This window comes from Rhinolophus ferrumequinum, chromosome 12 (assembly GCF_004115265.2).
Source record: "Rhinolophus ferrumequinum isolate MPI-CBG mRhiFer1 chromosome 12, mRhiFer1_v1.p, whole genome shotgun sequence".
Classification (NCBI taxonomy): Eukaryota; Metazoa; Chordata; class Mammalia; order Chiroptera; family Rhinolophidae; genus Rhinolophus; species Rhinolophus ferrumequinum.
In genome coordinates, this window is record NC_046295.1 from 52194460 (window position 1) to 52325950 (window position 131491).

Below are 131491 nucleotides of genomic sequence, written 5' to 3' on the forward strand. Positions count from 1 at the left end.
GAGGCTAGATGAGTGACTAGTAGCTAAGAGCTAAGAGTGGACGGGGATGGGAGGTATGGTCTCTTTGCCCCAAACACAGGCAAGGCTCACTGCTCAGTGAATCAGTGAGCTTCATTCACATGGTGTCACTATGGCATCAGTCAGAGACAGTCATTAGGATGTCTGCAATACCAGCTGTGGGATATTCCTTTCTAGTAAGAAAGGGTGTCAACTAAGAGCTACAGAGTGCCATTGCCCTCCGTTAGGATTTGCCTGTACAAGATACTAGGAGTAGGTCATACAATGGCACAGACAACGTTCACGGAGGTGTAAGGAGGAAGGGAAATCTTACAAGAAGACGGAGACTTTTTAGGGTTTGATGTGAGCTGGGCCTGGTAGAAACAGGGAGGATCTGCCAGATGGCTTTGAGGAAAGACATTCTGGGTAGAGGGTCTGGCCTGGCGAGAGTACAGGACTGTCTGGGTCCTCACTGGTAGAACAGTGGCTCTAACAAGTTGGAAGGGGTGGTGACAGGAGGTGTAAGGAAGATCAGACATGCCAACCTAGAATGCAGGCCAGAGTGGCATCTAAAACTCTGCCCTTGCCCTTCCATCTATACTGACTGACCTAGGTAGCCCTAGTAATCATGGAACTGTGTACATCAAATTTCAGTGTCATAAGAAACCTTTGAGATCATTCATGGATCTCGTTATCAGGCTGTGCTTCCTTTCCCTCCATCCTGTGAACATCCTACACATGACTGAGGAAATATTAACTGAGCCAGGCTGGGTGCCAGTCTTCCCCTGGGCCTGTCCTCTCCCTCAGGGTTCAGCCTGGGTCTGTTTCTGCTCCACTGTGGACAGAAAGTTACCTGCCAGCAATACTGATGACCTTGACAAAAAATCCATAGAAAACATTGTATTTTCCTTTATATGATTGAATGATTTTCCTTCAGACCCTGGCTGGTGGGAGTCAACATACTCCCACAGAGGACACTCTTATTTCTCAAACGGACAGAAGTACCTGCTCCGGGAGCCTTCTCCCTCTCTCCCAGCTGCTGAAGGGGCTTGAGTTGTGTCCTTTGTCAGTGGAGGGAAAAGGAAAGCAGAGGGATCATTCCTAGGGACATTTCTTTCCCCAATCCAGCGATCTTGGAGCGGGGGAGTGGGTTCCACTCTGTACATAGAAGGAAACAGACCCAAAGAGCAGAATTACTAGCCCAAGTTCCCATAGTAAGTCAGGGCAACGCCAAGGCCTGCAGCCAGGTCTGGACTTTCCCTGGCACAAGGCAGCTGGGCAGGATGAGTGCTTCTCGGGGATGGAGCCAGCCATGTGGGAGTGCTCTAAGGTGAGCACCAGGGGTGGGCCGAGTGGAATAGGTTCAACATTAGGTCAGAATGACAAGGCAGGCTTGCTGGGTGCGGTCTGACTATTAGACAGGACCAAAAAGCAATAGGAATCATAAAAGTAATGGACACATCTGCCTAGCACTTGCTATATTTTTTCATCTTGTTTTCTCCCTGGCCCAGAGAAAAATGGTGCACAGAGAGAACAAACGCAAAGTCTAATATCAAGTTAGGTTCTCAGGAAGTTAGTCTGGTGGGGGGTAAGGGTAAGGCGGAAGCCTTCACATGGGTGGGGAAGCATGTTAACACCCTTGCCACAGCTCCACCCACTCTTTCATTTTCCCCAAACTGTATTGTCTTCTCATTATAAAACTAACGTGTACATTCCCTCAAATACCTGGAAACATAAACAAAGGAAAAAGTCACCCAGAGTGCACCTTCTGCTCCCTGACTCTACCAGTGAGTACAGAATCCTTCCAGAGCCTTCTCTGTATCTAATTGGGGCAGGGTCCCTCCTCTGTCTACATGGGGGCAGAGGTGGTTACCTCAGTGCCCTGTGAGGGGAAGTTCAGGAACATGATTTCGTATTTTGGATGGTGTCTGTTGGTTGGCACTTCCCTTCCTGTTGGTTCACAGGTGGAAGCCCACAGTGGCCAGAACCCCACGAGTTAATCAGGCAAAGCACCACCTCACCTGTGCCCCAGACCAATCTCTCACTGAACTCTGCTGGAGATGTGAGCGGTTGCTTTAACTGAGAGGTAGAGTAAGCATTAATGTTTGGTCAGGGCCCAGCAGGAAAATAGGTGGCCCACACAGATTAGGATAATTTGAGGCTTAATAAAGCGACTAAGTACATAGGTGTGAGCAGGTGTAAGAAACCATAGGGAACATGCAGGGCGTGAGCTATAACATGGGGCTGCCAGCGCCTCTAAGGCCAAAGTGGTGAGGTGGTCTCCAGAACCTAAGGTGAGTGCTACATGGAGCAGTCATGTCCTCCCTCCTTCCCTTGGGTCTCCTCCCGTTGCTGAACCCAGTTGGAAACCAGAAGACAAAGGAGCCTGTTGCGATAACTATGCAGGTCAGCCTTCCTGGCAGAGAGTCAGTTAAAGGAAGGAAGTGGAGCAAAAAGCAGATACCAGCACAGCAGGCCAGGGCAAAGCCAAGTAAGAGCACCAAGAGATGTGACCTGATCTGCTAGTCATTCCAGCGCACTCCCCAAGATGGCCAAGGCCTGTTGGTTTGAACTTTTGGAGGTGTTCCACTGAGCACCCCTTCCTTCCTGACATCACTCAGCCTCCTCAGTTCTTCTTCATCTTCTCTCCCAGCCCTTCTGCAGGCCCACATTTTACAGACTCTCTCCCCAGCTCCCTGAGAACCCCCACCCCTCCCAACCTAGAAAGGAGCCCAGGCCCTCTGCCCCTTCTTGAGTCACACAAACATGGCCCTCAGCCTATAGTGCTTTAGACTAGAGCAGAACTACAGGCCGCACTAGTTCAGGCGATGGCAGAAACTTCCTTCTGTCCAGGCTTTGCTGGCTCTGAAGTGGAAGACCAGACTCTGCCGAAGAGTGGGGAAGGTGGATGCTATGGATCCAGCTTACCTGCCCCATCAGCAAGGAGGCCAAGAGTAGCGTGAGTGTCCATTTTCTTTCTAATACGGTCCAGGCTGTCACATATGAGAAAGGGATATAATCCGCAGAGGAGAATAAATTTGGTGATGTGTCTAGTGAAATAAGTCTATACTTGGGTGCTTTGAAAATGGGTTGTTGTTGCTATTGTCAACATTTCCCCAATGATATATTCTAACTGGCTATTGATGCTATGTAAAAAAAAGTTATTGATTTTTAAAAACATTTTTCTGGCTGTCATGAAAAATTTTTTACATTAATTTAACAGATTTTTCTTAGGTTTTTCCAGGGAGGAACCGTAATGAAAACTCTGCTCTTCCTTTTCTAGTATTTATACTTCTTATCTCTTTTTGTTGTTCTGGAATTGGCTAAAACTCCCTGAGCAATGTTGAATAACAATGGTAATAGCCAGAAAACTTATTATGCTCTTGATTTTAATGGTAAAAATCATTGTTTTTAATGGTAAAGACATTGATTTTAATGGTAAAAATCATAAATCAATGCTTCCCATTGTTTTATGGTAAGCATGACATGTTTAACTACATGTTTTACTGTCATACTTTTATTCTGCTAAGGTAAAGTAAAAAAACAATTTTTTAACTCAATAATAGATATTGAATTGTATCAGACATATTTTCAGCACTCACATTATATTGTCCTTTGACTTATTAATATTATAAGTTGTGAATATATTTCTTAATATTAAACCATCCTTGAAATAAATTTTATTTGGTTATGATCTATTATTCAAGTAATACACTGCTAGATTCAATTTGTTGATATTTTACGTAGGATTTTGGTTTTTATATTCATAAATGACATTGCATTATGGTTTTTTTTGTATTTGCTATATTTTTCAGATTTTCGAATCAGGATCATTGTAGCTCCATGAAATGAACAGGGGAGGTTTTCTACACTTTAGAACATGTAAATAGTACCAGAATCATCTGTCTCTCTAAGGTTTGGTAGAACTTGCCTGCAAACCTATCTGGGTCCAACTCTACTTAGGTAAGCAGTGATATTGTCCTTTTTTTATTTTTTTATTTTATGGCTATATCTGTTCATTTACATTTTTTTCATCTTAAATAAATCTTAGTAATTTTGTACTTCCCTAGAAAATTGCTCAATTCAGAAAAACTACTAGTAGAGAGTTGCAATACTTTCCTAAACACTCCTAAAAAGGGATTATATCCCTTTTTTATTACTAATGTAGTACATTTGAGTTTTCTCTCCTTTTAGACATTTTTTATTGATTTGATTTTATAGAGATTTATCTATTTGATATGTCTTCCAACTCTAGTATGTATTTTTCAATTCTGCTCTTTTCTGTTTTCTAATGTATAATTTTCTGGTTTTATCTATATTAATTTCTTTATTCAAATAATTTTCTTTTTTTTATTTTCAAACTCTTTATTATGGGAAATTTCAAACCTATAGACAATTTTAAAGTGACAATCCATATACTCACCTTCTAGATTCTACAATGAACATTTTGCTGTTTGCTTTGTCACTTTTACCCATCTCTCCTTCTACTATCCATCCGTCTTATATGTGTTTCAAAGAAAGTTGAATTCATTTTTTTACGCATTTCAAAATAAGTTGTAAACATCAATACATTTCACGCCTAAACACTTGGGCATTCATTCATTAACTACAGTTCAATATTTGTTTATGGTTCTTTAATTTATGTTTTATAATTTGTCTAGCTCCTTAAATCCAACACTTAGTTTATTTTTCCCTTTTAACTTAAGTAGTATAATAATATTTAAGATATATTGACTATCAATCATGTTTCAGGCCATTTTAGGGGATTTTTTTTTTTTTTTAAATCGAAGACCCGGGAGAGTCTTCTCCCTCCAGGCCCAAAAATTGGGTAATAGATTATTTTTATTATGTCAGTACACGAAAGGTTTAGAATTCTAAGATATATGTCTTAGTCAGTTTGGGTTGCTATAACAAAACACCATAGACTGAGTGGCTTATAAATAACAGAAATTTATGTCTCACAATTCTAGAGTCTGGCAGTCTGCAATGAGGATGCCAGCATGGTCAGGTTCTGGTGAGAGCCCTCTTCTGGGTTGTAGACTGCCAACTTCTAGTTGTGTCCTCACAGGGTGGAAGGGGAGAGCGAGCTCTCTGGGGCCTCTTTTATAAGAGCGCTAATCTCATTCATGAGAGCTCCATCCTCATGACCTAATCACCTCCTAAAGGCCCCATATCCAAAGACCATCATATTGGGGATTAGACATGTGAATTTTAGGGGGACACAAACATTCAGTCTATAGTAATACACATACCAGTAAGAAGGGATTTTCATTAAAGTCCTTTATTTTCAAATCAAGAAAGTATTAAGTAATAATAAGTCACTATGTACACATTTTAATGGCCTTCTGATGGTGAATCTTCTGTACTTACTGGTTTCTAAGCTCTGAGCAGAGAGTCAGATAAGCCTCCTTTCTTAGGAAGGGAACAATAATAGGCTTATCGACAGTTTAGCTCTGTGTTCATGACCTCATGACAAGTTCTTTCCCTTCGACCTCTTGCTTATCCAAGAGTACAGCTTTTCTTTCTTATTCAGAGCTCTGAGAGATGAAGTTGATCTGTACACTAACAGGAATAATATACTACAAATCATCAAAATGTGACATCTAGCAAACACTCCATGCTCAGTTATATCTGACATCTATTATCTCATGGGATTAGAACAGGCTGAACCTTGTGTTTCATTCTCTTTTACTGACAGTTCCCACTGGAACAATTGTCATGTGATAAATGGCCAATAATGACCAAGAAAGTTCCTGGACCACTTTTTCACGATAGTCCAAGGATTCCTTTCATATAAGCATAGTATCAAGTTCTTTAAAAGCTCTGTCTCATGTAATTCTCACAACCTCTGTGAGAAGCAAATAGTATTATTAACACTGTTTGCAGTTGATGCAACTAAGGCTTGAGGAGATTAAATAATTTCTCCAAGGTTACATGGCTGGTAAGTAGTAGAGCAGGGATAGTTTGAACCCAGGTCTAACTCAAAGCTTATGTTCATATTTATTATACAGTGTATTTGCCTCTGAGTACAGCTTTGGCTTCATCTCATATATTTTCCAACAACAATAATAAAGAGAGGGGCCGGCCCGGTGGCTCGGGCGGTTGGAGCTCCATGCTCCTGATGCTGGAGGCTGCCGGTTCGATTCCCACATGGGCCGGTGGACTCTCAACCACAAGGTTGCCAGTTCGATTCCTCGAGTCCCGCAGGGGATGGTGGGCTGCGCCCCCTGCTACTGACGGCGGCGGCTGGGCCTGGAGCTGAGCTGCGCCCTCCGCGGCTAGGACTGGGGGGACAACAACTTGACTTGGAGGAAGTCCTGGAAGTGCACACTGTTCCCCAGTGGAGTCCTGTTCCCCTTCCCCAATTAAAAAAAAAAAATTAAAAAAAAAAACAATAATAAAGAGAGTACAACCTGGTAAAATAAGGATATTTCTGCCAAGGTTTTTATCTCTTGCTTTTCTAGTCCTTCCCTGTCCTTCTACTCATTGAGCTATTTATGAATTTTTTTATTCCAAAAAAACATCTGCAGATCAAGAGCCAGAGCCTGAAGGGCTTCAAGCATAGTGTGTACCTTAAACCATACTTTGGGGAAGAATTCGTAATGATAGAAGAGCTTAGACACTGAGAAGAGCTGAGTCATGGAGTGTAGAACATTCTGGGGAAACAGATACAGAACAGAAACAAAATTTCCCCTTCTGAAAAGAAGACATGGTAAACATTTGCTGTGTTTTGGCTATTCAGCATGTAGAAAAATCTGTATACAAGTGTAAAAGATCTTGTACCTAACTATGGATGGTGAAGGGGTGCAGACAGTCCTCTGTTCTCTTTCTGAAAGCTTATGTGACCCAGGCTCAGCCAAACAGATGCTCCTACCCAAGAATCTGAGTCTGGAGGAGTTGACCCAGGGGTGTGGAGAAGAGCCGAGAAAGACTGTAGAATGCTTGAATATTTATCCCCAAGAGACTAAAGTAGATGTGATTGAGTTTCCTTCAACAGGCAAGTTTAAGTTTTCTACCATCGGCCGAATTTTGCCTTGATCTATAAAGAGGAACAAAGACAACTTTTTACATATATAAATTGTAACCGTGAAATATTACACAGACAAAAATAAGTGACATTTAAAGAGTACTTTTTAAGTGTCATCTCATTTAATCTGAAAAAAAAAAATACCCTCCTCTAAGATAGGTATTACTGTCTTCATTTTAAGCACCTGGATCAGAATCACAGTTGGTAGACACCAGAGCCAGAACTTGGACCAGAGTCACATGACTTCAAGTCCATGCCCCATGCTCTTAACCGAGTATTCTAATTGTCATGTAGTTCTGAATATCTGTTTCGACTTTGCCTTTATTTACATTGTTGATTCATGAACATTGGACTCAGGGCCAGCAGCACTATAACTCAGGCCTGAACGAAGCTTATCTAACATACGTTTTCTCCAGAAGGCATACCTCAGGCTTCTTGCACTTAAGAACACTAAACAGCACTTCACTTGGGGGCCACTTTAAACAGTAAAATCACCACTACCACCACCAATAAAAAGCAAAAATGCAAAAAGCATGGCACTAGACTGTGAAGAGGACATTTATGTACAATATGAGAGCTAAAACAAGAAGAGTGTCTCCCTGTTCAGCTTCATCTGGGAACTTGTATGTTGGGCAACTGAAATTTTTTACTGCTCTGCACATGTCCTCAAATGACTGTGAAAGCATCGCAAGTATTAATTTTAGGGTTACTAATAAATCTTAGTGAGTAGGTGGATTCATAAATACAGAATACGTAAATAATGAGGATCGATTGTATTGATAAGCCTCTAGAAGATGCAAATTACCAATAAAGACAATAAAAGGATAACAAAATATTATCAAGAACTTTATGCCTATAAATTCCACCACTTAAATGAATGAAATGGACACATTCTTTATAAGATACAAGTTACCAAAGCTCACTCAAGAAGGAATAGATTATCTAAATGGTTCTGTATCTATTAATCAAGCTGAATTTGTAATTTAAAACCTTCCATCTCCCCCCAAAAAATGAAAACCAAAAATACCTCAATGCCTAGATGACTTCGTTGATGATTTGTAGCAAATATTTAATAAAGAAATAATACTAATTGTATACAAACTCTTCCAGAAAATGGAAGAGAGAACCCTCCCCAACCTCTTTTATAAGACCAGCATTACCCTGATTGCTAAATCTGAGACATTATAAGAATAGAAAACTAAAAAAGAGCAACACCCCAAAAAACATACCTGAGAGAGATTAAAGGAGATTTAAATAAAAAGAAAGATACACCATGCTGATGGGTCAGCAAACTCACTTTTGTTAGGAGATCAGTTCTCCCCAAGTTTATCTATAAATTCCAGGCAATCCCAGTGAAAATCCCAGCAGGCTTTTCGTTTGTTTCACAGTAATCAAGAAGCTGATTCTAAAATTTACATGGAAATGCAAAGAATACAAAATGGACAAAACAACTTTGAAAAGAAAAAGAAGAGCAGGAGGATTTACACTACCTGATTTTAAGACTAACATAAAGCTGCAGTAATCTAGACAGTGTAGTGTTAAGTGTAAAAATACATGTGTAGATCAATGGAATGGAATAGAGAGCCCACATATATTGGGCCAACTGGGAAAGAATAATCTTTTCAAGAAACAATACTGGATCAACTGGATAGTCATATGCCAAATAAGAAAAGAAAGAGAGAGAGTTACAGTCCTGACTTCATACCACACTGTAACCAAAATGAATGCAAGAGCTAAAACTGTAAAACTTCTAGAAGAAAACAGAGAACCTATTCATGATCTTGGAATAGGTAAAGAGTTCTTAAATAGGACATACAGCAAAGAAGAAATGATAACTCAGGTCAAACGCTCTTTGTGTCTGATCTTTGTTGCCATCACTCTTGTCTTGGTCTGCTGCTTGGGCACCAGCTATGACCATCTGGGCAGTGACGCCCCCTCCAACCAGCCCACTGCCCTGGTAGGGGGCAACTACCCTAACTCCATTCAGGACACTATACCTGCCATGTGCCTGCTGCGAAGGCCAGCTCTAAGGCCCACAGACTCCAAAGATGCCACTAAGTTCAGATTTCGTCCTGCACCCACTCTGGGGCCCTCTCTCACCTCAGCCCTCACCTCTGTACAAGGAGATGTGAGTGAAACTTGGTTCCCAGATGGGCTTCCCTCTGCATGCAGTGAGTGGCTCCACTGTGCTCAGCTGTCTCCACCCATGCATGGCCTTGAAGTTTTGATTAAGTGGAAACTGCTTTCTAGAGATTCTAGAGGTGATATGGAATTCTTCCACCTGGGTTCATTTGGTCATTTCAATAGGGATTTGTTGGCAAAATGGGAGAGGGAATCGAATATAAGGGGTTAGATCCCCACCCAGCACCAGAAGTTCCTTCTTATTCAGGATGGGCCACGCTTTCTAACCCTCTAACACTGAAAGTACTAAAATCTAGTAAGTGTGTTTGCCTGATGTAGTGGGAGGGAGTAGACAGGGCAGTACCTAGCCTCACTGTTGCCTTATAATCAGCAAGTCAGTTCACTTCCCTACCCATTTATTGAAAGGTCTTAAAATTAGCTTCTTCTAATAACAATTTACTGAGCCCCTTTGCCGGTAAGGAGTTATTCTGAGGGTCACTCCACAGGTGACCCAGGCTATGCCTTCATGCCAGTGCCCTTCTCACACAGGGGCCAGACCGTGACTGAGACCAAGTCTCCCCAGTGCCTGGTGTGTACTGGCCACTGACCCAAGGTCAGGAAAGGCCAGGGCCTCTGTAAGTTGAGGACTCCAAGGCCTTGAGGGATGGGTAGGACTTCAAAGGGCAGAGATGAGCCAGCATTCCAATTCCAACCCAGACTCGCACCAGAGGGTGTGTCCTGAGATATGCCCTTTGGAGCCCGGTATCACTGGGGAGGGGAAGGCGACACACTCGGGGCTGAGGCCGGGAGAGCACCGACCCCTGGTGATGGGGGGCGGAACCGTCCATACGGCCGCCACACAGAAACCACTGTCCTCGCAGTGTGTCAGCCGCTAAGTAGCTACTGGGAACATGATGGGAGGCGCGGGAAGGACACAGCTCCCGGCTGAGATCCGGGAGGCCTCGGGCTCCCGGTCGGCACCTGGAGATCCCCGGACAATCGCTGGGGTCCCTACACCGGGCGAGTTCTCCGGAGCTGGGTGGGGAGGCTCGCGTAGCGCGGGATGCGCGGCGCCTCCTCCGGGCAGCCGGAGGGGTGGCTCCGGGCGCCTTCGCCAGCAGCTGCTGCTGCCTTATAAGGCGGGGGCCGGGCCGCTCCGGGGGAGGGGCTGCGGCCGCCCGGCCTCCTCCTCCGCTATCCTAGCGGCTCGGGGCCGGCCAGGGAGCGCAGCGCAGCAGCAGCCGGAGCCGAGGAGCGTGCGGAGCCGGCCATGGGCAAGTCAGGTGAGCACACTGGGTCGGCGGGGCCGGGGTGCAGGGATGGCTCGGGAGCCCCGGGCCCTGGGATGCTCGCTGTCATCCTCCCCCGCGGCGGGCTGGATCCCCGGAGGAGCGGGGCTGCCGCCCTTGCGCGAGTACAAGGCTCCCGTGGCGCTGCGGGACCCCGGGAGCGGGATGGAGCGGCGCACGGGGCGAAGCGCCAGGAGGCGCAGCGCGGGCAGTTTCCGGGGCAGCCAGGAAGCCGGGGTGGCCGTCGTGCCACCCGGAGAGAGGGAGGGAAGGCGAGACAGAGGGAGGGTCCCCCCGTCTGCGAGCCAGAGATTGCGTCAGGGAGGGCTTCCAGGCGCTGATGGGATTAACGCTCGGCATCCTGCCAAGGCGTGTCTTTTGCATTGTTTCAGGACAGAGTTAGGAGTTGGAAAAAGCCACCAAACTGTGACAGCATCTCTCGCTGCAAAGTGGTGTGCTCCAATCGGCCTTCCTAAGGACACGTCGAGCATCCTTTTGTCGTTGTCCCATCGTTGTCCAGCGCCCCGTCTGTATGCCAGGCTGTCCGGTTCCACCCGTGTAGACTCCCGCTTCCCCTTATCTCTAAACTTTGGAGGCTCATCCTCACCACTGTGGCTGTCCCGAGTGAACTTTCTAAAATGCAGATGGTATCCTGTCACTCCCTAACACCTTCAATTCCATTGTCTGCAGGGGAAAAAGTACGCATGCTTCAGCCCCACCTTAGGGTCCTCTGGGAGTTGGTCATCACCCCTTGTCTCCCCCTACACTCACCTCTCCTGAAGCTGGCACGCTGGTCCCTTCTCCTGGGCTCTTTTTCCCAGCATCCACTCTGCCTCTCTCACTTCTCTGAAGTTGAAAATCCTCCCCATACTTCTAGGTTCAACTTCTGGGCTGGGAGCCCATCTCTGATTTCTACCCTCTGCCTCCCAGGGACGCTTCACCCAGTGTCTTCTTTGTTGTAGCCCTCCCAGCAGTCAGTTTGGGACTCTACCCAACCATAAACTTGTTTCCCACAGACACATCACTTCTGGTGGCCAGAAGCCATGTCTATCTCAACATAGTTCCTGCTCACAGGAGGCTCTTAATGAATAGCTGTTGAACAGAGCTCAGAAGTCTTGATTCATGGGAAGTTGGGGTTGTCAGCCTCAGGTACATGAGGCTGGGTCCCTTCTTGAATCTGTTCTCAAGATCTGGACTCATGAGGTACCAGTGCTGGGAGTAAGTGGCTTTCCTTGGCATTGGTCTTAACCTGCTGTAACTGTACTGACAGGTCTGGCTTTCAGCCCTGGCTCTGTTAATCACTTGCTGTGTGATCTTGAGCAAGGCTCTTTCCCTCTCTGTGCCTCGGTTTTCCCATCTATACAATGAGGGTGGCCCATGTGATCCCCACGATTCTTCACAGTATGGAAAGGTGACACAAGGAGTTGTCATAAAGTTAAAGAACAGGATGGTAGGTGGTGATGGGGCAAGAGCATGGCAGATGTGAGTGCATTTTGAGAAATCAACTCCTTTCTCTATAAACAGATAATCCACAAATTCTCTGAAGCTATATTTTAGTCAGTTGTTTCTGGCTTTTTCCCTAAGAAACAGTTTTCCCGAACTGCTAATATTTAGCTGTGTGCCCATTCTTATATCTGTTCATCCATCTATCCACCCATCCCTCCCTCCTTTCTTACTTCCTTCTCTTCCTTCCTTTCTTCCCTCCATTTCACCATCTGTCAGCTCTGTATCATGCTGTTGACCCCGTGCTGTGGAGGGCATGGCCCCTGTCCTGAGGAGTGTTCATTTGAATTGTGAATCAAAGCTGATCGGGGGTGGGTGGAGGCGGATAGACTGGCACCATGTGGCTCCAATGAGAGGTGGGAAGTGACTCAAGCCACAAGACAGGTGCAGGTGAAGAGCAGTGGGAGCTCAAGGGAGGGAGAGATCTCCGTTGGCAAAGGGGCCCAGTGAATGCTCCTGGAGGAGGTCGTCAAATCCAGACAGTCTTGGAAATTTGGACTTTATCCCTGAGACCTGGGATGCCATTGAAAGGCGTTGATCTGAACGTGTGCCAGAGGGGAAGGTAGATCAGGTGGGGAGAAGGTGGAGGTGGAGGGTGAGGAGGAGGTTGCTGCAGTTATTCAGGGAAGAGATGACAGAGGCATCCAAGGGACTGGAGAGGAAGAGGGGATGGAGTTTGGAGATGGTACACTCAAGCAGACTTGGTGTCTATTGTGAATGAGAGGGAAGTGTCAGAGATGTGTCTAGGTGCAAGATGGTCGTGACACCTTCCAGGACTAGAAATGTAGAGTCCAGCAGGTTTCAGAGAAGGGACTGTGGCAGAAGGCAGGTTAGCATTGGTTCAGGCAGGTGTCACAATCCCTCCCCCCCACACACACACATTCCCAGGGAACTTCTAGGACGCTGGCCCAAGCCTCTCCCTTACAGCCATATGCATTTTATTGGTCTCCCCCAAAGACTGTGAGTCCCCAGGACAGTGCCTGGCTCCCTTAAGCGTCTCTAAGAGAAAGTAACTTTTCTGGGTGACCCAGGCCTGATGGGCCTTCCTTCCGCACAGGCCATCGGCCCGAGATCTGCGCTGCAGGGTCTGGAGCTCTCACAGATGTGTAGCCACACCGGGGCTTTATCTGGTGCCATTAAGACCATCATAAGGAGCCAGCCCCTGCTGCTTCTGGGCCTCAGTTTCCTCATCACTGCATAGGAGCCAGTCTTTTAACCTTTAACCTCAGATATACCCCAGAGCAGCTTGGGGTAATAGGCTTTGTTGAAAAACTGTCACGCACCTGACACAGCTTCAATTCCAGGAGCTGCTTGGCCCAGTGTTCAGAGCCTCCCAGTCCATCTGCCAGCCCTGGTCTCCCTGCTGGACTTCAGTTTGCAACAAGTGTGATGAGGGCAGAGAAAGACAGTGGCCTTGGGCTCAGTGGAAATCTCTAATCCCTAGCAATCATTATCAATTATTAAGCTCCTAGTGCGTGCCAGGCTTGGAGCTAGGTATTTCATATATATTAGCAACTTTTGTAACAGCCCTGCAAAGCAGTTATTATCTGTTATGTAGATTTATAGAGGTTGAATACCTTGCCCAAGCTCACACCTTAGTGGACAACTTGGGGTTTGAACACAGCTCTCTGACTTCCAGCTGTGGACTTCCCCCTCTACTACACTGACCACTTGCTACCTGCTCCCTGCCTGCTTCTCAGCCTGGAATCTGGCTCAGTAGGGACTTCTACATGCCCTCTGATTATCTCTAAGAATCTTAGTGTTCCCTCCTCCCACATTTCCCAACACCAGAGGCTATCAGAGCAGAAAGGATTTTAGGAACCAACTAGCCCAGGAATTTTCTACCGAGCAGAGCCCTGACACCTCTGCAGGACACCTCTGGGTGGGCCAGGTCAGTCTCAGCATTCAATTTCATCTGTTGATTTTATTGGGAAAAAAGAAAAGTTCAAAGAAAGGGTTTCCCTGCTTTGAAGATATTTTGAGAACCGCAGATGTCATCCTTCCTTCTCACACAGTTGGGAAACCGAGGCCCAGAGGGGCAAGGACTTGTCCAGTGCTCAAGGCAGGCCTGAGTGGCCACAGGCAGGATGAGACAATGGACACTGGCTGCCCTGGCTTCTTCACTGTCCCAATGACCGCTGTCTAACCGCACAGGGGCAGCCTGGGGTGGGTGCTCTGGGACACCCTTTATCCTGTAAGCAGTTGAGCAACTCTTCATTGACCATCATTGTTGCTTAGGGAGAGGAAGATGTATGCAATATGGAAAGTGTGTGAGATTTGGGGCAGGGGCGGGGTGAAGGGAGGGCTCTTCTTAGATCTGGCTTGAATGTGGATTCACTGTGTGAAATTTTGCAATCCACACGTACTCCAAAAAGACCGCAGTTTCCTCATCTGTAATGAAAAGTCTTCCATCCTAGTGGTGTCCCTTCCTAGTGCTGGTGTGAGGAGATCATTCATTTGCTTCTTCACTCACTCATTTACTCAGCAAATACCCAAGCTCAGAGGCACTAAGAGAGGTTGTCAAAGACTGATTGAAATACCAGCAGCCCTGCTCCGATGCAAGTCAGGGATGGGAAGTTCCTCCCAAAGCCAGAGGCTAAAGGGTCTCTGTCCAGTGCTAGTGACAAAATCATAGTTGACCTTTCATAACTGTTCACTCTGTTCCAGAACTGTTCTAAAGCTTCATCATAGTTTAGTTCATTTAATTCTCACAACCCTGTGAGGTAGATACTGTTATCCCCACTTTTTATGTGGGAGAAATGAAGCATAGAGTGATGAAGCAACTTATCCAAGATCACACAGCTAGTAAAAGGCAGAGCTGGTCTTTACCTCTTGAATTTCTTGGAACCCAGGCTGAAAGAACAGGAGCTGCCCACATGGAAGTCTTTATTTTTTTCTTTTTTTTTTCCCCTCAACTTTTTATTCTTTCTTCCTGATAAACTAGCAAAACCAGTTTTACCCCAAAGGTGGGACCAGGTCACTTTCCAGTGTTAAAGAACAACATTCAACGGAGTAAATTTGAAGCTCTAATTGGCTTTAATAAGTGATTCATGGGGTTTCATTGCTTCTAGCAACTAGAAGGGCCCTCCAATGAGTTGTACAAAATGGAAAGGTTTTATCGGCAGAAAGAAGGTGAGACTAAGGAAGTTAAAAGAGTGGATTGTTTTAGGCAGGGTCACCTTCCCTTAGGGAAAAGCAGGGGGTCTTATCTGGTAGTTTATCTCACTACTGTGATCAGGAAAATCTAAACTGATTGGTTTAAAATTCCACACTAGGAGAGGCTGGAACTGTAATTAATTAAGTTATTAGGTTTGGATTTGGTGAGGTGGCTTAGCAAAAGTGACTCCATTTTGGCCTGTTGTTTCTTTTCCTTCCTTCTTTTCTTTCTTTCTTTCTTTCTCTCCCTCCCTCCCTCCCTCCCTCCCTCCCTCCCTCCCTCCCTCCCTCCCTCCCTCCCTCCCTCCCTTCTTTCTTTCTTTCTTTCTTTCTTTCTTTCTTTCTTTCCTTCTTCCTTCTTTTCTTTCCTTCCTTCCTTCCTTCCTTCCTTCCTTCCTTCCTTCCTTCCTTCCTTCCTTCCTTCCTTCCTTCTTTCCTTCTTTCTTTCTTTTTTTCTTTCTTCATCAACCTCTTGTTAAGGGGACAGAAGGGGCCTGTCCACAACTCCTGCCCTGGCTTCTCACGATCCTGGGCCTCTTGGGCCTCTTTTGTGAGGCGTATGGAGAGAAGTAAGGCAGGCTGGGCTCTGGGAGGCTTCAGAAGAGGACAGATGCTTAGGGAGGAGGCTGTCCTAGCCAACAGCCAGGTGGGAGGAGGGGCACAGACCTTCTTTGTGTCCTTATTGGCATTTAGAAGCCCAGGCCCCAAAGGACCTTCAAGAGCCCCCAGTTCAGTCCCACCTAAGATGCCCGGCTGTACCCCCCTCCCTGGCAGAGACAGCCCAGCCCTGCCACCTTCCCTCAGCCACAGGGAGCCATGACTGGGCAGTTTCTTCCGTCTTTCAGCAGCTCTGACCTTAAGCCCCCTGGGGCTTCTATTCCTTCAGCCCCTGATTTTCCTTTGGGGCCCCTCAGGCCCGGTGCATAAGAAGCTTGGCACAGGAAGCTCTTGAGTAATCTTTGTTCTTTTCTTCCTTCCTCTTCTCTGCCCTCAGAGATTTGAAGGCAGGTGCCTACCTCACTGGGCCTGAACTTCCGCCTCTGTCTGGTCAACCCTTTCGTCTCTCTGATTTTCTTTTGTCTCGAGCTCCCTGAGGGTGGTTTGGGGTTAAAGACAGTGTTTCCCTCCTTGTGGGCCTACCCCTGGACCCATTGTGGGAACGTGGGCAGGTTATTTCCCTTCCTGAGCCTCAGTTTCCTCATATAAAAACATGGGTATAGTAGCGGAAGCTCCCATAAAAGGTGGTGAAAAGTAAATGAGATCACGTACAGGCCCAGCAATGGTTGGCCAACCTGCAGAAAAAGAACCTCCCTCATTCCAGGCTGGCACCCTGAGTCTCAAAGTACCCTCCTGTGAGGACATAATCCCACCCCTCCCCATGGTGGGGTGGCTTAGAGGGCTCTCCCTGCCTAATTCAGGGATAGGTGAGTTTACTTTGACTTTTTTTCCTTAAGTGTATCTTTGTTCTTGGGTTTTTCTACAGAAGGGTGGCTCTTGCTGGGTGTGGTCACCAGTGATATGTTGCAGGCTGAGGCCCTGCTCAGAGCCACTTGGGCTGGAACTGGCTGCTGTGGCGGGAGAGGCCCCTTGAACCTAGCTAGAGGTGTGCTGGGGGGGGCCATGCTTCCCAGCAGGGGTGGGGAGAGACACTCCCCTCCTGATTACCAAATCGTTCTCCTGACCTCCTTCCTGGGAACCCTGGGCACCCAGCACTGACCCATCTGGGCACAATGCCTGGCAAAGGCTTCCAGGCACCAAGCTGAGGTTGAGCACAGGAACTTTCACTTTTGTTTCTCTTTACTTCCCATTTTCTGGGAGTGCAGTGACCTAGTTTTTAGCAGCCTTGTATGTGCCTCTTTGCCAAGAAGATTGCAGGGCCTACAGCACAGGCCCAGTGCAACCTGGCCCCAGCGCTGAGGGCTGGCTGCCTTTAAACTGGCTTCACCTTAGCTACCCACCCACTCCCCTTATCTCCACCTCTTCCCCACAGCCCTGGGATACGTCAGATCCCATCCACCCTGGCCCTTTGCCTCCTCACCACCTCCTCCAGGAAGCCTTTCCTAATACACCTATGGTCACCATTGCGCGTGCCACTCAGTCCCATGCACCTCCTGTGGTGTCCCATCATGGCCTTCCGGGGACATGGGATCTAGCAAGGATGTTAGCACGGGCTTCCCCATCTGTGCCTGTCGACCCAAACTTCCAAATCCTGGCATTCGACCCCATCCCCCCCATCCCCGCCCCGACCCATATTCCTGTGACCAGACCTCATTGGACAGCCCTGCGGGGCCCCACACTCCTTAAGGGCAGTACCACTCACTCTTCAGCTTATCAGAAACCCCCGGACAGCTCGACCAGCACTGGCATGACCTGCACTTACCTTCATCTCCCCTGGGTCTGCATCTAGCCCCAACCTCCTGAGGGCAAGTTCTGATCTTCTTCCCCTCATGTCTGCTCAGAGGCCCAACAGGATTTGATTTAAGGCTCGGGAGACATGGGGGATCTGGCAAGAGGACTCCCTGCTGGGTCATCTCCTTAGTCTCTGGGGTGAAAAAAGAATAGAGGCAGAAGGACAGCTGGTGAGTGTAGCCTGGGGCCTTGGAAGGAATAGGGCTTCTTTCCTTCCCCGGTTTACACCCTTCCTGCCCATGGCCAGGCCTCAGGGACAGGCTCCTGCCAGACAGGACTCACTCAGTTTAAGGGTCCTCTATGGCCCTGACTCCTAACCCACCCAACTCACCCCCATTTCCACAGAGGGGAATACCCAGTTTCCTAAGGCTGGCACCCCGTGACTTCACAGTCTAAGCCTGGCTAACTGCTGTCCAGTTAGCCAGGCTTTGGGGCCTCAAATCAGGGGTCACCTTGTTCCTGATCCCCTAGACCATGTTAGGTTGTTTCTCAAGTTCCTGCTGCACCTGTGCTCGTCTGTACCTTGGCCATATCCACTGCTTGCTATTGTCTGTTTACAGGCTGTCTCCCTTCTGGGTGTGAGCTCTTTGAAGACAGAGCGTGGCTGACATGTCTCTGCGCACCTAGCACAGTACGGGACCTAGCACAGAAGAGGTGCTCAGAGAGCAGATGGATGTATTGGGATTGGATGCTGCTGGATAGATGATAAATCCATGAATGGATAAATGGTGGAGAGATGGATGAAGGATGTTGGATGGATTGGCTTCCACTTCAGATCCAAGTTGATGTGACTTCTGTCCCCTATCGACCTTGCCTGGTCTTGGCTTCACCCGCCTATTCTCTCCCTAACCTTAGCCCCTTTGACCTTTCTGAAGTCATGACCCAGTTGGGCACAGGCTCTACCTCACCCCTCACAACTCTGGGCCCAGCTGATCAGCCTCACCCCACCCAACGCTACCACCTTCTTCTCCACACTCTCCCCTCATTCCACTTCCCCAGTGCTGTCCTTCCCTGGTCCTCTTTTCTTCATCCATCCCTCTGTCTTCTCGATTTCACCCGCCCAGTGTGTCCACCCCTCCACCCGACCCAGGTGTGTTGTCTCTGGGCTCCCACCTCTAGCCCTCTCTGGTCTCCACCATACACCATAGATCCGGTCTGAGATATACAGCCTCCTTTAACATTTTCCTTCCCAAGTCCTGTCTTTCACTGCCCAGCCCCCCAGCATCTGCTTTGCACCCCTGGCCCATCCTCCACTCAACAGCCAGCAGGATCTTACCTGCTCATTCCCCTGCTTCCCTCCAGTCAATTCCCATTGCCTTGACAAAGACCCAAATCCCCAGCATGGCCCATAAGACCCTGCGTAATCCATGTGGGTGCAGATGTGCAGACACGTGGAAGGCATCATCAGGGATATAGACAGGATGAGCAAAGGTATGGAGCAGGGCATTAAGGTTGTCCTTTGGCTGGGGTACTGAAGGAGAGCCTGTCCATGTGGCCTGAGGTCTGAGCTGGGTGTCGCTCCGAAGCCTGACGTCATACTTTTGGCGGGTATTTTCTCTGCACTGAGACATTCTCCATTTTGAAATCATTGCAGCTTCCAAGCAGTTTAATAATGAGGTCCTGAAGGCCCACAACGAGTACCGGCAGCAACATGGCGTCCCTCCACTGAAGCTCTGCAAGAAGCTCAACCAGGAGGCTCAGCAGTGAGTCCCCCCAGCCCACAGGGTGACACAGGCCCTTCATGGTGCTGCTGCTGCAGTCAGGGGGCCCTGGGTACCTGGAGGGACACAGGTTTTGGAGGCAGACACAGCCAGGCTTCAATAACCACTCTGCCACTTACCTAGACAGATCCCTTTGTTCCTCTGAGCCTCAGTGTGCTCCTCTGAAAAATGGGATGAATGGGGGGGCTCAGAAGTGATGCAGGTGTGAGGCTCCTGATTTCCACAGCAAGCCTAGGGGAGGAAGTGCGGCCACACCAGTTTAGGGCTCACGCTTTGGGGCGTTTCTGGGCTGCACCCACTCTGAGAAAGCACCATGGTCTCTGGCAGGTATTCGGAGGCCTTGGCCAGCACGAGGATCCTCAAGCACAGCCCAGAGTCCAGTCGCGGCCAGTGTGGAGAGAACCTGGCCTGGGCATCCTACGATCAGACAGGTGGGTCACTTTCCTGGCTCCCCTGCCCTCTGCCTGCGCTGGGCCTAGGGCAGCCAACATTCAGGCCCCTCTTGGCCCCAGTGCCTTTTGTGGTGTAGCCATGTGGCAGCCACAGGCCCAGAGAAAGAAAGGAACCCCAGAGCTCTGCCTGCTCCGGGGCTGACTGCAGCTCATCACAAGGTCTCTGATGGCCGGCTCAGGGCCAGGTCTGTGCTGGGTGCCAGGGACACAGCAATGAGTCAGACTGCCCAGACCCCTCCCCACCCCTCCGTTTTGGAAGCGCTCCCAGCTGAGAAGTGGGGTGGGGGAGACAGACCAGTTCTGTGCAGAGTCTCAGCTTGACCCTGCAGGCACTGAAGCGTCCCCAGCTACAGAAGAATTTTACTTTTTGTCACATTTTTCTAATTTTTTTTTTTTTACAGTACTTAACTTTTTTCATCAGAAAAGCGCAATAGAGCCTTTTCCGTGTTGGAAAAAATAATGGGAAAGACAATTCCTCATCCAAGGTTGCAGCCTGGAGTGGTGATCCCACCACACTGACCAGACATTCTTGAGCTGCCTGGCTCTGACAGCCCGGTTGTGGCTTTTTAGGAAAAATGTTGGAGAGGCCACCTCCCCTTCTGAAGCTTTCTTCAAACCCCAGCGGGAGAATGACTCACCCTCCCTGGCCTCGCATTCCTGGGAGCTCCCCGGGGACCCAAGTGCCCTCTTGTTTCCCCAGCTCTGTGGCCTTCCGGAGAAGTGTGCACATGCCCTGAGGAAGGCAGGAGGCAGAAGCCTGCAGCTGCCTCCCCAGGCCTGGTTTTGGGCCTGGTGAGCCCCAGGGAGAAGGCAGAAGGATGGGAAGGAGATGGCAGGAGACGGGGTTCCAACCTGTCCTTGCACTGGCTGCCTGTGGAGCTTGGAGCAAGTCTCCATCCTCTCTGGACCACGTTTCCCCATCCATATAGAGAGGGGGTTGGGTAGGTGGTCTCTAAGGCACTGGTTCCCCACCCTGGCTGCACATGGAGATCTTTTGTGGTGCTTTTTAAAAATACCATTGCCTGGGTCTCTCCTCCAGAGATGCCGCTACAATCAGTCTGTGTCAGGCCCCAGGCATCAGCCACTTTTAAATGCTCCCCAGGGGAGGCCAGTGTGGAGCCACTGTTATGGCCTAGCCACTCAAGGTGTTGTCTGCAGACCAGCAGCTGCATCTGAGAACTTGTTAGAAATGCAGACTCATAGGCTCCACCCTAGACCTACTGAAATCAGAATCTGCATTTTAACAAGAGCCCCAGGTGATTTGTGCACACATTGAAGTTTGAGACTTACTGCCCTGAGGTCAGTAACTCCCAGGGAAATGCTGTGGGTTTCTCCTATCAACACCTGCTGGGCCAGTGGATGCTCCAGGTGAGGACCCTTTTGCCTGCAGTGGAGACCCTAGCCCACCAGGCCTTTCCTCCTGTGGATATTTCAGGAGCCAGAATTGGGCTGGGATGAGAACAGAGTCTCCAGGAAACTCAAAGCATCGTTAGAAGCCCTTGGAGTATATTGCATTCAACCCTCTTGTGCAGCGGCCCAGAAAGGGGAAGGCCTTGCCTAGGATTACACAGAGAATTAGTGTGGCAGGGTGGGGACACATGCAGGCGACCCCATACCAGGGCTCTTCCCAACCCCCAACAAGGCCCTCTCTTCAGCCTGGGTGTGCTCATGGGCAGAAGTCCCTATTTCAGCTCGTTGGTCCTTTATCAGATATTTAATTGTGGGATGGGGATTTGGGGTTAATGGGAAAATGTGGAAGAAATAGGGAGTGGGTTGATTTTGCTGCTGAGTTTTACACAGTATATTTTCAATACAGGAAAGGAGGTGGCTGATAGATGGTATAGTGAAATCAAGAACTACAACTTCCAGCAGCCGGGCTTCACTTCTGGGACTGGTAAGTGACAGGGTCACACCAGTGGCCTCGCTCTGGGTAGAGTTGCAGTTTGAGTGTCTGATTTCAGAGAGGAACTAACGCCTGAAAATCAATCATTTCCCTCCTGTTTTACCTCTTCCATATTTTTCTGGTTTGACTTTGCCCAAAGGGTAAAACTTTCTTACATGCACACAAACCTAAGAGCTTCTGAGCTGCTGATTCCTGCCCCACCAGTTCCAAGTTCTGGAGGCGGTGGATATTAAAAGCCGCTCAGTGCTTCTTTCCAGAAGTGGTGACTCAGCACTTTGAACCGGTCATCCTACTTCTAGTTTTGCTCCCCTCCAATCCAGCCCGCTCTCCAGCAGCGAGAATATTCTAAAACCCTCTCTGCCCATGTTGCTTTCTTGATTAAACTGCCAGTGGGTCCTGGGGCCATCAGGAAAAGGGCCAAGCCACTCGCTCTTCTCTTGGTTTTAATTCCCTCCTCCTTCACACCCCCACACACTTCCTGCCTCGTGCCCCATGTCTCAGAGTCCTGGGCATTCTCCTTTCACCTTTGTGCTGGAGTTTGTGGTTCAGATGAGCTTGGAATGCAGAAAGTCTGGAGCTAGTCTCAGCCCTGGCACTATTAGTTGTGTGAACTTGGGCCACCTTCCTGTCCTTCCCTGTCCCCTAAGGAGAAGGACAGGGTGGTAGGCACTACGGGACATTCTGAGAGCTTGTATTTAGATGCAGGGAGGAGCTGGCTGTGGGACTGCCCAGTCTTTCTCTAGGCCTCTACGGTGAGCAGTAAACTCCTTTATCTTACTTACTAAAGACCCAGGCAGCCCTCTGAGCGCTGGGCTCCCTCTTGCCCATCACCAGGCCTTACCAGGCTCCTGTCTTTCCTCAGAACCTACTCAGGTCCACCTGGGGCCCAGGATGGGTTGGAAGGGGCTGTGAGTTTCTCTGACCAGAGGCACCAGGGAAACTGAAAAAGGGATTCTCTCCATACCCTCACCCCTCTACCCCACCCCATCCTACCCATGGGTGGAGCCACATATGGCCTCCCACCCTTTCCAGGGTTCTTCAGAAACAGGAAGTGACATGTTCTCAGAACACTTCACTGTTTCCTGTGGTTTTATGCTCACCCTTTGGGGCAGAGGTTCTTGCAACCGTGTGGGCAGGACTGTGAAGCAGAGGTAGCAGCATCTGCTGAGGTGCTTCTCCCCTCAGCACTCAGGCCTGGAAGAAGGAGGGCCGTGAGGGAGAATTGATGGTTCTGTGGCAATTAAATTTGAGGGATATGGGAGGGAATAGTAACAACCTCCTACCAGTGATTAAGGATGTATAGGCAGAACCTGGTGTCCTTTTCATCAGTGTCCAGAAAACATTGGATGTTATAGTGTCTGGATCTGCTTCCTCCCCTGCGCAATATTCATGAGCACTTGGACATGTATCAGAGCAAGTTATTAACTTTGCTCCTGTGCCAGGCCACTGGACAGTTACAAAGCACCTCCGCACCCACGACCACATAAGCCTTGCAACACCATTTGAAAGTAGGGCTTCATTCCACCCATTTTGCAGAGGTGGATACAGGCCCAGAAAGAGGAAGGGACTGCTTTATGCCTTCTATCCTCAAGCCGATGCTCTTTTCATGGCCCCTGCTCCACGGCAGGAATCTCACAAGTGTCAGAGCTGGGAATGGGACTCAGCTTTCCATGATCACTGACCGCCTGTCTCATCCATTGCCCCACATCTCCCACCCCTAAGGAGGAAAACCCCAGAGCAACTAGCCTGTATGCCAGTGGGCAATGCCTGGTGATAGACAGAGCCTAATCCTAAAATAGGAGCACAGATTTGGAGGGAGTTATAATTGGGGTTGCAAGACTCTTGATGATCCTCAGGCCTACACCAGCACCTCAGCCTCCCCCAGAGCTGTACCATTATTCAGGGGTCCCTGGACCTCAGCCCGTGTTGTAGGTGAAAGGGTCTTTTGAAATATCCTATAATGTCTCCCCACCCACCCCAGCCCACCCGTCAGCATCTTGTGAACACGGTTCTATGTTATATGCTAAGTGGAGGGAAATGGTTTTTTTGTTATATTTTATTTCAATTTCTTTGTTATATTCTATTTTAATGAGTAGGTTTGTTTGTTTATTCTGAATTAGTAATACTTTTGCATGATGTGGAATTTGCAAGCTATATAAGGTGAAAAGTCTTCCTTCCATCCCTGGCCTTCGGGACTTTCCCTCCCAACCTATGATACCAGTTTCTTATGTATCATTCTAGGGTTGGTCTGAGCTTATACTGGCATTTGTGTAAATATGTTCTTTTTTTCCCTTTTTTATACTCCGGTGTCAGATACATGACATGTTTTTCACTTGCTTTCTTCACACAGCAGATTGGCAGAGATTGTTCCATATCAATACAAAACGAGCTTTCTCATTCTTTCTTACTGTTGCACATTATTCCCTCACAAAAATATACTATAATTTATATAATGTGGTTTTCAAATGTGTATTCTAGGGGGTTTGGGTCCATAGCAGGAAAGAGGATGTGATCCATTTAGGGAAAAAATAAAAAGGAAGCTGTTAGTAGTTTAGAGTTAGAAACCAGTGTGTATCTGTTGGTTGCTAAGGAAGTCGTGTCCTTTAATTCATCTCTAAATACCCATACTTTATTATCTCTATGCAGACAGAAACCTCCCCAACTAGAAGAAAGATTACTTAGGTTCATCTGTTTGGAAAAGGCTTCCACAGGCATTCATGCCGCTGACGCTCATGTTGTATCTGTAATCATATTTTTGGCAACCAGTGGATAAATGACAGCTCTTCCTTTTCTGGGTGACAGAAAGAATGGTGGGTTAATGGCCAAAGCATGTGGTCTTTTGAGAGAAATTGTTTATATGAAAAAGGATTTGAGCCTTAAGGAAAACACAGCCTATAGAAGCAGTGACACCTGGCAAAGCTGCTGAAAGCCTGGAGCTGTGACTCAAAAGCACAAAGACCAAGGGTAAGTTAGTAAAAAGTGTTTCTAGTCCAAGGTGAAAATCAGAGTTTTTAAGCAATGGTTAACACAAATTTAAGGATAAGTTGGTAAATATGCCTAATTGTATTTAAGATTTGTTTTAATTCTTGCTTTGATTGTATCACACCAACTTGATTGATTAGTGTTTACATTTGGTTATTTTCAGAAAGAAAATCTTTTTTTGGATGTAGACAAAGAAATAAGCTATACCAAAAATTTAAAAATTATAAAAATGGAGTTCAACTGTAAGGTGAAAACACAATTTAATCAATGAACATTTGTTCAGTCCTTACCCTATATGAGACACATGGGAGATGCCAACTTGCTCTTCTCTGAAGGACTGGAAAAGTGTGGATACCAGACTCTCTTTCCTTCTTTTTCTTTTCTTTCTTTCCTTCTTTTTCTTTTCTTTCTTTTTCCTTTCCTTCCATCCTTCCTTCCTTCTTTCCTTCCTTCCTAATTTTGTGGTAAAATATACTTAACATAAAATTTACCATTTTAACCATTTTTAAGTGTATAGTTCAATGGAACTAAAACTGCATTCACATTGTTGTGCAACCATCACCGCTATCCATCTCCAGAACTTCTTACTCATCCCAAATGGAAACTCTGAACTCATGAAACAACTCCCATCCCTTCCTACCCCCCACCCTAAGCCCTACTAACTACTATTCTGTATGTCTCTATGAATTTATGTAGGTACCTTATATAAGTGGAGTCATGCAGTAGTTGTCCTTTTGTGTCTAGCTTATTTCACTTAGCATAATGTGCTCAAGTTTCATCCATGTTGTAGCATATGCTAGAATTTCATTTTTAAGACTTAATGATATTCCATTGTATTTATATATAAGATTTTATTTATTCATCCATTGATGGACATTTTGGGTTTTTCCCCTTTTGGCTATTGTGAATAATGCTGCTATGATCTTTGGTGTATAAATACCTAAGTTCCTGCTTTTAATTATTTATATCCTTAGAAGTGGATATATACTTAGAAATGGAATTATGATAATTCTATGTTTAACTTTTTGAGGAACTACCCTACTGCCTTCCACAGCAGCTGCACCATTTTACATGCTCATCAGCAATACACAAGGGTTCCAATTTCTCCACAGCCTCACAAAACTTCGGTTTTGTTTTTTAAGTAATGTCCATCCTAATGGGTGTAAAGTGGTTACCCTCTTTCTTTCTTAACCACCGTATGGGAAACTTAGCTTCTCTGATCATGATTTTTCTCCTTCCTTCTTCCCTCTGTCTCTTTTTTTATTTTTTATTTTTAAAGATTTTTATTTTTTTAATTGGGGAACAGGACTTTATTGGGGAACAGTGTGTACTTCCAGGACTTTTTCAAAGTCAAGGTGTTGTGCTTTCAGTGTTAGTTGTGGAGGACGCAGCTCAGCTCCAGGTCCAGTTGCCGTTGCTAGTTGCAGAGGGCACTGCCCACCATCCCTTGCAGGACTCCAGGAGTTGAACTGGCAACCTTGTGGTTGAGCCCACTGGCCCATGTAGGAATCGAACCGGCAGCCTTCGGAGTTAGGAGCATGGAGCTCCAACCGCCTGAGCCACCGGGCCGACCCTCTCTTTCTTTTTCATCAGATATTTTTTGAGCATCTGCCATGTGCTAAACCCAGTGCTAACCACTGGGGATTTAGTGGTTGATAAAATAGATGTGGTCCCTGCCCTCCAGGAGGAAACATAATTTGTTCAGGGTTGTTTTAGCAAAGTAATGCCATCCTGTGACATGGAAGTAAATATCCCATCGACCTGTCAAAGGATCTCTGTGAGTCCTCAACAGTAAAGGTGGGAGAGATGAACTCCCAACTTTTACTCCCAGGAAATGAGAAGAATTTATGGTCATTTAGCAGAGTACCCTTACAACATCAGCTCTTTGACCCCAAAGTGGAAAGGAGGTGGAAGCTAAGCCATGTTAACAGCTTGAAAGGACCAATGAGTAAGGGGAAGGTAGCCTAAGCAGTGGGAGACTGATGCTGAGAAGCTTCAGCGTGTCACAGAAGTGTCTGGAGGGCCAGGCAGGAGCTTGAGAAGGAACTGGGCTGCTTGGCTCAGAACAGATGGGACTGAAGGAGGCTCCACCTTACCAAGGCCTCAAAGAGCTCAAAACATAATAGAAGGCGTACACTTCCAGCCAGGGCAAAACCTTGAGTCCAAGACGGGTCTTCCATGTGCCTTTCACTCATTCATTTACTCATTCATTCCATTCATTCAGTGAAAGTTTATTTTACAGTTTTCATGTGCCAGGCTGTGCCAGGGCACTGGCTATACTTTGATGAATAAAACAATTTGATCTTTACACATATGGGGCTCACAGCCTAGTGAAGGAGCCAAACAATAAGCAAGTAAATGAATCATTGCAAATGGGAAGAATATTAAGAATACTATGAAGGGAAAAAACAGATAAGACTAACTTGGAAAGGAGGTGTTCAGGAAATAAGAGTGACTGTGAAAGGCTTCTCTGAAACTAACATAAAATAATATCGAATGTCATCTGTAACTGAAAAAAACAAATAATTTAAAAAATAAAAGAAAGGCTTCTTTGAACAAGTGACATTAAGTCTGAGGCCTAAGGGACAAGAAGATGTTGGTGATCTGAAGAGCGTTCCACACAGTGGCTCGTGTGTGCAAGGGCTCCATGGTGGGAAATACCATGGGGTTTTCCTGGGGTTTTCAAGGAATGGAAAGGAGGCCGCTGGGGCCAAAACATTCACTTTCATTCTAGATGCAACTGGAACCAATCAGAGGATTTTAAAGTAGAGAAGCCAACAGATATAATTTAGTCTCAAAATAAGCACCCTGGCTACTTAAGCAGAAAGTGAATTAGAAGAAGCTAAGGTGAAAGCTGGGGAATCAGTCAGGCTATTGCAGTGGCCCACGCGAGGAAAATTGGGGGTTGGGACCAAAGTTTTCAGAGTGGATGGACTTGAGATGTATTTGGGAGTTAGATCCATCAGAATTGAATGATGGTTTGTTATGGAGAAATGAGGTAGAGGGAGGAATACAGACCAACTCCCTAGGATTGCGTGCATTGATAGAGGTGCCATTAATGGAAATGGGAGGGTAGGGAGAGGAGTAACTCTGGGAGAACCAAAATCAAGAGTGAGTTTAAATATGAGATGCTGTGAGTCATCCAAGTGGAAATGTCAAGTAAGTAGTTGTGTCTGAAACACAGAGGAGAGATTTGGGCTGGAGAAATAAAACTGGGAGCCAGGGAAAGATGAAATTGCCTAAAGAGTGCAGTAAGAAAAGAGAGCCCAGAACTGAGCCTTGGGAAATGCAGGTCCTCCGACGTTTACAAGTGAGATCAAGAGGAGAAGGAAGAGGCAGTGAGAGGGGAGGAATGCCAAGAGAGGTGGGGTCATGGAAACCAAAAGAGGAGAGTGCTTTAAAAAGGGGAGGAGTCCACCCTATTAAATGTTCCTGAGATGTCAAGTAAGATGAAGACAAAAAGTAACGATTGGAAAGGAGCTTGGAGATCACTGGTGACTTTGAAGAGTGCAGTTTGAGGGGGCGGGACGGTGGCAGGTGCCAGGTAGGGCAGCATCCTCACTGTTGGGGACACTGGGTTTTGTCATGATCTCCGGGAGACCATGAAACTTTGGGGCATCAGAAAGTGGTGAGGTGAGTAGTCTCTGTGGCTGACTAAGGAGGACCTAAAGCTATAGAAAATTAGGCAGTTGGTATGTTTTGTGTCTCCTTCCTTTGATTGGTGTCTGTGAAGATCAAGCTTTCCTGAGCCTGGCAAGGTGGTGCAGGAGCTCAAGAATCCTTTGAAACATCCGTCTCCAGGCTCTGCTAACTAACCTGTTTCCCTTTCCCCCTGCCTGCTTCCCTGCAGGACACTTCACGGCCATGGTGTGGAAGAACACAAAGAAGATGGGCGTGGGGAAGGCATCTGCAAGTGATGGGTCCTCCTTCGTTGTGGCCAGATACTTCCCAGCAGGGAATGTCGTCAACCAGGGCTTCTTCGAAGAAAATGTCCTGCCTCCAAAGAAGTAACCTGTCAAATGTAATGGGAAGGTAGCAGACTTAAGAACGTGCATATGAAGTGCCTAGAACAACAAAAACACAGTTGTGTGTCTGTTCCTTGTGGGTGTGTGTGCTTGTGTGTGTGATGCATGTGCGTGTCTCTTGCACACACACTTAGATATACAGTTATGTGTGACCTCATTCTGATCAAAGGAATGAGCATATGAAGCCTTTACCCTGATGTTTCCCCAGACCACATTATTTGGACTTTGGGGGGAAAAATCAATTTTTAAACTTTTTAGGTTATTTTTTAAGCAGACTTCTTTTGTACTTTATAATATCCATCACTGGACTTTTTGTATTCCAAAAGTTTGCAATACTGAGAAGTGAAGTTCAATTTCTGTGATATGCATGGTAATCTACTTGTAGATATTTAAGACTATTAAACCCTCATTTAAATGTGACATAAAACACAACTTTAAACAGCTCCCATCAGAAACCTGGTGTAGGCAGGGGCTCCATTTCACAGAATTACTGAGATTTCTCAGTTATAAGATGTGATGTCATCTACATGCCTCCTGAAATTCTCTAATGGGATTGCCAAAGAACAAATGGAAAAGAAAGCTTTACTTCCTTGTATTTTTCTACCTTTAAATAGCAAAGTACCACTACCACCACCACCCTTTCCCTGCCCTCCATCTTTTTTCTTAAAACTCTCTGGCATAGCAGAGCTCAATATGTACCCCATGATATCTGGGGGATTGAGCCAGGCCTGAAACTCACCCCTCCCCCACCGCTGCTAGGTGGCCCAGGGCCTGTTCTGGAAGAGAGCCCCTCACACTGCCTGGGCTCTTGGCCAAGCGGCCTTGGATGGATGAAGTCAGTGAGTGTGGGGGTGAGGGTGAGCTCACGCAGGCCCCCAGAGGAAGCCCTCCAGCCTCTGCCCTCCCCCTGACACACAGGGTGGGAGCCCAGGCTGTTCCTGGCAGCTGTGGCTGCAGCTGTGCAGCTGCACCCTCCTGGAATGTGTGACAGGCCCAAATGTTCCTGGGAAATATCCCATGCGGGGGCTTAGAGTCACTAATTTGATTCTGTGTTTTGGCTCAAACTGCATAAAGTTCCCCTGAATAACAATTTCACATGAACCATGTGGGACGGACCAACCCCAATGCCAAGCTGAGTATCCCTGAAACCATGGCATCTCCAGGTGGTAAGATAGCAGGGACAGGACTTGGAGTGGGGGGTGGGGGGTTGGTACCTGCTTAAACATGAGTCTGAGCAGGCCAAACTCTGAAACATGCTCCTGAAGGTTTATGTTGCACTGTGAACGCCGTCTTATGCTGTGCCCTTCATTTTACCCAGGGATATTGACTAAGACAACAATAAAATCTTTTTCTTTTGTGTAATATCTTCCTCCCCTGTGATTCATACCCAATTCTTTATTGGTCACTAAGGTAATCCATAACTCTGAGTTCCTGTCTTAGGTAACTCAAGCTTCTGAATACCTTCTACCTGTCCCCTGTAGACTGTGCTCCTTAGGCAGCCGTGTTTTAAACTACGTGACCTACTACCACGCAGCTGATTGGACTAGAGTGGACATGAACCAGGAATTTGAGGTGAGAATCATGGAGAGAATTTACCAATGGAACTGAAAAATTAAGTATGCCATGAGTTTGACTTAGGGCCATGGCAAGCCAACCTATATGCTAGCCAAATTATAAGTTGGAAGTATTGTATATTGAAGTGAAAAAGGCAGTTAGAGGTACAAAAGAGTTGGAAATACTGAAAGACTGTTCCTGACTTTTCTAATTCCTGGCTAGATCTGTGTATCTTTAAAACACACACCTCATTTTCTTCAGAGCTTCCCAACAAATTTATACACACACACACACACACACACATATCTGATGGTCCCCAGAAGGTTAGAATATTAGGGTCCCCTCCCCTAGGGAATCTCCATGAACAAAAAATGCTGAGCTAGGCAGAACACTGAGGATAGGTGAGGGCCTTAGGCTGAGGCCTTTTTCTGGCCCTATCTGGGCAGCCACCATGAGCAATAGGGACTCAATAACCAGTGAACTTTCTGGTGGCTCCGAGGGACACACACACACACACAAAACCAGCTGGTGGATGCTGGCATGCAGCCAGCCTCTTCAGGCTGGAGTCTTGTTTCCTCAGTTAGCTGAAATAAGGAAAAAGCTGACCAGGGGAGCTTTCCAGGCTGAAGAAAAGCTACACAATACAGCTAGCTGAGCAGGTGGGCACTAATCTCACTTTAATGCATTTCTTAGAGATGGCAGCTCCCATGAGTTCAGCAAATGCAGAAGACAAGCCAGATTCCAGCTCTCCTTTGTAGCCAGAGGGCAGAGGAAGGAGTCAGGAACTCGGGCTCCAAGTCCTAGCTCTGTGCACTCTGAGGGGAACAAGCCCCTTATCCTCTCTTGGCCCCAATTTGTCCAGCTGTACAAGGTCTGGCACATGGAGTTAGGTCTATTGTATCCTCTCAGGTCTCCATGACACCTCCTAGGCCCAACTTTCTTATCTAGATGGAAGCATCTCATGAGAGACCTTCCCGCCCTGGTGTTCTGGGGCCTAAAACAAAAGCAAAGGGAGCACTGCCACCTCCTCTACCAAAATGCCCCCAAGACTGAAGGGTGTTGGGGCGAGGGAGCAGTTGAAGCAGTAGGACCTGACCCACTCAATCCCTGCTCCTGGATAGAGGGGTCCCAGGAGGTGACGTCAGCCAGCCTCTCATCAGGGCAGGCCTGGAGGCCAATGGGAGGGAGAAGGTGTTTGGCATCAACACCAACAAGCCTCATCCTCTGCCCAATTCGCTGCCGCTTCTCAAGAGCAGGGCTAGAGAAGTAGTTAGAGCTCAATTGTTCTCATAGGGAAAGAAAGGAGCCAGGAAGAACTCACCTAAGGCCACGGCTAGTCTGTGGCAGAGCGGCTGAAATCTAAGCCTTTTTCCCACGAGGAAAACAGAAGTTCTTAGCCTTGTGCAGACAGGTATCTCGAGACTGAATGCCTCAATCCCATTCAGGCATCAAGGTGAAAGGATTCAGCATTCAAAGGTAGGTACTTTTTTTTTTTTTTATTGGGGAAAGGGAACAGGACTTTATTGGGGAACAGTGTGTACTTCCAGGACTTTTTTCCAAGTCAAGTTGTTGTCCTTTCAATCTTAGTTGTGGAGGGTGCAGCTCAGCTCCAGGTCCAGTTGCCGTTTTCTAGTCGCAGGGGGCACAGCCCACCATCCCTTGTGGGAGTCGAACCGGCAACCTTGTGGTGGAGAGCCCACTGGCCCATGTGGGAATTGAACCAGCAGCCTTCAGAGTTAGGAGCAGGGAGCTCCAACCGCCTGAGCCACCGGCCGGCCTGACGTAGTTACTTTTAAATAATTTTCAAATTATCAAATGTCAAGTAAAGAAAAATCCAGTTCTGGAATGAAAGGATGAGTGAGAGACAGTGAATAATAATGAGAGGGAACGAGGTGGTTGCTCACATTCCACGGCTCCTGGTGACACTGAGTTTTCCTAGTAGGGTCACGAAGGACGTACTGAGGGTCAGGAGTGGGGCTTTGAGCCCAGGTTAGAGGAAATGGGGTGGGGGTACCTCTGCACCATCTCCCAATGCCGCAGGGGCCTGCATGTTGAGCCCCTTCCTGGGAGCCCCAAAGCCTGGTCTGGGTGGGGCCCACAGGAGGCAGCCCCCCTCCGTGGTGGGGCTCTGCCTGGCCGTTAGTCTTCCTTGGCACAGACGCTACGGGATACCGGCAGCCTCACACCCCGCGGAGGCGGGGTTGCTGAGCTGTCCGAGACCGCAAGCATCCCGCAGGGCGGGGGACCGAGGGTGAGGGGAGCCCTGATCGGAGATGGTTTCTTTCTGGCCCCCGGGTCCTGCACACCCCGTCTGGGGCTTATTGCCCCATCTGTAAAGTAGACACAGGTGTGTTTGTGGCGGTCTTGGGAGGCCCTGCCATTTGGATTCCAGGGTCATAGCAGCTAGACCTGTGCTGTCTCCTTTGCTCCAGGGGACGCAGGCATGTGGCAGGCTATCAGAAAAAGGGAAACCCCGCGGCTCTCCGCATCCGGGAAAGGGGTGCAGCCCGGCGAGGGCGGAGGCGGCGCGCTGGGGTCCACCGGCTGGCTACCCCGCGGGAGATAACTCTCCAGCCCCATCGCGTGGTGGGAAGAAATATAGGGAGCCTGACCAGAGGGGACCTGGGGTTCCAGACTTCCCAATTGTTAGGCCATATTTAGACCAGGAGCAGAAACCTTCTTATCTTAAAAGCCATCTTGTCTTGCTTTGGACCTGGTACCTGCTGGCTTGTGTTTGTCTCCTAGGAGCTTATGCTCAGCCGGCCTGGGTGGTCCAGATGGCCGCCTGAGGGCTAGAAAGTGGAACCCAGAGCTTGGTCATGCCCCAAAACCCTTTGTTGCCAGAGACAATGCAACAAAAACCCCCTGAAGCATTGAAGGGGAAACAGCCTCATTTACCCCCTCTTACTTACCCCATCCATGCCCCTTTATACTTGGGGAGGTTATGGTCTTTTCTAGCCTGATCTCCCACAGCTCAAACACATCAAATAAATTCTAATAGACCAATTTTGGTTTCCTGCGACTCATTCCTCCGGCCATGCTTAACACCAACGACCACAAATGGAGAACCACGCTGGCAAATATTTATGAAGGGAGCAGCCAGGAACACCAGCTCTTGGTGAACTAATGTAATATTAATAAAGTAACGGCGGCTAGCATTTACTGAACGTTTGCTACCAGCCAAACACGGTACTTAACATTCTCTAGTCATTTTCTTCTATAAAGTCTTAATAATCTTTGAAGCAGGTACTATTATTCCCATCTCACTAAGAAAACTGAGTTTTAGAGAGAATGAGCAACTGGTCCACATCCACACTTAATGGAGAGAGCTGAACCACCACAGCCCCCAACATTTTACAACTAGAGACTTGAGAATATGGAGGGAAAGTCCCAGTATGCTGTGAAACTGAAGCAATCAGGGCTTCAGAGGCATTCCCACCTGGTGTGTGGCTAACTGCTGCATTCCTGCTCCAATGAGTGGCTTCCATCTCTCCCTCTATTTTAAAGAATAGTATCTGTGGCCACAAAGGTCAGAAGCCAAAGGACAGAGCTATCCTTCTCTGATGCCCAGAAGCCTTGGCAGAAAAGGCTCTAAGAGTCAGAGACTGGGGAAAGCTGAGTAGTTAGGAGCTTCCTGGAAGGGTAGAAACAATCCTGAGTTACAGAAGGCTTGGGTTCCAGGCCTTGCTCTACTTCTAACTGGCTATGTGACCTTGGGCAAGTCCTGTCTCTTCTCTGGGCTTCAGTTTCCTTCCTGAACGATGGAAGAATTCTTCTAGATGATGTAATAGTCCCTTTCCTTCCCCCCCCCCCCCCACCCCCCCAACCCCCCGCCCCGGCCTCCCTTTATCCCTCTCTATGCTACCCGCACCCAAACTGGCTCTGACATTCCAGAAGCAGCCTTGAACTGAGGTTTAAAGGTCTCAGGTAGGAATCGCAACCCATCTCTCTGTTTCTTCCTAAGCTCTGGACCCTGTGCATTAGGTCCTGGTAGGGTATCTGGCCTTGGCAGATTGGAGCCATCAGAGAGGAAAAAGGTCCTGTGCTTCTGAGACAGGCCTGGGGTGGGGGGCTGCATTGTGATGACCTCACCCACTCTATGACATCATCCTCTCTCCCACCCCCACTCCTCCCTGATCAGCTGCTCTGCAAACAACCATCAGTCTGAATCCCAAAGGCCTGAGAAAGTCTGTTCTCCAATACCTGCTGCTGCTATTCTGCCTCAGCCAGCAAGAAGCACCATGAAACTGGAATTCACCGAGAAAAACTACAACACCTTTGTGCTACAGAACCTGAACAAACAGAGGAAACGCAAAGAGTACTGGGACATGGCTCTGACTGTGGACCACCATGTCTTCTTTGCACATCGCAACGTGCTGGCTGCTGTCTCTCCATTGGTGAAAAACCTCATCTCCAGCAACGACATGAAGACCACCGATGAGCTCTTTATCACCATTGACCCCAACTACCTGAGTCCAGCCACGGTGGACCAGCTCCTGGACTACTTCTACAGCGGCAAGGTGGTAATCTCGGAGCAGAACGTGGAGGAACTCCTGCGTGGGGCCCAGTATTTCAGCACACCACGCCTTAGAATCCACTGCAGTGACTTCCTGATTAAGTCCATCCGCCGTGCCAACTGCTTGCGCTACCTCTTCTTGGCAGAGTTGTTTGAGCTCAAAGAGGTATCAGACTTGGCCTACTCCGGCATTCGCGACAACTTCCACTACTGGGCCAGTCCTGAGGGCTGCGTGCACTTCATGCGCTGTCCACCTGTCATTTTTGGCCGCCTGCTCCGAGATGAAAACTTGCATGTGCTCAACGAAGATCAGGCTCTCAGTGCACTCATCAATTGGGTGTACTTCCGGAAGGAAGAGCGGGAAAAATATATCAAGAAGTTTTTCAGTTACATCAATCTTAATGCCGTCTCTAACAAGACCCTGATGTTTGCCAGCAACAAGTTGATGGGCATCGATAACAGCTCGGTCCACACAGCCCTGATTGAGAGTGTCCTTGTGGACCGCAAGCAGGAGAAGCCATCCAGCCTGCTGAGCTACCAGCGGAAAGGAGCCCTGCTTGATTCAGTGGTCATCCTCGGTGGCCAGAAGGCCCATGGCAAGTTCAACGATGGAGTGTTTGCCTATATCGTACAGGAGAACCTGTGGCTGAAGCTCTCAGAGATGCCCTATCGGGCAGCAGCACTTAGTGCCACCTCTGCTGGTCGTTACATCTACATCTCTGGTGGCACCACTGAGCAGATTTCAGGGCTGAAGACGGCTTGGCGGTACGACATGGATGAGAACTCCTGGACCAAGTTGCCCGACCTGCCAATTGGGCTTGTCTTCCATACCATGGTGACCTGTGGGGGGACCGTGTACTCAGTGGGTGGGAGCATTGCCCCAAGGCGGTATGTCTCTAACATCTATCGCTACGATGAGCGCAAGGAGGCCTGGTGCCTGGCAGGGAAGATGAGTATCCCTATGGATGGCACAGCCGTGATCACAAAGGGGGACCGGAACCTGTACATTGTCACTGGCCGGTGCTTGGTGAAAGGCTACATTTCCCGGGTCGGGGTGGTGGACTGCTTTGACACCAACACTGGGGACGTGGTCCAGTGTATCACTTTCCCCATTGAGTTCAACCACCGGCCCCTGCTCTCTTTCCATCAGGACAACATTCTCTGCGTGCACAGCCACCGGCAAAGCGTGGAAATCAACCTGCAGAAGATCAAAGCCAGCAAGACGACTGCCTCAGTGCCCCTGTTGCCCAACAACTGCCCCTTGGATGTGTCCCATGCTATATGCTCCATTGGAGACAGCAGAGTGTTCGTATGTGGGGGTGTCACAACAGCCAGTGATGTCCAGACAAAGGACTATACCATCAATCCAAATGCCTACTTGCTGGACCAAAAGACAGGCGAATGGAAGACCCTGGCTCCTCCCCCAGAGGCACTGGACTGCCCTGCCTGCTGTCTAGCCAAGCTTCCTTGCAAGATTCTTCAAAGGACTGAAACAACTTTTTAAGTGGGAGAATACGTAAATGCATTATTATTCACAATTTAAAGAGAGAGAGAAAGGAAGGAAGATGGCTTGTTGCTTCCTTCTTATGTTCCAGTCTGTGTTTGGCCCTGAAGGTGGAGATCCTGGGCTAGGGCTGCTCCCAATAGGTGGAAATTCAGGGCCACTCTGTCACTGGTGGGATTTAAGCTGAGTCTGGGAAAGAATTCCTGCCGGGGTGGATTGAGGCATTGCTCCCAGTGGGTGGAAATTCACAGCCCCTCTGTCACTGGAGGGATCCAACATGAGGGTGGAAAGAAGTCGCTGGTGGATGAGATTGAGTGATTCCCTGGGCACTAGCCAAGGTGATATCTGGAAAGTCCCCTATTCTATATCCCTGGAGTCACCTTGCAGATATCTGCTAGACTGACAGGTAAAGCATTTGTTGAGTTGTGAAGTCTCAGGCTCCTCCAACACTCACTTCCCTCAAGTCGGCCCAGAAAGGCAGGGAAGGGCCAATCGCAGGTCTGGGAGAAGAGCCTCCTGGGCTGGGGAAACAGAAGGTGGCGTGGGCCCGGCTCAAGGATTGTGCACAGGGAATGGGGTGGGGGGAGCAGCGTTACCTGGCCGTTGCATTTGACCATGCAGTTATGGTGTGTCTGTATCTCATTTGTGTGGACGTTGGGGATTTACTTACGATTGTTTCTGGCAAGCAATTTTCATTGATAACTTTCTCCAGGAATACAAGGTCTGAGGGACTCGGGTGGAAGAGATCAGTAAAGGGAGAAGAAAGAAACCTGTATCTATTGGATAGAAGCTTGGGGATGAGGCAAGATGATAAGAGAGACAGGATGGTATAGTAGTTAGGGATATGGATGCTGGGGACAGAAGGCCTGGTTCGAAACCAGTCCCTTCACTTACTGGGTAATCCTGGGCAAGTTAAGTAACATCTCTAGGCCGTAGTTCCCTTACCTGTAAAAGGGAGAGTCACGCCTCCTAGGGTGATATGAAGTTTAAATGAGTTACTACACGGACAATGCCTAGCACAGTCCCTGGCTTATATTAAGAAGTGCTACAGGAGGACTTTTTTGAAAAGGAAAATAAAAGGGTGAGGCAAGGGTCCAGGTTCTTGGGCCCTTACATTAAGTTAGGTCCCCTAAAATTCTCATTGAGACTCCCTACCTCAAAGCCTTGATGAGCTTTTCTCAATTCTAACTACCTCTGATTCCCTTTCATTCACCTATGTACTCACATATAATCCTCAACAACTTAGAAAAAACTGACCAAGTCCTTGAACACCATATATAATCCTCATTCATCCATTCACTCGTTCATCCATGACTTTACCTACTCCTTCATTCATCAATTCACACACACCACTCAGCGAGGCCTCTCCGTGCAGGTCCCTGTTCTAGGCGCTGGGGCCACAGGCATGACACAGACAATCCATGTCCCTGGGAGGGAGTATCTACACCAATGCCACGCCACGTATGTAATTTAAACTTTTCTAGTAGCCATGTTAAAAAGGTAAAAGGAAACAGGTGAAATTAATAATATATTTTATTTAACCCAATATACCCAAAATATTATTTAAAGAAGTAATCAATGTAAACGTTTTTTAATGAGGTGTTTAACTTTTTTTCATACTGTCTGCGCAGTCCAGTGTGTATTTTATACCCACAGCACGGCTCAGTTTGGACGAAGCACGTACATGAAGCCTGTGAGGCTAGTTGCTCCTGTGTTATACAATGCAGGATACGTTAGAGACCCTCGGGGTTCAAATCTGCTCCCTTCCCTTCCTTTTCCCCCTCAGTGCTGCTCAACGTGCTCAGCACCAACTTCCTGACCTCCCTGTTTTGGTGGCCTTTTTCTGCAAAGCTCACCCCGCTGCCCAGGTCTTACTTTCTCCTTCTAGGGCAGGACCTTGGGCTTCATGGCTATCCATCTCTCCCCTGCAGCTTCTCCCACATTTCTCACTTTTCCAACCCTGGGAAGCTCCCACCTCTGCTCACCTCACTGCATCCCCTGGCTAGCAGGATGGGGTCTTACAGATCCATGCAACTAAGCCCAGCTGCGCCACCTCCACCCCACCAAGGTTCGCTGACCACTGAGTCACTTCTTACTGATTCCAGCTTCCGTTCTCTACAGCTGATTCCCAACCTTGCTGGTGTTCTGGGGCCCCACTCTTCTCCTCTCTTCTTTCTCAGCCACTTGCCTCTCATTCTGCCACTAGAACTCCAGAGAAAGAGGTCACATGACCTGAGCTCCATAAACAACCCATGTCCACCAAATCCCTCTGCAGAGCTGCCAATTCTTTTCTGCACCTTAGAGGAAGAGGTGCCCTTCCACGATTCAAAGCGGATCCCTCTCCTGTCTCTTCATTCTGTCCCCTCACGACTTCTCAGGCTCCTCAATTCCCTCTCTCAACATTCCCTTCCTGATCTCTTCTCTTCATCCCGAAAAGGAGATCTTTAGCATAGTGGGGTTATAATTTGATATATTAACCAATGTGGCCTTTCCTTCCTCCTTTCCCACATTAAAATTTAGACCATGAGACTGAAGCATCCAGGGCTTATCCCTTTAAGGAGCGGGCTCAGCTCAATGTAGGAATCAAACTCAAATTCTTGGCTTTTGCTGCTAGGGAAGCTTTAGCAATTCATACTAGAGATTATGGTCTTGAAAGACAAAGCTTTTGAACTACAACCCAGGTCTTACAATGGGGTACATGAAGTCTTTCCAATGGAAATTCAGACATGCATAGTTTTACGGGAATCATTTTCTAGATCCTCAACATTTTTCCTAAAATTGATCAACCTGAGAATTCACCTATGGTAGAAATTTCATTCTAGTTCCCTTTTCCCACCTTTCCTTTCAAAATTAACTTTGAAACACTTAACACACACACACACACCAACCTTTACCCATCGCAAGTCTTCCCAGCACGCACTGCCCAAGATGCCACAAAAGGATATAAAATGGTGTTAGTGACACATCAGTGAAGCCTCCTTTCATCGAGATACCAATATCCAAAGGAGAGTTCGTTGTATTTTTTTTTTTTTAAGGAGGGCGCAGCTCACATTGGCCCGGGATCAAACTGGTAACCTTGGTGCTACCAGCACCATGCTCTAACCAACTGAGCTAACTGGTCATCCTCTTGTTGTATTTTTCTGTCTTATCTATACAGTGTTTCTGTTAAGGTGTAAAATTTGGTGTTAAAAACTGGGGTACTTTGGTCCAAGTTGGTTTGTTTAGAATGTTACAAAGCATGATGGAATGATGACTTTTAAAATATTTGTAAAGCTTTACTGAGATATAATTCACATACTATACAATTCACTCAAAGTGTACAATTCAATGGATTTTAGTATATCCACAGAGTTTTGTAATCATTACCACAATCAATTTTAGAACATTTTCATTATACCAAAAAGAAACTGTGCACCTCTTAGCTGTCACCTTCTAACCCCCTCATCTTTCCCACCCTAGGCAACCACTAATCTTTCTGTCTCCATGGGTTAGCCTATTCTAGACATTTCATGTAAGTGGAATCATATAATATCAGTTGTACATGTGGTAAATATCTTCTCTCTATGCAATATGAATCATAGCTCTAAATGTAAAACTACAAAACTTGCGGGAGAAAAATCTTTGTAACCTGGGGTTAAGCAGTTTTCTTAGATATGACACCAAAAACATGATCCTTAAAAATTCGATAAATTGGACTTCATCAAAATGAAAAATTTTGCTTTGTGACAGACACTGTTAAGAGAATGAAAAGACGAGCCACATATTGAAGAACATATTTGCAAATCACCTATTTACATAAATCACCTATTTATGTATCCAGAATATATAAAGAATTTTGTAATAATTTATTTGTAGATATTTTCATACTTTTCATATAAACAATTATATCTTGTATAAATAATGATTTGTTTTTTCTTTACAGAGGTTTCCTCTATTTCAAGTTTGCAAAGAGGTTTTTTTCCTTTATCATGATAGATACTGAATAGTATCAGATACTGTTTCTGCATCTATTGAAATGAGCATGTTTTTGCCTAGTAAGAGAAAAAGTTACTTTTATTAATTTGTCAACATAAAAACCATCTGTCCATTCCTGGGATAAACCTAAATCACATATTATATATTTTTATATAAAATCGTATATCTTTTTATATAATTATTAGAGTCAGTAATTGCATATTTTTTCAAAAATATTACCGGATTCCATTTGCTATATATTCATTCAGATTTTTATTTGTAAAATTATCATACGGCGCTATTGTAAATAGTATTTTTTAAATTTCAGTTTCTAATTGTACATTGCTAGTGTATAGAAATATGATTGATTTTTGTGTGTTGGTCACATACCTTGCAACTTTGCTAAACTCACTTATTAATTTTAGGAGTTTTTTGGGTAGATGAAACTACCCAAAAAACTTTCTATGTAGACAATGAAACTTTCTATGTAGACAATTATGTTATCTGTAAATAGGGACAATTTTATTTCTTCCTCTCCAGTCTGCATGCCTTCTATTTCTTTTTCTTGCTGTACTGGCTAGGACTTCCAGTACAGTGTTGAATAGGAATCATGAGAGGAAACATCCTTGGTTTGTCCCTAATTTTTAGGGGGAGAGCATTCAGTCTTTCACCATCAGCTATGATAGGTTTCCCATAGGTGTCCTTTATCAGCTGAGGAAGTTCTATTTCATTCCTAGCTTGCTAAGATTGTGTAAGTGGCTGTTGAATGTTGTCAAATCTTTTTTTTCTGTGTGAATTAATTATGTGGTTTTTCTTTGGTAGACCGTGAATGTGGTAGATTATAGTGACTTATTTTTCCAATATTGAACTAGTCTCACATCCTGGGGTAAACTCCATTTTGTCATATATGCTGTTCTTTTTATATGTTGCTGGATTCAGTTTGGTAATATTCCTTTGGGGGGGTTTTGCATCTATGTTCTTAGGGGATATTGATCTATAGTTATCATTTTTTGTACTCCCTTTGTCTAATTTTGGTATCAGAGTAATGCTTGCTTCATAAAATGAGTTCAGATGCTCTCTCTCTCTCTCTCTCCCCCCTCCCTTTCTGGAGACATTGTGTAGAATTGGTGTTCCTTCTTTAAATATTTGGTAGAACTGGCCAGCAATACTGTCTGGTCCTGGAGATTTATTTTTGTGGAAAGTTTTAAGCTACAAATTCAATTTCTTAAATAGTCATAGGACTATTCAGATTATCTATTTCATCTTTGGTGAGTTTGGATAGTTTGTGGCTTTCAGGAATTTGTCCACTTCACTTGTCAAATTCATGTGTGTAGAGTTGTGCATAGTATTCTATTATCCTTTTAATATTTGCAAGGTCTTTCATTCCATGATACTGGTAACTGGTGTCTCCTCTCTTGTCAGTCTTGCTAGAGATTTATTTTATTGATTTTTTTGAAGAGCCAGCTTTTGATTTCATTAATTTTCTCTATTCTTTTCAATTTCATTGATTTATGCTCTTTATTATTTCTTTCCTTCTGCTTACTAAGTTTATTTTGCTCTTCTTTTTGTAGTTTCTTAAGGTGGAAGCTTATTTACTTGAGATCTGTCTTTTCTACTATAAGCATTTAATACTATAAATTTCATTCTAAGAACGACCTTACATCCCACATATTTTATATGTTATATTTTCATTCATTCAGTTCAAAATATTTTCTAATCTCCCTTATGATTTCGTTTCTGACTCATGGATTACATTTAGAAATGTGTTGTTTAATTTCCAAAGGTTTGGAATTTTCCTAACATCTTTCTGTTCGTGATATCTACTTTAATTCCATTATGGTTAGAGAACATACATAGTACATTTTTCCAATCTTTTTAATTTGTTAATATTTGTTGTATGACTCAGGATATGGTCTATCTTGGTGAATGTCCCATGTGCACTTGGAAAGAATGTATATTTGGCTGTAGTTGGTTAGAGTGTCCTATAAATGTCAGTTAGATACAGTCGTTTGATGGTGTTGTTCAGTCTGTCTATATCATTGTTGATTTTTTACTTAAGTTCTACAGATTTTTGTGATAGGAGTGTTAAAGTTCCCAACTACAATCTTTTTTCAGTTCTGTCAGTTTTTGTTTCGTGTATTTTGAGGTCATTGTTATTACATATATATTTAGGATTATAATGTTTTCTTGGTGAATTGATCCTTTTACTATTGTTATGTCTTTACCCCTTGCAATTTTCCTTGCTTTGAATCTACTTTGATATTAGTGTTTCCACGGTATATCTTTTTCCATCATTTTACTTTTAACCTATCTGTATCATCATATTTGCAGTGAGCTTCTTGTGGGTTGAATATAATTGGTTCAGGTTTTGTTATTCATTCTAACCACCTCTGCTTTATTTTTCATTAGTGTGTTTAAAACAGTTACATTTAATGCAATTATTGATATGTTTGGATTTAGTTCTACCATATTATTATTTGTTTTCCCCTTTTCCCCTCTTTTTTAGTCATGTGCCATCTTTCCTGACTTCCTTTGGGTATTTGAATATTTAAAAAGTATTCCATTTTATATCATGTTTCCCCTGTATCACTTTGTATAAAGACTTAGTGGTTGTTTCGGGATTACAATATACATACTGAACTTAATAGTATTTTTAAAATTAATATTTTACTAGGCTAAGTGGAATATAAAAGCCTAACTGCCATCGAGGTCCCTGTACCCTCCTGCCTTTGTATTATAATTGTCTTATATATTACCTCTACATACATTGAAAACGCCATCAGACACTGTTATAGATTTTTTTGCTTTCAAACATCATGGATATTTTAAAGAACTCGGGGAAAAGAGTAGTCTATTATATTTACCTAGATATTTATCATTTCTGTCACCCTGCCTTCATTCCTGATATTTCAGGTTTCCTTTTGGTGTCATTTCCCTTCTCTCTGAACATTTTCTTTTAGTAGTTCTTTTAGAAATTGTTGGCTGGCCATGAATTCTCTTACTTTTCCTTCTTCTAAGATACCTTCCTTTACTTCACCTTCATTACTGAAGGTTATTTTCATTGGATATAAAATTCTGACCTGAGAGTTCTTTTTTGCAACACATTAAAAATGTTGTGCCACCTTCTGCTGGCCTTCATGATTTCCGATGAGAATTCAATGTTCATTCAAATCATTGTTCCCATTAGTAATGTTATTTTTATCTGGCTGCTTTGAAGATTTATTTTTATTTTCTTTAGTTTTCAGCAGTTTTATTATGATGTGTCTGGATATAGATTTCTTTGGCTTTATTTTTGTTTGGGGTTCACTGAGCTTTTCTATTCTGTAGATTTATGTCTTTTGCCAAATTTGGGACGTTTTCGTTGTTATTACTTAAAATAGTTTTCCAGCTCTGCATTTCTCCTCTTTGTGGAAGTCTGATGGAATAAATGTTGGCCTTTTATTGTTGTTCCATAAGTCCCTGGGGCTTTTTTCTTTTTTTCCCCCTCACTGTTATTCAGACTAATTTCTACTAATTTTCATGTTCACTGATTCTTTCCTCTGTCATATCCATTTTCCTTGGGGGTCTATCCAGTGAGTTTTAAATTTTATTTCCGTTTCTAACATTTCTATTTTGTTATTCCTTATATTTTCCATTTCTTTATTGAAACTTTCTATGATAGTTTTCCAATTGTTCCAAGGGCGTTTGCAATTATTTGTTAGAGCATTTTTATAATAGCTGCTTTAAAGACTTTGTCAGATAATCCGTGTCTAAGTCATTTTGGTATTGACGTGAGTTGATTGTCTTATTTGTGAGTTGAGATTTTCCTGGTTATTCCTATGCCAGGTAATTCCAGACTGTTATCTTAAACATTTTGAATATTATGAGTCTCTGGGTCTATTTAAATCCTATAAGAATGTGGATATTTTTTGTATTAGCATGCAACTGACTAACTTATTATGTTCAGGCCATAGGTTCCAAATGAACTTTTGTGGCTGTGGTTGGAATTTCATTTCAATTTTCAAAGACTTTGCAGTGAGATGCTGATCTGTCCCATGTGTGCGCCACCCAGTGGCTAGTCTGGGACCTGGATGATGGTAAACACAGTTTTCAGTTTTACGTGCTGATGAAGAACAGATCAACCTAAAGTTGTAAAGGTGTAAACTCCTAAGGGAGTTTCTAAGTAATTTTATGGGGTCACTTTCCCAAGCTTCTCCTTCTCTATGATCTCCCTTATGCTACTTAGTTCCTTGAGGTTCCCCTTTTCGTTCTCCAGCTGGAAAGCTAGAGCTTTACTTAGCCCACTCTGCCATGTGCTTTCATAGCCTTGCTCATGTCTAAGGCAAGTGGCAGGAAGACCAGAGAATAAAAAATGGTGAACTCATTGCCAGTTCAGTGCTTCATATTTTGGTCTTCTTCCGCCATTCACCTGCCACTACTTACTTTTCAGAGTCTTCAAACACCTTCTGCTTTCTGCATTCTGGCTAAGTGTTATGGCTGCACTCAGTGGGAAAGGCCAGGAGGAATGTGCTTACTCAATCTTACTCCCACTCAGGGTTTCTTTCAACTATATTCATGAATAACTTTGTCTGTAATTTTACTTTCTCTTAATTGTCTTTGTTGCATTTTGTATTAAGATTATACTTCCCAAAAAATGAGTTGAGGAGTTTATCCTCCTTTTTCAAATTCTCTGGAAGAATTTGTAAAGACTGGAATTTTCACTAATGAAGCCAAATAGAGTTTTCTTTGTGGAAAGGTTTTTAATTTATTAAATTGTTTTTGTTACTGTGTTTCCCCGAAAATAAGACCTAGCCGGACCATCAGCTCTAATGCGTTTTTTGGAGCAAAAATTAATATAAGACCCCGTCTTATATTGCATTATATTATGTAAGACCTGGTCTTATATTACAGTAAAATAAGACCGGTTCTTATATTAATTTTTGCTCCAAAAGACGCATTAGAGCTTATGGTCCGGCTAGGTCTTATTTTCGGGGAAACACAGTAGTTATAGGAATATTCAATTCTGTTTTCCTTGTGTTATTTTTAAATTGTATTTTTCAAGGAATTTCTCTTTCATTTAAATGATCAAAGTCATTAACATACAATTGTTTATATATCCTCTTATGATCTTTATAATGTCTTTAGATTTTCAGTGACGCCATTTTTATTCCTGATTTTGAACTTTTAGTAAAAATTTTTATCAGTCTCACATGGCTGTAAGTCTTTATGGCTTTGAATAGGTAATGGTTTCTTAGATATTATTCCAAAACATAAGTAACCATCATTAAAATTAAAAACTTTTGTTCCTCAAAGGACACCATCAAAGTGAAAAGACACAAATTGAGAAAGTATTTGAAAAGTATTTATCTGACAAAGAACTTGTATTGGAATGTATCTTACAACTCAACAATAAAAGGCAAAAATCCCAATTAAAAGACAGCCAAAGGATTTGAATAGACATTTCTTCAAAGAAGAGACACACTGGCCGAAAGAACATGAAAAGATGGTCAATATCATTAGCCATCAGTGAAATGCACATCAAAACCACATTGAGGACCATCCAGTTAAGCCCTCCCAGATTCCTGACCTTCAGAAACTGTGTGAAATAATGAATGTTTCTTATTTTAAGGTGCTAAGTTCTAAGATAATTTATTACACAGCAATAGATAACACAAGCCCATCTACCTCTTTAAGATAAGAATTTCTAATAAAATTTTACTTTTTCTATTTAATAATTACTTATGAAAATTTCTGGTATATTTTATAGCTTACACTATTAATAATTATGATGTCAATCCAAAACAAAATTTTAACATTCAGAGCCTATGGTCATGGGATGTGTTTTAAAAGTCAATTATATTTATATTACAAATTTTTGTTACAAAGAAGTATGATAAGTTAATCAATAAAAGTGTTTGAAGCTCAAAATTCTAATAGGATAGAATTTAGGAGCAAGTGTTGGAATGTTAATATATGTTCATGGAACAAAAGTAAGAATCTCAAATTTCTTAATGTTAATGAAAAGTTTTGTCATGTATTTTTTAATGGATGGTATCAAATCACTATGGTCTTTAGAAGCCATTGGATATATTTAAAAGAGCAATGCAACAATTTCATTTGGAAGGATCAATATTTACAATATATTAGATATTACATCCCTGGCTACTAATTATTATGAAAAAATTTAATTTCAATTTATTTATTTTTACACTTTATTTTGACATTCAATATTATTTTATATTAATTTCAGGAGTGCTAGCTTCGGCAGCACATACACTAAAATTTCAGGTGTGAGGCATAATGGTTAGACATTGATATAATTTAAGAAGTGATCCCGCTGATTAGTCTAGTACCACCTGGCACTATAGATGTCAATTTAAGAGTGTCCAAGAGGCACGTAGATTTTTAGAAATTCTTTCAAGAAGGGTATTTTTATCTTGCTTGGAGTTTATGGTGATTCTTGAATCTCTAGCTTGATTTATGTAATCAATTTTGGGAAATTCTTAGCTCTTTTCTAACATCTCTCCATTCTCTCTCTCCTCTCCTTCTAGCTAAAATTCATGTTTTTAAAACCTATTCCTCATATTCCATATATTTGTTATGCTCTTTTCTGTTTTTTCACCCTTTTGATTCTGTTTCAGCCTGGATATTTTTCTGCTCAACCTTCTGGTTCACTAATTCTCTTTTCAGCTATGTCTAATCCAGTATTAAAATTCATCCATTGAAGTTTTAAAATCAGCTCCTGTAAATTTTAGTTTTCAAATTTTTAAACTGCTGAAATTCTCATTTCCTTTTAATTCTTTGCACTCATTAGTCATAGCTATTTTAAAGTCTAGAAAACACCATTATCTGAATCCCCTGGAATTTCTATTATATGTCTGTCCCTGAGAATTTTTCTGAGCATGTTTTGGTTTCCTCTTGACCACTTACTCCCTGTGACTGATCCTTTCCCATACAGGGCCTTGGTTTCCTTATGAACTAGGTGTTCTCTTTGGAATTTTCCAGTTCTAGAAACTTCTGTCTAGCTCTGAAAAGACGTACGAGCTGCAAAAGGACTTTGTAAAAGAATATATATTCACCTTTTTATAAAAATACGATGGGGGAGAAAAATCATAATGGATTTGAATCAATCATATTTCAGTCAGGCTGCTCTACAGGAGAAAATAATCCAGGTTAGATGATTGAGTTAATACAAAAATTTTTAATAATTTTTTAAAAGTATAAAGCCGTGCGAGGATTCAATCTTCCCAACAGTCCTGGGAGGGATGAGTGCAGGATTCTCGTTCCCATTTTACAAATGAGGAAACCGAGGTTCAGAAAGCCTAAGTAGCTTGCCTCTTTTGTAATCCACCAATCATCACCGCCTTAACTTCCTCATCTCCGGCATCCCCTCAGAGGTGGCGATCCCGTGTCGATAACAGTCCCAAAGGCCAGGCGAGAAAAGCTGCTTTAAACCGAGCGCCACTTACTTACACTTTGCTCTGACCCATTAGGCTCAACGCCCTCGCCCTAGGCACTGTCGGAGTCACGAGTTTTCCTCGGGGTCCCGCCCTTCCTCCTGCTGATTGGGTAGCTCGTGAATACTGCTGTTCTCTGATTGGTTGTTACGTGTTCGGCTCTCCAATACCGCCTAGACCAACCGGATATAGGGGCAGGGTTTCCGCTTCCTCCTTCTTCCTCCTCTCGCTTGCCCACTGATCGGAGACGCCACCACAGCGGCTGCTGCCGGGCGCGGTGTCGGTGGGTTGGTTAGCTTCTCTCAGCATCGGTGTACTTGCCGTTGAACTGCCGGTCATGGCTGAGCTAGATCCGTTCGGCGCCCCCACCGGTGCTCCCGGAGGCCCCGCGCTGGGGAACGGGGTGGCTGGCGCGGGCGAGGAAGACCCGGCTGCGGCCTTCTTGGCACAGCAGGAGAGCGAGATTGCGGGCATCGAGAACGACGAGGCCTTCGCCATCCTGGACGGCGGCGCTCCTGGGCCCCAGCCGCACGGCGAGCCGCCGGGGGGTCCCGGTGAGAATGCGGGCTCGTTTGGGGCGGGAGGACTTATCTGGAAACTCAGCCCAGGAATGGGTCTGAGAGCTCTGTGTAGCTCTTGTTCTTGCTGAACCGTGAGGTTGAGTGCAGAGAGGAAACGAGACCCCGGCCCAGTCATGCAGAAACCTAGGCTCGGGACGCCTTCTTGGTTCTGTGTGTTCGAGCGCTCCTGGGCGCGGATGGAGCAAGAAAGCAAAGAAAATAGGGTGATAGGCTAAGGAGCCCGAAGAAGCCCATTCAATTCCGGAACTTTTCATTGAGCACTTGGTGTTTCATGAGCCTCGCCTCTGAAGCTCAGCCGCATTGGCGCAATTTGGCCAGGCATACAGGCAAGTCTGAGCCCAGCACAGGACCAGTGATTAGGAAATGAGGGCAGAAAAAAAATAGTATCGTTTTTGAGATATACAAACAAGAATGGCAGTGCAATAATTTAAGCACTTAAGGTATACAGAATGTTGGGTTATGGAAAGGAGGAGTGAATAAGGAACTCCAGGAGGATGTTCTGGCTCTGGAGAAACTCCGGCCCAAGAGGGATAAGTTTTACCATTTGTCGAACGTATTATTACTGGCTAGGATTCCCGAAACTACATCCTATGGGAACACCTTTGGTAGGCAGTGTTGCCTAAGCAGAATCTAAGATTAGCTTGGACCGATCTTCCAAAAGGCGAAGAGAGAAGGTACTATGGCTTTTTCCCAGCCAAACTCAAGCAAAAAGCAAAAAAGGCAGTAGAATGCCAGTTTGACCTTTGAATGCCTTATCTGCCTGTGATGTTTAGAATTGTGGAGGTGAGAGGAAAAAACATAGTATAGGGAAGTAGTAAATTAGCTAGAAGAAATGAAACGTGGCTTTTCATTTACTTTAAAAATTGTAATTAAGAAGAATAGGGAACTGGTGAGGCAGATGGGAGTGTCCTAAACTCAAACCTTCAGGGGCTAGGTGGGTAACATAAATGAGAGGAACATACTGTGAGATAGTGTTGTGGACTGAGGCTTTGGAGCACTACTGCAGTGCTCTTCAGAAAAGTATTCAGACTCAGAAATCACAAATTACTATGCCAAGCCAAGCAGAACCTTTTTTAGGGTATTGGGGTGTAGTGACTGCTAGTTTGCAGTCTCTGAGTTTTTATACTATACCATGCTGCCTCTTAAGCAAATCAGTCCCCCAGTAAGAACATGTAATAAACCTGAAAATTACATGTGAACGTGTAATATACCTGAAAATGCAATTTATAGCAAGCAGGTTGGACTGAACGGGGCTGTGGCTGGGAGATGAAGTTGGCTTTATGTGATAAGGGTTTTTTGTTTTCTTGGCTGCTCTTTAACATTTGCCTAAGAATCATAAAATGTACTTTTTAGGTCCTAAGTTTACCTCCCTCATTTAATAGAAAATTGAGTCCTACAGAGAAACGACTTGCTTAAGAAAAAGGGCAATAGCTGAGCCCTGTTTCCCCGCCCTTGGACAGTTTTTTTATGTATGTCTTGTAGTGGGGTAAGAGATTGTCATTTCTGAAAGGCAGTTGTGGCTGCCCTGGGTAGGACAGAGCTGGGAGAATCAGGACCCATAGTTAGAAGACTGTCCTGATTCAAGGACAGATGATACTCTTGCTCACTGTTGTAGCCCAAAGGAAGGGGCAAAAATGTCAGATCCAAGGGTCCTATGCAGAAGCAGCAAATCTTGGTGATTGTCGCTTTGGAGAGGTGAAAGGGAGAGAATAGTGTTGGACACATGGGTCCCGTGTGCATCAGGCTTTCAGCAAAGGGAAGGAAGGGATGATTGCTGACTTGGTTCCTAGGAAGGACTTTCTTAGTGAAGTAAGCGTTTAGTGATTGAAAACCAAATCTCTGACAGTGTCATCGGGGTTGGTAATAGTGCAGTGGTCAGAAGGAAAAAAATAGTGCAGTGATCAGCACTTCCTTTGGAGATTAGAGAACTAGTTGGTCTCTCCCTCTCTGTGTCTTTCTCCCTCTCTCTCTCCTGTCCCTCCTTACCTTTCCTTCCCTCCCTTCCTCTCTCAAAATTCTGTGCTGTCCTAGACTGTTTTAATGTGAGTTTAACTTTGTGGTCTCAGCAACATATATAACCACCACCAGCGCCACTGCCCTGCCTCAGTTTTTTCTTCTGATAAAGGTGCATCTATACACCACGTAGGATTGCTAGGATTACATTAGAGAGCACCTGTAAAGTGCTTACATACAGAACCTGGTATTATGATTACTACACATATAGTAACTAGCTACTATTATTTCTTGGGAGTAGGGAGAGAAAGGTGTTACGAGACCTATAGATTTTTTTGGGGGGGAAGTGTGTTGAGACAGATTTTAGGAGGGAGTTCTGTATCGGATGTGTTACTATACAAAGATTTATAAGCAGGAGGCTCTAACAGAGATTGAGGAGAGAGGAACATAATCTAGACTCCCTCAGCCTTGGGGGAAAGGCCCAGGGAGGATGGAGGCAGGCGAAAACCAGAGGAGTTAGACCAGAGCCCTGGTTGCCTCCCTCAGTTGTCAGGAGAGGTGGAGTCGTAAGTTTAGATGTGGGAGGTACCCAGCTGGGTGAAGTGGTTTGGGGGATTGGAGAACAAGTGGTCAGGAAAGAGGCAACCTGGTTCTAGAGCTGTTGAAAAGCTTCAATCACGAGGGCTGAGGAGGGAGGAGAATAAGAGGCGATTAAGGAGCGGCCACGAGAATATGGCAGTGAGGCACTGTTTCAATGTTCCTGACGAGTCCTTTCTTGGGAGAAAGAGGAAGAGAGGTGTGTGAATTAAAGGCAAGCTTTCCGGAGAAGAGTCATTTTCTTGGTAGCAGTGGTGGAGAGAAGTTGAAGGAAATGTCATGCACTGTCTTCAGTAGTACTGCCCGTTTCCTGTATGCCAGGTTCTCTCCATACTTAAAGATCCGTGCAGTAAGTAAGTCTGCAGGCTGGGTGGTGGTGTCATCCTGTTGCAGATGAGAACTGATCGTGGAAGTTAAGCCGTGATCCTACGGTAGCAAGCTAATACACGGCTCCGCTGGAATTCAGACCCAGGTCTGCTTGACTTTCAATGGTGGGGGAACATGGGAGGTTGAAGGTGGGTTTGGGACAGTCTTATCTCTGGAAACAGATTCTGACCCTTGTTTCTGTCCTGGAATGGCCTAGCCAGTTTCCTTCTGGAGCATCAGGTTCCTTAGCTTAGTTGTCCTAATAAATGAAGGCGCCTTAGATGTCCTGTCTGCATGTTTCTGTAGCAACAGCCGATCCTTTGAGTTGGGCCAGTTGAGTGTCAGTACAGTGGTCCGGTTACTAGAAGAGTTCAAGCATTTGCCAGGGGGTGTGGCTGAGTCTTCTGACCTAAAGGACAGGTAGCATGTGACTTAGAGGAGATGCGGGATGAGAATTGCTTCTAGTTTCGTGATGGAGTAGTGATCAAAGTCTCTCCTATTGGGAATGGCCCTGGGCTGGAATATATGCACTGGATAGTTTGGTGTGTTTTCTGTAATATATTAACCAGAATGTCGGCCTGGCCAGACTAGCCATTGTAGGCTCTAGGATTTAAAATTAATCTCCCTCTTTTCTGTCTTACACAAAAATAAATTTTAGGTAGATTAAAGAGAGACTTATTTTTAAGTGCCAGAAGAAAAGTGAATATCTCAATAGGAAAGGCCTTCAGCATAAAAGCAGATATAAAAATCATAAAGGATAAATTGATAGTGACCACATTCAAGTTAAGTACTTCTAGGTGTTAAGTGTCATAAATCATATAAAAAGTCAATGGGGAAATATTTGCAGTATGAGAGAACAAATTATACAGAGAGAATACGTAGAGATCAAAAGTTAGCAGAAAATGGGCAAAACTGAGAATTCAGTAAAGGAAATGAAATGTCAGGTAAGTGATTACCTCACAGAAAACAAGATTGGCGTAACAAAGCCACCTTAAGGTTTTTTTTCCTGCTATCAAATTAGCAAACATTTTTAAAAATGGTAAAACTCATTCTTTAGGTCTGAGAAATGGGACAGTCGTGTACTGATAGTAGTCATGTAATGGTAGGCCAAAGGGGGGCAAGTAGTTGGTTCAGAAATCTTTAAAATATGTATCCTGTGACCCCGCAATTCTCCATCAAGGAATTTATTACTGAGGAGCAATTGAATATGCCTGCCCCAAGTACTTTTATTAGTTTTTTGGTAAACTTTGCATTTCTAAAACTTTATTATAGAGTACTTTAAAAATTACTTGTGTAGGTAATTTAAAGTAAGAAAATGTCAGTGACCAAAATTTAGAGAAACTCATGTTTGTACTATCATAAGTAAAGCATAGGAGTAAAATTAGGGAAATTAAGTTAAGAAAAGTATAAGAAATGTGTTGAAATTATCAAGATACATAACCAGCAATTGAAACAGATCAAAGCTGAGGGGGGTTGGTAAATTCGTAGATCCTGCAGTTTGTATTTGTGTCAAATTATCAGATGATTATCAGATGTGACTTCCTGGCTTGCTCAGGTATTGCACCACTTTTTAAAAGCTGCTTATCTCATAATACGTGCATTTAATATTTTTCTTATATATCTTTAACATAAAAATAAATTTGAGAGAAAATATTGTCATCATTATCTGCCCCTTCAAGAATACCTTATTAACTTCCAGGAACCCTACGTGTATTCTAAGGCTGGTCATTTGCAAAGTGCTGATATTTATAGGTTTGTTTTGAGGATTAGATCTTAATGTATATAAAGCGTTTAACACCGTGTCTGGCATGTTGGAAGGGATAAGTAGTAGGTGTCTTCATATTAATAAAGTTGAGAGTTTAATACTATAGATGAATATGCATTTAACTAACAGGGTAGAAACCAGTGGGCTGAGTGATGAAATTACATGACATTTTCTTCTGTCTCCATTTACGGTTTTTAAAAACCAAGGTTTTGGTATCAGGGAGACACACTGGGGAAATGATGTATAAAGTTTTCAGTACTACCAAAATCAAGAGGATGGTAATTGGAAAAAGCAAGAGAACCAAAAGAATGGATAAAATGTTAGGGTTGACTTGGGAAATGGGCATTTGAAATTGGATTTATAGGCATACCTCAGAGATACTGTGGGTTTCGTTCCAGACCACCACAATAAAGGGAGTATTGCATTAAAGGGAGTAATCTTTTTGCTGGTGGAGGATCTTGCCTTCAATTTGTTATAAAACAAACAAATGAAAAAAACACACATAACATTTGTGAAGTGCAATAAAACGAGGTATGCCTGTAGTCAGTTAGGAACCAAGACCAGAGGAGTTGTTTGATGTGTTACCTCTAAGCCAGAAAGCAGAATCTCAAAAGCTTTTGGGCTGGGGGCATATTTGTCCACATTTTGGTGAAGTCATTTTGTATAAGCGCATCTTGGTTTCATTAACTAAAAAGTTGCTTATTGTTATATCTAGTACCCGGATGGCCTGGAGTTACTTAGAGTACCGACAACATACAATACTACATTACACTCTGTAACCCTTTGGCCCAGCATGACCAGCTACGATTGACACACTGCGATCTTATGTCTTACAGATGCTGTTGAAGGAGTGATGAATGGCGAATACTACCAGGTACAGAGTATTATGATTACATTGAATGATAGTGGGCGAGAGTTTTCCTTTCCTGTGATTTGAATTGACTGACCTAGAAAGGACCCTACTCCCTTGACTTTTTGGATGTATCAGTAGCTGGTATGTTACTTGCCAAAGTAGGATTTGAAGGGAAGTGACACTGGTAGAGCATTCTTTTACAGTGTTATTGACTTGGCCCTGGTGTTACCATCTTTATTCTCCAGAAATGACCCTTCATGGTGATGATGATGGTGAATTTAAACACTGTCACCCACCATGTCAAGCACTATTTATACTTTATCTTATTTAATTCTCAACAACCTGAGGGACCTGTGTTGTTGTTCCTGTTTTATAGATGAATAACTGAGGCACACAGGTTAAATCAGTAGACAGATGACAAAGGCAGTGTGTGGTGGGGCCAGCATTTGAACCTTTTAGATTGTATTGGAAGTTCAGGGGGCGGGTATTTGTGATGAATACCATTCTTTTCCTCTGTACCATCAAACTTTCTCAACTTGCTACCCCGCTTGCATTGGCTTAAACATAGAGAACGTAACAAGTTTGTATAATTGAAAGAGCCTTGAGCTAGGTTAGGTGTCCTCAGACCAAACTCGGACTCAGTTCCTCTAGGACTCTGGCTCTGCCTGCCGAGTGTGCAGTTTCATACTCAGGCTTTTTTCATGGTGGTGAAATGGCTGCAGCACTGCCAGGCCTCACATGTGCATGTCTTGTTATCTAGAACAAGACAGAAGTTTCTCCTCTTCTCCCACCCACCTACTGCATTTCCCTCTGGACCAACCGAGTCGTCACTGTAGCCTGCGGGACCAGCATGGTGCCTAGCTTATGCCTGGGTTTCTGCCCATCCCTCAACCAGTTAACTGGCGAGAAGGGTTAGATTAGTCTAATTGGTTTAAACCAAAGGTGAATTAACCTTTTCTGTAAAGGGGCAGATAGTAAACATATTAAGCTTTGTGGGTCATACGGTCTCTGTCATACAACTCTTTTGCTATAACACGAAAGTATCCATAGACAGTACATAAAGGAATGGGCATAGCTGTGTTCTGGTAAAATTTAATTTTATAAAAACAGGCGGCCAGCCTGTACTGTAGTTTCCAGTCCCTGGTTTAGAATTTGGCCTTTAGAGTGAGACAGAAAACTGATAACACTGTTTCCTAGTCAGTCCATTACTCACCTCCCCGACTTTCCTTATCTTGCGCTCATGTCCCATTTATTAACAGATAGGGTAACAGCTACGCTGCCTCCTCCTGGGTTGCGAAGATTAAGTGCAGTAATAATGAAAGCGCCCTCGCAGCATCTTAGGTTGTGTTAATGCTGAGGTACTCCTTTAACATTTTACAGCTGTCAGTGCTGTCCATAACCAGGAGTTCTAATTGGAAGTGCCTTTCAGGAAGGAGTCGTGGGTACTGATAGAGGACAATTGTGTTTTGTTTTAAGGAGAGTAATGGTCCAACAGACAGTTATGCAGCTATTTCACAAGTGGATCGATTGCAATCAGAGCCTGAAAGTATCCGTAAATGGAGAGAAGAGCAAACGGAACGCTTGGAAGCCCTTGGTAAGGAATCCCTTTCTGTCTGGGGGTGTCTGTTTTCAGTGGAATAATTGATCTTGACTCTACTTTTATCCCTTTTTAACTTGAATTAGCCATAATGTCCTTGTCTAGTCTTTGGGAAGAGCTCTTCCTCAGCCTGAAGGTCACAAGGCTCCCCACATGGAGATGCTTAATCACAGGCAGTTATGTAAGGACTAGGGCAGCCCAGAGAGCCACCGTGTGCATCCTCAGGAAGTGTGGGGCGGGGCGTGGAAAGGAGCCGTGGACTTGGGGGGAAAGACTGGGTGTAATGCCCAGCCTTAACTCTTACCAACTGTGGGCTCTTGCTTACCCAAACCTTGCAGAGTCGGTTTCTTCACCTGTGGAATAAGATCAGTGTTACCAACCCCAAGGGTTTTCAGAGGTGGTAATTTTGAGAATGCTTTGGAAACTTGAAGGTGTTCTATCCATGTCAGAGACGTAATAGTCCATTATCATTTGAAGGCTGAATTTAAGGTAACACTTAAGGGGGAAATGTGAGGTATGTTAGGAAACACGTACAGTTGGTTTTGCTTACCCTACTATCCTTGGAAGGTAAGTTTTTACATTTTTATGGATGAGAAGAGTGAAAAGCACAGGTAGACTAAGTTTTTGAATGACACAGCTAAGAAGTATGAGACTCAGAATTTCAGCTTCAGTCTGCCCTCCTTCAGAGTCCGTACCCATCCTTTCAGCCACACGCGTTTAGTGTACCCCATCTCGCCGGGCAGGCTGAGCCCTTGACCAGTGCCTGCTGCCAGCCTGGCCTGTGGTGTCAGCTGTGGGTCAGTCAGTCAGGAGAGACTTGATATGTATACATGCAGGTTGGAGAGGTATGGCAGAACGTGGGGATGATACCCACGAGTATTCTTTTCTCAACTTTTTATTAAAATTTCAAACACAGAATAATAGAAGAGTAAAATGAACATGTGGACCCCGTAGAATCAGTAATTAAAATTTTGACGTATTGGTTTATCTTTATATAAATGCGTGTATGTGTATGTTTTAGACACACACGTGTGTTATGACTATACACACAATTTTTTCTACTTTGAAGATACATATATCACATACTTCATGCCTAAATATTGTACACTTAGAAATTCGATGTTCTGCTATGTAACCACAATGTCAGCATTATTAGTCCTTCTTGGGAACCACTGAACTAGTGAAAACATGACTCCTATTTTTCAGAAGGGGTAACTGACACCTAGAAATAGGAAGGGACATGACTCAGATAACACAGCCAATTAGTGTAAAATCTGTTGTCTTTCCATCCCAGCTTATGTGGCTTTCAGAGCATAGGGCATACTTGTTTGAACCTTTACAGCACTAACCAGTAATTGTGTCAATGATGATGGAAATATGCTGTATCTGTGCTTTCCGGTATGGTAGCCACCAGTCACCTGTAGCTATTAAACACTTGAAATGTGGCGAGTATGACTGAGAAACTAATTTTCAAATTTCATTTAATTTTAATAAATAGCCGCATGTGGCTAGTAGCTACTGTAGTGGATAGTGCAGCTTTAGAAAGATGAAATAGGTCTTCATGATGCTGGCAGCTTCAGTCCTTGCTTGTTCTTTGTATATCTCTTCATAATAGGCTTAGAGGCAAGATTTGGCTGGTATTAGTACTACTGGAATATTTTTCATGTTACAGAACTCAACTTGATCTTTCCCCAAAGTTTAGCAAAGTTGTCTTTTCCATGGAGAGAGTACACTTTGGTGTTTGGAAAAATTGTGGTTTCCTTTTCAATTATCACATTGCACACTTGTGTTCTGATTGTATCAAATTAAATGTGTCCATGAACTAGGTGTTTCTTCAGGTTTACCTTTTTTTCCTTGCGAGAACCATGAGAAAGCACAAGATGCTAAGAATAGAGAACCAGTGCCAGTGGTTTTCAGCTTAGCTACTGACTGTTCTCAGATAATTTTCTGTGAACATTAATGCGGATAGCCAGAGGAGAAGACAGCTGTCACTGTGCCCTGCTGTCTAAGGGGACTCTATATCCTTCCCTCCTCCTCCTCCTTCCCAGATACTAAGAGATTGTATTACAGCTTGGATCTTTGTATCATCAACCTAAGCATTTAAGAGTTCTAAAGTCTTATTGCCAGTGTCACTTCATAAATCTGTAAAAGCAAGAAGACAGTATAAAGAGACTGTTTTATGCAGTGTCTACAATTTGTGCAGGTGGACACAATTTTTATTTAAATAACATTTTGAGAGATACTTTGTTCCTACTATATAATAACATTTAAAAAATTATCAGACTACACAGAAAGAAAATACTCTTCAATCAAAAATAATTTCTTGGAAGTAATTTCACCACTGTTGAAAAGGAGACCTTGCATTTTAACTTGGTATTTTTTAATTGTCCCCATGTCACCGTCAGCCCATGGTATCTCTCATTCCGCATACACTTAATGTCATGGACAGACAACCATCAGAAGTACACTCTGTATACTTGTCATCAGTGGAGAATCTGAGTAAAATAATTCTAGTGAGCGATAGGTCACCTTCTGATAAGTTAGATAACAGATAACGGTAAAAAGTTCTTTTATAACCTGGAACTGTGGGGGAGCTTCTGGATGCTAATGCTATTTCTAGTAGTTACAGACTGCTTCCTGCAGGTTGTTCTTATAAGACATTTCTTGTAAAGGCCCTAAAAATGCCCCAAAATGCTTAATTTCTTCTTCCAGGTGGTTCTTTTCTAGCACCACTGCTTCCTCCCCACTCCCACCCCAGGACACTACTAACTACAGGCTCTGGCTCTGCACCGTCTAACCTCTGGTCAGGATCAGTGGTGACCGCCTTCTAGTCACATCTTGTGGTTATTTCTAGGCTTGCTTCCCTTTCGCCCCTGAGACAGCAGCATGAAGTAAGAACATGAGCTTCAGAGTTGGACCTCGGTTTGAATCTTGGCTTTGCCACTTACTGTAACCTTTACGAAATCTTCTCAAATTTTCTGAGCTGTAGTTTTTATCACTGCTGAATATGAGACGAGTTTACCTTCTTGGGATTGTAAAGATTAAATGAGACATCTACAAAACACCTGCCAGAGAGAATGTCCTAAGAACATGTTTCAAGTGAAGTATCAGGGTAGCTTCAAGTGTCAGTTGTAGCAGTAGCTCGGACCTGTATTTCTTTCTCTCACACTATCTACTGACATGTCTCTGGCTAAATGTCTTAGGAAAACCTGTATTTAGTCCTGAGAAACTCCCTGCTAGGTGTGCATTTACTCTCTGTAACTTCTAGAACCTTGGGGTAACTGTTAATAGTGATCCCCCCTCCCCGCAATTCTCTCCATTGGAGTTTCTCTTTTCATTTTATCCAGCTCTGCCGCACACTCGCTCTGCATCTAAGCAGGAATAGATATTTTGTGGTCCCCTCAACTTAAATATCTTTATTCTGCCGTCCCTGGTTGCTGAATCCTCTCAGACACTGATATTCCTAATCGCTCCCTGCTTCATAGAAGTACTTCTCCCATATTTAGTTAAGAGAGTGTCTGTGTTTTACAAAACCATTGTCCACCTGGGGAGTGGAATAGTTTGTGAGAAGATTTTGTGAAAAGATTATGAATAGTCCACCCTGAACTAATATTGGTAGCATTATTAAAGAATCATCCATAATTGCCTTTTCCCCAGTTGGTGCCTCCAAAGGCTTTTTTTCTATTAAAAGTATTTCCACTCCCTCCCCCCAAAATAAACACCCCAAAATAGTGATCCACTACGGTGTCAGGGGACTGGGATAAAACGTGGTCAAACTCCTTGAGTAGAATCACTAAGATCGAGAGCTGGTTGTACAAACAGGGAAAACAGAATTTTATCTTCTGTCCCAACTCTTCTCCCTCCAGCACACAAACCTGCACACAGCATAAACATGATACGACCAAGAGACTGATGAAATGAACTTGAATTTGTGTTGGTTTCATTTGTATTTCTTTTACTTTCCTTCACAGATGCCAATTCTCGGAAGCAAGAAGCAGAGTGGAAAGAAAAAGCAGTAAAGGAGCTGGAGGAGTGGTATGCGAGGCAGGACGAACAGCTACAGAAAACAAAAGCCAACAACAGGTCAGTGCACGGGGCTTCTCGCACGGCTTGTTTTCCGAGACTGAATCAGATCCACTTCCAACGGCCAGTGTAGTTTCTCAGCTGCTGACTCGTTTAGTATGAAATGTCTTTGAGGGTTTTTGAAAAAGTGCTTAAAACATAAGCGTTGCAAGTCTTTTGAGTCTTGTGAGCATAATTCAGTCTTTCAGCCATCCCAGTCAGGGTGCGTTTAGCTCTTCAACTAAGAGTTTGGTTAGTAGGCACCGCCTGTAATTGTAGGAGACAGCAAAAGGAAAAGTTGCTTCTCGGATCAAGTCCACGTGTAAAAGTGGAACCCTGAAATGAAAGGCTGCTTTCATGACTACCGCAGGGTCTCACTCCTATGGGATGATTATAGACTTGCTCATGTTGTGTCCCCTAAATACATCCATCCCTGCCCTCTGAAAGCTGCATGGAGAGGTCCTTTGGCAGGGAAATGTGCCTTGTAAGTAGGTAGCCAAGGATGGTCGTCGAACACAGTGATTTCAGAATTAAGGGTTCTCTGGTACTTAGCTATGTCTAAGAAAATCCTGAGTTGACTTTTAAAATGCTCTTTTCAGAATTGATTCACTTACTGAAAGTCAAGTGGTTGTGGGAGAAAACATTCTCCCATCCCACTGATCAGAGGCTGTAGGCTTTAATGCCCCACGTTTTGAGTTCACTTGGAAGCAGCTCAGAAAGAGAGGCGGAGGCAGTGCTGCCCGCCTCGGGGTGAGACGATGGGCTTGCTTTCCCTGCTGGACTCGGACTTTGCTCCCTGCAGTGTAAAGACGGGCCAGACTGCTCTTGGGATCCTTTTGGTTTTCAGAGTAAAGAGACTTAGGTTCCTGGTCTCAGGGGTGGAAATGGGTTGAAGTGCCCTTGTCTCTGTCAGCAATATTAGATGGAAATCTGCCAGAAAAGAGGGAGCTGACTGCTTTGCCAGCCCGCCTGTGCCCTGTGGGGCAACTGTGACAGAACAGATGGGCTGTTGGTACAGCAGTCTGCAGCTCCCTGTGTCCTGTGGCCGCCCCTCATGCCAGGCTTGAGCGTCTGTCCTGGCCGCCTTCTGTGGACGACGCATTCTCGTGTTTGTTGGGTTCCCTTTGAAGTTCTGTGCTAAGTATGGTGGGGACTGCTGTCAGGCTTGGGCCCTGAGAAACTGAGGGTAGGATTAGCTACTGGGCTTCTGCTGAGCTTGTGGTCAGTTTGAAGTGCTGACAGGGCCAAGCTCCTTTAGCCTGTCCTCCGTCAAGATGGTTTCCCCCAGATGCACGTTCACATCTCTCCAGAAAGGTGAATGGGTGCTTCATGCGAGCACCGTGTGAGGCCGTTTCCCCTAGCGAGTTGCCTCAGCCCATGAGTCAGTCCACTTTGAAGTACTTGGTAAAACTGGGCTGACCCCCCTCTCACGGGTCCCTGAGGCTTAGGCAGGTTGACATTCAGATACTTAAGACTTAAAAAATGATTATGTTGGGAACAGGCTTCCATTGCAGTTTTGCTAAACTGTATCCCTTCTGTCTGTATACAGAATTGGTTGTCCTTGAAGAGAATAATTACACCGTTTTTAGGAGCTGAGTCTTCAAGGTTTAGTCTCCCCAGGCATTGATTTAAGGGCTTGGTACCTTTCTTTATGTAGAATTGTAGAATGTTGGGTTGGGTGGTTTCATAGATAAACCTCAGGTTTTAGAGAGGGGAGGAGACTTAAATTTACCACTTAATTGAGAATTTGAGCTGTTCAGAGACCAGGTCACTTGTGTTGTAGAAACCTTGTCTGACCCTGAGTGTGTAAAGCTAGTGGCACACTAGCCACTGTCACCAGAGTTCCAAGACAGAGGGATGGTTTTTATTTACATTTTCTGCCAGTGATTCTTGTGGGCGGAGGTAGAAGCCATTATAGAGCCACTTTGGGTGACTTCTGCAGGGACTTTGACATTGTTGATGGCTCCCCCTGCCCGTCCATGTGTGACTCGAACATTAGAGTCCCGTGGAACTAAAGGAATAAGTCCCATTATATGTGTAAAGTGACTTATCTTCCTCATTGTCTGTCCACAGGTAAATAGTGAATATTTTGAGAAAAGAAAATGAGGGTGTTCATTTCAAGCAATGTCATTCTCCCTGGGTGACTCTTGTAGCAGTTGGATGTTTGAGGGGGACCACAAAGACAAGGCAGAAAGGCAGAGAAGTGCGAAAGAGGAGACTCGGAAAGCAAGGGCCTGTTTTTATGAGTGTGTCATCAGGCTTCCTGCCTTCCCGATGCCCTCAGCTGCAGCTGTCAGAGCACATCTGTGCCAGGCTCTGCTGGGCGGTGGGCGGACCACAGTCAGTAGCTGTTGCTCTCGAGTCAACATCTCTAGTCTGGCGTCAGTCTTCAGGCTGCATCTCCCTTCTTTTATCCCAAGTAGGGGCCTAAATGTCTCTGCACAGGTGTCATGAATTAAGTGACAGCCTGTGGGAAAGAATTCTCTTAGGAGCCAGTCAGGTGAGTTTAATCATCGAGAACCACCCAGAATATGTCCTTTTCCAATCCATAACAGAAACAGCTCCCCTTTTATCCCTTTCAAGGCTTGTGAATGAAAGTTTGGGAACGCCAGATTCCCAGTGAAGGCAAACGTTTTTTCCATGACAGCTCTGGGCTGTTTGTGTGTTGGCCTCTTGTGCGCCCTGTGGTCAGGCCGGGAGGCATCTCCCCTTCTCTTCCCTGCCAGCAGGCTTCCCTAAGCCCCTTCCTCCCTTGCCTGAAGGTCACTCTGTCTGGTGGGTGAAGAACAAACAGGTGGAGGGGCCGCCTGTGTTGGCTGTGTGTGTTTTTTCCCTTTGTCCTGGTTCTTAAGTGGCCGAGCTGTCACAGACAAGCTCTTTAGTCTTGGGGCTAGCTGCAAAGGAGCAAAAGCCGAACATTCAAGCTTTTGTTGTCTTAGCCATGGCTTGACAGGAGTCCTTAAACCTTTATTTTCTGCAGAAGCAAGTACACACTGAAATTGATTAGGTTTAGTCCTTTGTGTAAACTAAAAGGATTATGGGTTTACAAGCTGGCCTGCTGTTCCTTTCCCTCCCACTCATTCGGCCCACAAACATCTCTGTTTTCCTGCTGACTCACTTTGAGTTACAATCAGGCTGTTTTTGCTTTCTTTAAATTTCCACAAAACACCTATGTAGAAACCAAAATGGTAAAGAAGGAAGGGTATGTGTGAGTTTAAAAATAAACTGAAATTAAAATTACTAGAATTTCAAATAAATACGTGATCTTAGTTAATAACCAGGCATGATTGTCCTTGAAAAAAAGGCCCTCCCACTCCTGTGCCCCGAACTAACCTGGCAAAGGACAGGGTAAGGCTTCTTGAGGGAGGCGAGGTTGGTTCCCTGCCCTGCCCACCCACCGTGGACAAGGTAGGCAGCCTGGGGCCGCAGAGTCTAAGCCAGCTTGTCCCCTGCAGTGTAAATTCCACTCAGCCTGCCCCTCCCCCCTTTCCTACCATTTTGCTCCGATCTGATGTGCAAGTTGAGGGATGAAGTTCTAGCTTCTGGGCTGCACCTTGTCAAAGCAGTGAAGTCTGGCATGGACTGAGCGGACAGTCGTACTTCAGGGTACACAGTGCCAGAGCCAGAACCCTTGTCTGTAGTTCTTGCCACCAGACCACTTGCCTCCGGCTGCCTTTTTTCTAAGGTGGGAATTTGGAAATGACCATATGTGTTCCTAGGATACTGCAAATTGATCCCACTCAGCCAGTGTAGGAAGCAGTAGTCAGATAATCCAAGATAAAACTGGCTTTGGGACCTAATGCATCTGGTGTGTGGCAGCTCTGAGGTCCGGTGATATGACTGAGGCTGGCAGGAAGCTGGCATGGCGTCCTGGGCACCCCCAGCGGGAGGAAGTATTACTGTGCAGGAGAAGAGGCAGGCAGCTTGGTTGTGAGTTCTGCGGCCCCTGTTGGCACTGGCCGCTGCGCGAGATGCTGCTTCTCAGCCTCTCCCCCCTCATCTGTGAAGTGCTGAGAACGTCCAGTGTCCGAGGTTGTTGGGGTTAAGACTGAACTGACACAATGGCTATAAAAGGGCTTAGCCCGTAAGTGGGTGCTTAGGAAATGCTTGTTGTGGCCCGGGGAAGGCCAGGGGTGAACCCCCCTGGGGAAGGCCAGTGGGAAACCTTGCCTACTGGTCTCCAGTGCTGAAAGCCTTGCTGGGTTAGGATGGAGCCTTGGGAACAGCTCCCCGGAGCACAGCTGTGCCACTATTGTGGATTTGAGATGTTTCTGCTTCTCAATGTTCTCTCTTTTTTCCTGCCTGCTTGCCTGCCTTTTGGATCTCTTGCTGTCTAGGGTGGCAGATGAAGCTTTCTACAAACAACCCTTCGCTGACGTGATTGGTTATGTGTATGTTGCAAAACTAATTCCTTTTCTTGTTTTCTTTCTACTTTTCATTTAGTTAATGTTCCTTTTATGTCACAAGTTGCTTTGCTTTTTAAATGATTGCAAATTGGCACTGTGGGGGCTGCCTAAGACTTGATAAGCTGGGGGTACGATCCATTGATTGTCTTGCAGAATCATGATTCCCTGCAACTCGGCCATTTTTCGTATTGGGGTTTTGGAGGGAAGGAAGCTGACTTCCTTTCACAACGTGGGTCATTTGTGATCTTGTCTGGGAAGGTTTGGGGAGTGGGGTGGGGTCTGAGCACTGCTGCCTCCCTATCCCAGGTGGGAAGGGGGGGTGGACATCCCAGGTTGGGAGCCAGTGGGGGCAGCATTTTCCACACTTGGTTCCTTCAAAGAACAGAGTCGGTTGTCTCTCCCTTAGGGCAGAAGAGTCCAGAACAGGGGGGTTGTCCCCAGTGGGGTCCTCTAACTGTGTCTCTGTGGTCTTGCATGTCGTTCTTCAGTGGCCAGCTTCTGATGCCCTGTCTCCTCACCCTTGCAGAAAGGCCCCAGCTTTGAAGCTGAGATGGCGAAAGCTATCTGATAGGGGCCACTTGGGCTTTCCCCCCAAAGAAAACTGCATCTTCTCTGGAAAAGCTTATTTAAAAAAAGTTTTCTTTAAGATTCCTGTTGTCATAGCAGTATTGCTGAGGACTTGGAAACAGTTGTTTCCTCCTTCAACATTAGGACTAGCTTTTGATTAAAGAGAGATGAGGGTGGAATGGAGGAAGAGGAATTTGTGGGGAGGGTGGACCACAGGCTGAGGGCTTGTGACTGAGCTGTTCATCCCATTAGAAGACAGAACTGGGTTTCCTGGGCCCCCAGATGTATTTGCAATGAGACTTGTGAAATGCTGGACTTACAGGTGGTGTTGGATTTGATTTTTGCACATTCTCTCTGGAGTAGAAATGGAGACTGCAAAGGTCGAGTCTGGGTTTGCTGGGCAGCAGGGTGGCCCAGCAAAGCCAGCTGCACGTCCCCAAGCGTAAACAGAGCGGCAAGGGCATGTCTAGCTTACAGGCCATCTGCATTGAGCTCATTCTCATTTTCTATATCTGACCTAAAGTTTCTCTCCTTGTTTTTCTTTTCACCTTTAAGCACAAACATAAACCATCCTTGCTACAGCCTAGAACAGTTAAGTAAATCTTTCTCACTGCCCCTAACTGTGTGTGCCATGCAATCGCAGTGTTGTAGTGGCTCTGGCTTCAGCGGTGTTTGCCACGGCCATCCCTGTGAGTGCCACCCTGTCCCCACAGACCAGCCATCTCCATCGCTTTTGCTTTGCCCGTGGTGCTTGTCGGAGTAGATGAACATAGTGCGTCTTCCCCCTTTTTACCACTGTCCTTTTGGGCTGTAGCTCCCACCAGCTGCTTCTCAACTGTGGGTGGGCCGACCTTGACTGAAAGAATGTTGGAGCAGCGTCCCACCACAAAGCACCTACCACTGACTGGCTCTCCAGCCATTGGGTGCCCACCCCTGCCACAGTGTGCCGAGTGGCCCAAGGCACCTGGCTGGAGGGAAAATGGCTGAACTGGAGAATGTCCCGACAAACCCCTTCCAGAATGGCTTTAGTCTCTAGTGCTTGCTAGCATGGGAGCTTGTCTTGAATTTCTTTGGATCTGCCCTGTTTCTCTCCAGCCTTACGAATAAATCCAGAGGCTACTGTGCAATGACCTGTGGACTTTTTAGAAGTCTCTAAATTTACTTGAAACTTAGTACAGCCCAACATAAACTACTGTTCAAGTTCTTGACCAGCCTGCTGCTTTGCTCTTAGTAATGAAGAGTGTAGCTGGCTGAGGACTTGCTTGTTTAATGCTCTGTATCAGCAGAGATGGACACAGAGCGAGAGCCTGAACCAAACACCTGTATTCCAACATTTTACACGGCAGTCCGGGCACCCCGTGCCTAGGAGAGCTGACCACGGCCAGGGGCTGTGATCCTTTGGAACACCAGAATGCCAGGCATGAAGACGCAGTCACTTCTGTAACAAGGCAGCCACCAGGTAGCTCACCGGATGTTCTGCATTAAACCAACATATTTTGTTGTTGCTTCCAGGGCAGCAGAAGAAGCCTTTGTAAATGACATTGACGAATCGTCCCCAGGCACTGAGTGGGAACGGGTGGCCCGGCTCTGTGACTTTAACCCCAAGTCCAGCAAGCAGGCCAAAGACGTCTCCCGCATGCGCTCTGTGCTCATCTCCCTCAAGCAGGCCCCCCTGGTGCACTGAAGAGCCACCCTGTGGAAACACTACGTCTGCAGTATCTTAAGCTTCCTCGGTGAAGCTCTTCACAAAATTGGATTAATTATGTTGAGTTCTTTTGGACCAAACCTTTGTCTTTAGAGTTGATCATTGTGATTGCATGTTTCTTCCTTCATCTGTGCTCTCCCTGGCATTCAGAGAGGAGGGGGCGGCGGTGGCGGAGGAAGGGAGGGAAGCCTCCCAGCAGTAGCCTCGACCTGTGCTTCTGTGCATTATTCTGAGAATAAATCTGTTTCAAACAATAAACGTGAAGCTTCATTATTTACCTCAAGATACGCTGCAGTTTGAAGTGAGGTTGAAGGGAGGAGGGATGTACTTCCATCATTTCTAGGGCTGAAGAGGCACAGCCCTTGGGCATCCACCCCTGTCTTGAACTAAAATGCTCCAAGTCTACAGTAGGATTCCATGGAAGTTTCCATTTGAAAAGGGAGTTCCAGGGCTAAAAGTGAACCCCGTGTTGCCTATCTAAGATAGAGCTCTGTGTGAATTCTCACCAACCTAGACATTTTCGCTCAGATGGCTTGTGTTTGTCATTGTCCCTTACTTCGGGGTCTTGGATAGACTTCAGTGGGGGGGTCTCTTTGGGGTCTACAGTGGGACCTTTACTCCTCTGCTTTACACCTGAGTCAGGATGGCATTAGGGTGGGCTGGCCCCGTTACTCCGATTCTCCTAGTGCTCTGCTCATATCTCTAGTGTCAAATCCTTTATCTACAGCTTGCTGGCCAGGACCGTAGCCACTAGGCACATGTGGCTATTTAAATTAAAATTAGTTAAAATGAAAAATGACATTCTAGCCTTTGTTACATTTCATGTATTTTGGCCACGTGGTTAGGTATTATGTGAATGGCACAGCGTAGATCATAGAACATTTCTATCCTCTAGGAGACTGCTCTCTTCAGACATCAACACATTCATTATCTGCCCTCAGAACCTGTCAAGTTTTAGGTGACGGTTTGAGCAACTAATAAAGCCGTATGTCAGAAATCTGCTTATAGTTCTCTGATACTATTTCCAAGTTGGAGACTGATGTAAACTCCTGTAAGAGCACACTCGGGACGGGCGTGGGGTGGGGATGGGTAGGTCTTGCCATTGCCGAGAGGGAAAGTCCACCATCTCCTATGGTAATTGTGTCTGGAGGGGAGAGGAACCCTCGTTACTTTTCCACCTATTTCCCTCCTTCCAAGTGTAGTTGGGCAGGGCATTCGTTGATCTGGCCCCCAGTTCCGGTCTTTGCTCATTTCTCCCCTTTAGCCACCCCAGACTGCAATCAAGCAATCGCTGTTGTTCACCACCCATTTGTTACTTCTGGGCCATATAATGCCATTCAAAATGTCAAAATCCAGTTTAAGAATTAGTTCAAAGGCCACCTGCACAGAGCCTTCCCTTATTCCCTCCTGAGCTCCCACAGCCCTCTGTGCAGGGCAGCTTACCTTGTATTATCTCGGTGGTACCATCTGGGTTGGTTTTTGCTTCTCACACCATATGGGCTTCTTGAGGGTGGATGTAGCTTCTTGAGGGTGGATGAGGTTGTGAAATGTCAGTAAAGTCTGACATTCCTCAGATCAAGAGGTGACTGGATAATAGGACAAAAGTAAAGCTATGTGACTTCCAAGGCTAGGTCATAAAAGGCAATGCTGCTCACAGCTGGTCTGTTGGAACACTCAAGTTGGTAGTCCTTGAGCCACCACATAAAAAGCTCTACCACCCTGAAGCTGCCATGCTCTAAGGAAACTCAAACCAGCCCACATGGCGATACCCTGAAACTACAAGCAGAGAGAGAGGCCTAGTCCCTAGTAAGCCAGCCTCCTGCTATTCCAGCTCCAGCCACTAAGTGCATCAGACACCTTGGATCAGAATTACCAAGTAGAGCCTTTCCCAAATTCCCGACCCACAGAAACCCTGAAAAAGAATGATCACTGTTGAAGCCTCTTAAATTTTGGGGTGGCTTGTTACACAGCAATAGTAATGGGATTGCTGCTAAAGCCTACATTACCCACGTGGGGCTTCATGAAAAGGAGGGGCAGTTGGTCCCAGGAACTCAGTGAGTGCTCAACATTTAGTTTCAAACGTCTTTCTTGGGGCCATCTTTGCTTTTTATGTCATTTTAAGTATTTTTTAACATAGTGCTGGAAGTCCTAGCTGAAACAATTAGGCAAGAAAAAGAAAAGCCATCCAAATTGGAAAGGAAAAACAAACTCACTATTTGTAGGTGACATGGTGTTATATATAGAAAACTAAAGACTCCGCAAGAAGCTGTTAGACTAAATGAATTTGGTAAAGTTGCAGGACACAAAACATACAGAAATCTGTTTCTGTATACTAATAAACTTATCAGAAAGAAAAGTTAAGAAAACAATCCCATTTACAACTGCCTCAAAAAGAATAAAATACCTAGGAATAAATTTAACCAAGGAAGTTAAAAAACCTGTACACTGAGAACTATCAGACATTGGTGAAACCGAAGAGGACGTAAATAAATGGAAAGATATTCTGTACTCATGGACTGGAAGAATTAATATTGTTAAAATGTCCATACGACCCAAAGCGTTCTACAGATTCAGTGCAATCCCTATTAAAATTCCAATGGCATTTTTCATGGAAATATAACAATTCTAAAATGTATATGGAACCACAAAAGGCCTGAATAGCCAAAGCAGTCCTGAGAAAGAACAAAGCTGGAGATATCACACTCCCTGATTTCAAACTATTACAAAGCTATGGTAATCAAAACTGTGGTATTGGCATAGAAACAGACACATCAATAGAACAGAACAGATTACCCAGAAATAAACCCACACAGACATGATCAATTAATTTATGACAAAGGAGCCAAGAATACACAATTGAGGAAAGACAGTCTCTTCAGTAAATCATGTTGGTAAACCAGACCACAATCTTAACACCATATGCAAAAGTTAACTCAAAATGGATTAATGACTTGAATGTAAGACCTGAAACTACAGAAACATTCCTAGAAAACAGGCAGCAAGCTGCTTGACATCGGTCTTGGCAATGATTTTTTGGATTTGACACCAAAAGCAAAGGCCACAAAAGCACAACTAAACAAGTGGGACTGCATCAAATGTAAAAGCTTGCACATAGCAAAGAAAACCATCAACAAAATGAAAAGACATCCTCCTGAACGAGAGAAAAAATTTGCAAATCATGTATCTGATAAGGAGTTAATATCCAAAATAATATAAAGAACTCATACAACTCAATAGAAAAACAAAACAAAACAATCATTAAAAAATGGGCAGAGGATCTGAATAGACATTTTTCCCAAAGAAAACACACAGCCAGCCCGCAGGTACAGCACTGATGCTCAACGTCACTGGTCGTCAGGGAAAGGCCGATGAGACCGCAGTGAGATACCTCACACCCATCAGAATGGCTGTTACCAAAAAGACAAGAACGAACGTACTGGCAAGGATGTAGAGAAAAGGAAACCCTCGTGCACTGTTGGTGGGATTGTAAATTGGTGCAGCCACAGTGGAAAAGAGTACGAAAAAATAAAAATAGAACTGTCGTAAGACCCAGCAATTCCACTCCTGGGTATTTATCTGAAGAAAACAGAAACACTAACTAGAAAATATATCCGCACCCGTGTTCATTGTATCATTATTTACAATAGCCAAGATATGGAAACAACCTAAGCGTCCATCGAGAATAGATAAAGAAATTGTGGGGGGAGTGTGTGTGTGTATATATGAATATTATTCCACCATAAAGAACGAAATCTTGCCATCTGCGACAACATGGATGGACCTTGAAGGCATTATGCTAAGTGAAATCCGAGAAAGAAAAATAACCGTTTGACCTCACATATGGAATCTTTTAAAAAACACCAAAAACCTTACAGAGGACAGATTGGTGGTTGCCAGAGGTGAGGGGTAAGGAGTGGGTGAAATGGGTGAAGAAGGGGGCAGACGGGTGGCTCAGTTGGCTGGAGCGTGAGCTCTGGGCAACTGGGTTGTGGGTTTGATTCCCACATGGGCTAGCGAGCTGCGCCCTCCGCAACTAGATTGAAGACAACGAGCTGCCACTGAGCTCCTGGGCGGCCAGATGGCTCAGTTGGTTGGAGCGCGGGGTCTCAACCACAAGGTTGCCGGTGGCGCGCCCTCCACAAAGATTGAAAGGACAACGACTTGGATGGAGCTGATGAGTCCTGGGAAAAACACACTGTTCCCCAATAAAGTCCTGTTCCCCTTTCTCAATAAAATCTTTAAAAACAAAAAAAGAAATGGGTGAAGAAAGCCAAAAGGTACAAACTTAAAGCTATAAAATAACTAATAAGACTTCAGCTATAAAATAACTAAGTCATTGGGATGTAATGTACAACATGACAAGTATAGTTAATACTATATCACATATTTGAAAGTTGCTGAGAGTAGGTCTTAAAAGTTCTCATCAAGAAAATTCTGTAACTGTGTGGTGACAGATGTTAACTAGATTTATTGTGATCATTTCACAATACATTTTAAAACTATTACATAACAATGCTTTCTATTATCAATTTTTTTTGCTTTTTGGTTAAGAAATCTGTGTTAGATGCCGTAAAGAACTTATATGAACTTCAAAAAGTAAGCAATGCAACAATATAAATCCATTCTGGGAAAGGAAATGCTTTTAGCTAGTGAGTTAATTAAGAAGAAAACAAAATACAAAAGTGTTAGGATTTCCACAAGGAAATATATTTATTTGTTTCTTTAGAATTTGGCTCAGAACAATAGTGACAAAAATATTTACATTAAAATAAATTAAAATGTAATTAACTATATGTAATATATAGAATATATTAGCCTACGAGTTTAAAAAAAAAAACTACGATTTAGTTTTAGATTTAGTACCATCCTTCATATATTTGGGTAGCAATGCAATTGTCTGGTGTATAAAGTGGTTACAGATTTCACCAAGGAACAATTGATGCCCCGTCAAAGTATAGCATCTTGCCCCAGACACTGATGGCTGAGCAAACTACCTCCATCCCAGGAATCACGGTGGAATGTTTCAACAAGAACGAGCATATGGTCAGCCAACCTATCTTTTCACATTAACCCACCAGGAAGGAATTAGCTGATTCCTTCATTTTATTTTATATGCTTCTACCGAAACAACATATTGTAGAAACCTTCAGGTTTTCCTAAAATAATAGAAGTCTGGGAAATGTATGCATACGCTTTTTTAGATCATCCGAAAGTACCCATAAAACCTATCACTAGTCCAAATACTGTACCAGCAAAATTTACACAGCATAGAGGAATATTTGATTAAATCAAGTCATTACTAATGAAATATTCTTATTAAAGCTTTTGGTAACCTACAGTAAATTAGACTATATTTGCATTTTGAACGTTTTTGATATGAGAAGTTGTATGGCTTAACAGAAAAAGCACAGAGGGACCTGGGATCAAACCCTGTCTCTAAAACACTAGCCACATAGCTTTAGGTATGTTTAAACACTAAGGCGTAGTTTGGGTTTCTATAAAATGGGAATTAAAACATCTATGTCACAGTTTATGAGAATTTAGAATAATGTATATGAGGCACCTAGTTCTGAGCCTGACACACAATAGGCACTTAATAAATGGTGGCTATTAGTATTTCTTCCAGGTTGTAATTGACAGCAAGAATCTTGGCCTTTGTACCTTGATAGGAATGAAAGCATGGAATCTTCTTTAGCTGGAATCTAGATTCACAGATGTGGGTTCTAGGTGTGACACACAAACACTGCCTTCACAGACACTCCAGGGTCGTATTCAACATAGTGTGAAAAGTTACTGAGGGAGAGGTGTCTGCTGGTCAGGAGCAAAGATCCTCTTGGGATGGTTAGTCTCCTTTCAGAGGCTGTAAGTCCTAGTGGCTTCTCAGCTGTCCTTAAGAAGATAAGGACCAGGTCATTAAGGCCACTGTCATTTAGATCCCTGGTCTAAAGTTGCTCAAAGTTCTGAGAGAGTAGTAAGTAACTAACTTTTGTGGGTCACAGGTACATCCAGTATCACGATTGTGGTAGTAGTTTCATGGGTAAATACATATATTGAAGCTTATCCAATTGTGTACTTTAAAAAATACTTCAATATAGCTGTTTTAAAAAAAGTTTACTGAAGCCTTTCCTGGTGCGATTTCCTTCTGTCCCCTGACTGGATCCCTTTCTGCAAACTTAAGTTTAGGGTCAGAGGAGGAAGGATTAAAAATCCAAACTCCAGTATCAAGGTCACATCCCAAGCAAGACCTGCCAGTCTGAGTGGTGCATCTAGAAAGCAGAGGCCTAAGGCTTCCTCTTCTATTGTAGCTTTTTGGCACAAAAAACTGACTGGTACTCAGGGTTTGAGCTGAAGTGACCCAAAAAAGAGAATCTACAAAAATGGGGGTTGGAAAAAGTGACTTGGGAAGAGGAGACTTAAAAGCAAAACCTTCTCTGCCAGTGTCACCTGCCAAATACCAAATTGAAATACCAAATTTGCTTTTTAAGAAATGCTCGTCTAAAAGACAACCTGATTCCGTGAAGGAGCGCTCGCTCGGGCCGTGTCCACTCCTGGGAGGCCTAGTAGATCCTGCGAGTCGTGTAGTCCAGGACCATGCTGGCAGCGCCGAGCAGGGCAGGGTCCACCAAATCCGAAACCACTACGTCCACATCCTGCACTGAGGACAGGGCCTGCTGGCGGATGACGTCTTTGACCGTGTGGATATAGTGACTGGCCAGGACTCCAGAGAGGATCACAAGGGAAGGATTCATAGTGTGGAGGATGTTCACAACCCCAAGACCCAACGCCGTTCCAGCTACAGGAAAACAAACAGTAAGTTTCGGTGGGAGAGCCAAATCACAAACGCCCAAGAGGAAGGTGGAAAAGCGCCAGCAACCAGGAGCAGGTAGTACATTCACACTGTGTGACAGGAAGCCGTACCTTTAAAACTGTTCACGATTTATTCTTAATATGCGAAAATGATCATGGGATACTTTGAAATGAAAAGAGCTGGGTATAAATTTGTGTACTACATGATCTCAACTATGTAAAAAATAGAAAGACTGGAAGGAAATGTTACTAGTTGGTATCTCTGAGCAGTAAAACTCAGAGGGACACTTTCTTACTCTCCTGTATTTCTCGAAGTTTCCTAAAAAATGAAGTCTTAGTTTCTTCATACTTGTAAAGTTAAACAACAAAACCTGTCTAAGAAGGCAGTGCTGCCAAATACCTTGAAAACAGTTCCTTTTTGCGCTCTCAGTAAGCCGGAAAGATACCTCTAAACAGCCAGCGCTGGTCCTGAGGGCAGCTTGCTGTGCAGGAGGCCTGGGCACCGAGGGCCCGGTCCTGCGGCAGAGCTGCCAGGCGCCCACACTCACCTGTCCGCAGGATGCTCTGGGCCTTGGCATTGCCGAGTTTCGCAGCTTGGATGAGATGGAGGGCACCCACGGCTTCATCCTTAGGCACCGACATGCCTTCCACCAAGAGCAGGTCTTCTGTTGGCACAGAGATGAGAAGGAGAAGCAGTCATTGTCATTACTGAGCAGTGGCAGCGCTGTGGCGAGGCCAAGGTTACCACTGCTGGTGGGCAGCAAGCCCCCAAGTGGGGAGACTGTTTTCTTTCCACAGTGGCAAAGCTTTTCATCATTTATAGACATCCACATACATCCCCCAGAGGCCTTTGCTGCTGGTTCTCCATCACCCAGGACTTCCCTGCCTGGAACAGCCTCAACTCTGCCCGGAGCCTCCTACCCACCGCTCTTACTCCCTCACTTCTCACTTCCATATGAGGCAAAGTCCTTGAATTATCAGACTCCTCTGTCAGCATTCATCTCCTTCTTTAACCAACCCAGATGCCACGTGGCATTGTTGCCAGTGCCTCATTCTAGGGCAGGGAGGCGCAGCACGTGAAGAGCAGACACAGACCTGGGCTCAGCTGCCACCTCTGCCATTACTGGCTGCACACCCCTGTCCACGTCATGTCGCCTCCATAGTTTCTGTTCTCTGTAAGGCTGGGGTAATACAGAAACCCTCTCCTAGCAGGATTACTTTAGGGCTTACGTGAGATAACGGCCATAAAGTATGTAGTTAAGCGCAGGCCAGAGTAAATGCTAAATAAACAGTAGGTATTTCTGTTGTTACCTATCATCCTTGTCTTTCTGCCCCTCACTTTGTGGGTCACCAACCCAGATGTATCTGCCTCCTTCTCACTACCTCATTTCCTCAGGAGAAAGAAACCAACCATCATGTAGCTTTTTTGCTTCCCTCTGCAAGGCCATCCCAGAGGCATATGCTTCAATACACCCGTGACTTCCACAGGAGCAATCAGGCCCATCCAGAGACACAACGAGATGGCCAAGTTCTGCAGCACAGAAGGAGCTTCCATGGACCAGTTCATGCTGATGGATGATCCCCCCGCCAATTCCTAGGGTGAGAGACAACGATCATTGAGGTGGCTTTTCGCTTGAAACAGAAAACGGACATGGCAAAGCCTCACTGTTTAGCGAAGCTTTGCAATGCGAGGTTCTATATAATGCCCCTTTCCTAGAGCGCTGAAACTCACTGAGTACCAAAACTTTTTTGGAATCATTTTGGATGGAAATAATGTTAGCAGATCTCTGATACCCTGCACCGCACCTGCTTGGCTCACTATGGTTTCCACCACAGCTGTGGCAGACAGTTCAGACTCACCTGGCGACGACAGTACACACCTCAAGCACACACTGCCCACTGTTCTCACCAAGGCCTTCTCCACCACTGACGCAAGCGCTTAGTCACACACGCACAGTGCCCACGGCAACCCTCAACCAAGGCAGGACGGGAGCCAGCAGATCCAACTGCACGATTCTGGATGGCATTCTGCAGGCTTCTTGGGAGGTGCTGGTTGATTTCAGCCCCCACTGCCCTCAAGACAGCTTCAGTAATGTATCCTCTAATGGCTCTTCTAGTCTGTTCTATTCTACACTTCCCATTCCCTCACTCCTGCTTCTCAGGATCACCTCCAAAATAAAATACCCACATCTAAATCTTGTCTAAGACTCTGCTTTGGGGTCAGGCAATCTTTCTAAAGTGGTATTATTATTATACACCACCTGCTTTCTTAAACAGAGAATATGAAATATGATTTTGCCTCTTCTTAATGCCATCATGTCTAAAACTATGTGCTTCAGTAATTGTGAAATCAGTGACTGCCTTGTTACGGACTTCAGAAGTTACTCAGGAGCAAATAGCGTTCTGTCACCTTAGAAGGCTCTGCTTTTTAGAGTTGTCCTGCCATCTATTACTTCTTATGGCACCTACTCAGCCACCACCCCTCTAATTTGCAGCTCATTAACTACTCTGAGCTACGAAGGACAGCCAAACTTGCTAAAACTGTGTGTGAGTCTTAAGAAGTGCACGAGCTTCAAGAGGAGGTAGTATAATATAAAGTTTCAGAGCACACAAGTTTTGAAGTTAGGCATATCTGGGATCAAATGCTGTCTTGACCACTTACTGAGTTTATTTCCTTATTTAAAAAACAAATTGGTCCAATATATGGTGATGGAAAGAGAACTGACTCTGGGTGAACTCACAATATGTTTTATATAGATGATGTAATATAGAATTGTACACCTGAAATCTATGTAACTTTACTAACCACTGTCACCCGAATAAACTTTAATTTAAAAAGTAAACAAACAACAAATTGGGACATCAGCAGAAAGGGCAGAGTAGGGAACTCCAAAAGTCCATCCTTCCACTAAAGCAACGAATAAGCTGGCAAAAACAGTCAGAATCAACTTTTTTGGAACTCTGGAAACCGAAAGTTTGCAACAACCAGAGGTATGCTTAAGAGAAAATAGCTGAATATCAGTAAGAGAGCTTTCTGGCTTTTTCTGGTCCTATTACCCCCTGCTCCCCCAATAAATTGGCAGGGCCTTGAAAGACAGCCCACATTCCCAGTCCAGACGGCAGTACTGGAGGAAACTAAACGACTTATCTCAAAGAATTGTGGTGGTTTGTTTTGACCAGCTCGGTGGATCCTGGACAGCCAGCTCAAAGGGCTTGCCTTTATCTCACCTAACTCAGAAGACTCCCAGGGCTCAGGGGGCGTTTATCAAAAACATTTCAAGGTAAAATATATCTATTAGTCTGCTGCTTAGAGCAACTGATAACGGTTGGGACAAACAATATACTAACCAAAAGGACTGAGGAAGAGCTAGGGAATGAGAAGCTTTCGGGACTAAGGGCTTTGAATAGCTCTAACAAGTTCCTGAGAAATTAAAAGGCCACACGCATGCTCAGTGCCAGGCACATGCTCAGAAAAGACCTGAGCAGACCCTCTGCTCTCACGTGTGGCTCACCTTCAAGCTCCACTCTACAGGCTAAAGCAGAGTTGTAAACTGCCTGGCTGAGTAGTAGAGGTGTGTGTGTCCCGGCACAAACTCTAGCTCCTGAAGCAGCCTTCTCTTATTCCTCTTACCTGTGCCTGTGATAAGTGTCACAAAGTTTTCCAGGCCCTTGCCTTGGCCAAATTTCCTTTCTGCCATGGCAGCACAGTTGCCATCATTGTCTACCCACACAGGGAGATGCAAAGTGTCAGACAGGGGGGTCCTGAGGTCCACAGAGTTCCATTCTTGAATCAGTTTGGTTGAATGCAGCACAATTCCTTCCCGAGGATTTACACGGCCACCTGTAGATATACCTGAGCTCCCCCACAAACACAAGGAAAATAATTCTAATTAACAATTAAGTGTGCCAACTGTCTGGGCTTGGAACACAAATGATTCACCCAAGATCTCCAAAAACAAACATTACCAAAACTGCAAGGACATGCCAAGCAGTTCTGAGCTAAATGCGGAGCGCCCAGATTTACAGTGCCATCAGCTTCTCCCATAATGCCTATGGTGTCCTGGGAAGACCCACTGCTTAGGGCCCACAGACAGGACCTAGAGTCATCTACACACAGGGCTCAGTCATGCATCAGAACTCAGTAAATTTTGCACATTAAGATAAACATTTCTTGGATATGTGATTCCCAATCTTACCTACTCCCAAAATTCTGCAGTTCAATTTTACAGCTTCTGCTGCAGCTTCTACACACATCTGTAGGATTAAATTAATCCTCTCTTCATAGGTTTTAGGATTGAACTGAGTGTACTTCTTAACTATTTCACCCTATAAGAGAAAAAGATCCGTCCTCACTGGTCTAAAGAAGCATATGAGAATGTTTCTAGTTCCACCTTCCTCCCATACTTTTAAAAAATCAGTTACTGATATGAGATACAAAGTGAACACCTGAGGAGTTCTTTTACCTTCATGCTGATGATTGCAACTCGTAGGTTTGTCCCGCCGAGATCAACAGCCAAAGCACTCAGAGTTTCAAGAATATGGTCAATGTCTTGAGAGATATTCTCCTTCACAGGAGGAAAGCAGAATTTCTTTTGTAGTGGTTCTTGAAGATCAATAGATTTGAGAAACTTCAAAATCCTTGGAACAGCATTTCCATCCCCATATATCTTTGAACTGCAATATCCAAAAAGTCAATTAAATTCAATGCTTTTCTCATACATGCTAAATGACATGGAGGACATGGCAGCACTAGAATCTGAGCCTGGAGGTAATAGTTTGTACTTCTTCCTTTTAAAACAACATCTGCATCTCTTCAGCAACATAGTAACTAAGTAGCTTCATATCACCAATGCAATGTCTAATTCCACTATTGACTGAAATATAACTATTTCCAGCCTGAGATACCATTAAAAAATGGCTATATCATCAAAGAAAAATTATCTTTGGTAAGCCAATTTCAAAATATAGCATAGTTTGAGACAATGAATTCTTTGTTTTGTTTTTAGTTTTTATCTTTACATTTGTGGGGGGCAAAGTTATTTTCAGGAAAAAACAAATACAGGAAAATATCATTAATTTGAAATACAAAGGAGGACAGTCTAAAATACTGAACTAGACTATTTTCAAAGAAAATCAATTACATTACTAATACTTATGGAAATTCAAAGTAGGCTAAAGAAGTATTTCCTAGAAGAAGGGCTATGTTAATTAACTGAGACAAATAAATAAAATTTTCTCCATCGGAACCCTTGGTACAGTAATGGGGGTATATTAGCAAGCTCTGTCTTACCAGCGGCTAGGGACTCCTAGTGATGGAGAATGAGAGCTCTGCTGGGATGATTAAACAGTGGTCACAGCTTGAAAATGGTGCCCGAGGCACCTCCCCTTTTAAATCATTTTTTTAAACAAGAGGGCATATACTCACCAAGGGTACTGTTTACCAAACTGAAGGTGCAGCGCTTGCAATATTTTGTCTTGGGTGTCAGCATCCCGGACATGAAGGACATTCTCCCCTAGGTAAATCCAGTGACACAGTACAAAGATTCGGAAGTGGGAATACCCAAAAATTAAAGAAATTTAGCAATGTGTCATGCTCATCATTAGTCCTGAAACCTAGAGGACTTCAAGTAAGTTGTCTTCTTTCAGAGAAACACCAACTTTTCTACTTTACACTTTTAAAGCACTCTCAGCAAGATATGAAATACTTAAGAGCACTAGGGTCCTTTATTCCCAAAGAGAATAAAATCAAGTTTTTGTATGTTTGCCGAAATAAATAAAGTGAATTAATCTAGTACCCACTTGTTACTCATCTAGTCTAGTATGTCTACTCTTCCAATCTGCCCTCCCTTCCATGTACTCAGCCAGTTGTTCGATCAACTGATTAGGCCAGGTTGGTCAGTTAGTCAATTAGCCAGTCAGCTGTTCAGGCAGTCACTTTCTCTCCATATATTTTCTGACCAATGTGAAGGAGTAAGTACAGTGAACTTGCCATGTTTTTCAACAGACTTGGCTAAGAGGAGAAGAGCAGAAGTGTGGTAGCTAGAAAGAGGTGTGGGTCAAGGAAGGCGTTGTTTTGTATTGTTTTGATTTTAAGATATAGGCATGGTTAAATGATAAGGAAGCTAAAGATACATGGAAGAGAAAGGATGACTGATAGGTCCCTGAGAAGGCAGGAGGGGTGATTTAGAACATATTCTAGAAGGCTGAGCAGTGGACAGGCAAAAGACCCCACACCTCATACCCTCCAATGTAAAGAAGGTAAGAAGGAAAGAATGGATGAGCATGTGCTTATATAAATGTGGAGGCAGAAAGTGCAAGGGACGGCTTTTGACAGAAGACCACATTGCCAAATCCAGTGTTCAATTCTCGGTTCACCTCTTATTTGAACTCTCAGTAGCACTGAACACCATCTCCTGGAAACATATTTTTCTGGGCTTTGATGATACCCTGCTCCTGGTTTTCCTTCGACCTCACTGGCAGTTTCTTTTCAGTCTTTCTTGATGGGCCTTCCCTCCTCACCAGAACTCTAAATGTTGAAGAGCTCCAGAGATTGGTCCTGGACTCCATTCTCTTTCCTATTTACGTGTTTTCCCTGGGTAATCTCATTTAGTCCCTTGGTTTTAAACACCATCTTTGGCAGTGTGCCATTATCCTCAATATCCTTTCTCTGTACTAATAACAATTTTTAGATGGGCATCTGACTACCCAGCTAAAGAGTCTATTCTTCAGCTTCCCTTGCAGCTAGATGTGGCCATGTGACTGAGTTCTGATTGGATATGTGAAGAAATATTGCAACTTCCAGGCTGCGCTTTTAAAGGAAGGGACATCTCCTTTCCCCCTTCCCAATGGCTAACATGTACACTTGACAGCGAACCGATGTGGATAAAAGTAGACTTGACAGCAAGATAGATAAAGGCTGAGTCTCTGATGACTTTGGAGCTGCCATACCAGTAAGAAACAAAATCTAATTTACTTAAGACACTATTATTTTGGGTCTCTCTGTTACAGCAGCTGAACTGATTTCCCATTTAAATACCATCTATATGTCAATTACTCTCAAATTTGCATCTTCAACTCTAACTCTCCCTAGAACTATCTAGCTGCTTACCTGCCATCTCTATTTTGATGCCTAATAGTCACCTCAAACTTAACAAGGCCATTAGAGAAATCTTAATTCCACCCCCTCCCAAATCTGCTCCTCCCTCAGTGTCCCCATATCAGGAAAGAGTACCCCCACTTCTCAATTCAAAAATCTAGGAGTTATTGATTACTTCCTTCCTTCCACTACTCACATCCAACCAGCAGCAAGTATTATAACAAACCCCCAATCTAACTTTTCTCCATCTCTACTACGACCACGTAGTCTAAGCCACTGTCATCTCATCTGAACTAACCTCTCAACTAGTCTCCCTGCTTCTACTCCTGCCCCACACTCCACTTGCCATACAGCAGCCAGAGTGATGGTTCCAAAATGCAAGTCATACCGTGCCATCCTCTCTTTTAAATGGCTTCCCATCTTCCTTAGAAAAAATTCCCAACTATCCACCCTGGCTTCGGGCTACCGCCCTCTCTGGATCCTCTTCCTCTTGCCCACTACGCTACAACTACACCGACCCTACTGTTTCTCAAGTGCATCAAGCTTGTTCCTACCTTAGGGTCTTCACAATGGCTTTTCCCTCTGCTTGTCCCTGATCCTCACACAGCTGATTCCTTGTCATTCAGATCTCCGCTTAAGTGTCATCTCCTAAAAGAGGCCTCCCCTTATCCAATCTAATGTAGCCCATCACGTACATTATCTTGCGTTACATCTGCACAGTGCACGGAAATCCTGGTATTTTTTTCTTTCTTTTTTTTTTCAGTCTATCATCTATCTCCTGTCCCACTAGAATGGAAGTTTCATGAGAGCTTGAGAGCTCAGTCCTTTTTAAACTATTTTGCTGCTGAATCCCAGTGCCTAGCACATAGTAGGTGCTTATTAAATATTTCTTAATGAATGAATGAAGTTGAAAGAATTTTCATCTGATGGCTTCTCTGTGAAGTAGGGAGCAAAGTAATACTTTGGGGAGGAAGGGGGAAGAAGGTCTAAAGATAATAGGAAGTTTGGGTGGCAGTTATGAAGAATAGGAAAAAGAGCAGAGTTTGAACTAATCTTGTTCTGGTCCAGTTCTTTTTCTATGAAATACATATATTTTTCCATTAGCTACAGAAATATATTTGCATGTGGACAGTATTAGAACTTGAACTAATGCTAATAACAGGATAAGCTCAGTTGGCAAATTCATTAATAATAATCCTCCTTATACTTCAGTTATTAAGGGTATATCATGCTCAGAACTGACTAAAGGTACTGACTAAAGTGACTCTTGGGCCCAGAAAATGAAAGACTAGCATTTACATACTGATGACACATTCAACCACGTTCTCTCTTAAACACAGCCACCAAAGACCACAATTAACTAAGAAACTCTTAGCTCTAACCAATACTACAAAGACAATAAAAATGTAAGTAGAGCCCTAAAAAAATTTGGTAATCACTGTGTGCTATTTATGGATTTTAGGCTACAATGGTCATTAACCTCATTCACGCACTCACTGATAAAAATGGATGCCGGCAAAGATACATGCAAACCTTGTAATAATTCATGTATTATGTATTAAGCCGTCAGTTGTAATAAGCAAAGGTAAATACCTGTTTCTCTTCCAATCTGCCGTGTTCCTAGGTTGATCACAGGTGTTCCAAAAGCTCCTACCTCTCGTACCCCACAGCTGCTGTTCCCAATCATACAACCAGCGTGGGCAACCAGCTGTATAAACTGGTCAAATGGGACGTGCTTAACGGCACGGAAATTAGGATGATGCTCAATGCCCTTCTTCCGCATCACTCGCACCATCTCTTTGCTCCCTGTGAAAAAGAAAAGGAGCAACTGTTACATGGCTTATGAGATAAAGAAACGGTTTTCATTGGCAAGTATAACCCCACTAAAAGAAATCTCCCCATAAAAACTCGTAACAGTTATTAGGGAAATAGTAATTTTAATTACTGAGTGATGGATATCTACAATGTCTGGTCAGCTCTCTGCTTCATCTCATCTAGAAACTTGAAACAGCAGAAGTTGGGACTTTTCAAACAGCACTCAGCAAAACAAATACCTTTTATTAATGCCCAGCAAAGCCTTTACATTAAACAATTCAGAGGCTCAAGACAGGTCAACAGTCTCTCTCTCTCAAGCTACGAGTTCTAAATGGAAAGGTGACAGGCTCTCCACACCAAGCTGATCAGAGAGCCTCTGCCTCGGCTATGCTCACATTTACCCGAAAGACAGCTCAACAGGAAAGCACTCCCCCACTTACATGGACTAAGCTCCAAGAAAATACAGATTCTGATAACTGTGGCTGATATTTTAAATGCATGATTTTAAAAGATGTTACAGATATAAGAGGGGAGGCAACATTTAATGCCTCTCTGCCTGCCTCTCTGCTCACCCTTTCCTAGCTACCAGGGGAGGTCAAGTTGCTAATCTGGTTGGTCAGAAGGCAGAATAGCAACCACACTGCATTCCCCAGTGGGTAGGAGCCACTGATTTAACAGAAGCTGGGTATGCAGTGTTCTCTCCTTTTAACCTCTCTGTGGTGAGGCAGGCAATCGACTCAGCTTCTACTCCTGAGTGCAGGCCTGGCCACTGCTCCCTGCAGAGCACACCAGTCGTTGCCTCCAGTTATTGTGGTACATGCAATGCAAGAAGGTGCTGCTATTCCAAGGCTCTGACCTGGGCTCACTTGAAGGCTTCTCTTTGGCCTTACGCCTAACCAACAGGTACTAATCTTGTTTCTCAGAGGCCTATATTAGGGAACTGGGAGTAAGCCAGAGAATAAAGTGATGCCTTGATTCTTATTTCCCTCTTGTTCCTTTTGTATATTTTATCAAAAACCCTGTGAGGAGGAGAGATGAGTGGTAGGTATGATTCAGGCATTCCTGGGACCCTTTACTTTCAGAGGGAGAAAATATCTCAAATCTAAAGTGTATACAATCAGGAAAGTATATTACAAACAGAATATCATTGACAATGAATATTGAAAGATATATAATTACATTACAAATATTTATACAAAACTTTAAAGGATTAGAAAATAATATTAAGGTTTTTGAAATACTTGATAAACTACCTGGACAAAATCTGTGTTGTGGGTTCTTAATTTTTTTTTTCACTTAACACCCTACTTTCTTTCCCCTCATAGTAAAGATTATTCAAGAAACGCTAAGAGAGGGATTCTTTCAGAGTAAGATGGTGACATCTTGACATTGCAGAGAAGGAGTCCTGCCTCCTTCACTAAAAACTGCCTAAGAGCTCAGCAGTGACTGGTGTCAGCTAATAATAACCAGTATTTGAAAATTCCTCAGTGTCAGGCCCTGCTCTGGCACTTGTCATTTATATCTCATATCCCCCTTTACATGGCTAAGGTGTCAGAAGCACCAAAGAACAGGACCATCCACCAGGAATTAGGTGATCAGCCAGGTCAGGCTTGAAGATCAACTGGTTAGGGACTCTAGGTCTAAACTTGTTTAAGCTTCAGGATGAATTTAAGGTATAGCTAACATAAATGAGAGAACCAAAAATAACAAGAGTGCCTATTTTACTGTGGTCAGTGGGGTCACTGTTTTCCTAAAGACATTCTTTCAACTTCTAAGGTTTATGTCTCTTGACTATTGCATTTTCTTATTGGTGGAAACTGTTAGAGATTTAAATATGAAACTAGAGGGATGATTCGAGAGACCTTTTTTTAGTATTTCTTTCCTATTAAGTGTCTATTAGACTTGACAAAAACATTACAAACTCTTTGATCTACTGCAAAATTGATGATCCTTTGAAAACTGGAATACATTTCAGAGCAGAGTGGCCTTCCCTGATAAAATGAGCAAGATAAGGCAGTCAAAAGAAGACATAATAGAACATAAAACCGGAATAGGTAGGTAGCATACTTTCATTTTCAAGTTCAATTACCTGCATCAATATTTGGAAACAGAACGAGGGTCCGCTTGTTAAAGGAGATAAGTGCATCCAATGTTAACTCAAACATTTTAATGGAATGTTTAATGTCAGTGGTCACAGGGTGCTGGAGTGCAACAATGTAATCTTTAGCTTTTACATCGTCACCTGTTTAAAGAAAATCAAAGCACATTGCTTCATTAGTTAAGAATCTTAAAGGAGAAAGAAGCAAATTCTAAAAATCAGACCCCACAGTCTGTGCTTTTAAAAATTCTAAGGAAAAAACAGTTTGTCACATTCTAAGCAGGGCAGCCAAATTAGGTTCAAATGATAAGAACTTAGAGCAACAAGTCCAAGGATTCAGCAAACTTAACATTTTACAAAGGTGCTTGCTACCACAAACGAAACGCAACTCTAAGTAGCAGAAATCAGAAATTGTTTTAAAATCCAAAATATTTCAAAGCAGTAAAAAAATGCAAATATTCCCACTTTCTAACTAGGGTTTCTAATGAATTATCAGCAATATTAATATGTTACAAATTAGGACATGTAGGGATTGTGTGTATTAAATATACTTCATATAACACATAGGAGCTTCCCCAGACCACGACCCACCAGATTCAACAAATGGCAAGTGTTTCTAACTCTGTTCACAGGACTAGAAAGGCTTCACTTATCACCAGGCTGGGATCCCAAAAACAGTTCCTCGGCAAACATGTAAAATGTAAATGGTTCAGATGGGCAGTGCTATGCCAAATGACACAAAACATTCATCAACAGGGCCTGTATTATCCCATAAAACTGAAAATGAGTTCCATTTGTTTATTTTTAATGAAAGAATATTTTCCTTTGTGATATTAATTTTAATGATCAACTTTATCATGATAAACTAAGTTTATCGTTAATTTCCAGAGTCAAATAGTAGCAGTTATTTTTTATGATTTCATGGTAACAGAGAATTTTTACTAAGAATCTTGAGTAATATTTTATTTAAAAGACTATAGGCTCTAAAATTTTATTTAAAAAAATTATTGATTCCAATATTATGTTCTAAACTCTGGGTCAGGGGGATATAATTACTATAATTTTGTACAAAGTAGGAAAAAGAACTAAAGTCCTAAAAGAATCTATCAGAAACAGAAATCTAGAAAAATGAGATCGACATAAATTTAGGTAACTCACTAGATACAGATCAGAACCATTAGAAACTATGGGGAGAGAAATAGCAATAAAAGGTGTCTGCACTGTAAAGGACTTGGAAATATTACGTATATGCTGCAATCTCACCACAGGTACAAGTTGGTCCCACTGTAATGCATGTTTCTATAAAGTGAATTAACTTATCTGTGACTGGTACATAGAGGAATGATGTCAGCCTTTAATGCAGTAGTTGAGTTATTCATACATGATTCCCCACAGCTGAACACAAAGAACCTTAACGTAAATGTCTGCAACAAGCTGTGGAGAAATACAATACTTGTCACAGGGCCCCTTCACCCCACATTCTTTCTCTTGGTTCAGTGTGCCCATGTACTCTGTCTTGAGAACACTCTTGGCAAGGCAAATCTCTGATGGTCGTGTTTTTGGTTTTTTGGTGGCAGTTTTTCTTTGGGAGTGAGGATGCTATGGGGCTCCTGCAGTTCTGTGCACAGGTTCATACACAGCTATGGCTACAACTGCTTGCTAAGGGGCCCGAGGAAGGTGAAGAGGAAGAAAACTGCCAGCGGTTGACTCCATGAAAGCTTTCCACTTCTCATTTCTCTTCTCCTTTAAGTGTGGTTAAGAAACATTTGTACCATTATAATGCAAAATAACCGTATGATGCAGCAGGATTGGGCTTTGTAATTTAGAGCTCTATTATGGTGCCATTTAAGCAGTTTCTTCATAAAAGGATGGCAAAATAGCACAAGATTTTTTTTAAAAAAAGAAAACACAGGACAATGACCTGGAGCCCTCTCCCCCTGGCAATAATACATTTTGTGCAAAGCTTGCCCCTGCTTCTCCCCGTGCAACTTCTGACATCATCACTCTGCCTTTGTCTCCAGAACTCAGAAGCTTCACCCCTTCCACACAACCCTTTGCATTACAGTACCTTCATTTTGTTTCGTGTTGTAAAGTTCTATATTTACTGTGGTATTTCTTTCATTATTGGGAATTTAACATGTTTTTTTTAACTTTGCTAAATTTTTATTTGGACTGCTATTTATTAATGTTCTGGTTACAAAGCTGCGTGTTCTGAGTGGCCTACGCAATACGATTTTTCCTGGAAGCGGAGTGATAACATCAGAAGTTGCAGGTCGAGAAGCAGGTGCAGGCTTTGCACACAACGTAGTATTGCCAGAGTAGGTGGCTTGGGCTCATCGTTTTGTCCTCCCCGAGTCTCCCCCACTGGCTTACAAAAATCTACTTTTCGCTATTTTGTTATCCTTCTTTTCATAAAGAAACTGCTTAAGTAGTTCCCAATAGAACTTTAAGCTCTACAAGTACAATCTTGCTGCATTCTGCTTTACAAGGGTTATTTTTCTATTCATTACAAGTGTTTCAAATATACAAAGTTTTTCAGAATACATATATAGCTAACAGCCTAATCAGAACAGAATGCAAGAAAGTTTGCTTAGAAGCATACAAAAAGGAGACTAAAGAGACAAGTTTGTTCCATCAGCGTTATCTAGACAGGTTCCCTGATAAGTACAAATCTGTCCAAGAATAAGAAATATATAGAATGGATAAACTTATATAGTAGGAAAGCCTGATTCCTTTCCTGTACTAATGTGATGTGATTTAAAATATACACAATTACCAAATCAATTTACCTTCATTAACTTCATTCTTCAGTAGTCTACCTCTTTAAAAAGGAGAGACCCAAATACCTACATAGATGATTACTCGTGATTTGTCCTCTGGATAGTACTCTCACTATAAATTAACCAAAGGAAATTCTGTTTGTAAACCTCTTTTCTTTGCCTCTGATTAGCAAAAAGTAATTTCTAGGAAGCTAGACCATTGAACACAGGATTTCAGACCTTAAGGCTTATTTACAGAGATAATAAACTCTAATAGTACAACTATGACTTTTGCTTTTCAATAATAATCTTCATAATCCCTTTTAATAAGTGCTTAAGGTTTAGTAACTGCTTTCAACATTCATTATCTCATCTGAGTATTTCAATAATCACGTAAGAATGGTGTTAAAATTAAAAATAAATTTTTCATTGTCCTACAAAGCAAAATAAAGGAAAACAAAAATAAAAACACCTGTAATCCTACTAACCAGAATCAAATACTATAAATGACTTGGTATACATACGTCCTGAAACTTCCCATCATGTTACTGTTTTCATAAAAATGGCATATATTTAAATTTTGTAGCTTGCTTTTTTTTCCCCCTTTTGCTATGTCAGGATCTATCTCTGTAACTAAATATTCACTCATAACATTATATTTAATGGATTAAAATCATTCCATTGTATAAATATAACATAGATTTTAAAAATTCAATCCCTTAAGCCTATTTTACAGAAAAAGTCTGAGAGGTAAAGTCATATCATAGGGCGAAGTCTATGATCTAAAACCTTAACCTTCTTATTGCAGATGGAATATTCTATCCACAGTCGTTTCTGGAAGGACGGAAACATACCCGACACTGACACACACAGCCGTTAGACTGAATACAGTCCGATCCGTACCTAACCACATCCGAATGATGCTCATGTAGTCTTTGTTCTTGGCAGACAGAAGTTTGTCATAGGAAGGGCAGCCCGCCAACAGGATGCGGTCGTGGTCCTCACACATGGAGATCAAGTGTTGCTCTGCGCTTCGGGTGCAGCACACGTGATAATGAGCCAGCTTCGTTATGGCGTGTCTGATAGAGTCGTCAATGGTCCCACTGACTTCCCCACCTTCAATATGAAGGATTCGGATGTTCATCAGGGCAGCAGATGTAGCCAGAGCCAGGGCATCAAACCTGTCTCCGTGTACAATCATGATGTCAGGCTTCAGGCGATTAAGGACATCTGGCAGCTTCACGAGGGCCAGACCTACTGACTCCACCATGGCTGCCTCATCTTCCCCTCTAACAATCGTGTGCAGCCTGGTGTTAATGTCAAAATCATCTTGTTCAATCATGCGGTATGTATTTCTAAAGCAGGAGAGAAATAAAAATGTGAGAGAATGTTCTTAAATATAGGGCCATAAAAGCATGAGAAAAGCAATCTAATATCAGTTCTGAAGGGAGAAGTATTTTATAAAATGTCCTTTTAAATAAATAAGTTGAAGTATAACAGAAAAATTAAAAGTCCAGTCCATAAATGTATAGATCGCTTGATAATTTGTCTACCTGCTTACCCTGTAGCCACCACCCAGATCAATACATAACACATCCAGCGTCTTGGAAGTCTGTCTCACTTGTGCTGCTCTCACTGAGTACATGGAGGGAAAAACATCTGAGGGAGAATTTTTATTAGGAAAAAAAGACCAAATTTTACAGTGGTCACGACTTTTTTCTTTCTTTTTATATTTATAAATTTATAAAAAGAAATGTGCTACTTAACAGGAAATAATGTTACTTATAAAAACAAAGCTCATTTAAAAAATAGTAGGGAACCAGGACACCCGACGTGTCACTATAATATAAATCTCTGAGTGATGGAAATTATCATCCGAATTCTCTTTGTATGGTACCATTAATGGAGCACAATTCTGATTGGGGTGAAAATGTAGGTTTTACAGCATTAAATTGGCTGTGAAATGCAGTTTCAAGTCTGTTTCATGCTTCAGTAAACAACAGCAATTCTCAATGCTTTAAAGTTTCCTATCTGTTATGCGATTTTAAAAGATACGGCTTTTTTTTCCTAAATATATAATACATTTATTATTTAAAATTTTGAAAATACGAAAGATTATCATCCATAACGTACCACTCAGCAGTATCAGTGTTATCATTTTGATTTTCTTTCTAGCCATTTTATGCATAATATTTTAACATGGTTGAGAACACATTATACATACAATTTTGTAATCTACTTAATTCATTTAACACTATATTTTCTCAGATCATGAAGGATTCTTTACATACATCATTTTACATCATATGGATGCTCTAACAGGAATCTATTTTATAGATTCTGTTGGATTTTCTTACACGAGCCATGATGTTGCCTGTCAATAAAGACAATCTTTTTCTTTGAATGGAGGCAGAATGTAATTGAATACGTATTTCAATTGAGCATAAATGATTCTTTATTAGCTGAAGCACCTGGATTTCAGTTCTATTTCTGATGGACAGCTCATGCAACATAGCTTTAATTCTGAGACTGTCTCTCCTACAGAATGTCCGTACCTGACCACGAGTCTTTCAGGAACCAGAATCAGAATCCCCTCGAAACATCTCAAAAACAAAACAACGGTATGTCCCATAATACCAGATATACTTAAGAATGTGCTCAAGTATGAATTAAACCATAATGAGTTTAGTTGTAAACTAAATTCTGTATTGGCCAAATATGTTTTAAGTATTTAGTTTGAACTGCTGCCGAACTTGAACATTTTCTAAAACCATGGGACTATAACAAAAGTAGGTCATCAATATAGTCTCTAAACGAAGTGGACTTGATCAAGTGCAGTTGTCCCAGGTCCCTACATGGACCTCCTCACAGCAGTAGGTCCTCATGGGACCCACAGCACCACAACCAAGTCTCTTCTTCATCTGTACCAATAGTACATCTCCCCTTTTAAACAGCCTGTCTCTAATTTGGAAGCATCGTTCTTAGATGAAAATGAGTTCAGTGATCTATTCATTTTTATTTGTTTTCTTATTCTTTACTTCTTTTCTTTGTGCTAAAAGTATAAAGAAACATGACCAGCAGCTCTCAAACTTAGCCTTCTCATCATCAGAGGGAATCTGATCCTTGAGGGATTTAAGTTTTCTCCGCAGCTTTTCCACTGCTGATAATCCCCCCACCATGTCTCTTCCAGCAGAAAATGCTCAGACAGCTTGTACATACCAAATATCTTCTAATGATGTCTTGAGATACAAAAGTTATGCACAATAATCATATTCAAGATACCTATTCTGTTAGAGTCAACTAGGCTTAAAACCTCCTGAGTCCCTCCCAAGAAGACACTCCCACCTCCAGAATTAGTTAGCATGTTTGACAGCCTTATTCTAAGTTTTCCACTTTAATTTGTTTATTTTTACTTTCTAGCCAGAGCAACTTCCTTTAATAATTAGGATATTAATCCTTCTGATTCTAAGTCATTTTAAACCCCCCCTGAGTAACCGATTGGTATGAGACCCAGTCTTCACAATGTAATGAGCACCAATTGTAGGGCACTCTGTCTGTGATAAGTTTGTGTGTGTGTGTGTGTGAGTGTGTGTGTGTGTGTGTGTGTGTGAGAGAGAGAGAGAGAGAGAGAGAGAGATGCGTGCATGCACACACAAAGACAGTACAGGTTTTGGCACGCATGACTTTAAAATTCCCAAGCCATCCTGCAGTGCCAAGTCCTGGAGTCATGAAGTAATGTGCAATTCTGCTAAGCAGGAATTTGAATTCCATCTATTTGAGGTTAATGTAAGGCAGTGAGTCACTTAGCTAATGATTAAGCCAACTGTCAGACCAAAAACCAGCATTGTTCCAATCATGTTTTTCACATTTTTGTGGGGAAAACACCACAGAGCAAGGTTTCTCCACCTCAGCACTACTGACATTTTGGGCCGAGTATATCCTTGTGGAGGGTCGATCTGTGCATTGTAGGATGTTTAGAAACACCCCTAGATTCTTAAAAATTGCTGATTAAATAAATTAACAAATGAATTTCTAAGTAGTCTGTTAGTGTTTGATTTCCTTTTTTAGCTCAATTCTTAAGAGTATAAAAATGCTGTTTTTTAAAAAATATCCAAGTAGTTGAAGTAGGAAAGTAGTTTACTTTTTCTGTTGGTTTAATGTCTTCTTAAAATAGATAATACATTCATGTGGTTTAAAATTCAAGATATAAAAAGCTACACAGTGAAAAGGCTACCTTCTCACTTTTGTTTCCCAGTCATCCAATTTCTCTCCCCGGAAGCAACCAATTTCTTGTGTTAGAATGTACTTTAAGGGGCAGCCGGGTGGCTCAGTTGGTGAGAGCCCAATGCTCATAATACCAACGTCGCCAGTTCGATTCCCACATGGGCCAGTGAGCTGCACTCTCCACAACTAGAGTGGAACAACGGCTTGACTTGGAGCTGATGGGTCCTGGAAAAACACGCTATTCTCCAACATTCCCCAGTTAAAAAAAAAAAAAAAATGTACTTTAAACATACATTTCCATTAAGTACTAGTCAAATTTCCTATTTAAGTGTCACTAGAAAATACCACCTCTCCACACTTAACTACTGTGAAGGGCAAATAAGAAACGTACCACAATTTCCTTGAGAGCCTCTCTCCCACTAGTCTTCTGTCAATTTTCTCATAGAAGTAAAAGAATCCACTTAGACTTTCATCTCAGGTTCTAACTAAAATTTCTTTTCTATTTCGTCCTGTCTTTGTCCTATGTATGTAAGAAAACCCAAGTGGGTTTTCTTAGCCAGAATTCATTTCACATTTTTTAAATCTATGAATTTTTGAGCTAATCATAAATTTTTTCTCTAAGTATTTTGTTAGAAGAAATTGCTAAATTGGTTTTTGGAGGCAGGTTTTTATTTATTTGTTTTTGCTGTTATTATCTCATTTTTAAAGAACAGTCTGAAAAAGACAATTTTACTTTAACACAAGCTTCTTTCATGTTTAATATTGTGTATTTTTGACCATCTTTGGAGGCTGCATTAACATTTTCATGCCACAAGGGTGCACTAAATGCCACTTTATTACATATAACAAAATGAATGTTCATCTTTGGCTTATATATTGTCTCTCAAAGGTTTCCCAATTTGCATCTTTCATATTTCATTTCCGATCAATAACAAACCTAACATCACCAAAATAAGTATCAATATAACATTCTACTTTATCTTGTAGATCAATTAGATTTTTAAAATCTTGTTCCATATCTCCTACTTTATATATGATTGATCTCTATATATCAGTTTTAATGTAGAATTACCACTAGAACTCACAAAACAGATTACATGGAATCACATTATTATATCACACCAATATATAAGTGGTATTTCTCCTGAATATAATAACATTAATAGCTATCATTTATCAGGCATCTATTAGGCAGCATCACTGTGATGAATCCTTTATATCACTATCTCCAATTTTTTTTTTTTTAAGGAGGGCGCAGCTCACAGTGGCCCATACGGAGATCAAACCCGCAACCTTGGTATTATCAGCACCATGCTCTAACCAACTGAGGTAACCCGCCACCCCTTCTATTCTTCACAATAACCTACAACTTCGGTTTTTACTCCACCATAGGTTTTTACTAAGGCCACATAAAAACTAAGTGGTAGAACTGGCATTTGAAGCTAGGTCCATGTGGTTCCTAGAACCAAGCTCCCTCCAGTACCCCATACAATAAAGAGTATAAGAAAATGCTTTCATCTTACCCATAGTCATCTATCAGGTGAGAGCCAAGTACCACCACGTCAAGTTCAAAGAACTCAGGCTCCGTTTTAATGCCAAACATGATCGGTGCAAGTTTAGAATAATCAGCACGGTTGCAAGTGGCAACACAAACTCGAAGCTTTCGGTTATTCCCATTCTTCTCCATGACTTGCTTTTTTCTTTTTGAAAGGTCCTTAAAATAGAGTTCCTAAAATTGCAAAAATAAAAATTATTTATGGTCAGAATGGTAGATCCTAGATATAAAATACAACTTGGCAATTGTAAGTCCTTACCCACCATTTAGTATAGTGATTCTTACCTTTATTTCCCCCTCACTTCTGTGACACAGCCACTGGTATATCCAGAGTTATGAAACTCCATGAGACTAACTATAACTCCACCCCTTTCTCTCACACTTAATATACTAGAATGCAATTAAGAAAGAGTGACAAATCAACTCCCATTTAAAAGGCAAGCAACATCAGCTCTTTATTCTTAGTTAGACATTACTTGCCAACCTCATAATTGATCCCAACATTACAGACTATTGAAAACTTTGAGAATTATTGATTTAGTTCAACTCCCTCAAACCAGTGACCTCAGCCTTAGGAGCACGGCGCTCCAACCACCTGAACTACAGGACTGCTGAATATCTTTCAAATCTCTCTCTTCCTCTCCATCCCCACCAGGGCATCCCCTAGTGGGATCCCTCATCTTAGTTCTGAACTATTATAACAGTTATCGAAGTGGTTTACCGGTCTCTAGCTTTTCCCTACCTCCCACAAACTTTCAGAGTCACCTTACCAAAGTTCATAAATCTGATTATCAGGATACACCACCCAGGGATAAAGTCCAAATTGCTGATTTGGACCTAGCCCATCCTTCCAACTATTTCTGCCCTAACTACAGTCACCCTTACTCTGTGCCAAAGCCATACCGAAGTGCCTGCAGTTCCATCAGTGAGTCTCCATATCTGTACCTTTCTAGATGCAATTACCTACACCTAAAACTTCCTTTCCCTCTTGCCTCCACTGTTGTTCATCCTTCAAACTCAGCCTCAGTGTCACCTCTTCTGGAAAGCCTTCACATAAACCTCATTCCTCATCACCCCACCCCTTAGTTGCTGCCTGCCTCTGAGCACTGTGGCCCTACCATCCAGACATATACCGTTGCTCAACTCCTCTGCCACCCCTCCCCCCCTCCCTCCACCATGCTATACCCCCCATTCAAAAAGTAAAAATCAGGGGCAAGGGAGAAGAGATTATCTTTTATGGAGCATTTTTTGTTTTAAAACTTTTTTTTTTTTAGATTTTTATTGGGGAAAGGGAACAGGGGACTTTATTGGGGAACAGTGTGTACTTCCAGAACTTTTTTTTTTTTTTCCCCAAGTCAAGTTGTTGTCCTTTCAGTCTTAGTTGTGGAGGGCGCAGCTCAGCTCCAGGTCCCGTTGCTAGTTGCAGGGGGCGCAGCCCACCATCCCTTGTTGGAGTCGAACCAGCAACCTTGTGGTTGAGAGCCCACTGGCCCATGTGGGAATCAAACCGGCAGCCTTCGGAGTTAGGAGCATGGAGCTCCAACCGCCTGAGCCACCAGGCCGGCCCTTTTATGGAGCATTTTAAACTTCTTTATACCAACATAAAATATCACTTCATGGACTGATCTCAATGCTTATCTTTCAGGAAGTGTATCAAAATTTAGAATTTGCATTCAGGAATCCAAAGAAGCTTGAGTAAGGGAGCCAATAAAAGGGGAGCTGCCCTTTAAATCACAGTAAACTCTGAAACTTAGTGGAAATCCCATCCGTAGCCCTCTCCTGTAGGGACCTCATCTCTCTTAGGCTAGAACTTCTGTGCTCACACAAATTGCCCATCATGAGGCCCATTCTGAATTTACAATCTCCAGTAATAGCTAATTCCACCCAATGGAAAGCATTTATAAGATAATGAAATGAGCATTCTATCAAGAGAGTTGTACAGTAAGTAAGTGCTCACTTAACATTGTTGATGGGTTCTGCAACTTTAAGGGAAACAAAACCAATTTTACGATGGGCTAATTGATATAAACAAGAGTTAAGTGCCTAAAGCATCTCATTATAAGGAAATGATGTTGAACTAAATGATGTTATTCAAGGACCTACTGTAGTCATAAGATCTAAGCATTACCTAATCATCAAAGAGACAAAAATATTTCTTTAAAAATGACTGTCATAAGTGTTCTTGTACAAAATCCTTTTTCCACTCATCTTTAAATTTAGGCTGAATAAATTGTTGGTGATATTTAGTTTGCTAGGTGTGGCAAAGCAAATCATTCATGATTGGTCAATATGTACTTATTTTAAAAGAGCAGTAAACTTTCCATCTGACAATACTAAAATGGTTAGTATCTACCAGGTAACTCAAAGATTATCCTGCCCAAACTCAGAGTAAGCTAGCCATATAAATAAACTATGAAAAATACAAAGTTACTTCGGTCAAAACTTTAAGGAAAGAAGTTAAATCTTAAAAAGAAAATAATGGTAAACTGTCTTTTTAAGTGGAGAATTCTTTTTAAAAAATAATTTAACTTGTTTTTTGATTACGTAGTACATTCACATGGTTTAAAATGGAAGTCACAAAAGGCTATTAGCAAAAAGTCTTCACTTCTGTGTTCCCAACCATGTAGTTTTTCTCCCTGGAAGCCGTTAACAGTAAACATTTGCTAAGCATATCTGAGGTGCCAACCACTGTGCTAGTAAGAGCTTTACACGTATCAACTCATTTCATCCTCACAGTCCTACCTTATTAGCGCCATTTTACAGAGAGGCATACTGAGGTACAAAGAAAAATAATTTTGATGCCCCAAGTCAGTTAATAGCTACCAGAACCAAAAATCAAACCCAGCATTCAGGATACTGCCCACATCCAGTGTTTGCCTTGTGTCTGTTCATTTCATAAACATCCATGAATGAGAAAAGAACTTTCCTTGTTCCTGGTCCTGCCATGAGAACATGATAAAGTAGTCCTCCCCTGCATCTTATCCGAGATTTCACTTCCTGCAGTTTCAGTTACCCACGGTCTGAGACTATTAAATGGAAAATTCCAGAAATAAATAATTCATAAGTGTAAACTGCATGCTATTCTAAGTAGCATGATACAATCTCACGCTGTCCCTCCTAGGATGTGAATCATCCCTTTGTCCAGAGTACCCATGCTCTATACGCTCCTCATCACTTTGTCGCCATCTCAGTTATCAAATCAACCGTCACGATATCACACTGCTTGTGTTCAAGTAACCCTTATTTTACTTAATAGTAGCCCCAGAGAGTAGTGATTTTGGTGATTCAGGTATGGCAAAGAGAAGCCATAAAGTGCTTCCTTTAAGTGAAAAGTGCAGACGTTGCTAAGATCTACAGTAAGAATCTTCTATAGGTGAAATTGTGAAGCAGAAAAAAATTTGTGCTAGTTTTACTGTCACACCTCAAACTGCCAAGTTACAGCCACAGTGCCTAAGTGCTTAGTTAAATGGAAAAGGCGTTATCACAGGTATGTATGCATAGGAGGAAAAAACAGTGTATATATAGGGTTTGGCACTATCTGTTGATTTCAGGCGTCCACCCAGGGTCTTGGACGTGTCCTCTGTGGATAAGGGAGGACTACTGTATGTCACTCTTCCTTCAATGCAGAGGGGATGAGACTTACAGAAAAAAGAAGGGGCTATATAAAAGTGGTCTGAAATTCAGAATCCTATTCCTGAGCTACACCGTTACTCGGTTTGGCTTCTTCCAGAGCTTCTATAGTTGGGTTAACCTGTTATCTACAATACTAAGCTGTACCCCATCCCTCTTCTCTATTAAAAGAGCAAAGAATACTTTTTCGTCCTCTAACAATTTTACAAGTGTGCTCAGGATTGGGGGTGGGGGAATAAACGCATACCAAACTTCCAAGGAAGCCCAGACTCAGAACGTGCTCAGGGTTGGGTGCAGACCTTCAAAGGAGATTCTAGTTCAACCTTTATACCCCAGGGCAACTTGCCTGCCAAGTAAACTCTCTACCCTCTCTTGCACATCTCCGTTAACAGTACACTCACTCTGGTTCAGAACAGCCTGTTTCCTTACTGGACAGCATTGCCCTTGAGGATAGTCAAGCAGAACCTCCCTCTACCACCACCACCCCGCCCCAACTCGCCCGGCTGCACTGAACTTGTCTGCTCCACCCGCTACAAGGTGGAGCCCATATAACGGGACTAAACAGGGGCCCTGGCAGATGGGCCCTGGCAGAGAGGCCCGCGGGGCACAGGGCGAGGCCTGGGATGGGTGCGGGCCTGGGGGCGTGGTGCCGTGCTAAGCCGCCGGCTGGGGGCTGGAGGAGGAGGCCCTGAGAGGCCAGGAGGATGCTCTCCCCAAGCGCGCCCCCTCCGACCCTGGCTGATACGCGACTCTCACCAGACGCAGGTCCAGGGCTCCCTCCCGCGCCGCCGCCGCCGCCGCCGCCGAGGCCTCCGCCTCGCCTCGACGGTGAGAGACGTAGGTAGAGCCCGAAAGGAGGCCGGGCAAGAGCCCGCCCCCTTGGCTTCCGCTACTCGGCCCCTCGGGTCGATGACTCGTCGCTCGACCCCAGTGCCCCTGCACCCCTATCCCGAGCACCGAATCCGCGAGTGCGCCTTACGTCACCCGAGAGGAATCGTGATTGGCTGTGTTCATCCGCGCCCCACCCCCTTCCGAAACGGTTTCTCGGGGAGGCGGGGCGGGCCGAGCGCTTTCTGTGGTCGTGGCGTTACTGGCCCTGCGGGCGTGTGTTCTCGCTCCGGATCGTTCTGCGCCTTCAGCCACGCTAGCTCTCCCCCGGCTAGTTGTTTTGGCCTTGCACCCAAGATGGAATTTCTTACGCCTTCCATTCACTCAGTCATTTCACAGGCCATGACCAAAAGAACACTTTTGTAGCGGGTCCACCCCAGAGCTCTCTCTTGAGTTACGCCACTCCAGAACCCTGGCTGAGTGAGTGTTGCTGACAACCAAGGCAAGGCAGATACTAGCCGATCCTTCAAATAAACTCCGCCTCGGCCTCCCCTGAGGGAAACCCCAGCCAGTCCAGGCCCCAGGGGTACGTCAGAGAAGAACAAGGCTGTGGCTGAAAAAGTGGTGGCAGAAGGCTCACGCAGCTCCTGATGAAGACTTTATAGTGATCTTTTCAAATTCCTGAGTCACTGTGGATAAGAAACTGACTTGGTGATAAAACATTTTTACAACCATTAAATATACCGCAGGAGAAACTGTGTAAACAGTCTAACAACTTTGAGAGTTCTTACTGTAAGGTGAACATCATCCAATCAAAAAATGTGCTTAATGTATTTCAATTCATGACAAAGCTCTCATTTGCACAAGACTGATTAACTGTTAGTTCCCCTGCAGCTAGCTTGGAGTCACTAAAAGGACACATCAGCCACAAAAGGAGGTTTTGTGCTAGGAAGTGCCATCGAATTTCGTTTTTAAATATCACTTTGACTACTGTGTGGAGAATGGATTGAATGGGAGTCGAGAACTGTAGCAGTGAAAAAAGCCTTTGGAAAGATACATAACAGTCTGGTACCACTGATTATGTCTGCTAGGGCTGGGAGAAGATGGACGTTTCACTAAATTCCTGTTTATACTACCTTTTGTATTTTGTGGTATATGCACATATTTCATATTAAAGAGAATAAAATAAAATTAATTGTTAAAAATGGCGGCAGTGAAAAAATTAAAGTGGATGAATATGAGAGTTAGTTTGGAAGTGGAATTGATGAAACTTAATTACGGATTAGATATGAGAGGATGACAGAAAAAGTAAATAAGGATGACTTCCAGCTGTCTGCCATTAGTAATTGGGTGATTGGTGACATTGACCAAGATGAGAAAAGCTGGGGAAGTGACCAGGTTTGGGGAGTGACTAGGTTTGGGGAGTTAAAAGTAGTTTTAGTTTGCCATGTTTCAGATGCCTATGAGCTGGCCACATGAAGTTATTAAATAGGGAGTAGGATACATGATCTGAGCACAGATACCCCAGAATATAGATGGTGTATTAGTTTCCTATTGCTGCTATAACAAATCACCTCAAACTTAGTGGCCTAAAAACAACACAATTGTATTATCTTATAGTTCTGGAGGTTAAGAGTCTGAAACGGATTTCACAGGGCTGAAATCAAAATAGCGATGTAGGTATCACACACAAAAATTTGTAGTTATGTATGATTATGGATGCTAACTACAGTTATTGTGATCATTTAGTAATATATACATATATGGAATCATTATGTTGTATACCTGAAAGGAATATAATGTTATTTGTCAAATATGTCTCAATTTTTAAAAAAAGTTATCAGTAGATCTGCCTTCCTTAGGCTACAGTAGAGTGGAAACTGTTTCCTTACCTTTTCCCATTTCTAGAGGCTGCCCACATCCCTTGACTTGTGGCCCCTCTGACTTCTGCTTTCCTTGCCACAACTCCTTCTCTGACTCTCTGCCTCCCTTGTTCACTTAAAAGGACCCTTGTGATTACATTGGGTCCACTCAAGTAGTTAAGGATAATCTTCCCATCTCAAAATCCTAATTTAATCACATCTGCAAAATCTCTTCTGTGTAAGGAAATATATTCACAGGTTGTGAGGATTAGGACACAGACATCTTTGAGGAGCTATTATTTTGCCTACCACAAGTGGTATTAAAAGTCCCAGGAGATATCCAAGGTGGGCATGTTGCTTTTAAAGTTACATGCCATACAACCAAATACCCAGAACAGAACATGAACTTTTTTTCTCTTGAAGTTAAGAAAAATCAATTTCAAAAACAGTGTTAAGGTTCAGGTTTTAACTGGATGTGTATTAAATGGGTGTATTTGTAAACATTTTAATTGTACACTTAAGATCTGTGCACGTTTCTGTATGTTTATTATAAGTACAATGTTTTTAAGTACTTAATGCTTAATAGACTACAGCTAGAAAAAAATGTAACTAGAAATATAAATACTTTTAATAATAGGTAATACAATTTTGAGAATTTGTGCACTTATTAAGCCACTTGTAGATTTTGTGTTTGACCAATATTGAGAATTTTATATTTCCATGTAAGATGGAGTAGTTATACATTCCTGGAATCATTTAACCTTAAATGAAATGACCCTCTTTTTAGAATTTTTCCCTATGTTCTCTTGAGGCAAAGTTGCAGCAAGGAGCTGTAGGAGGCATTTTATGTTGGCTCTTTGGTATCACTTTTCTGTGGGTAAATAATGTTACATTTCTTGATTTCTATTACTTGCTATTTAACAGAGTGAATTAACATACCAAAAAATCTTCCCAAGTCATTAAGTTTTGTTGGTTTGTTTAGTTTTATTTGGCTTTAATCTTGAGGGCTCTACAAGCTGCAAAACAGTATTTATAGTTTTATAGTATAATAAAATCAGATTTTTCTATCGATTACTCCATAAGCATAATTGTAACTTCAGGCATTCAGGGCATAAGTCGACTATCAAAGAATCTTAGACCTTAAGAGATCATCTAATCTAATCTTCTAATCAAAGGAGGAGATTTCTCTACAGCATCCCGGACGGATGTTCATCTGGACACTTTGGGAACATTTCTTCCAACAGGTCCTTGTCTTGCTCTTATATTTGGTGATTTAGTTATAAAGTACACTGCCTCCCTGTGAATTCTACCCACATATTAGTAGCCTACTGTTCTAAACACTTTACTTATATTCACTCATACTCCTAACAACCTTAAGTTGTAGATTCCATCACACCCATTTTATAGATAGGAAGACTGAGGCATAAAAGGTAAGTTGTATAAGGTCACACAGCTGTAAAGCAGAAGAGCCCAGACCTTGATGTCACATGCTTAGCCACTGCCCTGTATTTCCTCTTTATACTAAACAAAGCCCTTACACATTATGATAGAAATCTATCTTCAGATTAATGTTGATCATCTATTTTGGGACAAGTTGTTTCACTAGTTAAGAATTTATATAATTCTTCTACTATCCAGCCCACATCTCTGAATTGCTCACGTAAATGTCTTAAGAAATTTTAAAAGATATCTTCTTTAAAATCAAGATATGTAATGTCTGTGACATTCTCCTAATGGACTAGTTTGATAAAGCCTTCAAAAAAGAGAATTGGCACAATATTTTTTAAAAAATAAACTTTTAATTGAAGTATAACAAACTTGCACATAATAAGCATGTATTGAATTCTCGATTTTCGTGAAGTGAACACAGCCAGATAATTACAGTTAAAATAAAGAAAGAAAACATTATCAGCATCCATGGCCCGCTTACCCAAGGACTGCCTGTCCATTACCCATGAAAAGACCCAGCACCATAGCTGCGCATAATAACAGACACAGTGGTACTAAGCATGTCATCCTAGTTCTCTGAAGCATTTAGACTGTGGAATACAGAGAGGATTGGCCAGTTGGAAGTGAGTGGAAAATGGGGCACATTAAAAACAGACACAGATTATGCTATGAGAAGTAGCACAGGTGGGCCATAGGGAGAGCATCTAGTCCCTAACTTGCCTTGGATCCTAAACAACTCTCTGCCTTCAATCCATGTGTATCCATAAAATAAATCATCCTTTTCCTAAGGTGCCCTTTTTCTTGCAAGCAGAAGATATTAACAAAACTGTAAGGCAGGAAGACTCCTCAACCCCATGATTGTGATTCCCAACTCCAACCAATCGGTGGTGTTTGCCTAGAGAATTGTGGGGAAAATGACTCTGAGGCTGAGTTCAATGTAAAAGAGTATTGTGGTGTCTGCCATGTTTGTGTTTGGGGGGAAGGAGAATGGAAAGGAGTCAGGGATGGTGTCATATACTTGCCATCCCTGCTGTTAGCCAATATAATAAAGAAATCAAGGGATGGAAAAAAATGAGCAATTAATTACAATATTAAGCTGGATATTTCTGTTTTATAAATACTTTCCCTTAGCTGTTCCCCTCATCCCCCTCTATAGCTCAGGTACAACACTTTTATTTGCCAGAGTCTCTTGAGTATGTAAAGAGTATAGGATACCTTATAAACTAGATATGACTGCAGAAGCTGGATTGTTTATAGAATAATCAAGTCATATAGGCACCTCCCTGGAACAGAGAGAAATACTCTTGTTACACTGATGAGGCTATACTACATAGATGGGAAAGCAATTCTTTTCCCTCTAGGAAAAGCATGTAAAGATTAAGTTTACATTAGCTGAAAATAATTCAGTAATAACCTGTATGGGCCAACTTCAGGTTTGCAAGAGCATGACATTGAAAAATATGCTTACACATGTGCTGATTAAGATACTCATAACAGGAAGAGAAGCCTTTGTGAAATTCATATTTCAGGGCCATTAATCACTATTCATACCCCCAATTACTAATTAGCTTATCGTATCCCTCAATCTACTTTATAGAGCACCTGTGGTGGTGAGCCATCCCTGTGCTAGCTTTCCCAATTATAGAAGAACAGTAAGAATAAATACAATGACTATGTGTTTGTTTTTGTGAAATATTGCCCTTTATTGGGATTTTAAAATGTATTTTATGGACTATGCAAGTATTGTATTTTAAACCTATAAATAATTTTATTACTTATTTGTTTGCTAAAGAAATGAGGTAAGCCAGAGAGTGTTCAGTCACCCCTGACTAATAGGAGTTCAGCAAGTTTAATTGACAGCTATTCCAGAAGAACTGGAAAAGTAGTTTGCCTTTAACTTTGACTCTGTTGTAAAAAGTTGAATCCACAAAATTATAATATGTTCTAAAATGCTGCTTGCAGAATTATGTGGGAAGTATGTTCTTTTGGACTTCAAAGGATCAGGCTAAGATCAACAGCACTCAGTACCAGCAACAAGCCTTTGGGAAATTTTCATGATTTCTCACATAGGCTAAGGAACCAGCCGAGGTATTGGTCCCCAACTCCTGGAGCTGAGGAATCGCCCACAGTTAGCAGTCAACATGCAGCTAAGGATGCAGGTGGGGTCCCACGTGGCATCCCCTTGGAGTACGGAAGTGGGCTTCCTAATGCCTGTGTGAATGCTTGAGACACATCCAGATATACATAATTAACACCTATAAATCCAAAGCATGAACAAAAGGCCTCAACGTCTCTCTTCCCATGTCTTTCATTCTCTTCCTTTGGAATGAACCTAATTCAACCTTTCAAATCATTTCTGTTTTTCTTCCCGACCCTGCTTCCTGTCTCTAAATGTGGTCACCACCTTATGATCACACCTCTGCCCCGGGTCTTCTACGTGCTCTGTCTTCCAGAATTCCCTTCACTCTCAAGTCTTCCATTTTGACTTCCACATAGCTAATTCTTTGAATGTATACTTTAGCCTGATCTTCCTAGTTCTAGGCCCATATCTTCAATTGCCTGCTAGATATCTCCTCAATATGTAAACTCAATATATAAAATTTTGTTTGTTTTTCCTGGACTTCTCCATTCTTGACTTCTTTTTTAATGGTGTCAACTTGCCACTTTCATTCAGACTCAAAACCATGGAGTCATATTTTAATCTTCTCTAATTTTTAACATCCAATCTCTCAAATTCTTCAAAATGTTTTTTTTTTTTGCATCTACTCTTCCCTCTCCATTCCTACCATGACCACCTTAGTTCATTCAGATTTTCTTATTTCCTTAACTCTGAGGTGCCTCTATTTTCATGATTTTACATACCTAAACTCAAGATTTATTTTGTAATCAACATATACATTTAATGTAGACTTTTTTATTACAAAAATCTGTTATGTCAAGTGTCTTAAAATTAAGCAAATATGGCATCTCAGACCTAGATGATTGTGCTTCTACTTGCTCTTCCTGCCTTCATTCTCTCGCTTCTCTAATTTGTCCTGCACACTGCTGCCTGATTAATCTCCTTAAAAGACTGCTTTCATGAAGTCATTTCTTTGCTTAAGGAAGACTTCAGTGGTTCCCATTCCCTGCCTGCTAGGTAAGGTATGCCCAGGGGATGAACTCTGGCATGGAAGGTCCCCAGTGATCACGCCCTGACCTCTTCCTGTTCTTACCAACATTATTTCCCTACCCGGGTCCTTAGGCCCTCTCTACCTCTGAGGTGTCATTCCCCACGATTAGAAGGCTATTCCTCCTGCTACTTACACCCTCCTCGGGCTTCAAGTCCTATCTCTGTTGTGAAACCTAACCTGAACACCCTATTTCAAAATGGTCTCTTCCTCCTCTAAATTCCTGTAGCAATTTCCTCGACTATTCATTTCATACTTATTACTAATTACCATCAGCAATCGATCTGATGTTTTCTAAGGAAACTGAGAAAATCAGTTACATCAGTTACTTCACTCCACGTGTCCTATTTCGCTCATCAGATCATATATTCCTTGAACTTGGCTCTGCTGGTATTCTTGACTCCCTGATATATCCTTGAATCATGACTTATTTAAGACATACAGTCTAATAAGCATTGAGTCAAACGGGAAGGTCACATCGCTTTTCAAAGAGTCATTGCTATCCTGATTCTTTTCTCCCTGGTTAGAACGAGTCACTCGTAATCAACTTCCCTTATCTACTTTCCTCCAGCACCCAGGCTTATGTAGTCGTACAACACTGCTGCTCAGTCTTTATAGTGAACCAAGTGTAAAAGAGAATGGCGAGTTGAAGAACAAGGAGAAACTCAGTGGTGTGATAGATGTGTGAAGGCAGAAAGTAACTGGAGATGCAGCTAGGATGTGGGGTACGGCCAGGTCAGGCCGTGCTAAGGAGATCAGACTTCCTTTCTCCTCTCTGGGATTGGAAGATTTTTTAAATTAGGGGAGTGACATGATCAGATTTGCTTAATTAGAATTGTGGAAGATGGATTTGGAAGAGGAGGAAGGACTAGAAGAAGGAAGACTAGTTAGGAATAAAATTTCATGACTGGAATTAAGGTGCTGGTAGTGGGAATTAAAAGCAAGAGGCTGGAATCAAAAGGATGTGGGCAGAGCTTGATGGCAAAGGTGAGAGTGAAGGGATCATCATGGAAGAGAATGGCTGATGTTTCTGCTTCAAAAAACAGTGACTGGCAAACTCTTATCTGAAACAGAAGAGAAGCAGATGCGGGGAGGGCTGGAGGAAGTGAGAAGATAATGAGCTCTGATTAGGGTATGTTGAATTTGCAGCACCTAAAGGACATTTTCAGGAGATTGAGGACGTGGGGAAAGACATGGGTTGCAGATACAGATTTGTGGTAAGGCATAACTCACCCTCCAAAATTTATATCTATTTTGAAATACACTGCTACTCCTAGCCCAAGGCACCCAACTACACTTCTTGTACTACTTGTTTCGCCAGATTTTTCTAAGGCCCCTGACTCCCACCCAGTCTGTTATACTTTTAGTCTTGGCCAGTTCAGATTCTTGTGACAATATTTTACATATGTCAGTTATCTAAGTCTTAGACAATAGAGTCTTAGACATTATTAACTTTAATTTTATAGCACGTAAAGTTCTGTGGAAACCCAAGGACTTCAGTTTGTTGTGCTTTGTGTTAAAAATTCAGGGGTGTTTCCCTGGCCATGTTCCTTCTTTTCCAACTCACTTTTTCCAACTACCCTGTCTTTTGCCCTCAAGCTTCTTTTCTCTTAACCCTTTCTTTACACTTTTGGTCACTACCTCATTCTTGAAACTGTCTTCTTTCTGGGTTTCTATGACACCTCCTGATTTTCCGCCTACCTCCAGCCTCTCTGGCTGCTCTACTTCCTCAAACCTCTACTTAAAAATTAATGTTCTCTAGGATTTCCTATTTAGCCTTCCTTTCATCTCATGTTAGTAGACACCTAACGTGACCTCATCTACTTGCATGGCTTCACAAACAACCACTGAAAATTATTTCTAAATCTGAATCTTTAGCCCAGTCTTCTCAGCCCAAACCCAAACATCTAACACTTTTTAGGACATCTTTATTTGGATGTGTCCCACAAGCACTTCAAATCCACTGCCAAAATGAAGTGTTCTTCCTCTCCGTCAACTTGGGCTTTCTTCATGCTAAGTCTCGGTGAATGGTATTATAAGGCACCCAGGAATCTGGGAGGCGTCCTTGACTTCTCCTCCTTTGTCTCTCAAATTCACTCTGCCATGAAATCCTATCAATTTTGCCCTTTAAATGAGCATTTTCCTAGAAGAGAACATGGTATGATTGAGTATAAGAAAGGAGTGAGCATAGCACACAGAGAAGACTAGCCTGACAAGAGAAAAGTTTTGTTGAGGAACATCGGAAAATATGGTTGTATTATGAAGTGGGAGAATACCTCGGAACGTAACTGAAAGGCCACATAGAGTGTTTCCGAGTGGATGTGGTTGTAGAACTACCAAACATTGGCAGATGGATGAAATGGTAATTTCAAGGCTCAGTTTAAAAAATCAGTCACATGAGAAATAGGAGTCAGAGCAACGATTACCTTAGTAACTAGAAATAACCATTTCTTGGGTTTCACTGAAGACATGAGAAAAAAAAGCTAAGCATTCCAACTAGGAGCTCAGAAAATCTGACCTTGAAATTAAATGTAAGTGCAAGCGCTACTAAGAAAACAAAAAATATGAATTCTTATTGAAGAAGGCAAATTGAAATTAGGTGTTGGTGGTACAGCAAAAATAGACTGTGTTGAAAATAATTGCAGCAATGACATTATTTGATTGAACAGTGCTTGTAAGCCATTCCTTAAGTATAATCTTTAAATTGAATATATAGATATATTTGTTATCACCAACTTGAAATGTGATGATGATTTCCTAAAACGTCTGGATTTCCGCAGGCCTCAATAAAAATTTTAGGTTAAGTAAACTACATTATAATATAGCACACTATATGACATTGATACATTGACAAACATGGTAATTTCCATTTTATTTGGCTTAGATACTAATTAACTCAGAGTAAGTGCACTCCCCTCTCCAATGTGGTTAGTCAGTAGTTAAAATAAGAGGGAAAAAGTACAAGCCAGACAGCTCTATATACTATGTCTAAAAAGCAAAGGAAAAAATAAAATAGTTGCAGCAAACTTTGCATTTTTAGAAATAAACTACATTTATGAAGTAGAAGATTCAAAAAGTAAAAACAACTCCACTTTATCGGATGAAAGCATGAGGAGTCTGAAGGAAAGAGTTTATTTTCAGCTCTCAATTTAGAAATGCTGAGACCACGAATTTCAGCACAGTAACTGAGAAACAAATAGCAACCATAGAACGACTAATATGAGTTAGCAGTAAACAAACAAAAAACCTTTAAAAATAAATGATGGATGTGATAGCTTTAAAACCAAAGCTTTCCTCTTTCTCCTTGTAATTCCCCCTTTGTTTCTGATTACAATTTCAATGATAAAGCTCTACCGAAATGCTAAATTACTTACATGAGGTCCTTGAAAGCACAGCTCTCGGAAAGGATACACATTGATTTCCATTGTGTAGCACTAGCTCTGTCCCCGGTGTTTGTTTGAATCAATGAGCAGAACAGCTGTTCGTTCTCTTGGTTTAGCTGCCACAGAGCAGTCATTAATAGGCACCTGAATTCAGACTAAATGTTGAGCCCCGCCTCGCTGAAACGGAAGGAAAAAAAACGTGTCTCTAAACTCTTATATTCCTGGACAGCAGCTTGAAAGTAGGAGGACAGTTACTGTCTGGGTGTTATGTTACTTCCCTGTCTTTGATAGACCATTCTACCCGATAATTTTATTTTCCACTAGAAAAATTATTTTCTTCTGAGTTTCTTGAATGTAGAAACAAAAATCTACAATCAAAATCTCCGTAGTCGTTTTCATCCACAGGTACATTCAAAACATTTATTGATGTAGTACTTTTGAGTCAAAAAGTAAAATAAAAGATTAACCTAGAGGATTTAAGTTTCTTAATAGTCACAGACTTCAACATATTTAAAACCCTTAGCTTCATGAAATTAAAGGAAAAACCAATATTGTTGCATTTTATCTATGCTGCATTAGAATAGAAAACTGTTGCTACATTTGATAGAGGATATACCTTGCACGTTTGGTGCTCAGGGACTCCCACCCCCACGTCATACCCCCAACAGCTAGATTGGTGACAAGGAATATAGGCTGATGATCTGCTTATTTCCATTTCATTGGTATATGTTCATTTGAACACATCACCAGCCTAGCCTTACCTACTACACAACTTTACATTCTACTTAAGAAAAGCTAAAATAAAAAGTAATCCATTTTTAAGAAGAGAACACTTTATACTAATGTTTTTAAAAATCAATGAACAGGATGGGAAGCATATATAAACAAGCAAAAGCTAGCACATTTACTGAACTAGCACAGGCTAGCCCAAACCAAAAACAATGAAATCGACTTTAAAAATCCTAAATAAAGTGTTAGTAGGTAAAATTCAACAATGTATGAAAGGAATAATACCAAGTGACCAAAAAAATAACATTTGTCTCTGGGCGGTGCGGATGACTCAGTTTTAGAAAATGTTTTGATGTAATCTGTTATATTAAAAGAGAAAAACTATGTTAGATTTTGAAAAAGCATTTGCTACACCCATTTCTAATTTTTTAAAAAATTAAACGAAAGCTCTTTCTGTCATGTAGGATATCTGGAAACTTCCTTAACTCATTAAAGAAAACTTACCAAAATCACATTCACAAGTGATGGTGAAACAAAAATCTTCTCATGCTATTGCCATCACTATTCACATTGCACTGAAGGTTGTAACCAATGCATCAAGACAAGAAAAATATATGAAGTGTAAATACTGGAAAATAAGAATTAAAGCCATTACAGTTGACCCTTGAATAACGTGGGGGTGAAAGGCACCAAACCCCAATGGAGTGAAAAATCTGCATATAACTTTTGACTCCCTCAAAGCTTAAGTTGTCCCTCGGTATCCACGGGGATTGGTTCCAGGACTCCTCACTGATACCCAAATCTGCAGATGCTCAAGTCCCCCATATAAAATGGTGTAGATCAATGCATACTGTTGGTCCTCCATATCTGCAGACTCCCAACTGTGGATCAAAACCAGTACAGGTAGTTATTGAAAAAAAGCCCACACATTTCAAACTTGTGTTGTTCGAGGGTCAACTAAATTATCTATAGATTGCATGGCTGTCTGCCTACATATCTCAAGAGAATCAACTAAAATAACTATTATAATCAATGAGACTTTACTAAGGTGACTGGATGCAAACCCCCCAGTAATAACTAATAAGAAAATGTAACGGGGAAAAAATCCCATTCACAAGAACCACAAAGACAATAGAGGACCTAGGAATTAACCTAATTAAAAATGTGTTAGGAATTAACCTAACTAAAACTTTACTAGAAGACTTAAGAGTTCAATAAATATATAGACATTCTATGTGCCTAAGTGGGAACACTAAATATTATAAAGATAATTCTTCCGAAATAATCTATAAATCCAAGGCAATCCCAATGAAAAATTTCACAAGATTTTTAATTGAACACAAAAACCTGCTTCTCAAGCTCTTCTAGAATAGAAAATAAGCAAAAACCCCAAAAAACAAAAGTTTGAGGAAAAAATGAGATGGATAACTTTCCCTACTAGATATGAAAACAATCTGTACAATTACAGTAATTAAACCAATGCAGTATTAGAGTAGGAATAAACAAATAGATTAATGAAAGAGAATAGAGTCCAGAAATTAACCCATTTAATTACTCATAGGAATTTAGCATATGATAAAGATGGAATTTCTAAACAGTGGGAAATTAAAGATTATTCAAAAATAATACTACTGGAACAATAAGAGAGCCACAAGGAAAAAAATAAAGTGAATCCCTACCTTATACACATACACAGAAATAAATCCATATTTAAGATCTACATTATAAAACTATTAGAAGAAAACACAGGGAAATATTTTTATAATCATAGAGTAGGAAAGACTTAGTAGTCATAAAAAACACATATTTTATTAAATAGAAATTTAGGGAACTGTGTCCTACACAACTAGACTGAGAAACAACGGCTTGAACTGGAGTGGGGGGAAGGGGAGGTGGAAGAAAGGGGGGAAAAAAGAAATTAAAAACGCCTCATGAAAATAGAAGACCAGGAGAACTATTCGCAACATATCCCTCAGACAAATGCTTAATAACTATAATATATAGAATTCCTACAAATATACTATTTTTTAAAAAAAGCAAGCTAATAGAGAAAAAGTGGCAGAGGAGAAAAAAGAAAATTCTTAGAAGAGGAAATGCAAATATTCCAATAAATATTTGGAAACATCCTCAACTTCACTTGCACACAGGGAAATGTAAGTGAAAACAAACAGGAGGAATTGTTTTTTGCCCATCAAATCGTACAAAGCTAAAAGGATTGATGATACATAATGATGGTGCTGCTGTTGAAAAAACAAGACCTCATAGTCTTTTGATGGGGCCATAAAAGCTTACATCCTTTCTGGAGATCAATTTGGCACATTTATCAGAATTTTTAATATATGCTCATCACGTCCACTTCAAGTCATTTATCCTACATATATTCCTGCAAATGTATACAAAGATCTATGTGAAGTTATGATCATTATACCTTTTTAAAAATTGGAGATAACCTAAATCACTCTCAATAGGAGACTGGTTATAAAAATACATATTATAAAATACTATGTGATTGTTAAAAAGAAATACATACAAGGTCTGTATGTATTTGCATGAAACACCTCCTAGGGCATGTTATTAAATGTAAAAGCAGCATAAAAACTATATGAATAGTGTGATCCCATGTACGTAAAAAAAAAATCTAAACTACATTCTATACATTTTATAGATATGTACAGATACGTAAATAACCATATTGTTATCACTAAACCACATATTTTATTCCTAAAGCGATTTAGAACTCAAAAAAGCACAATTCAAACAGGATTTCCACTCTTATGCCACTTAAGAACTTAGAGAATTCAGGTATGTATGTAGTCTTTACTATTTAACTATTTTACTATTATGACACTCTTTACTATTCTTTTTTTCCTTGATTCTTTGCTTTTCCATATAAATTTTCGGAAGAACTTGCCAAGTTTCATGAGAAACTCCAGTTGGAATTTTTATTGGTTTAATTAATTTTTAAATTTCCTCTGTTCCTATAACGTGAAAGCTCTTTGATGACCAAAGTCCATGTTTGTCTTGTTCTCACTGTGTTCCTCTCACCAAGCCCAATGACTGGAATATAGTAGGTGCTCAATAAATATTTGTGGAATGGTTGGATGAATGAAGGAATGAGTGAATGACCTACCACAGCATAATGACTCAACATACAATGTTGTGCAGGCATTTAAAATTTCATTTTCAAAGTTTAGTTAATTATGGGAAAATGTTCACAACATATTACATGAAAAAGTAGGCTTCAGAACTTTTAAAATAAAATGACTATAATTTTTTATGTATGCATACAAAAAACTAAGAAGGAAATAAAAAAACAACAGTGGTTGGGTGTCAAACTTGCAAATTGTTATTTTCTTATTCATTTTTTTCTAACTTTTTATAATTAGCATGTAATACTTTATAATAAAATAATAGACAGGATTAAAAATAATAAGCAAAAGAAAGTATCACAATATTTAAAGTTTATAGGGCGTATGGGAGGGCAGTGCTGTCTAATTCCATAAGTTCAGGAGCTACTAGGTTGCTTACTACCTTCTAGTTCAGGTTGGAGTTTTATCAATGCACAAAAGGAAATCTTAAAACTTTTTTTTATTGAGGTATAACACATAAAAAAGGGCACAAATCATAAGGTGTACAGCTCAGTGGATTATTACAAGATAAATACACTGTGTAACCATTGCCCAGGTCAAAAAAAAAAGGCCCCCAGAAGCCGGTGGGAGCACCGCTTCCTCCCTCCCCCCACAGAAACTGCTCACTGGGTTCTGCAGGCTCAAGGCTGCCAGGCAAGTTCAGGGCAGCCACAGGGGAAGCAAGTAGAGACACCTCTTGGGGAGGAGAGAACCTACTGCCACCCCAGCCAACCTCCCAAACTGGGAGCACCTGACCAATGTCAAAGTGTGATACTAAGATTTTCTATAGGTGGAATGCAGCAACACATAAAATAAAATTTAACAAAACCTCTAGACTCCCTTTCTCTTATCTTCCCTCACTGTATCCACCACTGTGACCCCAGAAAGAGGACGAGGTCAAATGCCACCACAGCAGGGAGATTCGGCAGGGAAAATTCTTGCAAAGAGAGAGTAAGTCCACTTCTTCCAGCCCCACGGGTGGTGAGAGGAAAATGTGAGTGGGGCGGAGATGACGAGAAAGTGAGCAGGTGAACGTGACTCGTGTTTCTCCCTCCCAGGCTAAAGTCTGGAGTGTGGTCGTGGGGTGCTGATGGGTTCAAAGGGATGCCAGGAGTAGAGGGGTTTTGCTCAACTTACCATTCGGGACTCCGGGTGCCTGAGTCTGTTCAGGCTGTAGAACAAACTACCATAACACACAGTAGTTTGTAAACAACAGAATTTTATTTCTCACAGTTCTGGAGACTGGAAGTCCAAGATCAGGGCTCCAGCATGGTGGGGTTCTGCAGAGGACCCTCTTTCAAGTGGCAGACTGTCAACATTTCGACTTCTTGTTGTAGCCTCATGTAGCAGAGAGCAGAGAGAAAGCCAGTGCTCTCCTGACTTTTATGAGGGTTTTAAATCCCATTCCGTGAGGGCTGCACTCCCGTGACCTCGTTAATCCTGTTTACCGGCCAAACGTCCCACCTCCTAACAGCACCACATAGGGGGTGGGTAAGGTTGCAACATATGAATTTGCAGGAGACACAAACACTTAGTTCATAACAAAGCCTCACAGGACCCCTTCACCCCTGCCCCACCAACATGGGGTGGCTGCAGGAGTGAAATAAATGGTACGACATGGTTAGGCAGAAGGAAGCTTGAGCTGAATGTCTCAGCTATTCTCCATTTACTCCTGAGAGGCAATTGTTCTCAAAGGAGTCAGTTCCATTACCAAGAGGGGCATATTTCAAAGTGTGTGTATGTGTGTGTGTGTGTGTGTGTGTGTGTGTGTGTGTGTGTGTGTTCTTAGTTGTCACAATGAGGAGCGGGTGCTTTTGTTTTTCATTGGCTAAGAGGAAGTTTTTGCAATGCCAGGAATTGTCCTGCGCAATAAAACAGTCTCCTGCCCCAAATGGCTGGACTGCTCCTATTAAAAAATTCTGCCCAATATTATGCCCACGTGTAGAGACTTTAAGGAATGTGTACTTACATAAGGAAATATAGAATTGTCTTCGGCAATTTGTTGGGAAGTTCAAGGGTGTTATGTATCATGGGTCTCCCCTACCCACCTACCCCCTCGGGGCACAGAAATTCCTAATTAATCATTACATGTTTACAGATTATGAAACAAGCCACGGTCTGAACTTAAAGCAGTGTTGCAGTCAGAGAAACCACCTGGCCCACCAAAGAGTAATGTTAAAATAACTCAATTATTTTTCTTACATTTCCCAAATAAGATAAAAGGGTATACATAACCCTCAGCAATATTTTTTTTATTATTAAATCTCCACTCTTCATGCCCATCCATTTCCTCACATCCAGTCTTCTTCTCCTCGCTTAACTAAAAACTCTGAGAAAAAGTCCTCTTCTCTGTCTCCTTTTCTAGTCTCTATCACTAAAGCTCAACTCTATGGGCTGAAATTTGGAGAATGTTCTTATCGCTGGGTTTCAGGCTGGGGAGCTGGGGCTCAGATGGCCCAGATATGAGCAGAACACCTGACAGTGTACCCATCCAACGTCTGCCTTTCAGTCGCTCGTAGTTGTCAGGCACACACCAAGCCAAGGACGAGGCTGAACTAGTTGAAGAGTAAAGCTGCAATGAGCCACTTTTAAGGTGCCCACTCCCTGGGCCTGTGTCCCATGCACCCAAAAGGACAACACAGAAACAAAAAAGGCCAGTTGGTTGCAGTGAGATGTGGGACACCCCATTGCTGAGGAGCTCATTCTAGGCTGCAGCTAAGGGGGTTAATATTCTGCAGCTGTATTTTGAGGGGACTGGGGCAGAAACCCCTTACCTCACCAGAACCTGGAAGGCCATTAGAAATCATGTCATGACATCCTCCCCGGGAAGGTAGGAAGGTGAATGGGAGATGGCCTACCAGCCTCCCATTCTCTCATGTTAAGTGTCTTTAAACAGAAACACACATAAAACAAGGTTTTATATTGACAAAAATGTGACCAGTGATTAGCAGGAACATAACCCTAAATTTCCCTTAGGAGCAATAGTCTAGTATTTGCTAGAGCAGTGTTCACAGCCTCTTTATAGAACATAACTAATGCAAATAATGAGAATAATGAGGTGTGATCAAAAGATATGGTGAATGTTTAAATTTAAAAAAATTATTACAATAAAAAACACATTGCCATTAATCTCCCTCAAAATATTCCCTCTCGTTTTGAACACACTTATTCCATCATTCTTGCCACTTTCTGAACAAGTTCTGGAAATTCAAGGGTGTTATGATACTGACTTTTGTGAATGTCTTTGTACTTCATCCTCCAACATGACAATGCTCAGTGTCACACATCGCTTCTGGTATGGGGCAATTTCTGTTAAATAAAAACATTATGGTGTGTCCTCATCCACCTTATTCACCAGATCTGGCACCGTGCGACTTCGGGCTCTTCCCCAAAGTCAAAATGACCATGAAAGGTAAACGTTTTGAATCGATTCAGGACATGGAGGCAGCCACGACAGCGTTTCTAAAGACACTCATGAAAGAGGACTCTAGAACTGCTTCAGAAAGTGGCAAGGATGATGGGATAAGCATGTTCGAAGCGAGAGGGGGTATTTTGAGGGGGATTAATGGCAATGTGTCTTTTACTATAATACATTTTTTTATTTAAATGTTTGTTGACCACACCTCGTATACTGATTAAATACTTTGATTATTGAAGTGGATTTTAGAGGGTAATTTTATTTTGTTTATTTTTATTTTTTTTACAAATGCAGAATTTGCAATCAGGCCAAACCTCACATTTTTCTAGTGATTGTCTTAATACTTATATATTTTAACTACTCCAGATTCAAAAATATAACATCATTGGTCCTTATCTTTTCTTATACAAACTTGACTAAGCATTAGGTCTATGGCTTCAGTGAAATAACGATTTTTAACTCTGTGTGTCCAATTCAGCCCAGGCCTTCCTTTCATTTGGCCTGTGGCTTCTTCCACAGCAAAGACCCACAAATGAAACTGCGTACATTCAGAAAAGGCTCTGCAGTCCCAGTACCCTATACAGCGGTGTTCTTGCACCCAGAGAGACCGAGGAGGAGAAGGCACTAAGCAGAAATCGGTGGCCACAGGGCTGTGTTCAGAGAGGTGAGAGGGTGGGAAATTACTGAGCAGACCGGAAACTTCTGGAGGGCAGGCACTTCTAGGTGCCGCCTGAACTGTGAGGAGCGCCCAACTCTTAGTAGACCCCGAACACGTGTTGCTGACTGGAGACAGTGACAGTGTGTGGGTCCAGGGCTGAGCAGAAGGATTAGGCACCCTTGGCCTGGAAGAGAGAATCAGGATTACATCTTTGGAAGCAGGTAGTCTGTGAGGCGTGAGGCATGCAGGAAATGAGGGAGCAGAGCGGAGCTGGCAGAGCAGGACCTGGGCAGGAGGTTTGAGGAGACGAATGTAAGGGTCCTGATTAGGGGGCTTGGGGGCTTGGAGTGAAGTATCCAAATAGTAGAAGCAGGAAGTAGGAAGGGAGGACTGCCTATCGCCTTCCTTCTCCTGGGTGTGCAAGTGCATGGGTGATGGACCATCGCAGAGAAGTGAGGGACAAGGAGCCTCTTGCCAGTTCCCTGTGGCATTCGTTTCCTGTGGTGGCCATAACAGACTACCACACACTGGCTGGCTTTAAACAACAGAAATTTATTCACTCACGTTCTGGAGGCCAGAAGTCCAAAATCAAGGTTTCGGCAGGGCCACATGTCCTCTGGAGGCTCTAGGGGAGAAGCATCTGCCTCTTCCAGCTTCTAGTGGCTGTTGGTGTTCCTAGGTGTATTTGGCTATGGCCACATCACTTCAGTGTCTTGTCTGTCTTCATGTGGCCTTTTTCTCTTCTGTGTGTCTCTTATAAGGACCCCTGTCATTCGTTGGATTAAGGCCTTATCTGGATGATCCAGGATGATCTCATCTCAAGACACTTAATTATAGCTGCAAAGACTCTTCTTAGAGAAGATTCCAGAGATTTGATGTGGACATATCTTTTAGGGGATATGATGGTTAATGTCAGGTGTCAATTTGGCTGGGCCATGGTGACCAGAAATGTGGTCAGAATTATTCTGGATGTTTCTGTGAGGATGTTTTTGGTTGAGATTTACATTTAAATCGATGGACTTTGAGTAAAGCAGATTGTCCTCCATGTGGGTAGGCCTCGTCCAATCAGTTGAAGGCCTGAATAGAACAGAAGGCTGACCTCTATCGAGCAAGAGGGAATTCTGCCAGCAGACGGCCTTTGGACTTATCTACGACATTGGCCCTTCGCGGGTGTCCGGCCTGCCAGCCGCCCCATCAGATTTTGGACTTGCCAAGCCTCCACAATCATGTGATCCAATTCCTTAAAATAAACCTCTTTCTACATATACAGAACCTCTATTGGTTCTGTTTCTCTGGAGAACTCTGATACAAGGGGCTGCCATTCAATCCACTACACCAGTATCCTGTCTTCAGCACTGCTTCTCAGATCTGAACGGGCACATGATCTTGTTCAAGTGCAGATTCTGATTCAACAGATCTGGGATCTGATTAGGGGACCCGGATTCCCCATTTCTAACAACCTGCTGGTAAGGGTGACCAACTTGTCCCAGGACTATCCCAGTTTAAGCACTGAAAGTCCTTTGTCCCAGGAAAACCCTGAGCTCTAGGCAAATCAGGATGGTTGGTTACTCTACTGCTTGTCCACAGATGGCACTTTGAGTAGCAAGGGGCTAGAGATCCTTGTGGGGGGGGGGGCGGGGGGGAGGGGATTGTGAAAACTTGAGATGTCCCTCAAATATGGGGATAAGTGTGAAAGTATTTTGCAGTGGATAATCCATAGGTATTAGTTCCCAACTTGAGGTGCCATGGTAAGTTGTACACTTACTCTCTAAGAGTCTTCCTTTTCCAGAGCTTTTATTTCTTGTAATTTTCTATTAGATTAGGATGAAAGCTTCAGTCAGGGTGATTTCTTATCAAACCCCCGACAATGGCTCCGCAGACGGAATCAATGCCAGCTTCACAGAGAAGGAGAACCTCCCGAGGAACTGCCCTCATGCTTCCTCCCCCAAGCTGAACATTTTTTACACAATGACTCACTCTTCTCCTTGCCTGGCAGACACTGAAAAGAGCAAGGCTGTGAAGTCAGCCGAAGCTGTGTTTGAATTCTGGCTCTGCCATTTACAGATGATTGATCTTGGAGAACTTACTTAACTTTTCTAAGGTAGGTAATACTTCTATCGACATAATAGTCAGGGGCTGTGACCGGGGTGAAGGAGACACCTGGGAAAAATGTACACACAGCACCCAACACTCAGAGTTCCCTTCCTCTCCCCAACCCGGACGGAATGGTGACACAGGCTCTTGTGGGTGATACAGGACTGATGAGTGCCCTATCTGCTTGTAATATTATTTCATTTATATGTTTTTCCTGAAGTAAACTTTCTTTTTTTTTTTTACTTAGCTTTGTCCTAACCAATAATATTTGTGAAATCGTGGATTTTTCTTTCTAACTGTATATTTTTTCCAATGCGCAAAAAATAGATTTAGTTCCACACTCAAAAGCTATTTAAAGTGCCTTTTCTGCTAGTTATACATCTTTTTTTCTAAGATACATTATGATGAATACAGTCAGGTATTCATTCAGCAGATCCTAGAGTGCTTTTTTCTATTAGAACAGCTTGGCATGGTTCCAGGCTCTGGAGCGCCCACGCCGAAGCACTTGCCCCCAGAGCCCACGCATTCCTAGGACTGAGAAGATTGGTGACTGGCCACACTGGTTAGGAAACTCTGTTATGTATGTACCAAGGAGCCCGGTCAGGGTGCACTGAACCCCAGGTCTTGGGTTGGAGGATTTCTTCTGCTCTTCATTTACCTCCATGCAATGGGAGGGAAGTTACAAGGCGTGGGGAAATCTACTCTAGGACCTGAGCATCTTGTCCTGGCTTTCCATCTAATTCTTCCGTATGGGTGACTGAAAGAGGAATTGACTCAAGCCTGCTCTGTGGGTTTGGCGTGTGTGTGTGTGTGTGTTTTCTCCCTTCACCTCCTCTTTCCAGGCAGCTGCATGAGTAAGCTGGCTCAGGGCCCACAGAGACTGGACAAGCCAGCCGCATGCACCTCTTTTTGTCGCATGCATCCTGCTCGCAACACTGCTTGGGGCTCCAGGTCCATGCATTGACAAGATGCCAAGACTCAGATTTGGGGATAGTTTAGGGGATGCCACCTTTAGCCCAGAGCTCCAACTGGCTTTCTCAGATGCTGTTAGACTTGGCACTGTGGAGCACACACGCTGCGTCAGCTAATACAGCTCCCAACTTCAGTGTGACTTCCCAAGGCGCCTCTTCCCTGGGACTTGGCCTTGTCAATGACCTGTCTTTCACCTTTTCAGTCTTTTCCTGTGTCTAAGGGCCTTCCTCTCTGTGTACCAACATGGGCCTCCAGAGCAAAAATCAACACAGCTAACCCACACCAGTCCTCTCTATGGTATATTCTTTGCATGTCAGTGCCATCGCTTTCCTTCTTTCGTTACATAATATTGGGACAATGGGTTACGCTTAGGCTCTTCACTTGCCACTAATTCCTTAGCTTGCCCAGTCTTTCGTCAGGCCTCACCACCCTCCTGAAACTACTATCTTAAAAGCCAGCAGTGACCTTTCCACGACCCTCTTCCTCTGCAGCCTGTGACGCATTGACTCTCCTTTGGCTCCAGCACAAGATGGAGGCTTTTCCTGAGTCATCTTCTCCTGCCCCAGGGTGAGGACACCTTGAGGGCTGTTTTCTGGCTTCTTTTCCCCCTCTCCCTGCATTTGCCCTCTCATGGAGCAGTCCCCTCTGTGCCATCTTCTGCCCTTCAACACAGCATTTACCTTCAGCCTTCGCAAGAGAGGAAGGTACGCATTGGGTTCCATTCTCATACCCTCTAGAGCCCAGAACTAAAGAGAGAAATGTTGAAAGCCTTCTGGCAAAGCCTCTGGGCAGGACAGTGGGAACGGCTCGGGGTTTCAGAAAGAAAATGTGTTCCTTGGGCGGTTCAGAAAAACAAGGAGATTCATAAAAAACAAGACATAGCGGATCAGCCGCCTTGCTTTCTACTGACAGGACGCAAATTAGTTTGCTGTCAGAGCAATGTGCAGGTAGGGATCTGGTTTCAGAGAGGTGTCAATCAAAGCTTATCGTAACAGACTTACGGACAAGAGGGAGACCTGGGAGCCAGGTGAGAGTGAAGTAAAGCCATTTACCGTAAACACTGTGGGTGGAACTTAGGGAAAGGAAGGGCGCCTGAAGCACGAAGACCTGTCAGAGTGACCCGAGGCTCCTCAGATAAAGCTGAGGGGAAAATAAAGGCCTGAGCCGTGCTTCTGGAACAGCCCCCTGGAGGGCACGGGTCCACGCTGCTATTTTAGGCTCCCCTCAACACACCCAGGCTGATTTCTAGTGCTCTAGGGAGACCTGGAGGCCCTTACAGATGGTGTTTTTATCAGGCAGTGGCAAAACCCGTTTGAAACATCACTGGGTTCTAACTGCAGTGGGCAGAAAGCTCTCTGTTATTCAGAAAACAGGGACCCTAGGGAGGAATGAAGGGTGCTTTTCTAGAGCAGCACCCAAATGCTGCAGGAATGTGAAGCCCGAACGCCTTGGGCAGACCTGCCAACATGTAATGAAGGAATAGAGCAGGTGGGCTACCCCGTCTGCCCAATTCCAGCAGCCGCTTTCAGGGCAGAGTCAACGTGTAAGCATCAGACAAAACTAGGCAGGAATCTCCAGGCTCTGCATTATTACCAACAGATATTTGTTAATAAGTTGCAGAACCTAACACACGGGCCTGGGGTGTGTGTGTGTGTGTGTGTGTCGGGTAATGTTTATGAGACTATAAAATGAAGCATGCGCACACAGAGAGGAGGAGGATAAGGGACGGAAGGCAGGGTAAAGGACTCGAGAGCCAGAGGAGGAAATGAGGCCTGAAGAGACTCTGTGGTTAACAGTGGCAGGTCCTACATGTTAGGATTGCCATGAGCTGTTCTGCGTTTTCCCAGAGATAATGTCTAAGAGAAGGAGGTATCTATCAAGTAGAAGACAAAGAGCTATTGATCAGGAAGCACCCCGTGGTCTGGGAGCCCCAGGGGCAGCAGCAGATCACGGGGGTTAAGAACTCCTGGCACCATCTTCTGGCTTTCTGCTTGCCTTCTCATCTGCCTGCTGTTAGAGGGTGGGTCAAAATCAAACAGAAGAATTTAAACCTTTTGCCTTCCGGATGTGTATATATATACACACACACACACATATATATATATATATATATATATATATATATATATACACACACATATGTATATATATACATATATATATATATTTAACAATAAACATTTTTTAATGTAATGTCGAGGTAAGAATAGAGAAAAATATAACAACCCAGCTTTTCATTTTTAGCATTATGCCATTTTGCTTCAGCTCTTGTAGTTGAGAGTAAATATCACAGATACAGTGGAAAGCTCTAGTCTTTCTGTTTCTAAGAGGCTACTTCATTTGCAGCAGCTCCGGGCAGTGGGCCTGCTTTCCAGCCATGTACACATCCCCTTGAGAGTCACAGTAGTTAGGTCTTGATGTAGGAAGGCAGGCACTGAAGCGGACCCTAAATTCCCTCTCTTGCTCAGGAAAGGAGGCAGAAGGCAGAGGGTGGATGTGTGGGCAGGGTTATTGTTAACTGAGGTCTAAAGAAACAGGATATCGAAAGAAGCCCTCAAGCTGTACCCCTGTAATTCAGAGCACCTACCCAAGCAAGCATTGGCACCAGTTTTTCTTGTTTATGACTTTAACCTTGCTGTTTGTCTTTCCCAAACACCTTTATTGACTTTCACACTCTTATTTATGGTGTGACCTTTTAACCACTGTTTATGAATCATCACTGTAATTTTCCATTTATATAACTGGATCTGCAGGTGGGTGTTGCCCTACTTACTCAAAGGTTTCCTGCTTATTTACCTGCATAATTAGGACAATGCATAATATTGATTTCAAAGATTTCGTACGGATTGAGTGAGATAATATATGTAGACGACCTAGCATAGTGATTGACAATATACAGAGGAAATGTTTTCTTCCCTTTCCTTTCTAAATCCTCGTAAAGCATCTGTTTAAAACTCTCCAAGTGTTGCCAAAAAGCACCACAGTTAGAATTTCTGGAAACTACTTTTGGTCCACATATGGAAATTGTAACATTTCCTTTTTCTGATAAACCCAGATGCTGGAAAACCTGTAGGAATTAACAGTGTTAAAATACAATTTTTCAAAAAATGTAAAAATAGGACTTTCAAAGAAATATAACATTGGTCAAAGGTTAATTAATGGGCACCAGTAAGATGCCCGTTCTCATACCCTCATACCAGTAAGATGCCCATTAATTAATGAGGGTGCCAGTAAGATGTGAAGACTGTGTCAGAGGAGAATTTGAGGAACAGAGAGGCAATGAGGAAAGATAAAATAGTTTTGCTAAGACGTTCAAAATTGGTTAATATCCTAGTGCAATAAAATGTAATGTTTGGGGTTATCTTTTCTACACAGGAGCAATCAATTGTATCCTTACCAGACAAAACCCATTTGTATCGCTATAGACAAGAACTTTTTGCATCTATCAATTTTTTACAAGTTTACCTCAGTCCCTACAGAGATGGAGACTAGATTAGTCAATAAGAAATCAGTCAAATTGTACAAGCCAATAGAATCAGAAAATCAGAGAGTCCAGTATAATAAACATTCCACTGAAGGGAAACCTAATAATCTCTTGCCCATTTCCATACCTTGGACAACTTTTTCCCAAAGATACCTATACCTATAGGATGTGGTCTAGGAAGGTGGCCTTGGAATTTTCTCACTCTGAACTATGGGACCACAAAGCCAGCCTGGCACAGCCTAGATCTAAATTGCCAGGCCCCTGTCATAGCCAGTTCCATACCCCGTCTCTGATTACAGCAATTCTCCCCTCCCTGGGCCATGAGGACGATTCGGGAGAGGGTGCTGGGCACTCAGTGCCAGCGTTGACCGTTTTGGTCCTGTGCTTGGTAGTGAAGGGCTCGCTGTGTGTGTAGCGCTATTACTTAAGCTTTCCCTCCACAAACTGCCCCAACAGGCTTCTCACACTACTCTCCTCCTTTGCCCTTGCAAATCCGCAACCCTTGCTGAAGACATCATTCATATGCCCTGAAATTTGCAAAATTCATAAAACAATTCATTACATGCCACCGAGGAACACCTCTTGTATCATATATATTTTTTAACTTGTACAGTTTTAAAAAGTGTTATTTCTTGTGTCTTCAATGAAGTTGTACTTCTTTGAACTATTCCCCTCTACCACCACCCAATATTAGATGTTAAATAAATATTTAACAGTTTTAAAATTGGGTGTTTAAACAGGTGTTTAATTAGATGTTAAATAAATATTGATTGAAAGGATAGATAGAAGGTATTAGAATAGAGTCCTTCCCTGCTCAGAAAAATTCTTTAACTTTCCAGCACCTTCAGAATAACATGAGAACAATTTATCAGAGAGCTCACACTCCCCTTTCATAGTGTCCACCTACCCCTGCCAGGCCTGATGCTTACCCCCAATACAACATTGATTTTTGCATCTCTAGATCTACTCTCCCCACCTGGAATGCTATTTTCCTTCACCTTCAGGGCTTAATTCAAATGCCATCTCTTACAGGAAGCCTTCCCTGATGCCTCTGATTAGAAGTTACCTCGTCACTTGCTTGTCCTCTAAACAGCTCTAGTGAGATGATAACAGATACAGGCTGCAGAGCCAGCCTGCCTGAATACACTTACTACTTTTGTGATCTTTGGCAAGTTACAAAACCATACCGTGCCTGAGTTTACTAATATAAATTTGGGGAGAATGCTACCGCTCACCTTATAGGGTTTTATGAAGATTAAATAAATTAATACGTGCAAAGCATGTAGAAGAAGCCTGGAACACAGTGGGTGTCCAATAATAATTATGTATTATTATTCCTTTTGGATGCTCTCATAAGTCTTTACTGGGGCCTCTTTCGGTTAGTTCATTCTGTCTCACAGAGATTTTAGTTACTTTCTCCATTTCTGTCTCCATCACTGAAGTAAGCTCCTTAAGGAATGTTTAGGGAACATTAGATGAATGAAAGAACAAATTAAAGACTGGATGACTGAGTGATTGCCCAAGCTATCAGTCATCAAATCCTAATAAAAAAGCAGACTTTTAGCTCATGGTAGACAACTTTTTTAAAAACCACCTAACTTTTTGAGCTCCTATTTTACAATTTCAAGCATCTATTTGATCTGGAGTGTAATGTTTGGATAGCCCTGACACCTCCTACAGCACCAGAATCTTTACTGCTTAAACCATCTTGGGCATATTTGTTTTCTGGGTGTAAGTTAGAGTGATAACTTGATAGTCAATTTGTCTTGCTTTCTAAAATTCACACATGTAGTTCATTTTTTTCTTAATGAAAGTCCTAGGTTGGAAGGAAGGAACATTATGGCTAGCAAGGTATGTGACCTTGAACAATTTGCTTCTACAATCTGGTTTTTTATTTCCTCATTTTAAAAAGAAGGTGATTTCACTACCTGTGAGGAGCAGAGTGTTTGAACCACACATCTAGCACCCCAATTCTCACCTAAAGAATGGGCCCCGAAATCACCTAGCTCTGATAGCCAGGGGGACTTGAATCCACGAGTCCCACAGCACTATAGCAAACAAAGAAGCAGTTTTTAAGTGGGCTACCCAAAGCCATCTATAGATTCAATGCAATCCCTATTGAAATTCCAGTGGCATTTCTCACAGAAATAAGCACATAATTCTAAAATTTATGTGAAAGAACAAAAGATCCCGAATAACCAAAGCAATCTTGAGGACAAATAAAGCTGGCGGCATCACACTTTCAGATTTCAAACTACATTACAAAGCTATAGTATATATATTATATATATATATCAAAGCATCATGTTGTACACTTTAAATATCTTACAATTTTATTTATCAGTTACCATATAGCTCAATAAAGCTGAAAAAAAGAACAAGGCCTGGCATCAAGTAGGCTCTTGACACTAAACAGTTATATTCAGGGATGAAGTAACACGAGCTTGGGCTAACTGAAAAAAAGGGTTCAGATGTAAGAAATACTATGAAGTGCCTTTAGAACATGGAGAGAAGACCTAAGAATGGCTAAATCATACATAGCAGCAATGTTAAATGCAAACAAGGCAAAATGTAGGAGACGTCAGAAAACTCGCATGGCCATAAACAGATGAAAAGCATGTCCATACAGAGGAGAGGGCACTCACTTCACTGTGGGCAGGAAAGCACCTGCTGGGCCTCAAAGGGTGGCAAGGTTTTCAAGGCTGAAGCAGGGACACATTTCCTGTTGAGGTTACATTGGAATGTACCAGACTAGAACTCCTGGTGACAAGGGCTAACATAGGACAGCCCTGAGAAAATAGCAATATTGGGTCTGTCCCTGTGGCCGTCCAGAGGGCTCTGGCTACCGGGGAAGGGCGGACAGGTTTCCATCCTTCAGTCCTGCGATCAGAACTAAAGTTCTGGCTATTGTGTACTTATAACAACAACCGTAATCCATAGGCTTATGTATAAATTCCTTCCTGATATAAGCTACCTTCTTTTTAAAAGCGTTTCTAGAAAAAATTTAAAGCATCACAAGAACATGGCTTTAAGACCATTCATTATAAATGAGACTTTGAGCCAATGGTGGTGAGCTGGGGTTGGTTTCATCCACACAGTGCCAGGTCACAAACATGCCTATGCGTTCAACAAGCATTTGGCGAATGGGTGGAGAATGAATGAATGAATGAATGAATGAATGAAATACCAGAGGCTGTCTTAATTCTCTTAGTTATCTGGAGCAGGGTGACCAGGGTGGAGGGTGGAGAGCCACAGGAGCCATCCAGAAAGAAGTCTGTCTGATGGACAGGTTTTTAAACCCGTTGCAAAGAAAGCAGAAGCACATATCTGCCTTTTGTGGGTAAGTCTTTGTTCAGCCTTGGATCTCTGTCTGCAAGACATAATATAACTTTTATTTACCCCGTGTCCAGTCAAAGAGGCTTTCTGATTAGTGTTTGCAGGACACAGAGACAATAAACAGAAGCAAGTGTCTGGCCTTGGTAGGGAGAGGTTTTGGGTTGGATCCTCCTCTCTAGTTTTAGTAGTGCCTGTGACAGGGGAAAGGCATTCTTAAATCTTTGCCAAAATGACATTGTGAAGCCCCTCACGCTGGGGTGCACCAGCCAGAGCCCTTGAACAGACAGTAAAGGTCAGGTGAGCACTCTGCTGCTCCGCCATGCCCTGGCAGCGCCGGAAAGTTCCCGTATCACAGACCCCACTGGCTGCTCTGTGAGTTTAGATGAACCCGTTCTAGAGCTAGAGGGAGGCAGCGACATGCGTTGCCATTCTGGGGGAAAATACATGCCGATGACTGGGAGAGTCCCAGGCCTAGAGGACACTGACAGGCCTGGGTTTGGAGCCCAACACTGCCTGTCCACCAGCGAGGTCCCTGGGGGAGTTAGATGCAATTCCTGCCTCTAGCCAAGTCAGTCTTAATCTGAAACTGTCAACCCTCAGTCCTGTGGGAGTAGTGCCTGGGAGAGGCCAAAGGAGGGGCGAGAGAGAGGGCAGGAGCGAAGATAGAAGTGGGAGCCTGGCTGTAATACCCAGGGCGGCAGTGCCAGGCGTAGGGCCTGTTGCAGGCAGAAGCCTTGACTGGGGGCTCAGTCAGAGGTCCACAGATAGAACTGAGAGAGTCTGTACACTTAGAAAGGAAAAAGTTACACCCTGATTTTCACTAACCTCTGACTACAATTTAGATTTTCCTTCTGTTAAAAATGCAGATAGCAAACCATAGTGAATTAGAGAACCTGGGAGAACCTGTGACTGTCACAACTTTCATATCACATTACGATTGTTGCAGAGACCTTGAAATTTCAATTAGATTCATCACTTCTTCAAAATCACAGCCATTTTAGACCTATTGCTAGATCTTGTCACTTAATACATTAACAAAGTAACATTTATTTTCCATATCACAAATGTGTTTATATTTTGATAACTGTATTTCAGGATGATTGTTTCCCCTTACAGTCCTTTATGCTTATTTCATGCGTTAGAAACATCATTCTGAGAAGCATCAACAGGCTTCAATGTTGTGCCAAAGGGCGGAGTTCATAGCCCACAGAAAGGTTAACAACCCAGAACAGCTGCCAGCAAAGGGAGGTTCTGAAAACAACACCTGTGAAGTTCCGTTTCAACATCCTTTTCAGAAGACAGACACAAAGCCCTTTGTTGCTCATGTACGTTGCCCTGGACCAACTTAGAGCAGGATGGAGACATGGTTGAGAAGAATGGGTGGAGGCCCATTAGAAAAGGACATAAAGAAAAGGAAGGTCATGGTGACACCCCTAACCCCCACCGCACAACACACTGTATAACCCATTCTAAGCACATAAGTTAGAGCTGAACCACAGAGGCTCAGAGGAGACCCCGGCCGCTGAGGGATCTCTCACACTGCAGCATCCGCTGGCTCCTTACACACTCAGCACCTGCCTGCTTAAAACTCTCAGTCCTAACACCCAACACCTGCCAGGGAGCTGCCCTGCCTATTGAAAAACTCCCAGACCCCAAACATCTTTTCCTCGAGAAGATCAAGATGAACTTTATGGTCTTTGTTTGATGACCATAATCAAACTCTACTAACTGTTTGATTACTGAGTGTATGAGCCAAAGCTCAGTACAAAAACACCCAGTTGAACTTTGCAGTTTCTGTGTTTTATTAAGAAAATGTTATAGAGTCTGGCTATGTGTCAAGGGCATGTTGACTTTGCCCTCCACCCCTATTTCTCCAAGTCTTAGGGATTAGAAGGGTGTGGCCAGCAGCCAACAGGAAGGGGTGGGGACCAGAGGGGAGAGGCCCTGCTGGCAGCTGGCTGCCTTGGAACTGGCATGGAGGGCACGAGCACTGACCTCTGGGGATTGCCAAGGTAGTGGGGGATGTAGGAAAATAATTGCGATGTAACAGAGCCTCCAGCTTTCTTATCTGGTAAAGCTGAGGTTGACATTTGGCCAGAGTAAGTAGAGTTCTTTCTTCATTTTCCCTAGGAATCCAGTGCTGTAAGAACAAAACAAAGCACAAGGAAAGAAAGAAAACAAAACAAATAAAACGACCCTGCCCTCCCGTCATCCCCCATTTACTTGCTGAAGTGCAAATAGGTGCATTGGTGGTTGGGGGAAGGTAAAGGAAGAAAAAGTCTCCTTGCTGCCCACTACCCCCATGAACCACTGTCATGCGGGGTGTCAGGCAGGGTCTCTGGTCCCGCTCCCCACATAAGAACGCAGGATATGGCTAGGCCAAAAAGGAACACCCACGGAGCCATAGGTAGGGAAGTCATACCACTATGGTCTCAATGGAGGCTGGGTTTACACGATGTGCGACCTGCTGTCCACTTTGCAGCCAACCGACCGACTCTCCTCCACCCTCCTCCACTCTCCTTCGTAGCCACGGCAGTTATATTAGTGGCCAATGGCTCAATGGTTACAGCTGACGGCCAACCAGCCACAGCTGATGGCTATCTACTACCTGAGCCAGCACCTTTCTATGTGAGGCCGAGAGCCTGGAAACTGCTTTCTGGGGCTCTGTCCCCACAACCACTCATGGAAAGAACATGGTACCAGCTACTGGGAAACCTGGCTCCCAGCCCTGGCCCTGCCTCTAACCCTCAGCTTCACCTTGGGTAACTCCCTTGTCCTCATGAGCCTCAGTTTCTCCATTGGAAAGTTTACCAACCACTGAAGACCAGTGCACTGGGGAAGAAGAGGGAGGGGGGATAGGCAGCTTGAGTGCAGGGAGGCAGGTGGGTGGGGGTGGGGGCTGGGCTCAGACGGCAAATCGAGGGAGCAGTGAGGTCTGAGCAGGTGGCAGAGGCCTAGCCAGGGACAGACAGGACTCTCAAGTGTTGGCGTCCCACTAATCGCTGGTTCTAAACACAGACTTGCTCTCCATCCTGAATGGCTCCCAGTCCTCCCACCCCACGTGGGTATGGAGCGGGGAAAAGAAGAATTCTGGTGTCGGCAGCTGTCCCACGGCACCGGGCGGACTTGTGGGCTGCAGCCCAGCTAGTCAGAGTTCTGTGTTCAAACAAAAGAGGAGAAGAGGGATACAAAGCTCATCCTTGTGGTAGCTTTCATTCATTCATGTATTCATTCATTCATTATGTGCTGTATTTGGATAGTTTTTTGCTTCTGAAAATAAAATGTGCTTATTGTAAAAAATTCAAACATAACGAAAGTCTGAAATCCATGAAAATAATGTTTTCCTAGTACTACCCCCTACAGCAAACAATTAACTTGTTATGTGTTCATTGTATGTATTTTTTTCATTCCTTTATTTTCCTTTTTTGGTAACATACAAACACGTTTATTTTGGGCAATATAGAAGTATTTGGATTAAAACATCAGAGAGCTCCTTTCCACTCCTTTCAACCCCTAATTCCACTCCCCTCTGCAGAGATAGTCACAGTTAATATTCTGGTCTCTGTCCTTCCAGACGTTCAAATGCAGGTAGCCCTGCACCCTGAATGCCTGCTGTCCAGCACTGTCAGTGTGAAGGCAGCTCCCCCGCACCCCCTGCCTGTACACTTCTCAGGTAGGCAACAGGCACAGCCTCCTCGGTCCCCCAATATCCAGGGGCACATGTAAGTCCTCTAGCTGTCCCGAGTGTTCCTCTCACATAGTTTTAGGTGAGGGAGAAGCAACTCTCCCTCCCCAGGTGGGGCATGGTGGGGAGGCTGACGAGGCTTCAGCACTCTACTAATTCTTCAGGCCTCTGTCCCTTTGTAGGCTGAATGGGGTGAGTATTACTGACAGCAGAGCTGGTTTCATGATATCTTAGCATGTCCTGCATATGTGGTCCACCCCTCTTTTGGGCTGTAGGGGAACTAAGCATCTGTTATGCACTCTCAGCCTTTGGGGTCTCAGCTGAAACAGAGACAGAAAGAATCCCATCTTAATGTCCAGTCACATATACTGTCATTTAATTAACCAGCTTTCATTGATGGACAATGGGCTATTTCCGGTGCGCGCGCATGTGTGTGTGTCTGCACGCATGCTCATGAACTACCTCAGACAAGCTTTTAAGTAAGCTGCTGATTCTTATACACAATTGTTATTTGGCCTCCACAGCTCATCTAACCAGGCACGGACTAGGTCCCCCTGCCCTGCTTCTCCAATTGGGAGAAGTGTACCACTGGACATAGTCAGTGTATGCCACGGGGCTGTGAGTGCACCATATTTACCTAAAATTTGAGGTGAAAAAGTTTGATGTAACGTAATTATTCAATACTTAAAATAAAAGGGATAAATTGAGAGACATCAAGACTTTGCCTTAAGTGAGCTAGCTGTTCAGGACGTTGGTGCCAAACCTCCAGGAGATGTGCAGTCATTCTCCTCTGCCCCTAGGGATGGCTTGAAATGCACCACTGTGGTCCATTTCCTCCAAGATGGCCCTCAATGACCCCTGCCTCCCAGCATCCACACCCTTGAGTAGTCCCTTCCCCCACTGTGGCAGGAATGGTCTATGTGACCAATGAGTTATAAGGTTGCTAGGTTATAAAAGACTTGAGCTCTTTCCTTCCTTTTCCTTTTCCTTTCCATCCTTTCCCTTCCCTTCCTTTCCTTTCCTTTCTTTCTTGGATCATTTGCTTTGGGAAAAACAAGCTTCCATGTTAAGCAGGCCTATGGAAGAGGCCCATGGGTAAGGAGACTGAAGGCTGCCAACCACCACATGAATGAGCTTCAAAGCAGATCCTTCAGCCCCAGCCAAGTCTGCAAAGACTGCAGCCATAGCTGACAGCTTGATCATAATCTCATAAGAGACCGTCAGCCAGAACTACACAGCTAAGCCACGCCTAGATTCCTGACCCTAAGAAATTGTGATATAACAGATGTTTGTTATTGTAAGCTGCTATACATAATTAATTTGGTTTTTAAAAAACAACTATTAAATATGTACTATATGCTCAGTGCTGGAGACTCAAAGATGAGTAAGTTATCATCCTTGACCTTAAAAAAAAAATCAACTTATAGTTGGTGGTGAAGAAAATACACAATCAGAGATTGTAACGTTTTTATGTAGAACGTGCCACATCGGAGGTAAGAGTGGAGGGCTTCCTGGGAGAAATAACCCCTGGGATGAGTCTCAGTAGCAGTTTTCCAGGCAAAGAAGGATGGGAAGGACGGTCCAGGGAGAAGGGATGCATGAGGAAAAAAACTTGGAGCATGAAGCAGCATGGAGTGTTTGTAAGGGAATCACAAATGGTTTCCATTTCCAAAGTGTAAAATGCAAAATTGAGAGTAGCAAGAAATAAGGCTGGAAACATAGGGAGGTCCAGAGGGTCTTGGGGGCTGTGCGAAGGGCCTTAGACTCTATCTAGGTGATGGGGAACCATGAATGGGGCTCCAGCAAGGGAAGGACATGTCAAGTCTTGTCTTATGGAGGGTGGATTCAAAGGGAAAAAATAATTGGATCGTCAAGGATTCTCACAGCTCAGAACGGAGCAATCTAAATGGTCAATACCGTGTTTCCCCGAAAATAAGACCTATCCGGACAATTAGCTCTAATGCGTCTTTTGGAGCAAAAATTAAGTATTATAGTAAAATAAGAGCGGGTCTTATATTAATTTTTGCTCCAAAAGACGCATTAGAGCTGATTGTCCAGCTAGGTCTTATTTTTGGGGAAACACAGTAGTACAGGAATATTTAAATGAATTTTGATAGCCCATACAATGGATTATTGTGCCGCTATTAAAAATCACTTTTGCAAAGACGATTTCATGATGAGTGGGACAGTTTTGTCCCCTCCTTTTCATCTAACATGCTGGGTATGCAGCAAGATCTCAATTTTCTGTTAAAGAAAAAAAAACTATCAGAAAAAGCAATTAGTATGAGTCAATAGATTAGTACTTAGGAGACAAAGGAAGAGAGCATAAACCAGGATAATGAGAAAAAACCAGGCAGAGAAAACTGGGCAGAGCAGACAAATGTTTAAAAGGCAAGACTGTGACTCAGTGACTAAGGGAGTCGGTCCGAGAAGTGGACGTCATGAGGGAACTTGTTTGACTTGGTCAGCTTGGGTGGTTTGGGTGATGACGAGCCATTGACAAAACCCGAGAACACCAGAGGCTCAGGAGTTTGGGGAGGAGGAAAAGGGCAGGTCTGGACGTGCTGAGTTCTGACGGGCCTGAGAGGTAACAGCTCAAAGCAGATCATTGGAGGAGTTACCTTGGGATAAAAACGTTGGTTGAGAATTCCAGTGTTTAGGGCAAGATTTGAATAAATGGTCTGTCCTCTCAAATATTATTGTTGCTTGTGTTTAAACACTGGCACCGTTCAGACAAATGGCTCTATGTATGAAATCATGAACTCAGAAGACGTTTGCGTGGTTCTATCAGTTAGGACACTATTTTGCCAAATTGAACAGGGGCTTTGCTGGGCACACAAAGCCAGAAGTCAGAAGAGTGTGGACTCTGGGATTGCTCAGTGCAGCCATCCACATTGGGGACCATTTCTTTCCAATTCTCTTTTGCCTTCAGGCGGTCGGCTTTATCCTGAGGCTAATTCCCCTTGTGCCTGGAGGATAACTGCCAGTAGCCAGAACAGGTACATCCGTCCATGTTTACATCCAGGGGAGCAGAGAGTATTTCTGAGCCAACATTCCAAGCAAGAATCTGGAGCTTCACCTTGACTTGCACCACTTAGGCCGCGGCGCCTCAGAGCCCTGACTGCCCAGAGGACTGAATGCGCTCACTCACTGGCTTTAACCCCTGGGGCCCACGCTGAAGCTAAGACTGAGGTGGACTCCCACCTATAAACATGTAGGAGATGGGTAAAGGATGGCTAGGTCCTTTTAGGAAGAAGGGATGAGGAGATGGATACGCTATAGGCAACGAAACGTGTTTACCTAGACAAAACGT

At 43.2% G+C, this 131491-nt stretch overlaps 4 protein-coding genes across 12 annotated transcripts; 3 read left to right on the plus strand and 1 right to left on the minus strand.

Annotated features, from left to right (window-relative positions):
• The first annotated feature begins 10265 nt into the window (after positions 1–10265).
• GLIPR2 (GLI pathogenesis related 2) lies at positions 10266–29947 on the plus strand. 2 transcript variants are annotated; one of them, XM_033124171.1, is made up of 5 exons: positions 10274–10428; positions 19097–19205; positions 19551–19654; positions 21492–21569; positions 28411–29947. In XM_033124171.1, the coding sequence occupies exons 1-5, from the start codon at positions 10416–10418 to the stop codon at positions 28569–28571; spliced, it is 465 nt and encodes a 154-aa protein (XP_032980062.1). In that variant the 5' UTR covers positions 10274–10415; the 3' UTR covers positions 28572–29947. The 2 variants fall into 2 exon arrangements, with proteins under 2 accessions (XP_032980063.1, XP_032980062.1); XM_033124172.1 differs by lacking the exons at positions 19551–19654; positions 21492–21569 and having other exon boundaries at positions 10266–10428.
• A 4324-nt stretch (positions 29948–34271) lies between these two features.
• On the plus strand, positions 34272–36215 carry CCIN (calicin). Its single transcript, XM_033123738.1, has one exon. It carries the CDS (start codon positions 34381–34383, stop codon positions 36157–36159), a length of 1779 nt encoding a protein of 592 aa, XP_032979629.1. The 5' UTR covers positions 34272–34380; the 3' UTR covers positions 36160–36215.
• Positions 36216–47748: 11533 nt separating this feature from the next.
• Positions 47749–66259, plus strand: CLTA (clathrin light chain A). 4 transcript variants are annotated; one of them, XM_033123482.1, is made up of 7 exons: positions 47749–48103; positions 53648–53685; positions 55141–55258; positions 59233–59344; positions 63661–63714; positions 64852–64887; positions 65809–66259. In XM_033123482.1, the coding sequence occupies exons 1-7, from the start codon at positions 47887–47889 to the stop codon at positions 65978–65980; spliced, it is 747 nt and encodes a 248-aa protein (XP_032979373.1). In that variant the 5' UTR covers positions 47749–47886; the 3' UTR covers positions 65981–66259. The 4 variants fall into 4 exon arrangements, with proteins under 4 accessions (XP_032979373.1, XP_032979374.1, XP_032979375.1 ...); XM_033123483.1 differs by lacking the exon at positions 64852–64887; XM_033123484.1 differs by lacking the exon at positions 63661–63714.
• GNE (glucosamine (UDP-N-acetyl)-2-epimerase/N-acetylmannosamine kinase) lies at positions 66106–111853 on the minus strand. Of its 5 annotated transcripts, XR_004424695.1 has the most exons (14): positions 106666–106731; positions 92324–92529; positions 87480–87931; positions 83809–83961; positions 81498–81710; positions 78234–78321; positions 77272–77482; positions 77005–77134; positions 76440–76661; positions 74220–74402; positions 73357–73473; positions 72509–72794; positions 67445–67587; positions 66106–66242 (listed from the first exon to the last, which is right to left on the minus strand). XR_004424695.1 is itself a non-coding variant. In XM_033123479.1 (13 exons), the coding sequence occupies exons 2-13, from the start codon at positions 106714–106716 to the stop codon at positions 72559–72561; spliced, it is 2262 nt and encodes a 753-aa protein (XP_032979370.1). In that variant the 5' UTR covers positions 106717–106851; positions 111669–111853; the 3' UTR covers positions 72195–72558. The 5 variants fall into 5 exon arrangements, 4 of the variants coding, with proteins under 4 accessions (XP_032979369.1, XP_032979370.1, XP_032979371.1 ...); XM_033123479.1 differs by lacking the exons at positions 66106–66242; positions 67445–67587 and adding an exon at positions 111669–111853 and having other exon boundaries at positions 72195–72794; positions 106666–106851; XM_033123478.1 differs by lacking the exons at positions 66106–66242; positions 67445–67587 and having other exon boundaries at positions 70687–72794.
• Positions 111854–131491: the final 19638 nt, after the last annotated feature.

Bases quoted from the DNA above. Each gene is read 5' to 3' on its own strand.
- CCIN (XM_033123738.1), top strand. From the start codon at position 34,381: ATGAAACTGGAATTCACCGAGAAAAACTACAACACCTTTGTGCTACAG.
- GLIPR2 (XM_033124171.1), top strand. The intron at 19,655-21,491 runs GTGGGTCACTTT...TTTTCAATACAG, and splicing joins GGCATCCTACGATCAGACAG to GAAAGGAGGTGGCTGATAGA. The intron at 21,570-28,410 runs GTAAGTGACAGG...GCTTCCCTGCAG, and splicing joins GGGCTTCACTTCTGGGACTG to GACACTTCACGGCCATGGTG.
- GNE (XM_033123478.1), bottom strand. From the start codon at position 106,716: ATGGAAATCAATGTGTATCCTTTCCGAGAGCTGTGCTTTCAAGGACCT. The intron at 83,962-87,479 runs GTACGGATCGGA...TTCTTTAAACAG, and splicing joins CATCATTCGGATGTGGTTAG to GTGACGATGTAAAAGCTAAA. The intron at 78,322-81,497 runs GTATTTACCTTT...GGATTTACCTAG, and splicing joins GCAGATTGGAAGAGAAACAG to GGGAGAATGTCCTTCATGTC.
- CLTA (XM_033123482.1), top strand. From the start codon at position 47,887: ATGGCTGAGCTAGATCCGTTCGGCGCCCCCACCGGTGCTCCCGGAGGC. The intron at 53,686-55,140 runs GTACAGAGTATT...TTTTGTTTTAAG, and splicing joins TGAATGGCGAATACTACCAG to GAGAGTAATGGTCCAACAGA. The intron at 59,345-63,660 runs GTCAGTGCACGG...CTTGCTGTCTAG, and splicing joins AAAACAAAAGCCAACAACAG to GGTGGCAGATGAAGCTTTCT.